The sequence below is a fragment of the Engystomops pustulosus genome, chromosome 8 (assembly GCF_040894005.1).
Source record: "Engystomops pustulosus chromosome 8, aEngPut4.maternal, whole genome shotgun sequence".
NCBI classification, from domain to species: Eukaryota; Metazoa; Chordata; class Amphibia; order Anura; family Leptodactylidae; genus Engystomops; species Engystomops pustulosus.
This window is the reverse complement of record NC_092418.1, coordinates 9,061,427-9,205,605: the sequence shown is the minus strand read 5'-3', so window position 1 is coordinate 9,205,605 and position 144,179 is coordinate 9,061,427. Positions and strand designations below refer to the sequence as shown.

The 144,179-nt window shown below is 44.7% G+C and overlaps 8 protein-coding genes across 12 annotated transcripts in view; 5 read left to right on the top strand and 3 right to left on the bottom strand.

Annotated features, from left to right (window-relative positions):
• The window catches only part of LOC140074595 (E3 ubiquitin/ISG15 ligase TRIM25-like), a 2,823-nt gene extending 188 nt beyond the window's left edge, over positions 1-2,635 (top strand). The window contains exon 1 of the mRNA XM_072119603.1: positions 1-2,635. This exon is cut by the window's left edge and continues 188 nt beyond it. Coding sequence (XP_071975704.1) covers positions 410-2,395 — 1,986 coding nt within the window. The 5' untranslated portion in view covers positions 1-409 and the 3' untranslated portion in view covers positions 2,396-2,635.
• A 1,796-nt stretch (positions 2,636-4,431) lies between these two features.
• LOC140074597 (E3 ubiquitin/ISG15 ligase TRIM25-like) lies at positions 4,432-10,887 on the top strand. Of its 4 annotated transcripts, none has more exons than XM_072119605.1 (3): positions 4,432-4,651; positions 6,963-7,049; positions 8,638-10,887. In XM_072119605.1, the coding sequence occupies exons 2-3, from the start codon at positions 6,991-6,993 to the stop codon at positions 10,622-10,624; spliced, it is 2,046 nt and encodes a 681-aa protein (XP_071975706.1). In that variant the 5' UTR covers positions 4,432-4,651; positions 6,963-6,990; the 3' UTR covers positions 10,625-10,887. The 4 variants fall into 4 exon arrangements, with proteins under 4 accessions (XP_071975706.1, XP_071975710.1, XP_071975708.1 ...); XM_072119609.1 differs by having other exon boundaries at positions 4,433-4,651; positions 6,963-7,086; XM_072119607.1 differs by having other exon boundaries at positions 4,433-4,651; positions 6,963-7,104.
• A 3,458-nt stretch (positions 10,888-14,345) lies between these two features.
• LOC140075994 (E3 ubiquitin/ISG15 ligase TRIM25-like) lies at positions 14,346-16,402 on the top strand. The gene has a single exon (XM_072122488.1). The coding sequence runs from the start codon at positions 14,461-14,463 to the stop codon at positions 16,000-16,002; it is 1,542 nt and encodes a 513-aa protein (XP_071978589.1). The 5' UTR covers positions 14,346-14,460; the 3' UTR covers positions 16,003-16,402.
• An 11,420-nt stretch (positions 16,403-27,822) lies between these two features.
• On the top strand, positions 27,823-29,629 carry LOC140075992 (E3 ubiquitin/ISG15 ligase TRIM25-like). The gene has a single exon (XM_072122486.1). The coding sequence runs from the start codon at positions 27,869-27,871 to the stop codon at positions 29,411-29,413; it is 1,545 nt and encodes a 514-aa protein (XP_071978587.1). The 5' UTR covers positions 27,823-27,868; the 3' UTR covers positions 29,414-29,629.
• A 10,130-nt stretch (positions 29,630-39,759) lies between these two features.
• LOC140074593 (uncharacterized) lies at positions 39,760-98,804 on the top strand. Its single transcript, XM_072119601.1, has 25 exons — positions 39,760-39,912; positions 45,316-45,418; positions 45,500-45,533; positions 46,027-46,079; positions 46,730-46,793; positions 47,342-47,394; positions 48,314-48,352; positions 49,331-49,439; positions 52,567-52,655; positions 52,749-52,796; positions 52,920-52,973; positions 60,699-60,761; positions 60,854-60,907; positions 65,821-65,875; positions 65,954-65,985; positions 66,066-66,134; positions 66,321-66,359; positions 67,314-67,347; positions 67,416-67,447; positions 87,147-87,182; positions 87,275-87,319; positions 87,870-87,900; positions 88,465-88,526; positions 88,703-88,801; positions 98,573-98,804. Exons 2-25 carry the CDS (start codon positions 45,322-45,324, stop codon positions 98,614-98,616), a joined length of 1,335 nt encoding a protein of 444 aa, XP_071975702.1. The 5' UTR covers positions 39,760-39,912; positions 45,316-45,321; the 3' UTR covers positions 98,617-98,804.
• Positions 98,805-98,873: 69 nt separating this feature from the next.
• On the bottom strand, positions 98,874-107,300 carry LOC140074594 (uncharacterized). Its single transcript, XM_072119602.1, has 5 exons — positions 107,159-107,300; positions 105,217-105,552; positions 103,517-103,564; positions 102,608-102,961; positions 98,874-100,316 (listed from the first exon to the last, which is right to left on the bottom strand). The coding sequence occupies exons 1-5, from the start codon at positions 107,244-107,246 to the stop codon at positions 100,141-100,143; spliced, it is 1,002 nt and encodes a 333-aa protein (XP_071975703.1). The 5' UTR covers positions 107,247-107,300; the 3' UTR covers positions 98,874-100,140.
• Positions 107,301-108,189: 889 nt separating this feature from the next.
• On the bottom strand, positions 108,190-110,867 carry LOC140075991 (uncharacterized). 2 transcript variants are annotated; one of them, XM_072122483.1, is made up of 4 exons: positions 110,707-110,865; positions 109,846-110,181; positions 109,301-109,348; positions 108,190-108,711 (listed from the first exon to the last, which is right to left on the bottom strand). In XM_072122483.1, exons 1-4 carry the CDS (start codon positions 110,792-110,794, stop codon positions 108,527-108,529), a joined length of 657 nt encoding a protein of 218 aa, XP_071978584.1. In that variant the 5' UTR covers positions 110,795-110,865; the 3' UTR covers positions 108,190-108,526. The 2 variants fall into 2 exon arrangements, with proteins under 2 accessions (XP_071978584.1, XP_071978585.1); XM_072122484.1 differs by lacking the exon at positions 108,190-108,711 and adding an exon at positions 108,719-109,017 and having other exon boundaries at positions 110,707-110,867.
• Positions 110,868-114,826: 3,959 nt separating this feature from the next.
• On the bottom strand, positions 114,827-120,289 carry LOC140074591 (uncharacterized). The gene is made up of 4 exons (XM_072119599.1): positions 120,203-120,289; positions 116,811-116,994; positions 116,321-116,650; positions 114,827-115,263 (listed from the first exon to the last, which is right to left on the bottom strand). The coding sequence occupies exons 2-4, from the start codon at positions 116,917-116,919 to the stop codon at positions 115,094-115,096; spliced, it is 609 nt and encodes a 202-aa protein (XP_071975700.1). The 5' UTR covers positions 116,920-116,994; positions 120,203-120,289; the 3' UTR covers positions 114,827-115,093.
• Positions 120,290-144,179: the final 23,890 nt, after the last annotated feature.

Here is a 144,179-nt window from a genome sequence, read left to right as displayed (position 1 = left end):
AGAACAAATAAAATGTTGACAAGGCAAAACTGTAAAAGGGATATTACGGACAATTCAAGTCCCAGGTCACAATGAAGTTAGACAGAGATGTAAGTGGGGGGTGGGGAGCCATTGAGTAGCTCGGGGAGGTGGAGAGAGACCTCCTATATCACTCAGAGTTTATCCTGTATATTGTGGTTTTGTGGCCTCTGTATTCATTCCATTCTTCTATTTGCTTGTGGGGAATAATTTGTACTATGAACTGGTGGAGTCACTACATCTTCTTTAGAAGTATCTGCTAATTGCTTCTTCCTCTTCCTGACCCAGCAGTAAACACAATCACTTGAACTGAAGGGGTTAATTCTCCTGCAGGAACTATCCGCCCTTATGTAAAAAATAGTACTTTCGATTCCCGCTTCTTCACACTACAATGGCGTCTGCTGATCTGAGAGAAGAGCTGGACTGCTCCATCTGCCTGAGCCTCTATACAGATCCCGTATCCCTGAGCTGTGGTCACAACTTCTGCCGCTCGTGTATTGTGAGTGTGCTGGATGCACAGGAGGCGGCTGGAGGATATTCCTGTCCTGACTGCAGAGCAGAATATCCCGAGCGGCCGGCCCTGGAGAAGAACCGGAAGCTGGGGAATATAGTGGAGCGTTTCTTATCTACTCAGTCTGATATGGAGGAGACCAAAGTCTTCTGTACTTACTGCACAAAGTCTCAGGTACCGGCTGTGAGGTCCTGTCTGCAGTGTGAGATCTCTCTCTGTGACGACCACCTGACAGCCCACAACAAGAAGGTGGATCATTCATTAACAGAACCCACCGGCTCCTTCAAAAACAAAAAATGTTTAATCCACCAGAAAGTTGTGGAGCTTTACTGCCCCCAGGACGCGGTTTGTCTCTGTGTGTTTTGCTGCCTGGTCGGTGAACATCGTGGACACCAGGTGGAACTTCTAGATGAGGCATCTGAGAAGAAGAAGACAAAATTAAGGGAATATTTGGAGAAACTGAACCCACAAAAGGCAGAAATTCAGAAAAAAGTCCAGAATCTGCTCAACAATAGGGGTAAGATCCAGGAGAAAGCCTCCGATAAGAGGAAGAACGTCAGTAAGATATTTATGGATATTAAGGAACAACTGGAAGTGGCAGAAAAGAAAGTGTTGAGCGAGATCTCCAGGCAGGAGGAGAAGATTGTGTCCCAGATATCTGATCAGATCCAGAAGCTGGAAATACAGGAGGACGAGCTGTGCAGGAAGATGCGTGACATAGAGGAGATGTGTCTTGTCACCGACCCAATAAGACTTCTACAAGAAAGTGACATTACGGGATGTGGTGATGGAGATAAAGAGGACACAGAAGAAGTTAATCGGAAGTTCAGCTCTGATGATGGGGAGAATGCTGCACATGCCTCGGGACAAGCTGATGTATCTCCCGCCAACCTAAAGGATGTTGGGACTGACTCTAAAAATGTCAGACCGAATTATCCATTCAGTTACCTTCTTGAGATAGATGATGATGTGGATGATCCAGATGATGACCTGTACTACCCAGATGATTCAGGTGATGAAGAGCCGCATGATGACCTGGAGGAGTTTGGTGACGATTCAGATGAGTCTGGTAATCATCAGGATGAGTTGGATGATGAACCAGATGATTCCGTTATTGATCAGGATAGTGATGATGTGGAGGAGTTGGACGAGTCTGGTAATGATGGGGAAGGCTATGATACAGAAGAGTCAGATGATGATCCGGATCAATCAGACGATGACCTGGAGGAGTTGGATGATGATCTGTGTGTGATTGCTAGTGATTTGGATGACATTCTGATCTCACTGACTTTATACCAATCAGTAAGGGATATTGTCACCAACGTGACCTCAGAGCTTGGGTTCGGTGTCCCAGACATATTGCTGGATGAGCGCACTGCTCATAGATATGTGGAAGTATCAGAAGATCTAAAAATAGCGACCGATTCAGACGAAAGCAATAGACCAGAATCTGCGGGACTGTTTCAGACTTATCGGCAGGTGTTAAGCAGATGTGACCTCTCCTCCGGAAGACATTACTGGGAGGTAGAGTGGGATGAGATGGGAGATTGTGATATTGGAGTTTCCTATTCCAGTATAAAGAGAGATGGAGATGAGTCTGGTTCAGGAGATAATGAGAAATCTTGGTGTCTGAACCTGGACCATGTAGAATACACCGTGCTACATAACTCTGCCAAAACAAATCTCCCTTTAAAGCCAAAGTGTCCAGCATTGGGAGTCTTCTTAGACTATGAGGCCGGACTTCTGTCCTTCTATGAGCTGTGTGACCCCATCAGGCACTTGTACACCTTCACCGCCTCCTTCACTGAACCCCTACATGCCATCTTCTATGTTTATGATGGAGCCTCAGTCACTATAACTAGCTGAGGACGTTGGGGTCCAGGTACCATTCTAATTACATTGACCATCTTCTTCCCTCAAAATGTGAATACATAGAGATTTATGTATCTTATGATAACACAACTTACAACACTTTTCATTGGTGAATTCATGGTGATTTATACTCTGGGTTTATACTCTGCTTATGTAAAATGTTGATGTGTTATAAGTACTCTTGGCTTCGTCACACATGTATTCTTTAAAATCTTTATTAAAAAAATAGTAATTTCTGGTCAAATGTCAAAAAAGTGTTTTTTTGTCTGTTTTAAATGAAAAACTTTTATAGACACAAGGACTCAATATTGCACCTGGGTTTATGACCCATTACATGGACAACTTCAAACCCTAAAAGAGACTGACTCCAGACCCCTGCCATCCTAGGCCATTCCACCAAACTCCAGTATTATTGCCACAGCCTTTATGAACCTCTTGGCACTCTGCATCCAATCTTAAAATACGGGGTGTCAGCTATCACTAACAGCTGACAACCCAGTGTAAAACCCGTGCTCGGAATGAGATCCGATCGCAGGTGTTTAATCCGTTTAAACTGCCTGTTGGGGGTTTCTCCCCCCACAATCGGACGCCCTGCGCCGTCTACGGAGGTCGCTGATCACAGTAATGGTAGCCCTGAAGTCCGATCAGGACCACAGGGCTGTCGACAGGCAGTGCCTGTAAGAACTTGTCTGTGACGGGATCTTTAAGGCACAGTGTTAGCCTATGCCGGTGCATAGGCTGTTACAGCTAATACCCCGCAATACATCAGTATGGTGGAAGTAGGTTGCTAAGTAGGAAGCTGCGCATGCGGAGCCGGATGGCATAGGGAAAGGAGGGGAGAGCAAGCCGCCATGGACTATGCCCACTTCGACTCGCAAGATTCTCTGCCTGGATACCAAGCAGAGAATCAACGTTCATTTTATCTGAGCAGAAATTTTTTTAGGTGAAGAAAGGGTGCCTTTATGTTATAAGGGCTCTATGGGAACCTGCCCACGACTTAATTTTTGCAAACAGCAGTGACAGGTTCCCTTTATATCCAGTAAATCTACAATCACAATCCTGCAGTTTGGGGATGTATAGTGCGCGTAGTCAGGGAACACTAGACATCTTCCAGACAGAGCCACATTACACAGTGAAGCACATTTACTTACCCGGTCCAGTCGCGATCCAGCAGCGCTGATTTGGGTCTGTGTGTATTCACTAAGGTCCGTGCGCCCAATATCCAGCAGGTGTCGCTGCGGCGCCGAGGTCCGCCACAGTTTACCATCTTCGTCCCGGTGTATGTGAGCGCTGTTCTTGCGACACAAATTCTTTTTTAAATTCTGCGGTTTTCCCGAATCCGTCAGGTTGTCCGACGGCCACGCCCCCTGATTACTGTCGAGTGAAAGCCGATGCGCCACAATCCGATCTTGTGTGCGAAAATCCTGGGGCAATTCGGAAATCGTCGGGAAGCATTTTGGACCTTTAGTAAATGAGCCCCAGATGGCCAGCATGTGAAGGTAGCACCATCAATGGTGGATTTACAACAAATACAATCACGTAAATGAACAGTATTCACACGGCTGCATACTACTAGATACGTTTTTTGATCACCCCCAATATTTTTGTGACCCCCCCCCCCCCCCCAATTACTAAATGGTGAAATGACATTACACAGTAGTAGATTATAAATTGCTTTGAACATTGGGGCTTCTGTTGATGAGCTAAAGGCAGGTGGAACCCAGCTGTCAGTCATATACAAGCCACCATTAGGCAGCAGCAGTGACACCCTGGAGTAACTCTCATCCTCCATGACCACATTTGTGTGGGGATTTTTGGCAGACAAGCAGAAGCATACATGACACTACTCCATACATTAGTTCCACACTGTGTGGTACACATTATAGTGTCTTACAATGTCTCCTACCAGATATAGACGAGCCGTGTCCTACAATGTCAGCTGCAGGTTACACAAGTCTCACATCACCTCACAGAAGATGATTTACCTCACGGATCGTCTTCCCGCCACAGCAGGAGCCGCTGAGGTGGAGAGGGGGCGGAGCCAGTCGCGGCCATTTCATAGAGAGACGCCGCGGGGCTTCTGTTCTGGCGTCTCTAAATGCCGGCTTCTGATTTGCTGCATGAACTGTCCATCAAGCCTGTGACCCGCCCACTAGCTTCATCCGTGAGGTGACAGAAATGTTCTGGAGAGGAGACGGCTGTTCTTCCCACGCTGTGCGCATCACGTGACCAGAAGCCTCTTATACTGAGGTAAAGATAATCTGAAACGCTCCTCTTTAACTAAATGTCCACCCCAGATGCTCCCTTTAACTAAATGTCCACCCCAGATGCCCCCTTTAACTAAATGTCCACCCCAGATGCCCCCTTTTAACCCCTTAAGGACGGAGGGTTTTTCGGCTAATTTCTCGCTCTCCAACTTCAAAAATCCATAACTTTTTCATTTTTACGTGTACAGACCTGTGTGAGGGCTTATTTTGTGCGTAACAAATTTTACTTTCCCGTAATGTTATTTATTTTAACATGCCGTGAACTGCGAAGCTGAAAAAAAAATTCCAAATGTGGAAAAATTGAAAAAAAACCGTTCTTGTGGGCTCAGTTTTTACGACTTTCACTCTTCGCTCCAAATAACACGCCTACTTTATTCTTTGGTTCGGTGCGATCGCGGTGATACCAAATTTATATAGGTTTTATTGTGTTTTAATACATTTTCAAAAATTAAACGAATGTGTACAAAAAAGAAAAAAAATGTTTTGCCATCTTCTGACGCTAATAACTTTTTCATACTTTGGCGCACGGAAATGTGTGAGGGGTCATTTTTTGCGAAATGAGGCAACGTTTTCATTGCTATCATTTTGAGGTCTGTGCGACATTTTGATCATTTTTTATTTCATTTTTTATGTTATGTAAAAAGGTGTAAAAGTCGCATTTCGGACATTTGGGCGCCATTTCCCGCCTCGGAGGTCACCGCTGGCCGTAACCGTTTTTATATTTTGATAGATCGGGCATTTTGGGACACGGCGATACCTAATATGTCTGTGATTTTTACTGTTTGTTATGTTTTATATCCGTTCTAGGGAAAGGGGGGTGATTTGAACTTTTAATATTTTATTAATTTTTTTTATTTTTTAAACTTTTTTTTTTCTTTTTTTTTTCACTATTTTTTAGACCATCTAGGGTACATTAACCCTAGATGGTCAGATCGCTCCTACCATATACTGCAATACTACAGTATTGCAATATATGGCATTTTTGCAGGTCATACATTACAATGAGCCACTGGCTCATTGTAACGAACCTGCATAAACCATGTAGCCTCGTGTCAAAAGAAGACCCTAGGCTACCATGGTAACCGATCGCCGCCCCCCGATGACGTTCGGGGGCGTGGCGATCGAAAAAAAGATGGCGGCGCCCGCGCGCCGCCGTCTTTTAAACGCCGCCCGCGACTTTGCGGGCGGCGTTTAGAGGGTTAATAGCCGCGATCGGTGCAAGCACCGACCGCGGTTATTAGCGGTGGGGGTTTTGTGCAAAATGCAAAAACCCCCACCTCTGTATGAAGAGGACTCAGCCCGTGAGCCCCCTTCATACATCCCTTATACCTCTGCGCCGTAGAGCTACGGCGCAGAGCGTTAAGGGGTTAAAGAAATATCCATCCCAGATTCCCACTTTTAAAGTATTGTCCACAGCAGGGCCCTCGTGAAAGAAAAAAAAAATTGTACTCACCTTCCGGCTTCTCCTTCCCCACCCATGGCCCCCGTCTTCTTCTTCTGACCCAGGCAATATGGTGGCCGCGTGACTTCACAGCGTAAGGGCCTGCCCGACGCATAAACTATGATGTCACGTGGCCGCAACATCGCGCATCAAAGTGATGCACCCGGGCCGGAAGAGCAGAAGACGGAGCCGCGCGTGCCGGGGAGAAGAAGACGGAAGGTGAGTATAGTTTTTTTTTTTTTTTATAAAACTGTTAGGAGGTCTTCATATAGGTCCCTGGTATGGGTGGGCGTGGGGTCCTTGCAAGCCAAAGGCCCTGGGCGCCCACCCATACGACTATATGAAGATCAGCCATTGATTACACCCAGGCATATTTATTAAGTTGCAGATTGCTTGTATGCTTAAGGCCGGTTTTAGACAAAGTGGGGTCCTGGGCAAAAATAAAATTGGGACCCCAAAATAAAACTATTTTAACAGTCACATTCAGTAAGAGGCTTCTTTATCCCTGCACAATAATAACACTTTGTAGTTACACACAGTAGTAGGTAAGTATCTGTAATATGGGACTGTAGGAGAATCTTACAGGAGAGAGACAGATGATAGGGAGATGGATGATAGAAGGTAAGTATGAAAGATGAAATAGATTTATAGATACGGAACTATATTTATTATATATAGTTAGATATGGGAGTTTAACAGGTGAAATACATATACTATGTTTCAAATTGTATATTTAATATGTTTCATATGAAAAATAAAAATTTTCACCAAAACCATAAGTAATGTGACAGAAAGTCTCCATGATCTGTGATACGGTGACCGCGCCGTCTGATGGATTTATCTTTTATGGAAGAAATCCAGAGCCAAGAGCTGAGGTCCAGATGATCCCTGAGCTTGTGGATAAAGACTACATTTCCCATGATTCCTCAGGCTGCGTCAGGTGATTACAATTCAGTGTTCAGGACATCATTAGACTGGTGAGAAAATAACTGCAGGTAAGCACTAAACTGTGTAACCCCCAGCAGTTAATAATATCATACAGTCTGCTGAGCTGTGTATCTAATCCTATTCTGTGTGATACTGTCTGCTGAGCTGTGTATCTAATCCTGTCCTGTGTGATGCTGTCTGCTGAGCTGTGTATCTAATCCCATCCTGTGTGATACTGTCTGCTGGGCTGTGTATCTAATCCTATTCTGTGTGATACTGTCTGCTGAGCTGTGTATCTAATCCTATCCTGTGTGATACTGGCTGCTGAGCTGTGTATCTAATCCTTTCCTGTGTGATACTGTCTGCTGAGCTGTGTATCTAATCCTGTCCTGTGTGATACAGTCTGCTGAGCTGTGTATCTAATCCCATCCTGTGTGATACTGTCTGCTGAGCTGTGTATCTAATCCTATCCTGTGTGATACTGTGTGCTGAGCTGTGTATCTAATCCCATCCTGTGTGATACTCACTACTGAGCTGTGTATCTAATCCTGTCCTGTGTGATACTGTCGGCTGAGCTGTGTATCTAATCCTGTCCTGTGTGATACTGTCTGCTGAGCTGTGTATCTAATCCTGTCCTGTGTGATACTGTCTGCTGAGCTGTGTATCTAATCCTGTCCTGTGTGATACTGTCTGCTGAGCTGTGTATCTAATCCTGTCCTGTGTGATACTGTCTGCTGAGCTGTGTATCTAATCCTATCCTGTGTGATACTGTCTGCTGAGCTGTGTATCTAATCCTGTCCTGTGTGATACTGTCTTCTGAGCTGTGTATCTAATCCTGTCCTGTGTGATACTGTCTGCTGAGCTGTGTATCTAATCCTATCATGTGTGATACTGCCTGCTGAGCTGTGTATCTAATCCTATCCTGTGTGATACTGACTGCTGAGTATTGTAACTAATCCCATCCTGTGTGATACTGTCTGCTGAGCTATGTATCTAGTTCTATCCTGTGTGATACTGCCTGCTGAGCTGTGTATCTAATCCTATCCTGTGTGATACTGTCTGCTGAGCTGTGTATCTAATCCTATCCTGTGTGATACTGTCTGCTGAGCCGTGTATCTTATCCCATCCTGTGTGATACTGTCTGCTGAGCTGTGTATCTAATCCTCTCCTGTGGCTGTGTGATACTGCCTGCAGAACTGTGTATCTAGGGTCCGCACTAGGACCCACACCTGGGAAGCTGTGAGCACTTTACCCTATAGATACCCATGTCTATACATGTATCAGAGGTCTTATAATCCAGTTCCACCATTTATCCCACCAGTAAATGTTCCGCTAGGAAGTACAATTTGTTACACAGAGAAATAACAGTTGGAAAGTAGAATGAATAGTTAGTCCCCGGGCTCTGGTCTCTTTTCCTCTCCATCACCATAGCCGTGGTCTCGCCTGCCTCTATAGGTGTCCTCTGTGTGGTACTGCTGCTCTGATCCTCAACCGGACATGTTCAATTTACGGAGAATCCATGAATATTTATCCAACCAAAGCAAATGATATGCTGTTATGTACTTTGTAGTTACCGTAGTCCTTCTTCTCTCCTTCTCCAGAATGGAAAATGATGACCTCGTGGAGAAGATGGACGGCTCCATCTGCCTAAGCCTCTATACTGATCCCGTATCCCTGAGATGTGGTCACAACTTCTGCCGCTCGTGTATTGTGAATGCGCTGGATGCACAGGAGGCGGTTGGAGGATATTCCTGTCCTGACTGCAGAGCAGAATATCCCCAGCGGCCGGCCCTGGAGAAGAACAGGAAGCTGGGGAATATAGTGGAGCGTTTCTTGTCTACTCAGCCTGATATGGAGGAGACCAGAGTCTTCTGTACTTACTGCACCAAGTCTCAGGTACCGGCTGTGAGGTCCTGTCTGCAGTGTGAGAACTCTCTCTGTGACGACCACCTGACAGCCCACAACAAGACCATGGATCATATGTTAACAGAACCTGTTGGCTCTTTTTGCAACAACAAATGTCCCCTCCACAAGAAGGTTCTGGAATATTACTGTCCTCGGGACGCATCTTGTCTCTGTGTGTCCTGCTGTCTGGTGGGTGAACATTGGGGACACAAGGTAGAACTTCTAGATGAGGCGTCTGAGAAGAAGAAGAAGAAACTGAGGAAATATCTGGAGAAACTGAACCCACAAAAAGAAGAAATTCCGACAAGAGTCCAGAATCTTCTTGACCATAAGGCTAAGATCCAGGAGAAAGCCTCCGATAAGAGGAAGAACGTCAGTAAGATATTTATGGACATGAAGGAACAACTGGAAATAGCAGAAAGGAAAACGCTGAATGAGATCTCCAGGCAGGAGGAAGAGATTGTGTCCCAGATATCTGATCAGATCAAGAAGCTGGAAACACAGGAGGACGAGCTGTGCAGGAAGATGCGTGACATAGAGGAGATGTGTCGCATCACCGACCCAATAAGACTCCTACAAGAAAGTGACATTACGGGATGTGGTGATGACGATGAAGAGGACATAGGGGAAGCTTTCGGAAGGATCAGCTCCGATGATGGGGAGAATGCTGCACCTGCCTCAGAACAAGCTCATGTGTCTCCCGCCAACCTGCAGGATATCGGGACTGACTCTAAAAATGTCAGACCGAATTATCCATTCAGTTACCTTCTTGAGATAGATGATGATGTGGATGATCCAGACGATGACCTGTACTACCCAGATTATTCAGGTGATGAAGAGCCGCATGATGACCTGGAGGAGTTGGGTGACGATCCAGATGAGTCTGGTAATCATCAGGATGAGTTGGATGATGAACCAGATGATCCGGTTAATGATCAGGATGGTGATGATGTGGAGGAGTTGGACGAGTTGGGTAATGATGGGGAAGGTTATGATACAGAAGAGTCAGATGATGATCCGGATCAATCAGACGATGACCTGGAGGAGTTGGATGATGATCTGTGTGTGATTGCTAGTGATTTGGATGACATTCTGATCTCACTGACTTTATACCAATCAGTAAGGGATATTGTCACCAATGTGACCTCAGAGCTTGAGTTCAGTGTCCCAGACATATTGCTGGATGAGCGCACTGCTCATAGATATGTGGAAGTATCAGAAGATCTAAAAATAGCGACCGATTCAGGAGAACGCAATAGACCAGAATCTGCGGGACTGTTTCAGACTTATCGGCAGGTGTTAAGCAGATGTGACCTCTCCTCCGGAAGACATTACTGGGAGGTAGAGTGGGATGAGATGGGAGATTGTGATATTGGAGTTTCCTATTCCAGTATAAAGAGAGATGGAGATGAGTCTGGTTCAGGAGATAATGAGAAATCTTGGTGTCTGAACCTGGACCATGTAGAATACACCGTGCTACATAACTCTGCCAAAACAAATCTCCCTTTAAAGCCAAAGTGTCCAGCATTGGGAGTCTTCTTAGACTATGAGGCCGGACTTCTGTCCTTCTATGAGCTGTGTGACCCCATCAGGCACTTGTACACCTTCACCGCCTCCTTCACTGAACCCCTACATGCCATCTTCTATGTTTATGATGGAGCCTCTGTGGCTATAACTAGCTGAGGACGTTGGGGTCCAGGTACCATTCTAATTACATGGACCCTCTTCTTCCCTCAAAATGTGAATACATAGAGATTTATGTATCTTATGATAACACAACTTACAACACTTTTCATTGGTGAATTCATGGTGATTTATACTCTGGGTTTATACTCTGCTTATGTAAAATGTTGATGTGTTCTAGGTATTCTTGGCTTAGTCACACCTGTATTCTTTACAATCTTTATTAAAAAAAATAGTAATGACTGGTCAAATGTTACAGAAAATGTTTAAAGTGTTTTTTTTGTCTCTTTTAAATTAACAATTTTTACAGACACAAGGACTCGATATTCCACCTGGGTTTATGACCCATTACATGGACACACTTCAAACCCCAAAAGAAACCAACTCCAGACCCCTGCCATCCTAGGACATTTTACTAAACTCCAGTTTAGGCCTATATGAACCTCTTGGCACTCCACGTCCAATCTTAAAACACGGGGTGTCAGCTATGACTAACAGCTGACACCCCAATGTAAAAACCGTGGTCGGAATGAGATCCGATCGCAGGTGTTTAACGCGTTTAAACTGCCTGCTGGGAGTTTCTCCCCCACAATTGCCTCCCTGCGTCATCTTCGGGGGCGCTGATCTCTGTAATGGAGGCCCTGGGGTCCGATCAGGACCCCAGGTCTCTCCGCAGGCAGTACCTGTAAGATCCTGTCTGTGACGGGATCTTCAAGGCACGGTGTTAGCTTATGCCTGCAATACATCAGTATGGTGGAAGTAGGTTGCTAAGTAGGAAGCCGCGCAGTGAGCAGGCCGGCAGAGTACACGACCGCTCTGATGCTCACTGCGCATGGCAGCCGGATGACATAGGGAAAGGAGGGAAGAGCAAGCCGCCATGGACTATGCCCACTTTGACTCACTAGATTCTCTGCCTGGATAAAAATTTAAAGATACAGAACTATATTTATTATACATAGTTAGATATGAGAGAAAATTGATTGATAGACTGATTAGATAGAGATATAGATAGAATATAGACAAATTAAGTAGATGGATAATAAGCATCTTCACCTGGACATTCACCAAGCTGTAGAAAGGGAGCAATACAGCCTCTGCCCACCAAAGTCCACATGCAGGGGGCCCCTTTAGGACAGGGGTCCTTGGCAAGTGCCCAGTTTGCCACCCCCGAACGCCGGCCTTGCAAATGCGCTTAACAGAGGTTCCCCTCTCCATTGGAAATGCACATAGAGACATCACAGTCTATACCTCAGAGAAAGCGACTGCATAAGGGAAGGAGGGACCGCAGGACTTGGACATGTGTTTTATCTGCCCTCATGACTCGTCTTTTTTTTGTAAGGAGCCAAACATTATTTTATACTCAATTGAAATGAAGTTTGTTTTTTTTTTTCGTGAAAAGCAAGCTTGCTTTGTGCAGTCTAACGCTATCAAATGTAAAAAGAAATAAAACAATTATGAGCGAAAGATAATTTCTTGTATTAAAAAGTGGAAAACTACAGGTAATATTGCAAAAAAATCCCCCATGAAGCTGCGTAAACAAAATTTGGAATTTTAGGAAATTATTTGAATTCCCAAAAACAAAGCTGCTGCGTTCACTTTCCTGCAGTGGTGGATGAAATCTGCAGGGGACACGATGGTTTCTGAAGACCTGAGACCTTGGCAGATACATGAAGGACCTGGCATGGGGCGAGCGAGGGCCCTGCTGCTGCTGCTCCACCTCTGTCACACATGTGAGTGTTATTCTCTCTAAATACTGTGTATACCGTCTCTAACACTCTGCCGGCCGCCGCCCTATTGTCTATATTATTACCCCAATACAGATCAGAACCTAATGTATGTGTACAGATGTAGAAGAACGGGCACAACTCACTGGATCTTCTAGTTGTACAACCTAACTGGACAATAGGTGAGCTATAGGGGGCACTTATTTCCAACACTTTGCTACATCAGTAGTCATATATATGTGACAATAAGATTGCTAGCGGAAACCTTTGATTACTGCTATACTGACCATTGAAGCCTGTAGCTAAAGTTGATTACATTACAAGCATCCAGAGAGCATCACCAGCATTGGTCACAATGGACAGAGAGATCCATTTGTACCTAGGGGTCATGTGTATGTCAGGTGTCCTAATGTTGGGGACTGGCTGTATAGGGTATTATTTCCATATGTCTGATAACCCATATTATATGTAAATAAGCACATAATGGGGGTCATTTACAACGGGCCGATTCGCGTTTTCCCGACGTGTTACCCGAATATTTCCGATTTGCGCCGATTTTCACTGAATTGCCCCGGGGGACGTGGGGGAGCGAAAACCCGATGGATTCGGAAAAACCGCCACATTTAAAAAAAAAATGTGTCGTGGGGCTCGCGCTTACCTTCACTAGGAATAGGATGGTGAACTTCAGTGCATTCCAGGGAACTTCAGCACAGCAGCGCCACCTGGTGGACGTCGGAGGAACTACCTTAGTGAATCACCGGAAGACCCGAACCCTCCGCAGAGAACGCGCCGATGGATCGCGAATGGACCGGGTAAGTAAATCTACCCCAATGTATGGTATAGAATTCCCTCTTTTAAATGGAATCTCACTCATTTACCTATAAAAAGAAATCACCTCCAAAGTCATGTGACAGTGAGGTTGACTAGAGATGAGTCAAGCTGCGAGGCCCATATATTGGGCTTTAAAGTATTTAGGACCTTGGTTCTGGTGTGAAAGAAGAGAATCTCATCTTTCACATAGAATTGGGCTTGGTGGTGCTACAGAACAGGCAGAAAAAAATGGCAGGAACTGGGTCTTTATCTGCAGCTCAGATTCCTAACTATTCCTGTCCATTTCTCCATTTTTGTAGATCACAGAACCTTTATTCTATATTAGAAACCTAGATACAGGCGTCTAAAGTGATGTTTGCCCTCTAGGCTCTGAGTCTGACTCATCTCTGGTGAGATGTCTGTTTTCTGCTCATCTGTCACATGACTTTGGAGGAGTTTTTTATTATTTTTATTATATAAAAAAAGGTTGAGATTTCACAAGAATGGGGCAGATTTATCTACAAGTCAGAATATTCTTAGTTGCCCATGACAACCAATTACAGCTCAGCTTTCATTTTACCAGTGCTCATGAATATTTTAAAGGGGAGCTGTGATTGGTTGCCACGGGCAACTAGGAATATTCTGACTTTTGGACCGCTTGATAAATCTGCCCCATATCACTCCCCACCTGAGGGGGCTGCTTGTTTAGTGGGGGTAAAAGTAGGTGACAGGTAACTTTTTAAAAAATTGTTTCATAAGTTACATTCACAGAGGATTTAGCTGGTTCTGTGATTTGCATCCACAGTAATTTGAATGGTTCAGCAATTGATACTTTAGATAGTAAATACTTATCTAGTAAAAAGTGACTCCGGACTGTCTTCATTTCCTGTATTACCTCTATTGACTGAAGTAATACCGCGTACGTCCATGTGGGGCGCTGTCTGTAAAACTACAAGGAAAGCAAATTGCTCTTACAGTGTGAAGTGCTCCTCCTAGTGGTAGAAAAGTTCATATAGTTATACTTTATGCTGAGCGGACAACTATAGTTTAAGGAGACGGCAAAAGACGGTTCTGGATCCATAGCCAAAGGATCTGGTTCTCTTATTAGGATTGAGGTTAACACAGTCATGTGACAAGAGTAGAATATAAAGCCCCCCTGAGCGCTGACCATCCTGCCAAATCATTCATCAGGCATGTTGGCAGATGGGAGTACAGAAGTTTCTGTGCTGACTAATACATCCGGTGTCCCAGCCCATCGCACACTCCCTCTTCCCTCTGTATTATTCCTTCATATTTTCCGGAATGGCGTCTGCCAGCCTGAGACAAGAGCTGAACTGCTCCATCTGCCTGGAGGTCTACACGGATCCGGTGATGCTGACCTGCGGCCACAACTACTGCCGTCTCTGTATTGATCACGTGCTGGACAGTCAGGAAACTTCTGGAGTTTATTCCTGTCCGGAATGTAGGACTGAATTTAGGAGACGGCCCCCCCTACAAAGAAATGCCAAGCTGAGCAACATCGTAGAGTGCTTCCTATCTGTAAGGCGGGCGCCGGATGTGACCAATGTCTCCTGCACCTACTGTATTGACTCTTCTGCGCCTGCAGTGAAAACCTGTTTGCAGTGTGAGACCTCACTATGTGAAGGACATCTGACCGCTCACAACAGGTCAGTGGATCACGTCTTAATCGAGCTGGTCACTAGTCAGAAGTGTCCCCTGCACTCTGAGAACTTCAAGTATTACTGCCCGGTGGAGTGTGTCTGCATCTGTGTATCCTGTTATGATTCTGGGGCTCACAGAGGACATCAAGTGGAGCTCCTGACCAAAGCCTATGAGAAGAAGCATCAGCATTTAAGAAATGATCTTCAGAAACTCATGTCTGTGAGAGAGGAGGAAGCGAGACAAGTCCAAAGTCTTCAGGATCACTGGTTAAAAGTCAATAGCAGAGCTGCCATGGTCTCGGAGAAAGTGGTGTCCTTGTTTGTAGATCTCCGGGTGAAGTTAGGGATCCTTGAGAGAGAGCTTCTCAATGAGATCACCAGGCAAGAAGAGCAGGTGTCACTACAAGTCTCCAGTCTGATCCAGCAATTAGAAGGCCAGAAGGAGATGTTGTCTAGGCAGATGAGGCGTCTTGAAGAGCTGTGTAGTATCACCGAGCCGATTACTGTCTTACAAGAAAGTGGAGGGGACATTTCCGATTTGATCAATGTCGATAGAAGCCTTAAGGGTCTCCATGATCTGGATGAAGGTCTGATCTCAGTGACTCTACATAAGGGGTTAACTGATATAATATGTGGTGTGAAGCGAGAGTTCTACGTACAAGAGGCCACCGATATATTTCTGGACACGAACACTGCGGCCGACTTTGTGTTTGTATCCGGAGACCTAAAAACTTCCACGTGGTCACAAGCGAAGCAGAAACGGCAAGATTTACCACAGAGATTCAAAACCTTCTGCCAAGTCCTTAGCACCAGGAGTTTCTCCTCCGGACATCATTACTGGGAAGTAGAGATGAGCCGCTCTGAGATGTGTGATGTGGGGATGACCTATCCCAGTATAGAACGAGAAGGGGAACACTCCGGGATTGGAGATAATGAGAAGTCCTGGAGTCTACGACTGTATGAAGGCAAATTCTCTGCTCTACACAATATGGAGGAGAAGTCCATACTCCCAGAATCCTCCTGTCAAAGAGTAGGGGTCTTCCTGGACTACGAGGCCGGGCGTCTGTCCTTCTATGAGCTGTGTGACCCGGTTAGACACTTACACACCTTCACCGCCTCCTTCACTGAGCCCCTACATGTCGCCTTCTTTCTATATGAAGCCTGGGCAAAAGTTAGGAGCTAGAACAATGGTCCTCAGTGAAGACTCCTGTCAGTCTTTATTGTCAAGCTCTTATATACTTTGCTTTTCCATTCCTCAACATGTCTGCTTGCTGTTGGTGAATGGAAACTTTCCAAAATTCTAGTCCTGCCTACAGTTGCTGGATTGTGGCAATGTCCAGGTCAGTGGAGAAATTTTACCTCTGTCCTGCCTGATACACAGAGGACACCACATATAATTCATGTGAAAGAGGACAGGCAGAGCGATAGATAAGTGTTTCCATTCACTGACAACAACAATTGTATGGAAATGGAACACAGTAGATGCTGCTGCATTTTGGAGATGTTTCTGTGGCACTTCAATAATTATTATTAATCACTCATGTACCCTAAAATATTAGTCAGATTATAAACGTGACATACGACTGATAGCACAAAATAATAGCTTATAAAGTCTAATAAATCATCAAATATGTTAAAAAAATAAGTTTGATTTATTTGTAAACTAACAAACAACATTATTTATCCTGTATTATACTCCAGAGCTGCACTCACTATCTGCTGCTGGTGCAGTCACTGTGTACATACATGACATTACTTATCCTGTACTGATCCTGAGTTACATCCTGTATTATACCCCAGAGCTGCACTCACTATTCTGCTGCTGGTGCAGTCACTGTGTACATACATGACATTACTTATCCTGTACTGATCCTGAGTTACATCCTGTATTATATCCCAGAGCTGCACTCACTATTCTGCTGCTGGTGCAGTCACTGTGTACATACATGACATTACTTATCCTGTACTGATCCTGAGTTACATCCTGTATTATACCCCAGAGCTGCACTCAATATTCTGCTGCAGGTGCAGTCACTGTGTACATACATGACATTACTTATCCTGTACTGATCCTGAGTTACATCCTGTATTATACTCCAGAGCTGCACTCACTATTCTGCTGCTGGTGCAGTCACTGTGTACATACATGACATTACTTATCCTGTACTGATCCTGAGTTACATCCAGTATTATACTCCAGAGCTGCACTCACTATTCTGCTGCTGGTGCAGTCACTGTGTACATACATGACATTACTTATCCTGTACTGATCCTGAGTTACATCCAGTATTATACCCCAGAGCTGCACTCACTATTCTGCTGCTGGTGCAGTCACTGTGTACATACATGACATTACTTATCCTGTACTGACCCTGAGTTACAGCCTGTATTATACCCCAGAGCTGCACTCACTATTCTGCTGCTGGTGCAATCACTGTGTACATACATGCCATTACTTATCCTGTACTGATCCTGAGTTACATCCTGTATTATACTCCAGAGCTGCACTCACTATTCTGCTGCTGGTGCAGTCACTGTACATACATGCCATTACTTATCCTGTACTGATCCTGAGTTACATCCTGTATTATACCCCAGAGCTGCACTCACTATTCTGCTGCTGGTGCAGTCACTGTGTACATACATGCCATTACTTATCCTGTACTGATCCTGAGTTACATCCTGTATTATACTCCAGAGCTGCACTCACTATTCTGCTGCTAGTGCAGTTACTGTACATACATGACATTACTTATCCTGTACTGACCCTGAGTTACATCCTGTATTATACACCAGAGCTGCACTCACTATTCTGCTGCTGGTGCAGTCACTGTGTACATACATGACATTACTTATCCTGTATTGATCCTGAGTTACAGCCTGTATTATACCCCAGAGCTGCACTCACTATCTGCTGCTGGTGCAGTCACTGTGTACATACATGACATTACTTATCCTGTACTGATCCTGAGTTACATCCTGTATTATACTCCAGAGCTGCACTCACTATGCTGCTGCTGGTGCAGTCACTGTGTACATACATGACATTACTTATCCTGTACTGATCCTGAGTTACATCCTGTATTATACCCCAGAGCTGCACTCACTATTCTGCTGCTGGTGCAGTCACTGTGTACATACATGACATTACTTATCCTGTACTGATCCTGAGTTACATCCTGTATTATACCCCAGAGCTGCACTCACTATTCTGCTGCAGGTGCAGTCACTGTGTACATACATGACATTACTTATCCTGTACTGATCCTGAGTTACATCCTGTATTATACTCCAGAGCTGCACTCACTATTCTGCTGCTGGTGCAGTCACTGTGTACATACATGCCATTACTTATCCTGTACTGATCCTGAGTTACATCCTGTATTATACTCCAGAGCTGCACTCACTATTCTGCTGCTGGTGCAGTCACTGTACATACATGCCATTACTTATCCTGTACTGATCCTGAGTTACATCCTGTATTATACACCAGAGCTGCACTCACTATTCTGCTGCTGGTGCAGTCACTGTGTACATACATGACATTACTTATCCTGTATTGATCCTGAGTTACAGCCTGTATTATACCCCAGAGCTGCACTCACTATTCTGCTGCTGGTGCAGTCACTGTGTACATACATGCCATTACTTATCCTGTACTGATCCTGAGTTACATCCTGTATTATACTCCAGAGCTGCACTCACTATTCTGCTGCTGGTGCAGTCACTGTACATACATGCCATTACTTATCCTGTACTGATCCTGAGTTACATCCTGTATTATACACCAGAGCTGCACTCACTATTCTGCTGCTGGTGCAGTCACTGTGTACATACATGACATTACTTATCCTGTATTGATCCTGAGTTACAGCCTGTATTATACCCCAGAGCTGCACTCACTATTCTGCTGCTGGTGCAGTCACTGTGTACATACATGCCATTACTTATCCTGTACTGATCCTGAGTTACATCCTGTAAATCTTTTATTTTATATGGAAGTGAAAAACATAACAATAATAAACATAAATAAAGCCATAACTTCTGGCAAAAAAATTTTACAAAAGAACAAATATAAACCAAAATAAACTTACAAAACCTCCTGGCCCAGCCACACACACCACACACTCAGCATAAGAACAAACAAAACCATCACCCAGTCCCACCACCTAATTTTTTTTTTTTTTTTGAAATACACAGCAAAATACACATAAACGAACAAGAAATAAACACAGAAATAACAATGAATATAACAGAAATAACATTAAATAACATTAAATATAACTAACTAAATCCCACGCCCATCACCCTCCCCCCCAGACACTGGTCTAACGTCCAAAGTTCAAGTCCAGACCAGTGCCCAGGATCGTACAGTCCAAGTCCCGTCCACCCCCCTCCCAACCTAACACCCTAACACCAACACCCCAAAACCAACCAACCTATATGCACACACAAGAACTATAACTACATAAATACACAATGTACACAAAATACAAACACATTAAACAAATCAACGTAACAAATTCAAACCACATAAAGCCCAGGTTCGGCGCCTGCAAGCCCAACATCACTATAACCTCAGGACACAAAACAAAAATCTACTGTGCAGCATCAGCCCAACACCAGGAGAGGAGATGACAGACTAAGGGACACTAAAGGAGAACCCCCTCCAAAGGAGAGAGGCCCTCCCCGTGCCCAGCCTCTCATACTCCAGAGAGCGCACCTTCACCAGGTCACCCAGAATGTTCCTAACCACCTCATCCACTGGGAGGATTTTACGCTGCGTCGACACTAAACACCGTGAGTTCCACGTGTGGTACCTGACCACTAGACTAACTAGGAATAACGTGCAGCGGTCCCGGCCACCCAGGCCTCTGAATGCTCCATAGGCCCACTCCGCATAGGAGAGACCGGCCAACCCGGGCCAATGGATGGAAGCGCCCACCCGGTTGTACACCTCTGTGTTAAAGGGGCACTGAAGCAGGAAGTGGTCCATGCTCTCCAGCAGGCCACCACACTCCTCCCGGGGACAACCCCTTTCCTCAGAGCTCCTACACTTCAGATTGTCCCTCACACACAGCTTTCCATGGAAGCAGCGCCAAGCCAAGTCCCAAAACTTCAAGGGGATCCTGATGGAATTCAAAAGACCTAAACCCACCCCCAGATCCCGACTTGGGCAATCCCTGAGGGCCAGAGGCTTCTGGAAACGGGCAAACAGAACCCTCTTGTCAAGGAGTTTCCTCGACATGGTCCTGATCTCCCACATTCCCAGACCCCACCGGCGAATCACCTTCAGAACCGGGGTAGCATAAGCCGGAAGATGCCCATGCGGTGTACGAAGATCCTTCACTCGCCCTCCTGTCTCCCATTCCTGGAAGAAAGGCCGAAACCATCCCCTGCAGGAGTATACCCACGGAGGAGCCCTCTCTTTCCAGAGGTTTGCAACATTGATCTTAAGAAAGGTATTCACTAGGAATACCACAGGGTTGACCATACACAACCCTCCTTGTCTCCTCGTGCAGTAAGTAACCTCCCTCTTGATAAGGTTCAGCCTATTCCCCCATAACAGCTGGAAGAACAGACTGTAGACCCGAGTCCAGAGGGGTTCTGGCAACATGCACACACTGCCCAGATATATCAGCAATGGGAGCAGGTAAGTTTTAATCAAGTTCACCCTTTCCCTGAGGGTCAAAGACCAACCCTTCCACTAGTCCACCCTCTGAGCGGCGATCTTAAGCCTACCGTCCCAGTTTTGCATGGGGTAATCCCCCTGGCCAAATTCGATGCCGAGAACTTTGGCAGAGTCTTGGGGCCCTGGAAGAGTGTCCGGGAGATCAAAGCCTGGATCCCCCTCTCCCAGCCAGAGACTCTCACACTTATCCCGGTTGATCTTGGACCCAGAAGCCTCTGAGTAGCGGTCAACCTCTGACATCACCCACTGCGCCTCCCCTCTCGAGGACACAAAAACAGTGACATCATCGGCATACGCTATCCCCCTTGGAGTGGCTTCCGGTGCCGCCTGGTCCATCCCGACTCCCACCAACGGCCCACGATCAACCCTCCTAAGGAATGGGTCAATCGCAAACACGTATAAAAGTGGGCTCAGAGGACAACCCTGGCGAACACCAGACCCGACCTCAAAAGAGCGGCCAATCCAACCGTTCATAAGCGGGAAACTCTCTGCCCCTGCATACAAAACCTTTAGCCAATTGACAAACTCCCCCGGCAGGCCATACCTCAGAAGGACAGACCAGAGGTACTCGTGGTTAACCCGATCAAACGCTTTTGCCTGATCCAAGGACAGCAAGTACCCCTTCCAGTTACCAGCCCTGCCCTGCTCCACTGCCTCCCGGACACAAAGCACAGCACTAAATGTACTGCGGCCTGGAACAGAGCAGTGCTGGGTCCCCGAAAGGAGCCGGGGTGCAAACTGCACCAGCCGATTAAACAGCACCTTTGCCAAAACCTTTCTGTCCGTATTGAGAAGCGCTATGGGACGCCAGTTCTCAATACGAGATAGGTCCTTACCCTTTGACAGGATGATCAGGGCAGACCTCCTCATTGACTTCGGCAGAGCGCCCGAGGAAAGACACTCATTGAATACCTCAGTCAAGAGGGGAACCAAGGCGTCCTTAAAGGTCTTATAAAACTCAGATGTTAAGCCATCCGGACCTGGCGATTTCTTGAGGGCGAGCCCTTCAATCGCCAGGCTGACTTCCTCTTCACTGATCATCTCTGTCAAAACATCAAGAGAGGGGTCTACTCCTGGCTCAGGGACAGTTTCAGCCAGGAAAGCCGACATCACATCCCGATCTAGATCCTTCCTGCCCAAGAGGTGTGAGTAGAAAGATCTGACGACCTCCAGAATCCCTGATCTGGACCTTTTCAGGGATCCCGTACTGTCAACCAGTCCCGTGACAACTTTACCATTCACTGACATCTTGCAGTTTCTGTAAGGGTCGGGCGAGCGGTATTTCCCGTAATCCCTCTCAAAAACCAAAGATGCGTGTCTATCGTACTGACACCTCTTCAGCAAGGATTTCACTCTGGAGATGTCCTCACGACTACCTCCAGTCGAGACGAGATGCTCGAGTTTCCTCCTCAGGCCCTGATACAGGCGGTACCTGTCCAGGCTCCTGAGGCTCGAGAGCTGGCGGAAGAATCTCGCCACCCTTTTCTTGAGCATCTCCCACCACTCTGACTTACTGCTACAAAGGCCCAGCAAAGGTACCTGGCTCTGAAGAAAGTCCTCAAAGGATTGTCTGATCTCCGCTTCCTCCAGGAGAGATGAATTGAGCTTCCAGTAGCCTCTTCCCATCCGGGGGGTCTCTGTAACATTCAGAGAAAACAAAATTAAACAGTGGTCGGAGAACTCCACCTCAACAACGGACACTGCTGAAGAAATGGCTTCCTCCTTTAAATAAAACCTGTCTATTCTAGACCTGCAGCTACCCCTATAATAGGTGAACCCCGCGTGGCCTGGAGTGTGCCGGATGTGGACATCCACCAGGCGAGCCTCACTAGCTATGCTATTAAGAGCGACGCTATCATAAGTCAGCTTGTCTCTGGAACCTCCCCTATCCTAGGACCTCGTGACAGCATTGAAGTCCCCTCCAAAGACCACCTGCCGACTTGTAAAAAGGTAGGGCTTGATCCTCATAAAGAGACACTTCCTGTCCCACTTGGACTGGGGACCATAGATGTTAATTAGGCAAAGTTCTTGTCCCTTCATGAGGACATCCAGGATCAGGCACCTCCCCATTTCTAACTCAATAACTCGTCTGCATTCTACCGGTGCGGTAAAATGGACCGCCACTCCGCTATACGGCTCGGCCGCAAGAGACCAATAGGAAGGCCCGTGTCTCCATTCCCTCTTAGCTTTAAACACGGCCGCCAAATCTGGCAGCCTGGTCTCCTGCAAAAATAAAATGTCGGCTTCAACGCGGCCGAGAAAATCAAAGGCCGCAAATCTAGCCGCATCAGACTTAATGCTGGCGACATTAATGGACGCCAGCGTCAACGGAGTGGGTGCCGCCATCATGAGTGATTGAGTTAGACGGCTTTTTTCTTACTATTTCCCTTCCCCCGACTCTCCTCTGAAGATGAACCCTTTTCCCTTCTCCCTTCAGAATTGGGGCAACTTCTTTTTAATGAAATTGAGGTGTCCATGTTATTACTGGCCCCCAAGGACCCACCCGGACAACCCTCTCCGTCGTCCTTGTCTCCTGACTCTGAGTCAGTCTCCCACTCTGAGGACCCAGCATCCCCAGAGGATAGAGACTCGGCGCCCCCTGCAGGCTGCTCCGCCGCCACCTCCAGAACCCCACCCTCAGCCTCTCTTCCCGAAGAGGCGATCTCATCGAGGGTGAAGAACCGGTTGGAAAGCTCAACCAGAGGGGAGGAAGTTTTCCCTTCCTTAGGTACCTTAGATAGGCCGCGTTTTTTCTTTTTCTGCTTGCGCTTATTTTCTAGCCAAATCCTGTTATCCTCATCCATACTCTCATAATGGGAGGACGTGGAGGACATGGCACCTTTCTCGCGCTCCATCCTCCTGACCTCCTCATCCAACTCATCATCCCTCAGGGCCTCAGTAGCATGACCAGCCTCTGAGGAAGGACCAAGGGTCACTCCAGCAACCTGAGGCTTCCCCAGTTCTCTCCCTTTTTGTCTGGCTTCAAGCCGCCTCAACTGAGAAGGTGACTTATTCTTGCTTTTCTTCACAGGCCCCTCAGCTCCTCCACCTCTGCTGGTACCTTCCCCAGCAGAAGCAACCTCATGGCTCTCCTCCACTGGGGTCACAACCGCATTGGCAAAGGAGCGAGGACAACGGCTGAAAGGGTGACCGAGCTCACCACACAGGTTACACCTACTGTCCTTACAGGATGCAGCGAGATGACCTAGCCCACCACACAAAGCGCACTTCTGCACTTGGCAGCTGGCGCTAAAGTGTGTGGGGTCACCGCACCTGTGACAGACCTTCGGCTGCCCCTGGTAGAAAATCAGGATTCTGTCTCGCCCAAGAAAGGCTGAAGAAGGAATGTGGGCGACTGTGCCGCCTGAACACTTCAACTTCATCATGAAGGTCCAGGGCCCAGACCAAATGCCAAATTCATCACGGTTTTTCTGCGGTACCTGTACAACCTCACCATAACGACTGAGCCAAGTCATGATGTCCATGCAAGAAAGCGACTCGTTACGGGTCAAAACGGTCACCTTCTTGACTGTGTTTTGGCGAGACACTGCTTGCACAGCAAAGTCTCGCCAGCCAGGCTTGTTCTTTGCCAGCTCATAATTCGACCAGAAGAGCTCTAAGCCCTCCGGCCGAACAAAGCTGACATCGAACTCCGGAGTACCATAAGGATGTATCAGGGCAAAGATGTCACTAGCCCTGAAGTTCATCTTCAGGAGGAGCTCCACCACCCTTGACCTGGGTGGGCATGCGTCACTGCCCCTCCAGCGAAGACGAACCACATTCCTACGGGCAGCTCCGGGCCCGGTTGTGGGTAAAGACCATACAGTCTCTCCCCCCCTTTTCTCTTGGAAGGCTGCCAGGCCATGCCTGTCTGTTCAGAAGGACAGATCAACATCTCTCCCCTCTACAGTGATTGACTTTTCCCCTCTCCTGAGAGCCTCCAGAAGACGCCTTTGCAAAACGCTATTCCCAGAGCCAGGAGACAAGGAGTTAACCCCACTTGCCCCAGCGGTGACACTCCTTATGGGAGCGGCCACCACTGGGGGTGCAGATGGATCAGCACTTCTACCAGGATCCCCCTCAGCACCATTCACCACCCCCACATTCACCACACTATGTAGAGTACTGCCTTGCTTCCTTGCATCACTCACACCAGCTGGGCCAGGAGGACCTGGGGTTGCCTCGGCGTCACTGGACACTGGGGGTAGAGCCACCTCCATAGCAGATTCAGCCTGAGAAGAGGCAGCTCCAACCCCGATCTTATTTGTGCCCTCTGCCTCATTGGCATTAACCCCTTGTTGTCCAGCAGTTTTTATGATGTTTGAGCATCGCTGCTCGATTGGTGGTAGAGGCCTCTTGTCCTTACAGACTCCAGACAGTTTTTTTGCCCCTTTCATATCTTCAGAGTTTGATGCACCAATACAGAATAACACTTTTCCTGCGCCTTTCTCTGCAGGCTGCACGGGATGTTTGGGAGGCGCCGCACTACAAGCCCCAGCAGCCCCATCACACTGCCGCTGCTCACCGGAGCAAGCAACAGCGCTAGGAGCCACAGGAGCCACCGCCACTGCCCCTGGCACTGGGCCACACCCCCCTCCCACTAGGGGGCAGCGCACAGTACCAGGACCTGCTGGATCGCCCTCACTGTCCGGCCTTTCGGCCGATGCCTTCCCTGCACCATCCTTGCTACTACAAACAAGGTTGGTGCTCTGCGCCATGATGGAACGTGGCTTTGCACTCTCCCCGCACCCTGGCACCGAGTCCACTGCAGGATTCGTGCTGGGCTGGGTAACGGGGCCTACACGACAGGCTGGCACTGCTGCCCGCCCGGAGGAAACAGGGAGGGGACGAAACACCAGATTCACCTCCTGAGACGCCTTGGTCTTCTTGGCTCTCTTCTTTCTCTTTAGGTCGTCATTTGGCATATCATCGCCGAAGGAGAAGTTCTGGAGGTGAACTGGGGACTCGAGCTGTCGTATTTGAGCCATTAGCGCCCCTCCCTGGCCGCTGTCATCACTTTCCTCCTCCAGGTTGGCAGAGCCGCAGCCTGATGGTAATGGCGCTTGCTCCGCAGGCAGCCTGTCGTGCGAGGCCTGCTGGTGTTGGTGCAGGCCACCAGACGGACACGGCAGGTCTTCCTCATCCTCCTCATCATCGCCATCATCCGCCTGGATCTCAAGCCCCTTCAGCTTTCTCAGCTTATCCTGGCGCATATCATCAAATCTGGCGTCGTTTTCTAATTTCTCACGAAACGGACCGCTGTGCTCACGGATTAGATGACGCTTTTCTTCCAGAGCGGTGACCTCGGCTTTTAGTCTGTCTATGGTGGTAAGAAGATCAGACTTTTTCTTTCTCTGCGTAGCCACCCCCGCTAGGGCCAAGGTCTCCCTTATCTCCTCCTGGAGCCTCCTCAGCGCTTTTCCAGCTTCCTCGTACTCACGGAGGTGCTCAGCAATCCGGGAGCCATAGATGGTAGCAGACTCCCGGGCCTTAAGTTCACCCCATGCTTTTTGCACACCTCCGTGAGCACCCAGCTTTCCAGCTGAACCACCCAGCTTTCCCGCACAGTCACTCAGCTTTCCAGAAGGAGCACTCAGGCTGATGTTACTTGCCTTAATATTCTGTGTTCCGGAGACCTTGCGGCTTCCCTGGGTCTTGGGGGTGGCAGCCGAGGTCACATCGCTGCGTCCTTGGCTCCGGGCAGATCTTCTCACGCCATCAGTTTTGGCCGGTAACTGGCTTCTCCTGCCCCCCGCCGGCCTGGTCCGGGAGACAGGAGCCTGGGACTTTCCTGCAGGATTCATCCCACAGAACCCACTCCCTCCCTGGGGAGGAGAAAGCAGGCCTGGGCGGATTGGGTTTGCTCCAGGTGGTGCAGGAGCTCAGCAGCACACAACCACACCCTCCAACAGCTCAGCACACAATGAGATGCACTCACTATTCTGCTGCTGGTGCAGTCACTGTGTACATACATGCCATTACTTATCCTGTACTGATCCTGAGTTACATCCTGTATTATACTCCAGAGCTGCACTCACTATTCTGCTGCTGGTGCAGTCACTGTACATACATGACATTACTTATCCTGTACTGATCCTGAGTTACCTCCTGTATTATACTCCAGAGCTGCACTCACTATTCTGCTGCTGGTGCAGTCACTGTGTACATACATGACATTACTTATCCTGTACTGATCCTGAGTTACATCCTGTATTATACCCCAGAGCTGCACTCACTATCTGCTGCTGGTGCAGTCACTGTGTACATACATGACATTACTTATCCTGTACTGATCCTGAGTTACATCCTGTATTATACCCCAGAGCAGCATTCACTATTCTGCTGCTGGTGCAGTCACTGTGTACATACATGACATTACTTATCCTGTATTGATCCTGAGTTACAGCCTGTATTATACTCCAGAGCTGATGCTCTATGTATTATTTCCTGCAATTTTAGATATTGCCACTAGGTGTTACTGTTTCCTCTCGGGAGTTATAATGTAGAGTTGTGTAATATAGCAGGAAGTATAATTTGTGGCAGGCCAATTGTCAGGAATCAGTATTATCTTGTATTTTACTTCAGCAGTTTAGGGGTGGTTCTCTCATTGGGGTCTGGGTTCTTTTGTGGGCTGCACTTTGCTCTGGGAGAGTTGTCTCTGTGTGATTATATGTATCGGGTCCTGATATAATAACCTATTTAATTCCTTCCCAGGTCCTTTCATGTGTCATAAAAAGTGGATGTTTTATAACTAAAAGCGTTTCCACCTTCTGAACCCTCATGTGTGATACAGTGTAATACCTCTGCTAGCGGGTAATTTTAGCATCACTGTACAGCACATACCCCGCTCTATTTTGGCAGTCACCTTTCACGGGGGCCAGGAATAGAACGTAATCCTATCCAGCTTCTCCCTCGCTCGCTCACAGTCCTCCTCGGCTGCTGAGAATTCCAGCCCTGCACAGCGAGATCCATTACTAAGTGTTTCCCAAAAATAATAAAAAAATATCCTTCTAAACATCAAATTCTGAAAAATTAGCATAAAAACCCATATGGCCGCCACTATAGCTTTCAGCTATCTTTCCCAGGATCCTGCATGGTTATTATGTCTAGTATATCTTTTGCTAAGCTATATTTCCCTTCAGAACTTCTAATGAGCGGCATATTGGTTGTCACTCAGCTTTCCCAGGGCCGGTCGGGGTTCTGTTTACTAAGGATTTGGTTCTGTAACCTTGTACTGTCAGTTTGTTGTGGGGAGAGATCATATTCCCCCTGAAGGCTGAGCGTCATGACCAGGTGGAGCAGCTAAGACCCTGGACCCGCACACTCGGCTCTGCTGTATCCACCCCTTCCAGACGCCATGGCCACTGCAGATCTGAAGGACGAGCTCAACTGCTCCATCTGTCTGAATATCTACACGGAGCCGGTAACGCTGAGATGTGGCCACAGCTTCTGCCAGATGTGTATCCGCTCAGTGATGGACAGGCAAGATGGCGGAGGAGTGTACACTTGCCCCGAATGTCGTGCGGAATATCAAAAACGCCCTGCGCTGCGGAGGAACATGAAGCTCTGCAACATTGTGGAGCATTTCCGATCAACTCAACCTGAAGCAAAGCTAGCCGGGATCTTCTGTACCTACTGTGTCCACTCCTCAGTCCCTGCTGTCAAGACCTGCCTGATGTGTGAAGCGTCTCTGTGTAGCGTCCATCTGAGTGTTCACAGCAAATCCACCGATCACGTCTTGACCGAACCCACCAGCTCCATGGACAACAGAAAATGTGCCAGCCATCGGGAGATGCTGAAGTACTACTGCTGTAAGGACGCCCTCTGCATCTGCGTGTCGTGTTGTGTGTTTGGAGAACATCGGGGACACCAGGTGGAGCTTCTCAAGGAGGCGTCCGAGAAGAAGAAGGAAAAACTAAGGAAAGTTCTGGAGAAAATGAGCTTGAAGCGTGAGGAGACTGAGAAAAGTGTCCAAGGCTTACTAGAACACAGGAGGGGAGTTCAGGAGAAGGCAGCCAGCATGACGACAAGGGTGAGCAGTCTTTTTAAGGACATCCGGGCTCAGCTCCAAGCTCTAGAAGAACGGGTTTTGAGTGACATCTCCAGACAGAGGGATAAGGTGTCACTCTCTGTCACGGATCTGATCCAGCAGCTGGAGTTAAGTAAGGAAGGACTGTCCAGGAAGATGATGCACCTCGAGGAGCTATGTCAGGTGACAGATCCACTCACTGTCCTTCAAGGACGAGACATCACCCGAACCGAGACTGATGAAGGACAAAGTAAGAAGATGCAGGCTGTAGGTGACCTGGATGAAGTCCTCATCTCTTTGAATTTACAGTCGGCTTTATCCAGTATCGTGACTGACGTCAAACAAAGCTTCAGTGTCCAGAATTTACTGCTGGACATCAAGACGGCCGCGGTGGATGTGGCCATCTCTGGAGACCTAAAGAGCGCTACATGGTCAAAGACTCCCATCTGGGCCAAGACTCCACAGAGATTCAAGAACTATTGCCAGGTTCTGAGCTTTCAGAGTTTCAGCTCCGGACAGAACTACTGGGAAGTGGAGACTAGTGAGCTGGGAAACTGGAGGGTGGGGGTGGCGTATCCCAGTATGGAACGGAAGGGGGACCAGTCTGGTATTGGGCAGAACAGCAAATCCTGGTGCTTGCGCTTGTGTCAGAAGGATTACTTAGTCGCTCACGGTGCCAAAGAGACTCCCATCGAGACGGATGCATCACTGCAGAGGCTGGGAGTGTACCTGGACTACGAGGCTGGGCGGCTATCCTACTACCAGCTGTGTGACCCCATTAAACATCTGCACACCTTCACCGCCTCCTTCACCGAGCCCCTACATGCCATGTTCCTGGTGTGGAGGGACGGCTGGGTGAGGATCCGGAGCTAGGAATATATAATTCTATAACTATGAGCCTTCATTTATAGGGACACTCCAAAAAATGGGGGACACTGTTTAGTACCTGTGGGGATGGAGCATGACACAGAAGCTCGGCACAGTCATGCTCCTCCCACAAAGTGTATCAGTGACAATTGGTGTGCTCCTTTAAGCTTATTTCACATGTATTGGATTTGCTGTAGATATGGGGCACATTTACTAAGAGCAGTGCAGTGTGTTCTATGTGCAGTTGTCTGTGTATAGTCCAGGGGGCGCCAGATTCAGGATTTCTGGTGCTCATTCTTCATGAATCCGGCCCCCCTTGCCAAATCCTGGGGAAATGTCCAATTTCTTGTTGGAAGAATCTTTCCTGTGTTTCTCTGGTTTGTGTCGGTTTCACACTTTTGTATAACCCCTGTAGTGGATTATTTTTGTCTTTTCTTTGCTGATTGTTCTCTATGTATATGAATGGAATCTGAATAAAGTTTTCCTCTTGTATGATCCTCCTCCTAAGGATTTAGGATTCCGGACCTGGTTCCCAATAATGAAAGGTGATGGATCATTTTATGGCACATTTCAGTAACACGGGATCACTACACGGTATATGAGCGGCTTCTGCCTACTTCATTACATGTGTTATAGGATGTGTCACCGCTATATGGCAGCAGCTCCGAGCAAAACACACATGGAGCAGCACATCAGGCGGTATTATATCACCAGGTGACTCACATCCTGGGCTCCGGCTCTGCACTCAGCTTCCGCTCACAGAAAACTATCAGCAACAAATTCTCCTGTCACCCCAACTCCTGGGGAGAGGTCGCTGCTATATACAACCTATGTAATACCACCATATAGTACCTAGATAATACTGTCATATACAACCTATGTAATACCACCATATAGTACCTAGATAATACTGTCATATACAGCCTATATAATACCACCGTATAGTACCTAGATAATACTGTCATATACAGCCTATATAATATCACCATATAGTACCTAGATAATACTGTCATATACAGCCTATATAATACCACCATATAGTACCTAGATAATACTGTCATATACAGCCTATATAATACCACCATATAGTACCTAGATAATGCTGTCATATACAACCTATATAATACCACCGTATAGTACCTAGATAATACTGTCATATACAGCCTATATAATACCACCATATAGTACCTAGTTAATGCTGTCATATACAACCTATATAATACCACCATATAGTACCTATATAATGCTGTCATATACAACCTATATAATACCACCGTATAGTACCTAGATAATACTGTCATATACAGCCTATATAATACCACCGTATAGTACCTATATAATGCTGTCATATACAGCCTATATAATACCACCGTATAGTACCTATATAATGCTGTCATATACAGCCTATATAATACCACCGTATAGTACCTATATAATGCTGTCATATACAGCCTATATAATACCACCGTATAGTACCTAGATAATACTGTCATATACAGCCTATATAATACCACCATATAGTACCTAGATAATACTGTCATATACAGCCTATGTAATACAACCATATAGTACCTAGATAATACTGTCATATACAGCCTATATAATACCACCATATAGTACCTAGATAATACTGTCATATACAGCCTATGTAATACAACCATATAGTACCTAGATAATGCTGTCATATACAGCCTATATAATACCACCGTATAGTACCTATATAATGCTATCATATACAGCCTAAATACCGCCACCAAATAGTACCTAGATAATACTGTCATATACAGTCTTAATAATACCCCCATATAGTACCAACATAATACCGCCATACAAAGCCTAAATAAAACCGCCATACAGTACCTAAATAATACTGTCATAAACAGCTTATATAATACCAACATATAGAACCTAGATAATACTGCCATATACAGCTTATATAATATCAGCACATGGTGCCTCCATAATACTGCCATGTAATACACAAATATAACATGACCAAATAATGGCACAATAACATATAGGGGGTCATTTAGTAAGGGCCCGAATCCCTCTTTTTCGTCGGGTTTCCCAAACATTACCGATTTGCGCCGTTTTTCCCTGAATTGCCCTGGGTTTTTGGCGCACGCGATCGGATTGTGGTGCATCGGCGCCGGCATGCATGAAATGGAAATCGGGGGCGTGGCCATCGCAAAACCCGACGAATTTGGAAAAACCGCAATATTTTATTTTTTTTTTTTTTAAATGTGTCGCTTGACACGCGCTTACATGCACCCAGGATAGGTTGGTGAACTCCAGCGGACCTCAGCGCAGCAGCGGCACCTGGTGGACATCGGGCGCACTACCTTAGTGAATCGCCGGAAGACCTGAATCCTCGACGGAGAACGCGCCGCTGGATCGCGACAGGACCGGGTAAGTAAATCTGCCCCATAGGGCACATTCAGGGAAAAACGCCGCAAATCGGTAATATTCGGGAAACCCGACTAAAAAGAGCGATTCGGGCCCTTAGTAAATGACCCCCATAGTGTCCACATCTGGGGGTGTAGCTGTATTTGCCGGTATCTTTTAGTGCACGAAGCTGCATATATACCGTATACTCTATCTGCAGGAATGTGGGTCACATCATGTATCACCACAACCACTTCCTACAGTATCTGAGTGTCAGATGTAGAGGAGCTGAGCGGCGCACACCTACACTGTATAGCGCACTAGCTATAACCCTTTCATTCCTGGAGGGAATACATTGCCGCCATCACAATAACATTCCACTATCAGTAGATGTTTTGAGAAAATAAGGCGTTTATTTTGGTGATTAGGTGTCACTGGTGGACAAGTGGTTAATGGGAACATTCCTTGGAGTCTGTGGAAGTGAAAGGGTTAATGGTCACATGCCTGGGTTCCAGGTGTCTGGTGGTCACCCATCTCCTCGTCAGGCTCCGGCGCTGTCTGGGGTCTGAGGAGTCCTGTAGTTCATGTAGTTTGCAGCAGGGATTGTGATACTGAACTTCTCCAGATCTTTCAGGTTTTGGAGCTGTCACGGCAGAACATTGAATTTTAGCTCCTCTGGAGATTTTGGATTATGTGAAGATCTGGAGATTTTCGAGGCCACTCGAGAACCATGAAATTATTCTTCTAGAGCCGGTCCTTAATTGTCCTGGCGGTGTGTTTCTGTCATGTCATGCTAGAAAACACAGCCCTTCCCACTCTATCATGTATATGCCCATGGGTCGGATCGGTCAGCTCTTCCCCTGCTCGGAAGAGCCGGTTGTTCAAATATTGGCTCGCCAAGATGGGGAGAAGCAGGGAGCTGAAAACTCCTGTGCACTTCTGCTTTGCAGGCCTTGTAGATGTTGGCAGATGTTTCCTGCTCCACAGTTCTGGCATCAAATTGAAGAAGGTGGCAAAAGAAAACGGCACATGGAGGAAAAAATTCCTCTGTGGGGCTATTGGTCACTGTGGGGCAGGAACTATTGGTCACTGTGGGGCAGACACTTTTAGCCATTGCGGGGCAGGGGCTATTGGACACTGTTGGACGAGGGCTATTGACTACTGTGGGCAGGGGCTATTGGCTACTGTGGGCCTGAACATGGCGGCCAGATAGATAATAAGTTCAGGTATTACCCAAGAGCCCACAATTCTACAGCATTTCCCCTGGATTGTGACATGGCGGTAGATAGCTATACATGGGGATACAGGAGAAGCTCACATATACATGTATATTGAGTTCCACGGAATCTTGTGGAATTCCACTACAAAAAGTCTCTTGGTTGCCCACAAATAATTGTATACTAGGTGTTACCACTCTCCCTGCCCCCAGCAATGATTGGGCACAGCCCTGTAACAGGTGACAGTGTGACTGGGTTTTGGTTCTGCATTTACTTTATGAACTGCGCCTGTGAGAAGGTATTCATTTTTTTCTAGGGGTTGTGCTACAAGATGGACTTCTTGTTCCCAAAAATTTGAATCGCACCCCTTTATGTGTCTGTCTCATATCTATCTATCTTCATCATCATCTATCTATCCATCCATCTATCTATCTATCTATCTATCTAACTGAAGGAAATAGGCAGCACTCCAAGGTAAGTAGAAAAGGGTAGATCTTTATTCCAAGTGCGACGTTTCGGCGTATAAACACGCCTTTTTCAAGCATAAGGTGCTAAGTGCATGTCCAAGTATTTAAGGACCAAGCAAGTCAATGATTGGTCAAGATACAAAGTGACCGTGAATGAATTACAAAATGTGAAACATTACCTATACATAGTGCTATATTCAAAATTGTAAGGTACATAAGTTAAAAGGACAATCATGTCATTATTTGTGCCGACAACAATATAAACATACATAGTAGATGGAACGTGAAATAAACTCCTCCCACCAGTATCGCGGCCACGCCCACGTCTCCTCGTATTCATTCATGAAAATTCAGTAGCTCATCTCCATCCACCTGTGATTAGGCGCCGTTTCAGTCGCAACCCGGAAGTGACATGCACGACCTCAGGCGCAGACCGGAAGTGACGTCACCATGGGAGCGCGCATGCGCTCTGACAATGGAAGATGACGGCGGCCATTTTTGGTCAGGGCAGACCTATTCCAAGAGGTATCGGGATGTGGAAAAAATGTGAAAATGTGCATATAGCCTAATAAACATTGTAGGAACGGTAGCGGTACCTGTGGTGAGTACTTATAGTGATCTCACTCTATGGTCTACCACCCGTCCGGGGCGGAGCTGATCAGAATGACCAGCCCGTTCCCTTTAGGGATTACGGTAGTGGTACCCAAGTCCAGAAGAGTAAAAGGATAACGATCCCACCTCGGTTCAAATGCAAGTAATAGTGGTGAATGGAGAGAGTGAAGTAAAACATTTTTGGTGGAGACGTGGAGGGACGGTCGTCACTCGGATGGGGGTGGTGATATACGATAATATCTAATATAAAAGAAAAAGAAAAGCATATTAGAGAGGACATAAGGGTATCTCCCGGGGGTTATTTACATTTTTGAATATCGAAAAATAAGACATGCAGTATACAATTCAAATGAGACCATATATGAACTGCTAATAACTCAGATGATACTTGTAAGGTTGTATTCTATGTTCAGACCATGAGGTTGTAAGGTATTAAGTCGATGGATCCACATAAGTTCACGTTTTCGCAATAACAAACTTCTGTCACCGCCTCTTCTCAGAGGGGGGACATGGTCAATGAGGGTGAAGCGTAATTGAGAGTCAAGATGTCCAGCCTCACAGAAGTGTCGGCTGACAGGTAAATCACGTTTGCCTTTTCTGATGGTGTATTTGTGATGTGTGATTCTCACCTTGAATTCATTGGTAGTTTCCCCAATGTATTTCAGGCTACATGGGCAACTGAGCAAGTATATTACAAATTCGCTATTACATGTCAGGTAATGACGTATTTTATAGGTGCGTCCAGAGTGAGAAAAAGTTTCTCCTTTTATCATTAAAGAGCAATTTATGCAAGATCTACAAGGGAAGCTACCTGTACGGACGTTACCTAGTAGCCCCCCCATCTACTATGTATGTTTATATTGTTGTCGGCACAAATAATGACATGATTGTCCTTTTAACTTATGTACCTTACAATTTTGAATATAGCACTATGTATAGGTAATGTTTCACATTTTGTAATTCATTCACGGTCACTTTGTATCTTGACCAATCATTGACTTGCTTGGTCCTTAAATACTTGGACATGCACTTAGCACCTTATGCTTGAAAAAGGCGTGTTTATACGCCGAAACGTCGCACTTGGAATAAAGATCTACCCTTTTCTACTTACCTTGGAGTGCTGCCTATTTCCTTCAGTTACCAAGACGGACCCCAGCCCAGGGACCTACGGCTGCTGCACCCTGATTGTTCTGTGCTGCTTTCAGACTTTCCGTTTTCTACATTTGTGGCACTGAAGCTTTGCACGGAATTTTTCCTCACTTTTCATCTTTCCACATGGATTCCACACCGGGTGATCGTTTCCAAACCTTTGTTTACACTGATGATGAGAGAGAGCGGATATTGCAGGATATACAAGGAGATACGACCTTTCTGAACACTCCATCTACTGATGAATTGAAACGTAAATACGAGTTTATCTCCAAACGGATCATATCACTTCAGTTACATATGGTAACGTTAGGGGAATATCTCAAACACAAGAGAATTCCCAGAGGGATGAGATCCAACATTCGGCCCAATCTCTTTTCACAGGACCCATTTTTTTGCAGTAAATTCATGCATATTTCCAATAAATACTCGATGGACTTAATACTCCTAAACATCGAATTTTTACAGCAAGAAATTAAAAAACTCGAGAGTAACATTACAACCATGGAGGCTTCGCTATCTACAACATTAAATTCTACCCAATTGAAGAATTTTCTTGATATCAACACCGACAGGATGACAAAACTTAAGCTGGAGCAAGAACAGACAAAGAGGTCAAAGTGGGCACGGGACGAGGAAGATTACAAAACTGGGAAAATATACAGCTGGCAATCACATACAGGAACACCCCCTAAGAAGGAATCTGTCAAAAATAGAAGACATAATTCTACTAGAAACATTGCATCAACCAACATGGATTCCATCAATACAACCTCCACTGGGTCTTTTTTAGACCGAGATCCCGGCAACGAAAGAGAACCCGGAGGGGGGGACAGCACTGGCACCGGCGCAGAAAAACCGAAGGGAATGAAGAGCCGAACTCTCCCACCAAGGACTGTATCCAAAACCCCGAGACCACAGTGGTAAATATCTCTTCTCGCATCATTAATGAATGTGAACTATCTGTTTTACAAAAAGGCTTATCTTTTTCCCCATGTGCAGATACAGACTGGTTCCAGGTTGATGTCGATTTATGTAGATTCTTTCGCAACATTAAGCTAAAGTATTGGTTTCATAATAATCCTTTATGTGTTAGACCAGAATATCATGCTTTGGATCCCAAACAATTTGGACTTTCTAACAAAAGCAACTTTTCTCCCCAACTTGATGTACCTGCTCTCAATACTTTTTTTCAGGCTGTTCAAAATGATATTCAGGCTCTCAGAGAGAATAGACCCCTGAGACACGCGAATATGACCACGGCGGAGATCTCCGCCTTGGAGGGGTTGGTCCATGATGGCGACATTACCATCAAGCCAGCCGATAAGGGCGGGGCTGTCGTCATCATGGACACCTCAACCTACCTGGCGGAGATCCGCCGCCAAATTGATGATGTTAATGTCTATAAACGGATTTCTGGTGACCCAAAATTTGAAATTGCACGTAAGATTAAACTCTGTCTCGATACAGCATTGACGGATGGTATCATTACTGAGAATATGCGCAAATACTTGACGGTATCACACCCCATCACTCCAGTCATATACGTACTTCCCAAGATACACAAATCACTTTCCAATCCCCCCGGACGACCGATTGTATCCGGTAGCGATTCGATTTTCTCACATATTGCCATTTTTCTGGATGAGATACTGAGGGGTTTTGTGACACACAGCAAATCATATATACGTGATACCGCTGACTTTTTACACAAACTACAAACAGTGGATATTTCAGGTCATGACAGTCTGTTATTAGCCTCTTTTGATGTAGTTTCCCTCTACGCATCTATTGATCACACCAGAGGACTGCGGGCAGTTGAGAGGTGTCTTTCTAAAACTACCCATTCACCCAAGACCATTTCACTTATACTAGAATTACTCCATCTTATCTTACACCATAATTATTTCCTTTTTGGTAATGAGTTTTATACTCAACTACGAGGTGTAGCGATGGGTGCGAACATGGCCCCATCATATGCAAATATTATGATGATGTCGTTGGAGGAGGACTTCGTCTATGTGTCCCACCACTTCCAGCGTGTTCTGAGGTGGTGGAGATACATAGACGATGTCTTCCTCCTATGGACAGGTACGCTAGAAGACCTCTCTGCCTTTCATTTGTTTTTAAACTCCATTGACGAAGATATAAAATTTACCGTTGTACATTCCGATACAAATATCCAATTTCTAGATGTCTCGGTTACACGTGAAGGCCACACACTATCCACTGACCTCTATACAAAACCTACGGACAGAAACACCTTACTCCGTTATGACAGCGCACATCCACGTCCGATGCTGAATTCCCTGCCTCTGAGTCAATTCCTCAGAGTCAAGAGGATTTCCAGCACGGGTGAAAAATACATTAACAATGCCAAAAAAATGACTAAAAAATTCATACAGAGGGGTTACCCTAAAAAGATCCTTTACAAAAACATGAGTTTAGCTGACAGTCGGGACAGGGATGATCTTCTATCTCCTAAAAATAAGACGCAGGGCCCAACCAGAATCCCATTCATCACAACGTTTTCAGATAAAAGTAACCAGGTTGCATCAATTGTAAAAAAACATTGGGGCATTCTGTCCAGAGAACCATCCGGCGTCCCTGAGTACAGAAATCCCCCATTACTGTCCTATCGCCGTGCCAGAAACATTGGTGACCGCATTGTCAAGTCTGACGTTGGACCATTGAGAACCTCAGTCCAAAGGGGGCTACTAGGTAACGTCCGTACAGGTAGCTTCCCTTGTAGATCTTGCATAAATTGCTCTTTAATGATAAAAGGAGAAACTTTTTCTCACTCTGGACGCACCTATAAAATACGTCATTACCTGACATGTAATAGCGAATTTGTAATATACTTGCTCAGTTGCCCATGTGGCCTGAAATACATTGGGGAAACTACCAATGAATTCAAGGTGAGAATCACACATCACAAATACACCATCAGAAAAGGCAAACGTGATTTACCTGTCAGCCGACACTTCTGTGAGGCTGGACATCTTGACTCTCAATTACGCTTCACCCTCATTGACCATGTCCCCCCTCTGAGAAGAGGCGGTGACAGAAGTTTGTTATTGCGAAAACGTGAACTTATGTGGATCCATCGACTTAATACCTTACAACCTCATGGTCTGAACATAGAATACAACCTTACAAGTATCATCTGAGTTATTAGCAGTTCATATATGGTCTCATTTGAATTGTATACTGCATGTCTTATTTTTCGATATTCAAAAATGTAAATAACCCCCGGGAGATACCCTTATGTCCTCTCTAATATGCTTTTCTTTTTCTTTTATATTAGATATTATCGTATATCACCACCCCCATCCGAGTGACGACCGTCCCTCCACGTCTCCACCAAAAATTTTTTACTTCACTCTCTCCATTCACCACTATTACTTGCATTTGAACCGAGGTGGGATCGTTATCCTTTTACTCTTCTGGACTTGGGTACCACTACCGTAATCCCTAAAGGGAACGGGCTGGTCATTCTGATCAGCTCCGCCCCGGACGGGTGGTAGACCATAGAGTGAGATCACTATAAGTACTCACCACAGGTACCGCTACCGTTCCTACAATGTTTATTAGGCTATATGCACATTTTCACATTTTTTCCACATCCCGATACCTCTTGGAATAGGTCTGCCCTGACCAAAAATGGCCGCCGTCATCTTCCATTGTCAGAGCGCATGCGTGCTCCCATGGTGACGTCACTTCCGGTCTGCGCCTGAGGTCGTGCATGTCACTTCCGGGTTGCGACTGAAACGGCGCCTAATCACAGGTGGATGGAGATGAGCTACTGAATTTTCATGAATGAATACGAGGAGACGTGGGCGTGGCCGCGATACTGGTGGGAGGAGTTTATTTCACGTTCCATCTACTATGTATGTTTATATTGTTGTCGGCACAAATAATGACATGATTGTCCTTTTAACTTATGTACCTTACAATTTTGAATATAGCACTATGTATAGGTAATGTTTCACATTTTGTAATTCATTCACGGTCACTTTGTATCTTGACCAATCATTGACTTGCTTGGTCCTTAAATACTTGGACATGCACTTAGCACCTTATGCTTGAAAAAGGCGTGTTTATACGCCGAAACGTCGCACTTGGAATAAAGATCTACCCTTTTCTACTTACCTTGGAGTGCTGCCTATTTCCTTCAGTTACCAAGACGGACCCCAGCCCAGGGACCTACGGCTGCTGCACCCTGATTGTTCTGTGCTGCTTTCAGACTTTCCGTTTTCTATCTATCTATCTATCTATCTATCTATCTATCTATCTTCAGCATCATCTATCACCCATCTTTCATATATTTTTTTAGGAATGTCTTTATTCCCATGAAGAAGTCGTCACATTTGCAGGTAACGGAGTTTCCAGTGTTTGCAGATCCACTTTCTTTCTGCAGGGCTGTACATGTTGTAGGGTGCAGGTGCCGGATTGTGGGTGATATGTGGGGCTGATAAAGAGCAGAGACTTCCGGGAATACTGCTACATAGTCACACACAACCCAGTGCCACGCAGTCTGCATATATCCAGGTGTACACCAGAACAAGCGGAGCTCCCACCTCAAATACTCGCTGAGAAGTTCTCCGACCAGACATTGCCCCATCGCAGGTCAACAAGGTCCAGTTACAAACCAACAATCATCCTGTGACCCAAGGTAAGTATAATAATGTACCTTCTAGTCAGGGCCGAGTACCCAATCCTAAACACAACCGAAGACTTGGGTCATGACACCCGGCTCCGGGCCTCTAAACAATTTATATTTATATTTAGGGGTTTACGGAGACTCCCTAGGGCCCAAATTCAACAACGTATGATGGTTTAAACCATACGTGGTCAGTGTGAGGGTCCGTGGTCATCCGGGATATCTACAGAATAGGAGCCTTGTTCAGTTGTTTCCCTTAAGTTGTCGAAAAGGATTGGTGTAAACGGTTTTCACCCCACTATAGGCTGAATAGTGGGGCTGGTAACAGTGACTGGCACTGTAAGAGGACAAAATTACTGCCATACCCGTCTACGAGTGGCTTCTCCAATTATCTCCGGATAAGTGACCTATTAGGTGACGGGAGTATGTAAGTGGATATTTCTGCCTCCCTGTATCCTTCTCTGGATGACTCTAGTTATCTCCCGATTAGTGACTGACCCTATAGTGATGGAGGCCACCCATGTCTCAGATGTGGGAGTTGCTGATATTTCTGATGGCGATGTTTCTTCCTCCCTGTACCCTTTTTCGAATGCCCTATTGTCTCCCGATAAGTGACCGATCCTATAGTGGTGGAGGCCACCCATGTCTTGGATGGGTAAGTGGATCATATTTGAGAGGACAATGTTTTTGCCACGCTGTCCCCATCTACAAGACTCCTCTACTTATCTCCCGATTAGTGACTGACCCTATAGTGATGGAGACTCCCTAGGGCCCAAAGTGGATATTTCTGCCTCCCTGTATCCTTCTCTGGATGACTCCTCTACTTATCTCCCGATTAGTGACTGACCCTATAGTGATGGAGGCCACCCATGTCTCAGATGTGGGAGTTGCTGATATTTCTGATGGCGATGTTTCTTCCTCCCTGTACCCTTTTTCGAATGCCCTATTGTCTCCCGATATGTGACCGATCCTATAGTGGTGGAGGCCACCCATGTCTTGGATGGGTAAGTGGATCATATTTGAGAGGACAATGTTTTTGCCACGCTGTCCCCATCTACAAGTGGCTACCCAATTTACAATTTACTTTAAGTGACTGGTGATAGTGTCGAAGGCCACCCATGTCTCTGTGTGAGTGGATGGTATTTTTGAGGGTGACGTATCTTCCACCCTTTACACCTTTAAATTATCCCTCTTATTTGTCTCCCGATAAGTGATTGACCCTATAGTAATGGAGACTAGTGATGACTGGCGTTTGTACCCTTCTCTGGATGAATCCTGTTTATCTCCCGATTATTGACTGACCCTATATTGATGAAGGCCACCCATGTCTCCGATGTGTATATGGATGATATTTCTGTGAGAGATGTTTCTGCCTCACTGTCCCTGTCTCTTGATGGCTCCACCGTTTACCTCCCGAATGAAGACTTACCTTCTTTAAGGGCGACCTTCTTGGAGTATAACCCCTCTTTACTGCCTGACTAGAGACTGATCCTATAGTGGCGAGGGCCATTACTCAGGTGTATAAGTGGGCGATATCTGTAAGGATGATGTTTCTGAATTGCTAAACCTGTCTGTAAGTATCTCCCCCATTTGCCTCCCTATTAGTGACTGTCCCTACAGTGGTGGAGGCCACCCATTACTCGGTTGTGTAAGTGGATGTTTCTGCCTGGACTATTTTCTGGCTGACTCCGCTATTGATCTGCGATAAATACCGAGGGGCATTTGGACCAATTTTTTATTTTCTTTTATACTTGATGAAAATAACGATTTCTTATTTCACTTCTGATTTATGTGTAGAACGTTACAGAATTATATTTTGATCGATGGTGAAGGTTACAATTTACCAAGAAGAATATATATACACTGGGAATGTATGTACGTTACCCCATGGGGGGTAAATATAATGGGGCAGATTTACTTACCCGGCCCATTCGCGATCCAGCGGCGTGTTCTCTGCGCTGGATTCGGGTCCGGCTGGGATTTATGATGGTAGTTCCTCCACTGCTGTGTTGAAGTCCGCTGGAATGCCTCGAAATACACCGGCCTATCCTGGATGAAGGTGAGTGAAATTTTCGCGACACAATTTTTTAAAAAAATGCTGCAGTTTTTCCGAATCCGTCGGGTTTCCGTTCGGCCACGCCCCCCAATTTCCATCGCGTGCATGCCGGCGCCGATGCGGCAAAATCCGATCGCGTGCGCCAAAACCCCGGGGCAATTCAGGGAAAATCAGTGCAAATCGGAAATATTCGGGTGACACGTCGGGAAAACGCGAATCGGGCCCTTAGTAAATGACCCCCAATATCCTTTATTGTTCTGTCTCCAATGGCTTACAAATTAGTGCAAATATCTGACTAGACTTTTGGGGAGGGGGTGTCCTATTATCAGAAATGTATCAGCAAAAAGTATTCCCACAAAACATATTCTGGTATTTTAGATGTGGTTTGTAAATGCTCCTCTTGAGCCTCATATACTACAGGGCGGCGTGAAGGACTCTTCTCTACCAGAACATGGCGTAAGGATCATGATGGAGCTTCACCTCGAGATGTGAGAGGCGTTAGGTGTTCCTGACCTAAAGTTTAGGGGTGAGGTTTGGGGTCCCTGGCCGTAGTTCGGTTATTATGGTTTGCCCCAAAGGTTTACATGATATGTCTAGATGGACCATTTCTAATGAGGTCAATGTTAGGAACATGGGTTTGGTGTCCCAACAGGCAGGGTTTCTTCTTCACTTTTTCCTTGACCTTCTTCATTTCATATGTGAAATCCTTCTGCACTTACAAGTTTTCTTTTGTGTTACCAAACATGCCCTGTGCTAACTGAGGGCTCCACCCAAGATGCGGGACTCCCCTGGAGATTCACAGGTTCACGTTGGTGGCCACCCTAAAGTGAACCCTAACCTTGGGGTCAGCAGAGGGGTCTCTCTCACCAATACTGTGGAAGGGTAGGAATCTGCATCACTGTAGGCTAAACTACATGGATATGTGTCATGTCCAAGGGCAACCAGAATTCTGGTACCTCCATGTTGTACCTTTGGGGCAATCTGATGTCTCACTCCTGTAGCCCCATAGTGTGACATAATATTGCCACGCACGGAGGCAGTGACTGTGCTGGTGACATCTGGCGCTCTGCATGGAGATGACATGTCTTCCTTTTCCTGTTCCTTCTGAGCTGAGATATCTGATAATCTCCTGAGAAGGAAGTGAAGGTGAGGCTGGTGCTTCATATCATAACTCATGCTCTACGATGGACGTTATAACACACCCGCCAACAAAAAGACCACAAAGCATTTACATATATTATGTCGTGCTCATAACCTGCCCCAACAGGAATCCCAACACATCGTAATACCCACTTAGTGACCCCCACATGTTGCAATGCCCCCTTCTGGCTCCCACTTGGTACAATGTCCTCTTGTAGCCCTTACACTGTAGTGTAGTGCTCCCCTTCGGACCCCCACATTGTGAAATACCTCCTTGTAGTGCCAGTACCGTAGTATAATACCCTTACAATTTAATAGAAGAATCGGACTGAAAACATGTAACTTTTTGCCCTGGTGTTTGGGATAGTGCTGGGATTTCCTCCTGGGATAGAGGGGAGAAATCTGTAACACAATGTTACCCGTGTCATGTATAGCGCTGGCACCTCCTTTGCCCCAGTTTATAATGTCACACCAGATAGAGGGTGACAACATGCACAGCATCAACTCAGCCTAAACCACAAGGTCTCAATTCACTTGCAAACCCAAGACGTCTTCCTTTCACATACTCAGAACAGTCACCCAAGAGGCGCAGAGATCTACGACCAAAACCTGAGAAATATTCTGGTATGTAATGGGGTAGTAGTAGTTATGTTCTTGTTGTACTTAGGATGTTCATATAGGATGGTATAATCCATGTTGTTTACCTCTGACTTTTCTGATAAATTGCCCCCTATCTCTGTATCCCTATCCATCTTACCTCACACATAAGCGTCTCATTCATTGCCTATAGTAACCAATCACAGCTCAGAGCTCATATTAACGACCCGTGACAGAACAGCAACCAATCATGGATCAGCTTCCAACTGCCACACCAGCCACAAGAGCAGACAATGGCTCCTGTATATGGTGGGTAATAAGTGGATTTTGGAAAGCGTAGGGTGAAAATTTTGGCTCCATACTGAGTCTATGAGGTTCCCTGAGTCACAGAGAGCGGATTCCTTTAGCAGACACATACACATACATACATATACACACACACATACATACATATACACACACATACACATACATACATATACACACATACATAAATACACACACACATACATATACACACATATACACATACACACACACATACACATATACATACACACACATACATATACACACACATACACACATACATATACACACACATACATACATATACACACACATACATACATATACACACACATACATACATACATACACATACATACATATACACATACATATACACACACACACATACATACATACATATACACACACATACATACACACACATACATACATATACACACACATACATACATATACACACACATACATACATACACACACATACATACATACATATACACACACATACATACATACATATACACATACATACATACATATACACATACATACACACACATACATACATATACACACATACATACACACACATACATACATACATATACACACATACATACATATACACACACATACATACATATACACACACATACATACACACATACATACACATACATACACACATACATACACATACATACATACATACATACATACATACACACAAACATGCATACACACAACTTTATATATTAGATTATATGTTTGTGGAGTCAGTCGGTCCATTTTATCACGACTCCGGCTCTGTAGCCCTGGTTTATGAGCCCTTACTGCCTTTGTTAGTACGGAGAAGTGATGACTGGGAAGGTGCGGCGTAACGTAGGTGGCTGATCTTTATATATACGTAAAGACATAAAAACACTTGCACAGCAGATTTTTCTGATTCGGCTCTGAATAATTCTGCAGCCAGATCTCAGCTCAGTGCAGAAGGAAATGATGGGGGTTATAGTGAAAGTACTGTCTTACTGAAACTGAAGTAACAGCAGCTTGTGCTGAATCATAACCGGACCTGACGGGTTACATGATAACCAGGGGGTGCACAAGCTCAGGGTGCCAGCAGTCAGGTAACAAGGTGTGTGAGAGCAGGGGCAGCACCTTCACCACACCTTCATGACACTTATATTGTAGAGAAAAGTGAATACTCTATGGTCTGCCTGTTATTTGTGGATATACAACACAGCGCTCCATGTGGTAGGCGAAGGTATTACAAGTAAATTCCCAGTATTTATATCTTTCTCTGATTACAGGCCGGTATGATGGACACATTTAGTGTAATATACTCTGTCGCTGTGGTTCTCCCCATCATTCTCATCACCGGCCTGTGTATCGGCTGCCGTAAGAAGATACCAGGTAAGTGACGTCCTCCTGGGGGTAACGGATGTCACTGTTTCAAAATTCATCCTAAAACCCTTTCTGTTCTTTCTCTCCCAGTCCATATAACAGAAACTGGATATTACAAAGACAAGTAAGTTATTCCGGTCATGTAGATCTGTATAGACAGCGCCACCTACAGGAAAAAAGATGTGACCTCCATATAATGGAGTATAGAGACAGCGCCACCTACAGGACACAGAGATGTGACCTCCATATAATGGAGTATAGATACAGCGCCACCTACAGAACACAAAGATGTAAAGTTTCATAATGGAGTATAGATACAGCGCCACCTACAGGACACAGATATCGGAACATTATAGTCGGCATCAGAAAACATGAAAAAGTCACCACCTGCAGGACATGTAATCAGGACGTATTGGAAGCCTCTGGTGTTCAAAAACCCTCAAGTTCTTCTGTCCCCAAATTCCGCTCTGTTATATCCTATGTATGGTTGCACATTTTTGGCAGGAGCTGATGTCTCTTAGTACATTACCCAGCAGCACACAATGGGGGGCACTTTTTGGGAGTCTGATGAGTCTGGACCCCGATTGCTCATTGATATTCTTTCTCTTGTCTTCCAGGCAGCCGTACACTCATCCTCCATCAAGTTTTATGATCTTGACTCGACCACAACGTAAGGCCTGGCCTGTGTTATTATTGGGGTACAATATCTCCTACAAACCACATGACTTTCTGGTGGAGTGACCACCATGGAGATACATATATAGCAGTGGTGGCGAAACTATGACACGGGTGCCAGAGGAGGCACTCGGAGCTCTATTTTTGGGCACCCAAGCCATCAACATAGCACTCGACATAGAACTGAAAGAATCATCCTGCAGTCCCAAGCAACTCAAAAATTGCTACTCTCAGTGCTATTTTAAAGCCACACTTTCTTGATTTCTTGGGACTACAGGAAGATGTAGAACATGTGGAAAGGGGAGGATTATCTTTAAAGCTCCTCTAGGCCCCACATTTGTTCCTGTACAGGGGACCATGGTGACATGCTACAACATTAGTCCAAATTTGCCCTTCTTCTTTCAACTGTTTTATTGTCCTCAAGAGGCCGAAATAATTGTGGTAGAACAGGTAGCAATAAAGTACTACCTAAAGAGCTGTGCTGGCACTTTGCAATAAATAAGTGTATTTTGGTTGTAGTTTGGGCACCCGGCCTCTAAAAGGTTCGCCATCACTGATATAGAGAATAGGGACCCAAACCTTCTGTAGACGTGTTTATAGAGTCCCACATATAATCGTAATCTTCATGGATCTGTGTCTCCACAGCTCTCCCTCGGTCGGTCTCCTCTCAGGGGACCATGTGCCACCAGGACCTCCTGCTCACCCTCCCGTAAGTATTTCTCTTCTCTACACCCCTAACGTCTCGTCACAATTATCTTCTCTTGGTATCACAGTGTTAGTGTTTCTTTAGATTGTGAGCTCTGCTGGTTCTCAGACTAGTGTAAGGAGTGACACATTGTGGAGGTCACCTCGTTGACATGATACGGTCTCGGAGTCTTCTGAGGCTTTTATAAGTGATTCTGAGGTCGAGATCTCTTTCGTTTCCTCATATTAGACCGGACCACAGATTTATAGCTTCTTGTGGGTTCATAGAAAACAGGAAGTGGTGCTATGGGCTACGGATGATGAAGCTCCTGAGCTGGTGAGGTGCTGCCTCCAGATATGAATCACTCAAAGGGTCACTCAACTTATTCCGGCTCAGTTGGAATTTTTTGCCTAGTCATTCCCATTCCTGATCACTCAATAGGTTCTTTACGGACAGATTTGTGGTCTTTGTCTATTCGTTTTAGCCCTGGACCACCTGGACAGTTAAGAGAGTGCTGTGGGTGGTGCCGAAATGATGGAGGCTAGAGTATCTAAAGTCTTCTGTGTCTACAGGAAGTCCCCATGCTCCGAGAGCCGGAGAAGTTCGGTGGGAAGAGAAATCAAAGGTGGGTACTAGAGCTCAACTCAGAAGATCTTAGCTCTGCCCACCTAAGCTAGGTCCTCTTCTCTAGGATCATCTAGTTGGCAGGACATAGCATGAATGTCCAGACCACCCAGGCTGAGTTTAGGACCTTTACCAGTAGCAGGACACATTTACATTGGGTCTGGAATCAGATATTACTATTATTATTAGTGGTTTTCACCCCCCCCCCCCCCCCTTCCTGAACAATAAAGGCCCACTTGTATGTTATTGCCTAAAATTATGTCCAGACACCATAAATTTATTGAAAGGTCCTTTACCATCCTTAATCTAATTCTTCTGGTGGTGATCATCTTTAAAGGACATCTACCACCAGGATGAAGGATTGTGAACCAAGCACTGACATACTGGTGTGTACCCTCTATGGCAGAATTTGCTCTTCTTTAGGTTTATTATGCCCTTGTTTTTAAGGAAAAAAGGCTTTAAAAATTATGGAAATGAGCCAGAGGGGCTGTAGGCTCCATAAACACCTTTGGTTCATTTGCATATTTTGAGAGCCTTTTTTGGAAAAACCAGGACATAAAAAGCTAAAAGAAGAGCGGATCCTGCCAGAGAGGGCGCACACCAGTATGTCAGCTCTTGGTTTGCAATCCTTCATCCTGGTGGTAGATGTCCTTTCAATCTGCTTGTGGTCACTCATAGGTCCTGTATGCTCATCCTTCACCATACATCTAATGATTTACCAGTTGCATAAGGTTAGTTATGTCCAGACACATTTCAGATCCAGATTAGAAATATCTGGGTTTGTGGAGACCTTTAGAGACTTCCAATGAGGCCAGTTCCCGGCTTGCCCCCACATCTACACCACGATTTTTGTTCATCTAAGTCCTCAGGTCATTCTGAGAATTCCCACCATGGTTGTCTCCCTTTTGTTCTGGTTTCAGGTTTTCCTGATACTTGTGACTCCATAAAACCTTCAGCAAGTAAGTGACATCAGTATTATACCTACCCAGAGTCCATCCATCACCCACCAAAATATAGCAAGGGGCATAAGGTTTGTTCTTGCTCAAACAGGCTTGATCTGTGAGTAGAACCTATGGGTTGTTCTCCATACTTGGTTCTTCTGTTTTTCATGCAGGAGAATGACTTGGATGTAAGTAAAGCACATATTGGGGGTCATTTACTAAGGGCCCGATTCGCGTTTTCCCGGCGTGTTACCCGAATATTTCCGATTTGCCCCGATTTCCCCTGAATTGCCCCGGGATTTTGGCGCACGCAATCGGATTGTGGCGCATCGGCGCTGCCATGCACGCGACGGAAATCTGGGGGTGTGGCCGAACGAAAACCTGACGAATTCGGTGTTGCGAAACTTGCACTTACCTTCAATAGGAATAGGCCGGTGAACTTGAGTGCATTTCGTCAGACTTCAGCGCAGCAGCGCCACCTGGTGGACGTCGGAGGAACTACCTTAGTGAATCCCGGCCGGACCCAAATCCACCGCAGAGAACGCACCGCTGGATCGTGAATGGACCGGGTAAGTAAATCTGCCCCATTGGGACAGATTTACTTACCTGGTCCTGTCGCCATCCCACGGTGCGTTGTGCAATGAGGATTCGGGTCTGCCTCCATTCACTAAGCTTGTGCGCCCGTGTTCCTGCATCCGTCGCCCCATTGTTTTGACCCCATAATAGAAACTAAAAAAAGCAACAATTTCCAATGTTCAACACAAAATCATGAGAAGATGGGGTTGGAGCTGCTGTACCATCTGTCTGACAGTAGGTGGGGCTGTCAGTTTTTGAAAGTTTTAAATGCAGCACAAACATTTTGCGCAAACACAAAATATTTAAAAAATGGGGTAAAAACTAAGAAAGTAAATTGATTGGAAAAATCATTTAATTTGTTTAATGCAGAGTATTCGTCTACAGTCAGTGACCCCCGTGTCCCATCTTTCCCGCCTTTAGGCGCCCCCCTCCTAATTAGTAAGAGTGCTGGAAATGATGATGATGATGAAGATTATGATGATGGAGGAAACCAGAACTACATCAATGACAACCCCTGCTGCGGATACATGTATGTATATATACAATGCATCAAATATACTGTCATTCATATACACAATGGGGGTCATTTACTAAGGGCCCGATTCGCGGTTTCCCGACGTGTTACCCGAATATTTCCGATTTGCGCCGATTGTGGCGCATTGGCGCCGGCATGCGCGCGATGGAAATCGGGGGGCGTGGCCGAACGAAAACCCGACGGATTCGCAAAACCCGCCGCATTTAAAAACCGAAAATGTGTCGCTTGGGGAGCGCTTACCTTCACCTGGTCCAGCTCGGTGTATTCCGGTGCGTTCCGATGCTTTTCAGCGCAGCAGCGCCACCTGGTGGACGGCGGAGGAACTACCTTCATAAATCCCGGCCGGACCCGAATCCTGTGCAGAGAACGTGCCGCTGGATCGCGAATGGGCCGGGTAAGTAAATCTGCCCCAATGCATCAGATATACTGTCATGCATATACACAATAGGGGTCATTTACTAAGGGCCCGATTCGCGGTTTCCCGACGTGTTACCCGAATATTTCCGATTTGCGCCGCTCTTCCCGGTATTGCCCCGGGATTTTGGCGCACGCGATCGGATTGTGGCGCATCGGCGCCGGCATGCGCGCGACGGAAATCGACGGGGGCGTGGCCGAACGAAAACCTGACGTATTCAGAAAAAACGCCGCATTTAAAAAGGAAAAATGTGTCGCGCAGCTTGCACTTACCTTCACTCAGCCGGGCTCGGTGTATTCCAGTGCGTTCCGATGGTCTTCAGCGCAGCAGCAACATCTAGTGGACGTCGGAGGAACTGCCTTAGTGAATCCCGGCCGGACCCGAATCCACCGCAGAGAAGGTGCCGCTGGAGTAAATCTAGTAAAACTTACCCGGTCCGTTTGCGATCCAGCGGCGCATTCTCTGCGGTGGATTTGGGTCCGGCCGGGATTCACTAAGGTAGTTCCTCCGACGTCCACCAGGTGGCGCTGCTGCGCTGAAGTTCCCCGGAGGCGTGCTGGAATGCCCTGAAATTCACCGGCCAATACCTAGTGAAGGTAAGTGTAATTTTCGCAACACATTTTTTGTTTTAAATGCAGCGGTTTTTCCGAATCCGTCGGATTTTCGTTCGGCCACGCCACCCGATTTCCGTCGCGTGCATGCCGGCGCCGATGCGCCAAAATCCGATCGCTTGCGCCAAAATCCCGGGGCAATTCAGGGAAAATCGGCGCAAGTCGGAAATATTCGGGAAACACGTCGGGAAAACGCGATATACACAGTGCATCAGATATACTGTCATACATATACACACTGCATCAGATATACTGTCATTCATATACACAGTGTATCAGATATACTGTCATACATATACACAATACATCAGATATACTGTCATACATATACACAATGCATCAGATACAGTATACTGTCATACATATACAAACTGCATCAGATATACTGTCATTCATATACACAGTGCATCAGATATACTGTCATACATATACACAATACATCAAATATACTGTCATACATATACACAATGCATCAGATACAGTATACTGTCATACATATACACAATGCATCGGATATACTGTCACACATATACACAATGCATCGGATATACTGTCATACATATACACGATGCATCAGATATACTGTCATACATATACACAATGCATCAGATACAGTATACTGTCATACATATACACAATGCATCGGATATACTGTCACACATATAAACAATGCATCAGATATACTGTCATACATATACACAATACATCAGATATACTGTCATTCATATACACAATGCATCAGATACAGTATACTGTCATACACATACACAATGCATCGGATATACTGTCACACATATACACAATACATCAGATATACTGTCATTCATATACACAATGCATCAGATACAGTATACTGTCATACATATACACAATGCATCGGATATACTGTCACACAAATAAACAATGCATCACATATACTGTCATACATATACACAATGCATCGGATATACTGTCATACATATACACAATACATCAGATATACTGTCATACATATACACAATGCATCAGATACAGTATACTGTCATACATATACACAATGCATCGGATATACTGTCACACATATAAACAATGCATCAGATATACTGTCATACATATACACAATGCATCAGATATACTGTCACACATATACACAATGCATCAGATATACTGTCACACATATACACAATGCATCAGATATACTGTCATACATATACACAATACATCAGATATACTGTCATACATATACACAATGCATCAGATATACTGTCACACATATACACAATGCATCAGATATACTGTCACACATATACACAATGCATCAGATATACTGTCATACATATACACAATACATCAGATATACTGTCATACATATACACAATGCATCAGATACAGTATACTGTCATACATATACACAATGCATCGGATATACTGTCACACATATACAAAATGCATCAGATATACTGTCACACATATACACAATGCATCAGATAAACTGTCACACATATACACAATGCATCAGATATACTGTCATACATATACACAATAAATCAGATACAGTATACTGTCATACATATACACAATGCATCAGATATACTGTCACACATATACACAATGCATCAGATATACTGTCATACATATACACAATGCATCAGATATACTGTCATACATATAAACAATACATCAGATATACTGTCATACATATACACAATGCATCAGATATACTGTCATACATATAAACAATACATCAGATATACTGTCATACATATACAAAATGCATCATAGATACCGTCACACATATACACACTGCATCAGATATACCCTAATACATATACACAATGCATCAGATATACTGTCATACATATACACAATGCATCAGATACAGTATACTGTCATACATATACACAATGCATCAGATATACTGTCATACATATACACAATGCATCAGATATACTGTCATACATATACACACTGCATCAGATATACTTTAAATATATATACACAATACATCAGATACAGTATACTGTCATACATATACACAATACATCAGATATACTAACACACAATGCAGGATAGCACTTTGTACACATTGTACTAATGACCCTTTACATCCATGCAGTGAAGTACTACCAGACGATGGAGCCACTAAGCTTGGGCCAGTCCTAGTAGTTACATGTGATGTGGACAACAGAGCGAGCCTTTCCTCTGGTAAGGAGATGTTCTCTCATCTATAGGTCAACAACGATTGGTCAAACCATTAGAGGCCTTCAGGGCCTAAACCAATATCTTTCTGTCTTTCAGTTGGCACTGATGAAAATTATGTAAATGTGGCTGATTCTGATGAAAAGGGTAAGGAAAATATTAATTTTAAGTATTCCTAGCAAGTGGGAGTCAATGGTCCACGAGTCCACCATGAGGGATCTTCTGCTGTTCATGTGGACTTGTCTGGTAATAATCCTCTTCTCATTTCAGCATCTTCAGCCGATGGCAATTACGTTAATGTTGGAGACACCAGCGATATAAAAGGTACTTCTACTATAAAATTATAGTGATGAGAGAAACTGCGGAAGAGACTGTGAAAGTGCTGGAGAATCAAGTGTGTAGAAGATATCAGCTGGATTATAGCAGTATCTCAGTTTCATCTATGGAAGAGGTTTGCTAGACAGGTTATAGACACAGTATAGGAAGTAGAGGAATTACTTTCAGGAGGTCAGGTATGGAGGAAGTCAGAGAGACCATTCATGGATCAGGTATGGAGGAAGTCAGAGAGACCATTCATGGATCATGTATGGAGGAGGTCATACAGACCATTCATGGATCATGTATGGAGGAGGTTAGACAGACCATTCATGGATCAGGTATGGAGGAGGTCAGACAGATCATTCATGGATCATGTATGGAGGAGGTCAGACAGATCATTCATGGATCATGTATGGAGGAGGTCAGACAGACCATTCATGGATCATGTATGGAGGAGGTCAGACAGACCATTCATGGATCAGGTAAGGAGGAGGTCAGACAGATCATTCATGGATAATGTATGGAGGAGGTCAGACAGACCATTCATGGATCATGTATGGAGAAGGTCAGACAGACCATTCATGGATCATGTATGGAGGAGGTCATACAGACCATTAATGGATCATGTATGGAGGAGGTCAGACAGACCATTCATGGATCATGTATGGAGGAGGTCAGACAGATCATTCATGGATCAGGTATGGAGGAGGTCAGACAGATCATTCATGGATCATGTATGGAGGAAGTCAGACAGATCATTCATGGATCATGTATGGAGGAGGTCATACAGACCATTCATGGATCATGTATGGAGGAGGTCAGACAGACCATTCATGGATCATGTATGGAGGAGGTCAGACAGATCATTCATGGATCATGTATGGAGGAAGTCAGACAGATCATTCATGGATCATGTATGGAGGAGGTCAGACAGATCATTCATGGATCATGTATGGTGGAGGTCAGACAGATCATTCATGGATCATGTATGGAGGAGGTCAGACAGACCATTCATGGATCATGTATGGAGGAGGTCAGACAGATCATTCATGGATCATGTATGGAGGAGGTCAGACAGACCATTCATGGATCATGTATGGAGGAGGTCAGACAGACCCTTCATGGATCATGTATGGAGGAGGTCAGACAGATCATTCATGGATCATGTATGGAGGAGGTTAGACAGACCATTCATGGGTCATGTATGGAGGAGGTCAGACAGATCATTCATGGATCATGTATGGAGGAGGTCAGACAGATCATTCATGGATCAGGTATGGAGGAGGTTAGACAGACCATTCATGGATCATGTATGGAGGAGGTCAGACAGATCATTCATGGATCATGTATGGAGGAGGTCAGACAGACCATTCATGGATCAGGTATGGAGGAGGTCAGACAGATCATTCATGGATCATGTATGGAGGAGGTCAGACAGATCATTCATGGATCATGTATGGAGGAGGTCAGACAGACCATTCATGGATCAGGTATGGAGGAGGTCAGACAGATCATTCATGGATCATGTATGGAGGAGGTCAGACAGATCATTCATGGATCATGTATGGAGGAGGTCAGACAGACCATTCATGGATCAGGTATGGAGGAGGTCAGACAGATCATTCATGGATCATGTATGGAGGAGGTCAGACAGACCATTCATGGATCATGTATGGAGGAGGTCAGACAGACCATTCATGGATCATGTATGGAGGAGGTCAGACAGACCATTCATGGATCATGTATGGAGGAGGTCAGACAGATCATTCATGGATCATGTATGGAGGAGGTCAGACAGACCATTCATGGATCATGTATGGAGGAGGTCAGACAGATCATTCATGGATCATGTATGGAGGAGGTCAGACAGACCATTCATGGATCATGTATGGAGGAGGTCAGACAGATCATTCATGGATCATGTATGGAGGAGGTCAGACAGACCATTCATGGATCATGTATGGAGGAGGTTAGACAGACCATTCATGGATCATGTATGGAGGAGGTCAGACAGATCATTCATGGATCAGGTATGGAGAAGGTTAGACAGACCATTCATGGATCATGTATGGAGGAGGTCAGACAGATCATTCATGGATCATGTATGGAGGAGGTCAGACAGATCATTCATGGATCATGTATGGAGGAGGTTAGACAGACCATTCATGGATCATGTATGGAGGAGGTCAAACAGATCATTCATGGATCATCTATGGAGGAGGTCAGACAGACCATTCATGGATCATGTATGGAGGAGGTCAGACAGATCATTCATGGATCATCTATGGAGGAGGTCAGACAGACCATTCATGGATCATGTATGGAGGAGGTCAGACAGACCATTCATGGATCAGGTATGGAGGAGGTCAGACAGATCATTCATGGATCATGTATGGAGGAGGTCAGACAGACCATTCATGGATCAGGTATGGAGGAGGTTAGACATACCATTCATGGATCATGTATGGAGGAAGTCAGACAGACCATTCATGGATCAGGTATGGAGGAGGTCAGACAGACCATTCATGGATCATGTATGGAGGAGGTCAGACAGATCATTCATGGATCATGTATGGAGGAGGTCAGACAGACCATTCATGGATCAGGTATGGAGGAGGTTAGACATACCATTCATGGATCATGTATGGAGGAAGTCAGACAGACCATTCATGGATCAGGTATGGAGGAGGTCAGACAGATCATTCATGGATCATGTATGGATGAGGTCAGACAGATCATTCATGGATCATGTATGGAGGAGGTCAGACAGACCATTCATGGATCATGTATGGAGGAGGTCAGACAGACCATTCATGGATCATGTATGGAGGAGGTCGGACAGATTATTCATGGATCATGTATGGAGGAGGTCAGACAGATCATTCATGGATCATGTATGGAGGAGGTCAGACAGATCATTCATGGATCATGTATGGAGGAGGTCAGACAGACCATTCATGGATCATGTATGGAGGAGGTCAGACAGACCATTCATGGATCATGTATGGAGGAGGTCATACAGACCATTCATGGATCATGTACGGAGGAGGTCAGACAGACCATTCATGGATCATGTATGGAGGAGGTCAGACAGATCATTCATGGATCATGTATGGAGGAGGTCAGACAGACCATTCATGGATCATGTATGGAGGAGGTCAGACAGATCATTCATGGATCATGTATGGAGGAGGTCAGACAGACCATTCATGGATCATGTATGGAGGAGGTTAGACAGACCATTCATGGATCATGTATGGAGGAGGTCAGACAGATCATTCATGGATCAGGTATGGAGAAGGTTAGACAGACCATTCATGGATCATGTATGGAGGAGGTCAGACAGATCATTCATGGATCATGTATGGAGGAGGTCAGACAGATCATTCATGGATCATGTATGGAGGAGGTTAGACAGACCATTCATGGATCATGTATGGAGGAGGTCAGACAGATCATTCATGGATCATCTATGGAGGAGGTCAGACAGACCATTCATGGATCATGTATGGAGGAGGTCAGACAGATCATTCATGGATCATCTATGGAGGAGGTCAGACAGACCATTCATGGATCATGTATGGAGGAGGTCAGACAGACCATTCATGGATCAGGTATGCAGGAGGTCAGACAGATCATTCATGGATCATGTATGGAGGAGGTCAGACAGACCATTCATGGATCAGGTATGGAGGAGGTTAGACATACCATTCATGGATCAGGTATGGAGGAGGTTAGACAGATCATTCATGGATCATGTATGGAGGAGGTTAGACAGATCATTCATGGATCATGTATGGAGGAGGTCAGACAGATCATTCATGGATCATGTATGGAGGAAGTCAGACAGACCATTCATGGATCAGGTATGGAGGAGGTCAGACAGATCATTCATGGATCATGTATGGATGAGGTCAGACAGATCATTCATGGATCATGTATGGAGGAGGTCAGACAGACCATTCATGGATCATGTATGGAGGAGGTCAGACAGACCATTCATGGATCATGTATGGAGGAGGTCGGACAGATCATTCATGGATCATGTATGGAGGAGGTCAGACAGATCATTCATGGATCATGTATGGAGGAGGTCAGACAGATCATTCATGGATCATGTATGGAGGAGGTCAGACAGACCATTCATGGATCATGTATGGAGGAGGTCGGACAGATCATTCATGGATCATGTATGGAGGAGGTCAGACAGATCATTCATGGATCATGTATGGAGGAGGTCAGACAGATCATTCATGGATCATGTATGGAGGAGGTCAGACAGACCATTCATGGATCATGTATGGAGGAGGTCAGACAGACCATTCATGGATCATGTATAGAGGAGGTCAGACAGATCATTCATGGATCATGTATGGAGGAGGTCAGACAGACCCTTCATGGATCATGTATGGAGGAGGTCAGACAGACCATTCATGGATCATGTATGGAGGAGGTCAGACAGACCATTCATGGATCATGTATGGAGGAGGTTAGACAGATCATTCATGGATCATGTATGGAGGAGGTCAGACAGACCATTCATGGATCAGGTATGGAGGAGGTCAGACAGACCATTCATGGATCAGGTATGGAGGAGGTCAGACAGATCATTCATGGATCATGTATGGAGGAGGTCAGACAGATCATTCATGGATCATCTATGGAGGAGGTCAGAGAGACCATTCATGGATCATGTATGGAGGAGGTCAGACAGACCATTCATGGATCATGTATGGAGGAGGTCAGACAGACCATTCATGGATCATGTATGGAGGAGGTCAGACAGACCATTCATGGATCATGTATGGAGGAGGTCAGACAGACCATTCATGGATCATGTATGGAGGAGGTCAGACAGACCATTCATGGATCAGGTATGGAGGAGGTCAGACAGACCATTCATGGATCATGTATGGAGGAGGTCAGACAGATCATTCATGGATCAGGTATGGAGGAGGTCAGACAGACCATTCATGGATCAGGTATGGAGGAGGTCAGACAGGCCATTCATGGATCAGGTATGGAGGAGGTCAGACAGGCCATTCATGGATCATGTATGGAGGAGGTCAGACAGACCATTCATGGATCATGTATGGAGGAGGTCAGACAGACCATTCATGGATCATGTATGGAGGAGGTCAGACAGATCATTCATGGATCATGTATGGAGGAGGTGAGACAGACCCTTCATGGATCATGTATGGAGGAGGTCAGACAGACCCTTCATGGATCAGGTATGGAGGAGGTCAGACAGACCATTCATGGATCATGTATGGAGGAGGTCAGACAGGCCATTCATGGATCATGTATGGAGGAGGTCAGACAGATCATTCATGGATCATGTATGGAGGAGGTCAGACAGATCATTCATGGATCATGTATGGAGGAGGTCAGACAGACCATTCATGGATCATGTATGGAGGAAGTCAGACAGACCCTTCATGGATCATGTATGGAGGAGGTGAGACAGACCATTCATGGATCATGTATGGAGGAGGTCAGACAGATCATTCATGGATCATGTATGGAGGAGGTCAGACAGACCCTTCATGGATCATGTATGGAGGAGGTCAGACAGACCATTCATGGATCATGTATGGAGGAGGTCAGACAGACCATTCATGGATCATGTATGGAGAAGGTCAGACAGATCATTCATGGATCATGTATGGAGGAGGTCAGACAGACCCTTCATGGATCATGTATGGAGAAGGTTAGACAGATCATTCATGGATCATGTATGGAGGAGTTCAGACATACCATTCATGGATCATGTATGTAGGAGGTCAGACAGACCCTTCATGGATCAGGTATGGAGGAGGTCAGACAGACCATTCATGGATCATGTATGGAGGAGGTCAGACAGGCCATTCATGGATCATGTATGGAGGAGGTCAGACAGATCATTCATGGATCATGTATGGAGGAGGTCAGACAGATCATTCATGGATCATGTATGGAGGAGGTCAGACAGATCATTCATGGATCATGTATGGAGGAAGTCAGACAGACCCTTCATGGATCATGTATGGAGGAGGTGAGACAGACCATTCATGGATCATGTATGGAGGAGGTCAGACAGATCATTCATGGATCATGTATGGAGGAGGTCAGACAGACTATTCATGGATCATGTATGGAGGAGGTCAGACAGACCCTTCATGGATCATGTATGGAGGAGGTCAGACAGATCATTCATGGATCAGGTATGGAGGAGGTCAGACAGACCATTCATGGATCATGTATGGAGGAGGTCAGACAGACCATTCATGGATCATGTATGGAGAAGGTCAGACAGACCCTTCATGGATCATGTATGGAGAAGGTCAGACAGACCCTTCATGGATCATGTATGGAGGAGGTCAGACAGACCCTTCATGGATCATGTATGGAGGAGGTCAGACAGATCATTCATGGATCATGTATGGAGGAGGTCAGACAGACCCTTCATGGATCATGTATGGAGAAGGTTAGACAGACCATTCATGGATCATGTATGGAGGAGGTCAGACAGACCATTCATGGATCATGTATGGAGGAGGTCAGACAGACCATTCATGGATCATGCATGTAGAAGGTTAGACAGACCATTCATGGATCATGTATGGAGAAGGTTAGACAGACCATTTATGGATCATGTATGGAGGAGGTCAGACAGACCATTCATGGATCATGTATGGAGGAGGTTAGACAGACCATTCATGGATCATGTATGGAGGAGGTCAGACAGATCATTCATGGATCATGTATGGAGGAGGTCAGACAGACCATTCATGGATCATGTATGGAGAAGGTTAGACAGACCATTCATGGATCATGTATGGAGAAGGTTAGACAGACCATTCATGGATCATGTATGGAGGAGGTCAGACAGACCATTCATGGATCATGTATGGAGAAGGTTAGACAGACCATTCATGGATCATGTATGGAGAAGGTTAGACAGACCATTCATGGATCATGTATGGAGGAGGTCAGACAGACCATTCATGGATCATGTATGGAGGAGGTCAGACAGATCATTCATGGATCATGTATGGAGGAGGTCAGACAGACCATTCATGGATCATCTATGGAGGAGGTCAGACAGATCATTCATGGATCATGTATGGAGGAGGTCAGACAGACCATTCATGGATCATGTATGGAGGAGGTCAGACAGATCATTCATGGATCATGTATGGAGGAGGTCAGACAGATCATTCATGGATCATGTATGGAGGAGGTCAGACAGACCATTCATGGATCATGTATGGAGGAGGTCAGACAGATCATTCATGGATCATGTATGGAGGAGGTCAGACAGACCATTCATGGATCATGTATGGAGGAAGTCGGGGGAACCTCAGCGCAGCAGCGACATCTGGCGGACGGCGGAGGAACTGCCTCAGACCCGGCGGGCTGAGCTGAAGTTCCCCGAGGCCCGCCGAAATGCACTCAAGTTCACCGGCCTATTCCTAGTGAAGGTAAGTGCAAGTTTCGCAACACTTTTTTTTTTTTTTTTGTAATTGCGGCGGTTTTTCCGAATCCGTCGGGCTTTCATTCGGCCACGCCCCCCGATTTCCGTTGCGTGCATGCCGGCGCCGATGCGCCACAATCCGATCGCGTGCGCCAAAATACTGGGGCAATACAGGGAAATCGGCGTAAATCGGAAATATTCGGGTAACACATCGGGAAAACGCGAATCGGGCCCTTAGTAAATGACTCCCATTTTTCTCTCCCTCCTCCAAGGTGGAAGTCTGGAGTATGTGAATGTTGAAGAAGCTGAAACAAACCCCATCTCCATTAACCCGGGTAGGTTTCTAAATATTTGCAGGCGTCAGTGTCACCCGTGAAATTTTATCTCAACAAAACAATAACAAACCATCTTGTATTACGTCTTTCAGAGAGCGAAGATGATGATGTGCCGGAATATGAAAACATTGAAAAAGGACATAAAGGTACAGACCTTCTACAGACCCCACACTGGGGGACAATAGTCTTCTTCTTGTTCTGGTCCCACCAGTCTCTAAGGAGCTGAACAAAGAATTGGATAATGTAAATGTTTTACCCTTTGTGTATTGCAGGCTAGGACACCAACTGATGGAGTTCCCAATATTTCCAAAAAGATTACTTTTTGATGGACTATTAGGGTTTAATTGATCTTTCTGGCATTTTTCCTGGATCTTCTCATTCAGTAGACCACACTGAGAAGTTGGATGTTGCATGGGTTCCGATCATATTTTTAAACCAAGAACTTGGGTTTTAGTTAAGTTGGTGAGAGAGAGATTTTGGAGATGACCAACTTCCAACTTCTGTCACTCACCTAGTTAGCATCATCTCTCCTTGGAACTTGAGGTCAATTTCAACCCTTGTTTCATCCTTGAAGACCAGAAAACAGAGATGCTGGTTGCCTTGTTCAAGGTGAAAATTGACTATTCCATGTCGGATCTTCTCAATTTGGAAATTTGGAAACTATTTCACAAAACCACATTTGACATTGTTGTTTTCTTCATCTGTCCATGATGGAATCATAAGTGATGAGTTTATTGAGTCATCATTAGCTCAAACATAGGTCCTAAAAACCATGCAACTTGGTGGTCTCCAACCTGTAGCTCTCCAGCTGTAGCTAAACCATGACCCCCAGCAATCCTGGAGAGCAGCACACTGTTAGGACATTTCGGGTGTGCAAGCTATCAATCCTGAGAAATATGTGTAGAGGGGTTTGTTTTTTGTTATTTATACTTTGTAAATACTTTTATGTTTTTCTTTCTAATCCTGAGATAATCTTCTATGATCATGGACCTGTTTCTCCACCTTGATGACTGGGGCCATTGTTGGTGCTTACAGAATCTTCATAACTGACAGCCTATCACGTCATGCTCTGATATTGGGTCACCTGACCTGCAACTTTTGTCATTATTATAATAAGGAAGTTTAAGTCCCTCCCCTGGAGTTCCTATGGACTCGGCCTTGACTTCCCCATTTCACTCTTTATTTTTGGAAGTCTTCAGTTTCCGGATATTTTGGGGGTATTTAAGTGATATCATATTTTAGTATGATGTCATAGTATGATCTTCTACAAACTCCGCCTGCCTCTACATAAACCCCACCCTAATGTTAGAGATCTAAAGGACGTGATGTATTTTATGTTGATGCTTATTTATTTCTCATAGTTTTGTTCTCCTTTTGTTCATCTAAATATCTGTTATTAAAGGTTTTGTGTTCAATCCACGGGTGCAGTGATCTCCCACGGGCGTCAAAGGAACCTCAAACCTTCAGTCCCGTTACTTGGTTTATGAAATAGGAAGAGATTTCGGTCGGCTATTCCTCATAGCTCCACCACATACCCATGTATTTGCAGTATGGTGGCCTCTAGTCACACCTGAGAACAAAGGGGTCGTCGTGTTAAGTCTTACTTTATGATTCTTCTCTCTTCTGATGACTTTTATTGGGGAAGAGGCCACCATACTCCTACTATAGATGGTGAGCTTCACATAAATATGAAAGTGGAATCAAGGTGTTGGATGCCCAACCATACCCAACCATGACAAGTAAGAGCTGTCTGGTGCCCACCTAAACCACTGTCTTCTCTCATAGGGTCAGTGGTCAGGAGAAGAAGTTGATGGCTACACTAGCGTGTACAGAACTTAGTTTAGTACAGGCTTAGTTTGAAGACAGCTTTGGCATTGGATACAGAGCAATACATAATACATTTTTAGTGTTCTAGACTGAAAACTTGGGGTTACAATGTGGAACACATCCTAGATTATGTTCTATCAACAACAAGAAAACACCAGCCAAGAACTAGACAACTAAAATGGAGCTTATAAATGTTCTCATCGTGCCTGTGGAAGAGGTCTACAAATCTCCGGTGACAATAATACCGCTGACATTCGGAGACCCATAAATGTACAAGAAGTCGGTATACGGCGAACATCCTGTCCTGTGTGGCTTTGGTGGTTTTCATACAGCCTGGTTCTTTGCTACTTGTGACTCATATCAGAGGGTGTACACTGACTGTAAAGATCTTTCATATTGCTCTAGTGGGTCACACCACCTACTGATCACGATAGGAAAAGGTAGAGAGTAGAGACAAAGCTGACGAAGCTGCTGGCCTTGAAGGTGAGTAGTGGCGCAAGGAGAGAAGAAGTAGCCACTGAGAAGAAAGGCCACGCGGAGAAGGCTTAGGATGACCAAGGGCATCAGGACATAAGTCGGAAAGATGTGGCTGGACAGAGGAAACCAAATGCCCCCCATGGCATCGGAAGACTGGGTGATGGCTCAATTTGGAATAGTGGTGATCATTGCTATAATTGGCTGCACAAGCTACTGGAAGCGCAAAAGCTGCTGGAAGTGTAAGTGCTCCTCACCCCTCTGGTGTCCAGTTCTCCTCAGTCTTCAGGCTTTCCAACATTAGAGATGGCTGTAGGAGGCTGGGAGTTGGGATTGGTTGTAGAACTTCAGTTGGGTTTTGGTGCTGAATTCAGGGCTTGAGTTTTAGGTTTAGGTCATGTTTTTGTTCAGGACACTTGGGTGTAAGTCTAGAGCTAGGTCTTGTGTTAGGTTTGGGATCGGGATGTGTTAGGGTATGGCTATGAATAGCTCCTAGAGTTGGGTTCAAGTTTAGGGCTTGTGTTTAGGTTCAGGGCTTGTGTTTAGGGTCAGGGCTTGTGTTTAGGTTCAGGGCTTGTGTTTAGGTTCTGCCCTTGTGTTTAGGTTCAGGGCTTGTGATTAGGTTCAGGGCTTGTATTTAGGTTCAGGGCTTGTGTTTCGGTTCAGGGCTTGTGTTTAGGTTCAGGGCTCATATTTAGGTTCAGGGCTTGTATTTAGGTTAAGGGCTTGTGTTTTGGTTCACGGCTCATATTTAGGTTCAGGGCTTGTATTTAGGTTCAGGGCTTATATTTAGGTTCAGGGCTTGTATTTAGGTTCAGGGCTTGTATTTAGGTTCAGGGCTTGTATTTAGGTTAAGGGCTTATATTTAGGTTCAGGGCTTGTATTTAGGTTCAGGGGTTGTATTTAGGTTCAGGGCTTGTATTTAGGTTCAGGGCTTGTGTTTAGGTTCAGGGCTTGTATTTAGGTTCAGGGCTTGTGTTTAGGTTCAGGGCTTGTATTTAGGTTCAGGACTTGTGTTTAGGTTCAGGGCTTGTATTTAGGTTCAGGACTTGTGTTTAGGTTAAGGGCTTATATTTAGGTTCAGGACTTGTGTTTAGGTTCAGGGCTTATATTTAGGTTCAGGGCTTGTGTTTAGGTTCAGGGCTTATATTTAGGTTCAGGGCTTGTATTAAGGTTCAGGGCTTGTGTTTAGGTTCAGGGCTTGTATTTAGGTTCAGGGCTTGTATTTAAGTTTAGGGCTTGTGTTTAGGTTCAGGGCTTGTATTTAGGTTCAGGGCTTGTGTTTAGGTTCAGGGCTTGTATTTAGGTTCAGGGCTTGTGTTTAGGTTCAGGGCTTGTATTTAGGTTCAGGGCTTGTGTTTAGGTTCAGGGCTTGTATTTAGGTTCAGGACTTGTGTTTAGGTTCAGGGCTTGTATTTAGGTTCAGGGCTTGTGTTTAGGTTCAGGGCTTATATTTAGGTTCAGGGCTTGTGTTTAGGTTCAGGACTTGTATTTAGGTTCAGGGCTTGTATTTAGGTTCAGGGCTTGTATTTAGGTTCAGGGCTTGTGTTTAGGTTCAGGGCTTATATTTAGGTTCAGGGCTTGTGTTTCGGTTCAGGGCTTGTATTTAGGTTCAGGGCTTGTATTTAGGTTCGGGGCTTGTATTTAGGTTCAGGGCTTGTATTTAGGTTCAGGGCTTGTATTTAGGTTCGGGGCTTGTATTTAGGTTCAGGGCTTGTATTTAGGTTCGGGGCTTGTATTTAGGTTCAGGGCTTGTATTTAGGTTTCAGGGCTTGTATTTAGGTTCAGGGCTTGTATTTAGGTTCAGGGCTTGTGTTTAGGTTCAGGGCTTGTATTTAGGTTCGGGGCTTGTATTTAGGTTCGGGGCTTGTATTTAGGTTAAGGGCTTGTGTTTCGGTTCAGGGCTTGTATTTAGGTTCAGGGCTTGTATTTAGGTTCGGGGCTTGTATTTAGGTTCAGGGCTTGTATTTAGTTTCGGGGCTTGTATTTAGGTTCGGGGCTTGTATTTAGGTTTCAGGGCTTGTATTTAGGTTCAGGGCTTGTATTTAGGTTCAGGGCTTGTGTTTAGGTTCAGGGCTTATATTTAGGTTCAGGGCTTGTATTTAGGTTCAGGGCTTGTGTTTAGGTTAAGGGCTTATATTTAGGTTCAGGGCTTGTGTTTAGGTTCAGGGCTTGTATTTAGGTTCAGGGCTTGGATTTAGGTTCAGGGCTTGTATTTAGGTTCAGGGCTTGGATTTAGGTTCAGGGCTTGTATTTAGGTTCGGGGCTTGTATTTAGGTTCAGGGCTTGTATTTAGGTTTCAGGGCTTGTATTTAGGTTCAGGGCTTGTATTTAGGTTCAGGGCTTGTGTTTAGGTTCAGGGCTTGTATTTAGGTTCAGGGCTTGTGTTTAGGTTCAGGGCTTGTATTTAGGTTCGGGGCTTGTATTTAGGTTCGGGGCTTGTGTTTAGGTTAAGGGCTTGTGTTTCGGTTCAGGGCTTGTATTTAGGTTCAGGGCTTGTATTTAGGTTTGGGGCTTGTATTTAGGTTCAGGGCTTGTGTTAAGGTTTTTTTTAGGGTTTTTGAAATATATTTGAGTTCAGTCCTGGTCCTTGGGTTTGTTGGGGATTTTTATTTAGTCTGTGATGGGTTCTGACCTTTCATAAGGGTTTGGTTTAGGACTTTTATGGGGACAGGTTTTAGGTCATATTTTGAGGTTGGTTCCCACAACCTAATATCTCTCCTAATATCTCATTTTTCTAATCTTTTTTTCCGTTTAGTTTTCCAGGATAAACCCCCCGAACCGGCCGCCCGCCCCGAGCCTCCGCCTCCTCCGTAAGAACCAATTCATTATAACTGTGATAGACGTCAATTGTTGTCCTGCACTTCTCCCTATTGTCATCTCTTTGGCAGGACCCCAGGACCGGCGTTTCGTTATGAAAGAGGTGGGCTCTAATCTACACTGAATAGATTCTCACTTCTCAAGATTAATTCCAATTTTTGACATTGTTTAACTGATTTACAGATCTGTACCCCCCAAATCAACCTCCGGGTGCTGAGGCCCCGCCTTCTGCTACCCAGGAACCAACTACCGGTAACTCAACGTCTGTCACTCCGTCTCAAACCAGGGTATAGTCCGGGGTCTGGGAAAGAAGAGGTGGAGCTAACAGAGGGGGCGGTGTCAGAATTGTGGGAGTGGTCATAAAAATTTAAAGGCATAATCATGGTTGGCATAATCCATTAAATTTACCAAAGAATTGCCTTTTTCTCATCTTTACAGCAGAACATGATGCAGATTATGAAGAGGATTTTGAGGAAAGTAGGTTCTGGGGATGTAGAGGGGTGACTTATTATCAGACCTGCGGGCCCCATAGCAGCTGCTACCCCTGTAGTTGCACCTCTGATCTCCCACATTTGCCTATGACAAATCACCCCCCAAAGGCATGTGAAAATGAGCAGAAAAATGTATGGGTTTCTAAATTTAAAAAACTATATCATGGATTCTATAGCAGCTCAAACTGTGGTTCTGGTATCAGATTAAAGAAGAGAATTGTATCTTTTAGACTGCATCAGACTTGTGGTTCTGTGATCTACAGAAATGGAGATAGATAGTTAGGAATATGAGCTGCAGATAAAAATCTCTCTGGCTCTGTAGCTCCCAGATGAAGGACCTGATGTGATTGAAACTTAAACTTCGCTCTTTAAAATGATACCAGAATTAAAGGTAGGACTCAGAAGTGACGCTCCCTCCTCCAGCCTCTCAGCCTGACCCGTCTCAGGTAAACATGACTTTTCTCTGCTCTTGTAATATAACTTTGGAGGATAATTTTTAAAAGAGGGAATTCTAGAAAGGACTTTTAATCCCCCACCTGATTTTGGATTTGAGGTCTTCGGTATTTTCAACACCTCTGCTTGCTGGTTTACCTAGAAGCCTAGTAACTAATACACTGCTATGAACCCTTCAGCTGTACATGCTGGACATGATAAGGATTGGTTTTATATGAAGATTTCTGTTCACTGAAATCAAGCAGAGATCTTATAACATGTGAACTGAAAAACAGGGTATGAGAGTTTGATGAACTTATTCATAATAACATGCAACAGTGAGAATCAGGAAAGTAGGGTTTTATAGCTTGTGGCTGGTCTTGTTCACTGACAGCAAGCAGAAAGTGTGTCAGTTCTAGCATTCAGGTTATAATGGCGTGTGGGGCAAGGAGTCACCTGTAATATGTTATATTCACATTCACCTGTATTTCCAATCTCTTCTCTGTAGTTCAGGACCTGCACAGGGCACAGCGATCAGATGTGTGAGTTATTTTTATATAGTCGCCATAATTCAGATTCTTCCCAATAATTTCCAATTTCTCTATTTTAGGAAAGGGCATAACTCCGCACAATCCACTACACGTAAGTACTGTATTCTTAGTATTGGAATATGTCTGTATGGTGCATGTGAGCAGCTCCCCCTAGTGGTGGTGTATAATGTGTATGTAGTGATCTCCTCCTAGTGGTGGTGTATAATGTGTATGTAGTGATCTCCTCCTAGTGGTGATGTATAATCTGTATGTAGTGATCTCCCCCTAGTGGTGGTGTATAATCTGTATGTAGTGATCTCCTCCTAGTGGTGGTGTATAATGTGTATGTAGTGATCTCCTCCTAGTGGTGGTGTATAATGTGTATGTAGTGATCTCCTCCTAGTGGTGATGTATAATCTGTATGTAGTGATCTCCCCCTAGTGGTGGTGTATAATCTGTATGTAGTGATCTCCTCCTAGTGGTGGTGTATAATCTGTATGTAGTGATCTCCCCCTAGTGGTGGTGTATAATCTGTATGTAGTGATCTCCCCCTAGTGGTGGTGTATAATCTGTATGTAGTGATCTCCTCCTAGTGGTGGTGTATAATGTGTATGTAGTGATCTCCCCCTAGTGGTGGTGTAAAATCTGTATGTAGTGATCTCCCCCTAGTGGTGGTGTATAATCTGTATGTAGTGATCTCCTCCTAGTGGTGGTGTATAATCTGTATGTAGTGATCTCCCCCTAGTGGTGGTGTATAATGTGTATGTAGTGATCTCCCCCTAGTGGTGGTGTATAATGTGTATGTAGTGATCTCCCCCTAGTGGTGGTGTATATTGTGTATGTAGTGATCTCCCCCTAGTGGTGGTGTATAATGTGTATGTAGTGATCTCCCCCTAGTGGTGGTGTATAATCTGTATGTAGTGATCTCCCCCTAGTGGTGGTGTATAATCTGTATGTAGTGATCTCCCCCTAGTGGTGGTGTATAATGTGTATGTAGTGATCTCCCCCTAGTGGTGGTGTATAATCTGTATGTAGTGATCTCCCCCTAGTGGTGGTGTATAATCTGTATGTAGTGATCTCCCCCTAGTGGTGGTGTATAATGTGTATGTAGTGAGCTCCCCCTAGTGGGGATGTATAATCTGTATGTAGTGATCTCCCCCTAGTGGTGGTGTATAATGTGTATGTAGTGATCTCCCCCTAGTGGTGGTGTATAATGTGTATGTAGTGATCTCCCCCTAGTGGTGGTGTATAATCTGTTTGTAGTGAGCTCCCTCTTATGGTGGTGTATAATCTGTATGTAGTGATGTCCTCCTAGTGGTGGTGTATAATGTGTATGTAGTGATCTCCCCCTAGTAGTGGTGTATGATCTGTATGTAGTGATCTCCCCCTAGTGGTGGTGTATAATCTGTATGTAGTGATCTCCCCCTAGTGGTGGTGTATAATGTGTATGTAGTGATCTCCCCCTAGTGGTGGTGTATAATCTGTATGTAGTGATCTCCCCCTAGTGGTGGTGTATAATGTGTATGTAGTGATCTCCCCCTAGTGGTGGTGTATGATCTGTATGTAGTGATCTCCCCCTAGTGGTGGTGTATAATGTGTATGTAGTGATCTCCTCCTAGTGGTGGTGTATAATGTGTATGTAGTGATCTCCCCCTAGTGGTGGTGTATAATGTGTATGTAGTGATCTCCCCCTAGTGGTGGTGTATAATGTGTATGTAGTGATCTCCCCCTAGTGGTGGTGTATAATGTGTATGTAGTGATCTCCCCCTAGTGGTGGTGTATAATGTGTATGTAGTGATCTCCCCCTAGTGGTGGTGTATAATCTGTATGTAGTGACCTCCCCCTAGTGGTGGTGTATAATCTGTTTGTAGTGAGCTCCCTCTTATGGTGGTGTATAATCTGTATGTAGTGATCTCCTCCTAGTGGTGGTGTATAATGTGTATGTAGTGATCTCCCCCTAGTAGTGGTGTATGATCTGTATGTAGTGATCTCCCCCTAGTGGTGGTGTATAATGTGTACATAGTGATCTCCTCCTAGTGGTGTTGTATAATCTGTATGTAGTGATCTCCGCCTAGTGGTGGTGTATAATCTGAATGTAGTGATCTCCTCCTAGTGGTGGCTGTATAATGTGTATGTAGTGATCTCCCCCTAGTGGTGGTGTATAATCTGTATGTATTGATCTCCCTCTAGTGGTGGTGTATAATCTGTATGTAGTGATCTCCCCCTAGTGGTGGTGTATAATCTGTATGTAGTGATCTCCCCCTAGTGGTGGTGTATAATCTGTATGTAGTGATCTCCCCCTAGTGGTGGTGTATAATCTGTATGTAGTGATCTCCTCCTAGTGGTGGTGTATAATGTGTATGTAGTGATCTCCTCCTAGTGGTGATGTATAATATGTATGTAGAGAGCTCCCCCTAGTGGTGGTGTATAATGTGTATGTAGTGATCTCCCCCTAGTGGTGGTGTATAATGTGTATGTAGTGATCTCCCCCTAGTGGTGGTGTATAATGTGTATGTAGTGAGCTCCCCCTAGTGGTGGTGTATAATGTGTATGTAGTGATCTCCTCCTAGTGGTGGTGTATAATCTGTATGTAGTGATCTCCTCCTAGTGGTGGTGTATAATGTGTATGTAGTGATCTCCTCCTAGTGGTGGTGTATAATGTGTATGTAGTGATCTCCCCCTAGTGGTGGTGTATAATCTGTATGTAGTGATCTCCTCCTAGTTGTGGTGTATAATGTGTATGTAGTGATCTCCCCCTAGTGGTGGTGTATAATGTGTATGTAGTGATCTCCTCCTAGTGGTGGTGTATAATGTGTATGTAGTGATCTCCCCCTAGTGGTGATGCATAATCTGTATGTAGTGATCTCCTCCTAGTGGTGGTGTATAATGTGTATGTAGTGATCTCCCCCTAGTGGTGATGCATAATCTGTATGTAGTGATCTCCCCCTGGTGGTGGTGTATAATCTGTTTGTAGTGAGCTCCCTCTTATGGTGGTGTATAATCTGTATATAGTGATCTCCTCCTAGTGGTGGTGTATAATCTGTATGTAGTGATCTCCCCCTAGTGGTGGTGTATAATCTGTATGTAGTGATCTCCTCCTAGTGGTGGTGTATAATCTGTATGTAGTGATCTCCTCCTAGTGGTGGTGTATAATCTGTATGTGGTGATCTCCCCCTAGTGATGGTGTATAATGTGTATGTAGTGATCTCCCCCTAGTGGTGGTGTATAATCTGTATGTAGTGATCTCCCCCTAGTGGTGGTGTATAATCTGTATGTAGTGATCTCCTCCTAGTGGTGGTGTATAATCTGTATGTAGTGATCTCCCCCTAGTGGTGGTGTATAATGTGTATGTAGTGAGCTCCTTCTAGTGGTGGTGTATAATCTGTATGTAGTGATCTCCTCCTAGTGGTGGTGTATAATGTGTATGCAGTGATCTCCTCCTAGTGGTGGTGTATAATGTGTATGTAGTGATCTCCTCCTAGTGGTGGTGTATAATGTGTATGTAGTGATCTCCTCCTAGTGGTGGTGTATAATCTGTATGTAGTGATCTCCTCCTAGTGGTGGTGTATAATCTGTATGTAGTGATCTCCTCCTAGTGGTGGTGTATAATCTGTATGTAGTGATCTCTTCCTAGTGGTGGTGTATAATCTGTATGTAGTGATCTCCCCCTAGTGGTGGTGTATAATCTGTATGTAGTGATCTCCCCCTAGTGGTGGTGTATAATCTGTATGTAGTGATCTCCTCCTAGTGGTGGTGTATAATCTGTATGTAGTGATCTCCTCCTAGTGGTGGTGTATAATCTGTATGTAGTGATCTCCTCCTAGTGGTGGTGTATAATCTGTATGTAGTGATCTCCTCCTAGTGGTGGTGTATAATGTGTATGTAGTGATCTCCTCCTAGTGGTGGTGTATAATCTGTATGTAGTGATCTCCCCCTAGTGGTGGTGTATACTCTGTATGTAGTGATCTCCTCCTAGTGGTGGTGTATAATCTGTATGTAATGATCTCCCCCTAGTGGTGGTGTATAATCTGTATGTAGTGATCTCCTCCTAGTGGTGGTGTATAATCTGTATGTAGTGATCTCCTCCTAGTGGTGGTGTATAATCTGTATGTAGTGATCTCTCCTAGTGGTGGTGTATAATCTGTATGTAGTGATCTCCTCCTAGTGGTGGTGTATAATCTGTATGTAGTGATCTCTCCTAGTGGTGGTGTATAATGTGTATGTAGTGATCTCCTCCTAGTGGTGGTGTATAATGTGTATGTAGTGAGCTCCCCCTAGTGGTGGTGTATAATGTGTATGTAGTGATCTCCCCCTAGTGGAGGTGTATAATGTGTATGTAGTGAGCTCCCCCTAGTGGTGATGTATAATCTGTATGTAGTGAGCTCCCCCTAGTGGTAGTGTATAATCTGTATGTAGTGATCTCCTCCTAGTGGTGGTGTATAATCTGTATGTAGTGATCTCCTCCTAGTGGTGGTGTATAATCTGTATGTAGTGATCTCCTCCTAGTGGTGGTGTATAATGTGTATGTAGTGATCTCCTCCTAGTGGTGGTGTATAATGTGTATGTAGTGATCTCCCCCTAGTGGTGGTGTATAATCTGTATGTAGTGATCTCCCCCTAGTGGTGGTGTATAATCTGTATGTAATGATCTCCCCCTAGTGGTGGTGTATAATCTGTATGTAATGATCTCCCCCTAGTGGTGGTGTATAATCTGTATGTAGTGATCTCCTCCTAGTGGTGATGTATAATCTGTATGTAGTGATCTCCTCCTAGTGGTGGTGTATAATCTGTATGTAGTGATCTCTCCTAGTGGTGGTGTATAATGTGTATGTAGTGATCTCCTCCTAGTGGTGGTGTATAATGTGTATGTAGTGAGCTCCCCCTAGTGGTGGTGTATAATGTGTATGTAGTGATCTCCCCCTAGTGGTGGTGTATAATGTGTATGTAGTGAGCTCCCCCTAGTGGTGATGTATAATCTGTATGTAGTGAGCTCCCCCTAGTGGTAGTGTATAATCTGTATGTAGTGATCTCCTCCTAGTGGTGGTGTATAATCTGTATGTAGTGATCTCCTCCTAGTGGTGATGTATAATCTGTATGTAGTGATCTCCCCCTAGTGGTGGTGTATAATCTGTATGTAGTGATCTCCCCCTAGTGGTGGTGTATAATCTGTATGTAGTGATCTCCCCCTAGTGGTGGTGTATAATCTGTATGTAGTGATTTCCCCCTAGTGGTGGTGTATAATGTGTATGTAGTGATCTCCCCCTAGTGGTGGTGTATAATCTGTATGTAGTAATCTCCCCCTAGTGGTGGTGTATAATCTGTATGTAGTGATCTCCTCCTAGTGGTGGTGTATAATCTGTATGTAGTGAGCTCCCCCTAGTGGTGGTGTATAATGTGTATGTAGTGATCTCCCCCTAGTGGTGGTGTATAATCTGTATGTAGTTATCTCCTCCTAGTGGTGTTGTATAATCTGTATGTAGTGATCTCCCCCTAGTGGTGGTGTATAATCTGTATGTAGTGATCTCCCCCGAGTGGTGGTGTATAATCTGTATGTAGTGATCTCCCCCTAGTGGTGGTGTTTAATGTGTATGTAGTGATCTCCCCCTAGTGGTGGTGTATAATCTGTATGTAGTGATCTCCTCCTAGTGGTGGTGTATAATCTGTATGTAGTGATCTCCTCCTAGTGGTGGTGTATAATCTGTATGTAGTGAGCTCCCCCTAGTGGTGGTGTATAATATGTATGTAGTGATCTCCTCCTAGTGGTGGTGTATAATGTGTATGTAGTGATCTCCCCCTAGTGGTGGTGTATAATCTGTATGTAGCTATCTCCTCCTAGTGGTGGTGTATAATCTGTATATAGTGATCTCCCCCTAGTGGTGGTGTATAATGTGTATGTAGTGATCTCCTCCTAGTGGTGGTGTATAATCTGTATGTAGTGATCTCCCCCTAGTGGTGGTGTATAATCTGTATGTAGTGATCTCCCCCTAGTGGTGGTGTATAATCTGTATGTAGTGATCTCCTCCTAGTGGTGGTGTATAATGTGTATGTAGTGATCTCCCCCTAGTGGTGGTGTATAATGTGTATGTAGTGATCTCCTCCTAGTGGTGGTGTATAATGTGTATGTAGTGATCTCCCCCTAGTGGTGATGCATAATCTGTATGTAGTGATCTCCTCCTAGTGGTGGTGTATAATGTGTATGTAGTGATCTCCCCCTAGTGGTGATGCATAATCTGTATGTAGTGATCTCCCCCTAACGGTGATGCATAATCTGTTTGTAGTGAGCTCCCTCTTATGGTGGTGTATAATCTGTATATAGTGATCTCCTCCTAGTGGTGGTGTATAATCTGTATGTAGTGATCTCCCCCTAGTGGTGGTGTATAATCTATATGTAGTGATCTCCTCCTAGTGGTGGTGTATAATCTATATGTAGTGATCTCCTCCAAGTGGTGGTGTATAATCTGTATGTGGTGATCTCCCCCTAGTGATGGTGTATAATGTGTATGTAGTGATCTCCCCCTAGTGGTGGTGTATAATCTGTATGTAGTGATCTCCCCCTAGTGGTGGTGTATAATCTGTATGTAGTGATCTCCTCCTAGTGGTGGTGTATAATCTGTATGTAGTGATCTCCCCCTAGTGGTGGTGTATAATGTGTATGTAGTGAGCTCCTTCTAGTGGTGGTGTATAATCTGTATGTAGTGATCTCCTCCTAGTGGTGGTGTATAATGTGTATGTAGTGATCTCCTCCTAGTGGTGGTGTATAATGTGTATGTAGTGATCTCCTCCTAGTGGTGGTGTATAATGTGTATGTAGTGATCTCCCCCTAGTGGTGGTGTATAATCTGTATGTAGTGATCTCCTCCTAGTGGTGGTGTATAATCTGTATGTAGTGATCTCCTCCTAGTGGTGGTGTATAATCTGTATGTAGTGATCTCTTCCTAGTGGTGGTGTATAATCTGTATGTAGTGATCTCCCCCTAGTGGTGGTGTATAATCTGTATGTAGTGATCTCCTCCTAGTGGTGGTGTATAATCTGTATGTAGTGATCTCCTCCTAGTGGTGGTGTATAATCTGTATGTAGTGATCTCCTCCTAGTGGTGGTGTATAATGTGTATGTAGTGATCTCCTCCTAGTGGTGGTGTATAATGTGTATGTAGTGATCTCCCCCTAGTGGTGGTGTATAATCTGTATGTAGTGATCTCCTCCTAGTGGTGGTGTATAATGTGTATGTAGTGATCTCCTCCTAGTGGTGGTGTATAATCTGTATGAAGTGATCTCCCCCTAGTGGTGGTGTATAATCTGTATGTAGTGATCTCCTCCTAGTGGTGGTGTATAATCTGTATGTAATGACCTCCCCCTAGTGGTGGTGTATAATCTGTATGTAGTGATCTCCTCCTAGTGGTGATGTATAATCTGTATGTAGTGATCTCCTCCTAGTGGTGGTGTATAATCTGTATGTAGTGATCTCCCCTAGTGGTGGTGTATAATGTGTATGTAGTGATCTCCTCCTAGTGGTGGTGTATAATGTGTATGTAGTGAGCTCCCCCTAGTGGTGGTGTATAATGTGTATGTAGTGATCTCCCCCTAGTGGTGGTGTATAATGTGTATGTAGTGAGCTCCCCCTAGTGGTGATGTATAATCTGTATGTAGTGAGCTCCCCCTAGTGGTAGTGTATAATCTGTATGTAGTGATCTCCTCCTAGTGGTGGTGTATAATCTGTATGTAGTGATCTCCTCCTAGTGGTGGTGTATAATCTGTATGTAGTGATCTCCTCCTAGTGGTGGTGTATAATGTGTATGTAGTGATCTCCTCCTAGTGGTGGTGTATAATCTGTATGTAGTGATCTCCCCCTAGTGGTGGTGTATAATCTGTATGTAGTGATCTCCTCCTAGTGGTGGTGTATAATGTGTATGTAGTGATCTCCTCCTAGTGGTGGTGTATAATCTGTATGTAGTGATCTCCCCCTAGTGGTGGTGTATAATCTGTATGTAGTGATCTCCTCCTAGTGGTGGTATATAATCTGTATGTAGTGATCTCCCCCTAGTGGTGGTGTATAATCTGTATATAGTGATCTCCTCCTAGTGGGGATGTATAATCTGTATGTAGTGATCTCCTCCTAGTGGTGATGTATAATCTGTATGTAGTGATCTCCTCCTAGTGGTGGTGTATAATCTGTATGTAGTGATCTCTCCTAGTGGTGGTGTATAATGCGTATGTAGTGATCTCCTCCTAGTGGTGGTGTATAATGTGTATGTAGTGATCTCCCCCTAGTGGTGGTGTATAATGTGTATGTAGTGATCTCCCCCTAGTGGTGGTGTATAATGTGTATGTAGTGAGCTCCCCCTAGTGGTGATGTATAATCTGTATGTAGTGAGCTCCCCCTAGTGGTGATATATAATCTGTATGTAGTGATCTCCCCCTAGTGGTGGTGTATAATGTGTATGTAGTGAGCTCCCCCTAGTGGTGATGTATTATCTGTATGTAGTGATCTCCCCCTAGTGGTGATATATAATCTGTATGTAGTGAGCTCCTCCTAGTGGTGGTGTATAATGTGTATGTAGTGATCTCCCCCTAGTGGTGGTGTATAATGTGTATGTAGTGATCTCCCCCTAGTGGTGGTGTATAATCTGTATGTAGTGATCTCCTCCTAGTGGTGGTGTATAATATGTATGTAGTGATCTCCTCCTAGTGGTGATGTATAATCTGTATGTAGTGATCTCCCCCTAGTGGTGGTGTATAATCTGTATGTAGTGATCTCCCCCTAGTGGTGGTGTATAATCTGTATGTAGTGATCTCCCCCTAGTGGTGGTGTATAATCTGTATGTAGTGATTTCCCCCTAGTGGTGGTGTATAATGTGTATGTAGTGATCTCCCTTTAGTGGTGGTGTATAATCTGTATGTAGTAATCTCCCCCTAGTGGTGGTGTATAATCTGTATGTAGTGATCTCCTCCTAGTGGTGGTGTATAATCTGTATGTAGTGATCTCCTCCTAGTGGTGGTGTATAATCTGTATGTAGTGATCTCTTCCTAGTGGTGGTGTATAATCTGTATGTAGTGATCTCCCCCTAGTGGTGGTGTATAATCTGTATGTAGTGATCTCCTCCTAGTGGTGGTGTATAATCTGTATGTAGTGATCTCCTCCTAGTGGTGGTGTATAATCTGTATGTAGTGATCTCCTCCTAGTGGTGGTGTATAATGTGTATGTAGTGATCTCCTCCTAGTGGTGGTGTATAATCTGTATGTAGTGATCTCCCCCTAGTGGTGGTGTATAATCTGTATGTAGTGATCTCCTCCTAGTGGTGGTGTATAATGTGTATGTAGTGATCTCCTCCTAGTGGTGGTGTATAATCTGTATGAAGTGATCTCCCCCTAGTGGTGGTGTATAATCTGTATGTAGTGATCTCCTCCTAGTGGTGGTGTATAATCTGTATGTAATGACCTCCCCCTAGTGGTGGTGTATAATCTGTATGTAGTGATCTCCTCCTAGTGGTGATGTATAATCTGTATGTAGTGATCTCCTCCTAGTGGTGGTGTATAATCTGTATGTAGTGATCTCCCCTAGTGGTGGTGTATAATGTGTATGTAGTGATCTCCTCCTAGTGGTGGTGTATAATGTGTATGTAGTGAGCTCCCCCTAGTGGTGGTGTATAATGTGTATGTAGTGATCTCCCCCTAGTGGTGGTGTATAATGTGTATGTAGTGAGCTCCCCCTAGTGGTGATGTATAATCTGTATGTAGTGAGCTCCCCCTAGTGGTAGTGTATAATCTGTATGTAGTGATCTCCTCCTAGTGGTGGTGTATAATCTGTATGTAGTGATCTCCTCCTAGTGGTGGTGTATAATCTGTATGTAGTGATCTCCTCCTAGTGGTGGTGTATAATGTGTATGTAGTGATCTCCTCCTAGTGGTGGTGTATAATCTGTATGTAGTGATCTCCCCCTAGTGGTGGTGTATAATCTGTATGTAGTGATCTCCTCCTAGTGGTGGTGTATAATGTGTATGTAGTGATCTCCTCCTAGTGGTGGTGTATAATCTGTATGTAGTGATCTCCCCCTAGTGGTGGTGTATAATCTGTATGTAGTGATCTCCTCCTAGTGGTGGTATATAATCTGTATGTAGTGATCTCCCCCTAGTGGTGGTGTATAATCTGTATATAGTGATCTCCTCCTAGTGGGGATGTATAATCTGTATGTAGTGATCTCCTCCTAGTGGTGATGTATAATCTGTATGTAGTGATCTCCTCCTAGTGGTGGTGTATAATCTGTATGTAGTGATCTCTCCTAGTGGTGGTGTATAATGCGTATGTAGTGATCTCCTCCTAGTGGTGGTGTATAATGTGTATGTAGTGATCTCCCCCTAGTGGTGGTGTATAATGTGTATGTAGTGATCTCCCCCTAGTGGTGGTGTATAATGTGTATGTAGTGAGCTCCCCCTAGTGGTGATGTATAATCTGTATGTAGTGAGCTCCCCCTAGTGGTGATATATAATCTGTATGTAGTGATCTCCCCCTAGTGGTGGTGTATAATGTGTATGTAGTGAGCTCCCCCTAGTGGTGATGTATTATCTGTATGTAGTGATCTCCCCCTAGTGGTGATATATAATCTGTATGTAGTGAGCTCCTCCTAGTGGTGGTGTATAATGTGTATGTAGTGATCTCCCCCTAGTGGTGGTGTATAATGTGTATGTAGTGATCTCCCCCTAGTGGTGGTGTATAATCTGTATGTAGTGATCTCCTCCTAGTGGTGGTGTATAATATGTATGTAGTGATCTCCTCCTAGTGGTGATGTATAATCTGTATGTAGTGATCTCCCCCTAGTGGTGGTGTATAATCTGTATGTAGTGATCTCCCCCTAGTGGTGGTGTATAATCTGTATGTAGTGATCTCCCCCTAGTGGTGGTGTATAATCTGTATGTAGTGATTTCCCCCTAGTGGTGGTGTATAATGTGTATGTAGTGATCTCCCTTTAGTGGTGGTGTATAATCTGTATGTAGTAATCTCCCCCTAGTGGTGGTGTATAATCTGTATGTAGTGATCTCCTCCTAGTGGTGGTGTATAATCTGTATGTAGTGATCTCCTCCTAGTGGTGGTGTATAATCTGTATGTAGTGATCTCTTCCTAGTGGTGGTGTATAATCTGTATGTAGTGATCTCCCCCTAGTGGTGGTGTATAATCTGTATGTAGTGATCTCCTCCTAGTGGTGGTGTATAATCTGTATGTAGTGATCTCCTCCTAGTGGTGGTGTATAATCTGTATGTAGTGATCTCCTCCTAGTGGTGGTGTATAATGTGTATGTAGTGATCTCCTCCTAGTGGTGGTGTATAATCTGTATGTAGTGATCTCCCCCTAGTGGTGGTGTATAATCTGTATGTAGTGATCTCCTCCTAGTGGTGGTGTATAATGTGTATGTAGTGATCTCCTCCTAGTGGTGGTGTATAATCTGTATGAAGTGATCTCCCCCTAGTGGTGGTGTATAATCTGTATGTAGTGATCTCCTCCTAGTGGTGGTGTATAATCTGTATGTAATGACCTCCCCCTAGTGGTGGTGTATAATCTGTATGTAGTGATCTCCTCCTAGTGGTGATGTATAATCTGTATGTAGTGATCTCCTCCTAGTGGTGGTGTATAATCTGTATGTAGTGATCTCCCCTAGTGGTGGTGTATAATGTGTATGTAGTGATCTCCTCCTAGTGGTGGTGTATAATGTGTATGTAGTGAGCTCCCCCTAGTGGTGGTGTATAATGTGTATGTAGTGATCTCCCCCTAGTGGTGGTGTATAATGTGTATGTAGTGAGCTCCCCCTAGTGGTGATGTATAATCTGTATGTAGTGAGCTCCCCCTAGTGGTAGTGTATAATCTGTATGTAGTGATCTCCTCCTAGTGGTGGTGTATAATCTGTATGTAGTGATCTCCTCCTAGTGGTGGTGTATAATCTGTATGTAGTGATCTCCTCCTAGTGGTGGTGTATAATGTGTATGTAGTGATCTCCTCCTAGTGGTGGTGTATAATCTGTATGTAGTGATCTCCCCCTAGTGGTGGTGTATAATCTGTATGTAGTGATCTCCTCCTAGTGGTGGTGTATAATGTGTATGTAGTGATCTCCTCCTAGTGGTGGTGTATAATCTGTATGTAGTGATCTCCCCCTAGTGGTGGTGTATAATCTGTATGTAGTGATCTCCTCCTAGTGGTGGTATATAATCTGTATGTAATGATCTCCCCCTAGTGGTGGTGTATAATCTGTATGTAGTGATCTCCTCCTAGTGGTGATGTATAATCTGTATGTAGTGATCTCCTCCTAGTGGTGGTGTATAATCTGTATGTAGTGATCTCTCCTAGTGGTGGTGTATAATGCGTATGTAGTGATCTCCTCCTAGTGGTGGTGTATAATGTGTATGTAGTGATCTCCCCCTAGTGGTGGTGTATAATGTGTATGTAGTGATCTCCCCCTAGTGGTGGTGTATAATGTGTATGTAGTGAGCTCCCCCTAGTGGTGATGTATAATCTGTATGTAGTGAGCTCCCCCTAGTGGTGATATATAATCTGTATGTAGTGATCTCCCCCTAGTGGTGGTGTATAATGTGTATGTATTGAGCTCCCCCTAGTGGTGATGTATTATCTGTATGTAGTGATCTCCCCCTAGTGGTGATATATAATCTGTATGTAGTGAGCTCCTCCTAGTGGTGGTGTATAATGTGTATGTAGTGATCTCCCCCTAGTGGTGGTGTATAATGTGTATGTAGTGATCTCCCCCTAGTGGTGGTGTATAATCTGTATGTAGTGATCTCCTCCTAGTGGTGGTGTATAATATGTATGTAGTGATCTCCTCCTAGTGGTGATGTATAATCTGTATGTAGTGATCTCCCCCTAGTGGTGGTGTATAATCTGTATGTAGTGATCTCCCCCTAGTGGTGGTGTATAATCTGTATGTAGTGATCTCCCCCTAGTGGTGGTGTATAATCTGTATGTAGTGATTTCCCCCTAGTGGTGGTGTATAATGTGTATGTAGTGATCTCCCTTTAGTGGTGGTGTATAATCTGTATGTAGTAATCTCCCCCTAGTGGTGGTGTATAATCTGTATGTAGTGATCTCCTCCTAGTGGTGGTGTATAATGTGTATGTAGTGATCTCCCCCTAGTGGTGGTGTATAATGTGTATGTAGTGATCTCCTCCTAGTGGTGGTGTATAATGTGTATGTAGTGATCTCCCCCTAGTGGTGATGCATAATCTGTATGTAGTGATCTCCTCCTAGTGGTGGTGTATAATGTGTATGTAGTGATCTCCCCCTAGTGGTGATGCATAATCTGTATGTAGTGATCTCCCCCTAACGGTGATGCATAATCTGTTTGTAGTGAGCTCCCTCTTATGGTGGTGTATAATCTGTTTGTAGTGAGCTCCCTCTTATGGTGGTGTATAATCTGTATATAGTGATCTCCTCCTAGTGGTGGTGTATAATCTGTATGTAGTGATCTCCCCCTAGTGGTGGTGTATAATCTGTATGTAGTGATCTCCTCCTAGTGGTGGTGTATAATCTATATGTAGTGATCTCCTCCAAGTGGTGGTGTATAATCTGTATGTGGTGATCTCCCCCTAGTGATGGTGTATAATGTGTATGTAGTGATCTCCCCCTAGTGGTGGTGTATAATCTGTATGTGGTGATCTCCCCCTAGTGATGGTGTATAATGTGTATGTAGTGATCTCCCCCTAGTGGTGGTGTATAATCTGTATGTAGTGATCTCCTAGTGGTGGTGTATAATGTGTATGTAGTGATCTCCCCCTAGTGGTGGTGTATAATGTGTATGTAGTGAGCTCCTTCTAGTGGTGGTGTATAATCTGTATGTAGTGATCTCCTCCTAGTGGTGGTGTATAATGTGTATGTAGTGATCTCCTCCTAGTGGTGGTGTATAATGTGTATGTAGTGATCTCCTCCTAGTGGTGGTGTATAATGTGTATGTAGTGATCTCCCCCTAGTGGTGGTGTATAATCTGTATGTAGTGATCTCCTCCTAGTGGTGGTGTATAATCTGTATGTAGTGATCTCTTCCTAGTGGTGGTGTATAATCTGTATGTAGTGATCTCCCCCTAGTGGTGGTGTATAATCTGTATGTAGTGATCTCCTCCTAGTGGTGGTGTATAATCTGTATGTAGTGATCTCCTCCTAGTGGTGGTGTATAATCTGTATGTAGTGATCTCCTCCTAGTGGTGGTGTATAATGTGTATGTAGTGATCTCCTCCTAGTGGTGGTGTATAATCTGTATGTAGTGATCTCCCCCTAGTGGTGGTGTATAATCTGTATGTAGTGATCTCCTCCTAGTGGTGGTGTATAATGTGTATGTTGTGATCTCCTCCTAGTGTTGGTGTATAATCTGTATGAAGTGATCTCCCCCTAGTGGTGGTGTATAATCTGTATGTAGTGATCTCCTCCTAGTGGTGGTTTATAATCTGTATGTAATGATCTCCCCCTAGTGGTGGTGTATAATCTGTATGTAGTGATCTCCTCCTAGTGGTGATGTATAATCTGTATGTAGTGATCTCCTCCTAGTGGTGGTGTATAATCTGTATGTAGTGATCTCTCCTAGTGGTGGTGTATAATGTGTATGTAGTGATCTCCTCCTAGTGGTGGTGTATAATGTGTATGTAGTGAGCTCCCCCTAGTGGTGGTGTATAATGTGTATGTAGTGATCTCCCCCTAGTGGTGGTGTATAATGTGTATGTAGTGAGCTCCCCCTAGTGGTGATGTATAATCTGTATGTAGTGAGCTCCCACTAGTGGTAGTGTATAATCTGTATGTAGTGATCTCCTCCTAGTGGTGGTGTATAATCTGTATGTAGTGATCTCCTCCTAGTGGTGGTGTATAATCTGTATGTAGTGATCTCCTCCTAGTGGTGGTGTATAATGTGTATGTAGTGATCTCCTCCTAGTGGTGGTGTATAATCTGTATGTAGTGATCTCCCCCTAGTGGTGGTGTATAATCTGTATGTAGTGATCTCCTCCTAGTGGTGGTGTATAATGTGTATGTAGTGATCTCCTCCTAGTGGTGGTGTATAATCTGTATGTAGTGATCTCCCCCTAGTGGTGGTGTATAATCTGTATGTAGTGATCTCCTCCTAGTGGTGGTATATAATCTGTATGTAATGATCTCCCCCTAGTGGTGGTGTATAATCTGTATGTAGTGATCTCCTCCTAGTGGTGATGTATAATCTGTATGTAGTGATCTCCTCCTAGTGGTGGTGTATAATCTGTATGTAGTGATCTCTCCTACTGGTGGTGTATAATGTGTATGTAGTGATCTCCTCCTAGTGGTGGTGTATAATGTGTATGTAGTGAGCTCCCCCTAGTGGTGGTGTATAATGTGTATGTAGTGATCTCCCCCTAGTGGTGGTGTATAATGTGTATGTAGTGAGCTCCCCCTAGTGGTGATGTATAATCTGTATGTAGTGAGCTCCCCCTAGTGGTAGTGTATAATCTGTATGTAGTGATCTCCTCCTAGTGGTGGTGTATAATATGTATGTAGTGATCTCCTCCTAGTGGTGATGTATAATCTGTATGTAGTGATCTCCCCCTAGTGGTGGTGTATAATCTGTATGTAGTGATCTCCCCCTAGTGGTGGTGTATAATCTGTATGTAGTGATCTCCCCCTAGTGGTGGTGTATAATGTGTATGTAGTGATCTCCCCCTAGTGGTGGTGTATAATCTGTATGTAGTAATCTCCCCCTAGTGGTGGTGTACAATCTGTATGTAGTGATCTCCTCCTAGTGGTGGTGTATAATCTGTATGTAGTGAGCTCCCCCTAGTGGTGGTGTATAATGTGTATGTAGTGAGCTCCCCCTAGTGGTGATGTATAATCTGTATGTAGTGATCTCCCCCTAGTGGTGGTGTATAATGTGTATGTAGTGAGCTCCCCCTAGTGGTGATGTATAATCTGTATGTAGTGAGCTCCCACTAGTGGTAGTGTATAATCTGTATGTAGTGATCTCCTCCTAGTGGTGGTGTATAATCTGTATGTAGTGATCTCCTCCTAGTGGTGGTGTATAATCTGTATGTAGTGATCTCCTCCTAGTGGTGGTGTATAATGTGTATGTAGTGATCTCCTCCTAGTGGTGGTGTATAATCTGTATGTAGTGATCTCCCCCTAGTGGTGGTGTATAATCTGTATGTAGTGATCTCCTCCTAGTGGTGGTGTATAATGTGTATGTAGTGATCTCCTCCTAGTGGTGGTGTATAATCTGTATGTAGTGATCTCCCCCTAGTGGTGGTGTATAATCTGTATGTAGTGATCTCCTCCTAGTGGTGGTATATAATCTGTATGTAATGATCTCCCCCTAGTGGTGGTGTATAATCTGTATGTAGTGATCTCCTCCTAGTGGTGATGTATAATCTGTATGTAGTGATCTCCTCCTAGTGGTGGTGTATAATCTGTATGTAGTGATCTCTCCTACTGGTGGTGTATAATGTGTATGTAGTGATCTCCTCCTAGTGGTGGTGTATAATGTGTATGTAGTGAGCTCCCCCTAGTGGTGGTGTATAATGTGTATGTAGTGATCTCCCCCTAGTGGTGGTGTATAATGTGTATGTAGTGAGCTCCCCCTAGTGGTGATGTATAATCTGTATGTAGTGAGCTCCCCCTAGTGGTAGTGTATAATCTGTATGTAGTGATCTCCTCCTAGTGGTGGTGTATAATATGTATGTAGTGATCTCCTCCTAGTGGTGATGTATAATCTGTATGTAGTGATCTCCCCCTAGTGGTGGTGTATAATCTGTATGTAGTGATCTCCCCCTAGTGGTGGTGTATAATCTGTATGTAGTGATCTCCCCCTAGTGGTGGTGTATAATGTGTATGTAGTGATCTCCCCCTAGTGGTGGTGTTTAATGTGTATGTAGTGATCTCCCCCTAGTGGTGGTGTATAATCTGTATGTAGTGATCTCCTCCTAGTGGTGGTGTATAATCTGTATGTAGTGATCTCCTCCTAGTGGTGGTGTATAATCTGTATGTAGTGAGCTCCCCCTAGTGGTGGTGTATAATATGTATGTAGCGATCTCCTCCTAGTGGTGGTGTATAATGTGTATGTAGTGATCTCCTCCTAGTGGTGGTGTATAATGTGTACGTAGTGATCTCCTCCTAGTGGTGGTGTATAATCTGTATGTAGTGATCTCCCCCTAGCGGTGGTGTATAATCTGTATGTAGTGATCTCCCCCTAGTGGTTGTGTATAATCTGTATGTAGTGATCTCCTCCTAGTGGTGGTGTATAATCTGTATGTAGTGATCTCCCCCTAGTGGTGGTGTTTAATCTGTATGTAGTGATCTTCTCCTAGTGGTGGTGTATAATCTGTATGTAGTGATCTCCCCCTAGTGGTGGTGGATAATCTGTATGTAGTGATCTCCCCCCAGTGGTGGTGTATAATCTGTATGTAGTGATCTCCCCCTAGTGGTGGTGTATAATGTGTATGTAGTGATCTCCCCCTAGTGGTGGTGTATAATGTGTATGTAGTGATCTCCTCCTAGTGGTGGTGTATAATGTGTATGTAGTGATCTCTCCCTAGTGGTGGTGTATAATCTGTATGTAGGGATCTCCCCCCTAGTGGTGGTGTATAATGTGTATGTAGTGATCTCCTCCTAGTGGTGGTGTATAATGTGTATGTAGTGATCTCCCCATAGTGGTGGCGTATAATCTGTATGTAGTGATCTCCTCCTAGTGGTGGTGTATAATCTGTGTGTAGTGATCTCCTCCTAGTGGGGGTGTATAATCTGTATGCAGTGATCTCCTCCTAGTGGTGGTGTATAATCTGTATGTAGTGAGCTCCCCCTAGTGGTGGTGTATAATCTGTATGTAGTGATCTCCTCCTAGTGGTGATGTATAATCTGTATGTAGTGAGCTCCCCCTAGTGGTGGTGTATAATGTGTATGTAGTGATCTCCCCCTAGTGGTGGTGTATAATGTGTATGAAGTGATCTCCCCCTAGTGGTGGTGTATAATCTGTTTGTAGTGATCTCCTCCTAGTGGTGGTGTATAATCTGTGTGTAGTGATCTCCTCCTAGTGGTGGCGTATAATCTGTATGTAGTGATCTCCTCCTAGTGGTGGTGTATAATCTGTGTGTAGTGATCTCCTCCTAGTGGTGGTGTATAATCTGTATGCAGTGATCTCCTCCTAGTGGTGGTGTATAATCTGTATGTAGTGAGCTCCCCCTAGTGGTGGTGTATAATCTGTATGTAGTGATCTCCTCCTAGTGGTGATGTATAATCTGTATGTAGTGAGCTCCCCCTAGTGGTGGTGTATAATCTGTATGCAGTGATCTCCTCCTAGTGGTGGTGTATAATCTGTATGTAGTGATCTCCCCCTAGTGGTGATGTATAAACTGTATGTAGTGATCTCCCCCTAGTGGTGGTGTATAATCTGTATGTAGTGATCTCCCCCTAGTGGTGGTGTATAATGTGTATGTAGTGATCTCCCCCTAGTGGTGGTGTATAATGTGTATGAAGTGATCTCCCCCTAGTGGTGGTGTATAATCTGTTTGTAGTGAGCTCCCCCTAGTGGTGGTGTATAATGTGTATGTAGTGAGCTCCCTCTTATGGTGGTGTATAATCTGTATGTAGTGATCTCCTCCTAGTGGTGGTGTATAATGTGTATGTAGTGATCTCCCCCTAGTGGTGGTGTATAATCTGTATGTAGTGATCTCCCCCTAGTGGTGGTGTATAATCTGTATGTAGTGATCTCCCCCTAGTGGTGGTGTATAATCTGTATGTAGTGATCTCCTCCTAGTGGTGGTGTATAATGTGTATGTAGTGATCTCCCCCTAGTGGTGGTGTATAATCTGTATGTAGTGATCTCCTCCTAGTGGTGGTGTATAATGTGTATGTAGTGATCTCCTCCTAGTGGTGGTGTATAATGTGTATGTAGTGATCTCCCCCTAGTGGTGGTGTATAATCTGTATGTATTGATCTCCTCCTAGTGGTGGTGTATAATCTGTATGTAGTGATCTCCCCCTAGTGGTGGTGTATAATGTGTATGTAGTGATCTCCCCCTAGTGGTGGTGTATAATGTGTATGAAGTGATCTCCCCCTAGTGGTGGTGTATAATCTGTTTGTAGTGAGCTCCCCCTAGTGGTGGTGTATAATGTGTATGTAGTGAGCTCCCTCTTATGGTGGTGTATAATCTGTATGTAGTGATCTCCTCCTAGTGGTGGTGTATAATGTGTATGTAGTGATCTCCCCCTAGTGGTGGTGTATAATCTGTATGTAGTGATCTCCCCCTAGTGGTGGTGTATAATCTGTATGTAGTGATCTCCCCCTAGTGGTGGTGTATAATCTGTATGTAGTGATCTCCTCCAAGTGGTGGTGTATAATGTGTATGTAGTGATCTCCCCCTAGTGGTGGTGTATAATCTGTATGTAGTGATCTCCTCCTAGTGGTGGTGTATAATGTGTATGTAGTGATCTCCTCCTAGTGGTGGTGTATAATGTGTATGTAGTGATCTCCCCCTAGTGGTGGTGTATAATCTGTATGTATTGATCTCCTCCTAGTGGGGGTGTATAATCTGTATGTAGTGATCTCCTCCTAGTGGTGGTGTATAATGTGTATGTAGTGATCTCCTCCTAGTGGTGGTGTATAATGTGTATGTAGTGAGCTCCCCCTAGTGCTGGTGTATAATCTGTATGTAGTGATCTCCCCCTAGTGGTGGTGTATAATGTGTATGTAGTGATCTCCCCCTAGTGGTGGTGTATAATCTGTATGTAGTGATCTCCCCCTAGTGGTGGTGTATAATCTGTATGTAGTGACCTCCTCCTAGTGGTGGTGTATAATCTGACCCTCTCTTTATCCTGTCTGTAGGGGGCGCCGCTCAGCAGGGCATGTATGCCAACCTAGGTCAGTGCAGTCGTATTATATGATCCAGATGCTATAGTGTTACTTGTGTTCCTCTGGTGTGTAACGTGTTCTATAACTTGTTACTTTTGCAGATGTTTCTCGTGATTACGTCAATGTTCCAGATGTCGCTGTGGAAGGTGATGGGGGGGGGGGGGGGGCATATTCTGCTTTTTATATCTTTTTTTATATAAATTTGCATATTCCATGATTTTGTTGCATGCACCATGTACCCCGGGAGCCTCGGCCAGTAATATACTGCAGGGCTCATCACTAATATCTTTATGGGGTGACCCCCCCCCCCCCATTAATTAATAACGCAGGGGGGGGGGGGGGCGCACGTCACCTGTAGGATTTCTGTGCATTAGTCCGATCCTCTCGGCTTATGGCGGCTCCGTAAGCTCCGGCCGCATCTTATTACTTATCTATTAGAGGATTTGCTGTAAGTCGTCTTCTCTTATGTAACTCTGCAGCTCCGGGCAGTATGTAAGGTGCAGAGCATGCTGGGAGTTGTAGTCTCTCTGTAGCTGGAGAGTCCTATGAAGGGATCGGGGTTGGGGGGTCGGAGGACTGACATCCTGCATTACTCTCTAGTGTAAGGTGCTGCCCTCTACAGGACATGATGATATTTACCCCGATGATTGACCCGTTTTTAACTTTTTATACATTTATTTTCCTCTTTTTGTGCAGGTTCTAAGATGAAGGAAATCCCCATTTACGTGTAAGAAGCAAAATGTATTTAAAATCCATAATTTGGTGATTTAGAATAATGATAAGTAAATCATGTGGTGTCCCCCAATGTAGACGTGTCCAGACGCTCCTGCGGGGGGCGCTACTGCGCTGGGACTCTCCGTTGCGTCTCCTGATCTTTGATTCTGGTCATTTAAAGGGGGTTTCCAATATTTGTCTGAATATGGCCCCTCCTTGTGCTGCCCCTCTCCATCTCCCATCATATCCCTCCACTACACAGACCACCTGTTCAATGGGCCCCATGTAATGCTCTATCTCTCCTGCGGAGGCGCTGCAGTGACATTAAACCCTTCCCTCTACAATGACCTCTGACCTCTAGGGATAATCGGAATTTACTGATCAGGCAGAGAGACCCTTTAACCCTTTAGTACACGTCTGGAATCTAAGTGATATTTCCTAAGCCCCTCCCACATACACTTCCTAGGACCGCCTCTTATTGCCCAAAATCCTCCTCACTCCTAATACTGTCCTAATTGAATATTCTGATCTTTGATCAATTTTTTATTGATTTTTAATTGATCGTGTTCGTTTACAGGAAGATTATTGACAGTGACCCCGAAACTAATGTGGCGCCTGGTGACGAGGAGACGACGGAGAGTAAGACAAACAATTATATATAGAATCCGATTATTCGTTTTACTTGTAATTCCCCTCTTCACCATAGGGAGCGCTGTTGTATAATGTATCTAGTGTAATATTCCACAGCGCCACCTGGTGGAGGAGATAGAAGTGCAGGGACCCAACTAACTTAGACCCCTCTTCTCCCTGCACAGAGACCCCAAGATCCACCATCAACAGCATCGGCAAGTACTCGTCCCACTCCGACAGCCTGTGCCACTCATACGAGAACGTGGCCATGCAATCCCCGCCTAGTAAGTGTATCTAATCCCATCCTGTGTGATACTGCCTGCTGAGCTGTGTATCTAATCCCATCATGTGTGATACTGTCTGCTGAGCTGTGTATCTAATCCTATCCTGTGTGATACTGTCTGCTGAGTCGTGTATCTAATCCCATCCTGTGTGATACTGTCTGCTGAGCTGTGTATCTAATCCTATCCTGTGTGATACTGTCTGCTGAGCTGTGTATCTAATCCTATCCTGTGTGATACTGTCTGCTGAGCTGTGTATCTAATCCTTTCCTGTGTGATACTGTCTGCTGAGCTGTGTATCTAATCCTATCCTGTGTGATACTGTCTGCTGAGCTGTGTATCTAATCCTATCCTGTGTGATACTGTCTGCTGAGCTGTGTATCTAATCCTATCCTGTGTGATACTGTCTGCTGAGCTGTGTATCTAATCCTATCCTGTGTGATACTGCCTGCTGAGCTGTGTATCTATTCCTCTCCTGTGTGATACTGTCTGCTGAGCTGTGTATCTAATCCCATCCTGTGTGATACTGCCTGCTGAGCTGTGTATCTAATCCTATCCTGTGTGATGCTGTCTGCTGAGCCGTGTATCTAATCCCATCCTGTGTGATACTGTCTGCTGAGCTGTGTATCTAATCCTCTCCTGTGTGATACTGTCTGCTGAGCTGTGTATCTAATCCTATCCTGTGTGATACTGTCTCCTGAGCTGTGTATCTAATCCAATCCTGTGTGATACAGTCTGCTGAGCTGTGTATCTAATCCTATCCTGTGTGATACTGTCTGCTGAGCTGTGTATCTAATCCTATCCTGTGTGATGCTGTCTGCTGAGCCGTGTATCTAATCCCATCCTGTGTGATACTGTCTGCTGAGCTGTGTATCTAATCCCATCCTGTGTGATATTGTCTGCTGAGCTGTGTATCTAATCCTATCCTGTGTGATACTGCCTGCTGAGCTGTGTATCTAATCCTATCCTGTGTGATACTGTCTGCTGAGCTGTGTATCTAATCCAATCCTGTGTGATACAGTCTGCTGAGCTGTGTATCTAATCCTATCCTGTGTGATACTCTCTGCTGAGCTGTGTATCTAATCCCACCATGTGTGATACCGTCTGCTGAGCTGTGTATCTAATCATATCCTGTGTGATACTGTCTGCTGAGCTGTGTATCTAATCCTATCCTGTGTGATACTGCCTGCTGTGTATCTAATCCTATCCTGTGTGATACTGTCTGCTGAGCTGTGTATCTAACCCTATTCTGTGTGATACCGTCTGCTGAGCTGTGTATCTAATCATATCCTGTGTGATACTGTCTGCTGAGCTGTGTATCTAATAATATCCTGTGTGATACTGCCTGCTGTGCCATGTATCTAATCCCATCCTGTGTGATACTGTCTGCTGAGCTGTGTATCTAATCCCATTGTGTGTGATACTGTTTGCTGAGCTGTGTATCTAATCCTATCCTGTGTGATACTGTCTGCTGAGCTGTGTATCTAATAATATCCTGTGTGATACAGTCTGCTGAGCTGTGTATCTAATCCTCTCCTGTGTGATACAGTCTGCTGAGCCGTGTATCTATTCCTGTCCTGTGTGATACTGTCTGCTGAGCTGTGTATCTAATCCCATCCTGTGTGATACTGACTGCTGAGCTGTGTATCTAATCCTATCCTGTGTGATACTGTCTGCTGAGCTGTGTATCTAATCCTATTCTGTGTGATACTGTCTGCTGAACTGTGTATCTAATCCTATCCTGTGTGATACTGTCTGCTGTGCCATGTATCCTATCCTGTGTGATACTCTCTCCTGGTGTATCTAATCCTCTCCTGTGTGATACTGTCTGCTGAGCTGTGTATCTAATCCCATACTGTGTGATACTGTCTGCTGAGCTGTGTATCTAATCCTATCCTGTGTGATACTGCCTGCTGAGCTGTGTATCTAATCTTCTCCTGTGTGATACAGTCTGCTGAGCTGTGTATCTAATCCTATCCTGTGTGATACTGTCTGCTGAGCTGTGTATCTAATCCCATCCTGTGTGATACTGTCTGCTGAGCTGTGTATCTAATCCTATCCTGTGTGATACTGCCTGCTGAGCTGTGTATCTAATCTTCTCCTGTGTGATACAGCCTGCTGAGCTGTGTATTTAATCCTATCCTGTGTGATACTGCCTGCTGAGCTGTGTATCTAATCCAATCCAGTGTGATACTGTCTGCTCTGCTGTGTATCTAATCCTATCCTGTGTGATACAGTCTGCTGAGCTGTGTATCTAATCCTCTCCTGTGTGATACTGTCTGCTGAGCTGTGTATCTAACCCTATCCTGTGTGATACTGTCTGCTGAGCTGTGTATCTAATCCTATCCTGTGTGATACTGCCTGCTGAGCTGTGTATCTAATCCCATCCTGTGTGATACTGTCTGCTGAGCTGTGTATCTAACCCTATTCTGTGTGATACCGTCTGCTGAGCTGTGTATCTAATCATATCCTGTGTGATACTGTCTGCTGAGCTGTGTATCTAATCCCATTCTGTGTGATACTGTTTGCTGAGCTGTGTATCTAATCCTATCCTGTGTGATACTGTCTGCTGAGCTGTGTATCTAATAATATCCTGTGTGATACTGTCTGCTGAGCTGTGTATCTATTCCTGTCCTGTGTGATACTGTCTGCTGAGCTGTGTATCTAATCCCATCCTGTGTGATACTGACTGCTGAGCTGTGTATCTAATCCTATCCTGTGTGATACTGTCTGCTGAGCTGTGTATCTAATCCTATTCTGTGTGATACTGTCTGCTGAACTGTGTATCTAATCCTATCCTGTGTGATACTGTCTGCTGAGCTGTGTATCTAATCCTCTCCTGCGTGATACTGTCTGCTGAACTGTGTATCTAATCCTATCCTGTGTGATACTGTCTGCTGAGCTGTGTATCTAATCCTATCCTGTGTGATACTGAGCTGTGTATCTAATCCTCTCCTGTGTGATACTGTCTGCTGAGCTGTGTATCTAATCCCATCCTGTGTGATACTGTCTGCTGAGCTGTGTATCTAATCCCATCCTGTGTGATACTGTCTGCTGAGCTGTGTATCTAACCCTATTCTGTGTGATACCGTCTGCTGAGCTGTGTATCTAATCATATCCTGTGTGATACTGTCTGCTGAGCTGTGTATCTAATAATATCCTGTGTGATACTGCCTGCTGTGCCATGTATCTAATCATATCCTGTGTGATACTGCCTGCTGAGCTGTGTATCTAATCCTATCCTGTGTGATACTGTCTGCTGAGCTGTGTATCTAATCCAATCCTGTGTGATACAGTCTGCTGAGCTGTGTATCTAATCCTATCCTGTGTGATACTCTCTGCTGAGCTGTGTATCTAATCCCACCATGTGTGATACTGTCTGCTGACCTGTGTATCTAACCCTATCCTGTGTGATACTGTCTGCTGAGCTGTGTATCTAATCATATCCTGTGTGATACTGTCTGCTGAGCTGTGTATCTAATCCTATCCTGTGTGATACTGCCTGCTGTGTATCTAATCCTATCCTGTGTGATACTGTCTGCTGAGCTGTGTATCTAACCCTATTCTGTGTGATACCGTCTGCTGAGCTGTGTATCTAATCATATCCTGTGTGATACTGTCTGCTGAGCTGTGTATCTAATAATATCCTGTGTGATACTGCCTGCTGTGCCATGTATCTAATCCCATCCTGTGTGATACTGTCTGCTGAGCTGTGTATCTAATCCCATTCTGTGTGATACTGTTTGCTGAGCTGTGTATCTAATCCTATCCTGTGTGATACTGTCTGCTGAGCTGTGTATCTAATAATATCCTGTGTGATACTGTCTGCTGAGCCGTGTATCTAATCCTCTCCTGTGTGATACTGTCTGCTGAGCTGTGTGTCTAATCCTATCCTGTGTGATACTGACTGCTGAGCTGTGTATCTATTCCTGTCCTGTGTGATACTGTCTGCTGAGCTGTGTATCTAATCCCATCCTGTGTGATACTGACTGCTGAGCTGTGTATCTAATCCTATCCTGTGTGATACTGTCTGCTGAGCTGTGTATCTAATCCTATTCTGTGTGATACTGTCTGCTGAACTGTGTATCTAATCCTCTCCTGTGTGATACTGTCTGCTGAGCTGTGTATCTAATCCCATCCTGTGTGATACTGTCTGCAGAGCTGTGTATCTAATCCTATCCTGTGTGATACTGTCTGCTGAGCTCTGTATCTAATCCCATCCTGTGTGATACTGTCTGCTGAGCTGTGTATCTAATCCTATCCTGTGTGATACTGCCTGCTGAGCTGTGTATCTAATCTTCTCCTGTGTGATACTGCCTGCTGAGCTGTGTATCTAATCCTATCCTGTGTGATACTGCCTGCTGAGCTGTGTATCTAATCCAATCCTGTGTGATACTGTCTGCTCTGCTGTGTATCTAATCCTATCCTGTGTGATACAGTCTGCTGAGCTGTGTATCTAATCCTCTCCTGTGTGATACTGTCTGCTGAGCTGTGTATCTAACCCTATCCTGTGTGATACTGTCTGCTGAGCTGTATATCTAATCCTATCCTGTGTGATACTGTCTGCTGAGCTGTGTATCTAATCCTATCCTGTGTGATACTGACTGCTGAGCTGTGTATCTAATCCTCTCCTGTGTGATACTGACTGCTGAGCTGTGTATCTAATCCCATCCTGTGTGATACTGCCTGCTGAGCTGTGTATCTAATCCCATCCTGTGTGATACTGTCTGCTGAGCCGTGTATCTAACCCTATTCTGTGTGATACCGTCTGCTGAGCTGTGTATCTAATCATATCCTGTGTGATACTGTCTGCTGAGCTGTGTATCTAATAATATCCTGTGTGATACTGCCTGCTGTGCCATGTATCTAATCATATCCTGTGTGATACAGTCTGCTGAGCTGTGTATCTAATCCCATTCTGTGTGATACTGTTTGCTGAGCTGTGTATCTAATCCAATCCTGTGTGATACTGTCTGCTGAGCTGTGTATCTAATCCCATCCTGTGTGATACTGACTGCTGAGCTGTGTATCTAATCATATCCTGTGTGATACTGTCTGCTGAGCTGTGTATCTAATCCTTTCCTGTGTGATACTGTCTGCTGAGCTGTGTATCTAATAATATCCTGTGTGATACTGCCTGCTGTGCCATGTATCTAATCATATCCTGTGTGATACAGTCTGCTGAGCTGTGTATCTAATCCCATTCTGTGTGATACTGTTTGCTGAGCTGTGTATCTAATCCTATTCTGTGTGATACTGTCTGCTGAGCTGTGTATCTAATCCTATCCTGTGTGATACTGTCTGCTGAGCTGTGTATCTAATAATATCCTGTGTGATACTGTCTGCTGAGCTGTGTATCTATTCCTGTCCTGTGTGATACTGTCTGCTGAGCTGTGTATCTAATCCCATCCTGTGTGATACAGTCTGCTGAGCTGTGTATCTAATCCTATCCTGTGTGATACTGTCTGCTGAGCTGTGTATCTAATAATATCCTGTGTGATACTGTCTGCTGAGCTGTGTATCTAATCCTATCCTGTGTGATACTGTCTGCTGAGCTGTGTCTCTAATCCTATCCTGTGATACTGTCTGCTGAGCTGTGTATCTAATCCTATCCTGTGTGATACCGTCTGCTGAGCTGTGTATCTAATCATATCCTGTGTGATACTGTCTGCTGAGCTGTGTATCTAATCCTATCCTGTGTGATACTGCCTGCTGAGCTGTGTATCTAATCCTATCATGTGTGATACTGTCTGCTGAGCTGTGTATCTAATCCTATCCTGTGTGATACTGTCTGCTGAGCTGTGTATCTAATCCTATCCTGTGTGATACTGTCTGCTGAGCTGTGTATCTAATCCTATCCTGTGTGATACCGTCTGCTGAGCTGTGTATCTAATCATATCCTGTGTGATACTGTCTGCTGAGCTGTGTATCTAATCCTATCCTGTGTGATACTGCCTGCTGAGCTGTGTATCTAATCCTATCATGTGTGATACTGTCTGCTGAGCTGTGTATCTAATCATATCCTGTGTGATACTGTCTGCTGAGCTGTGTATCTAATCCTATCCTGTGTGATACTGCCTGCTGAGCTGTGTATCTAATCCTATCATGTGTGATACTGTCTGCTGAGCTGTGTATCTAATCCTATCCTGTGTGATACAGTCTGCTGAGCTGTGTATCTAATCCTATCCTGTGTGATACTGTCTCCTGAGCTGTGTATCTAATAATATCCTGTGTGATACTGCCTGCTGTGCCATGTATCTAATCATATCCTGTGTGATACTGCCTGCTGAGCTGTGTATCTAATCCTATCCTGTGTGATACTGTCTGCTGAGCTGTGTATCTAATCCTATCCTGTGTGATACTGCCTGCTGAGCTGTGTATCTAATCTTCTCCTGTGTGATACAGTCTGCTGAGCTGTGTATCTAATCCTATCCTGTGTGATACTGTCTGCTGAGCTGTGTATCTAATCCCATCCTGTGTGATACTGACTGCTGAGCTGTGTATCTAATAATATCCTGTGTGATACTGTCTGCTGAGCTGTGTATCTATTCCTGTCCTGTGTGATACTGTATGCTGAGCTGTGTATCTAATCCCATCCTGTGTGATACTGACTGCTGAGCTGTGTATCTAATCCTCTCCTGTGTGATACTGTCTGCTGAGCTGTGTATCTAATCCCATCCTGTGTGATACTGTCTGCTGAGCTGTGTATCTAATCCCATCCTGTGTGATACTGACTGCTGAGCTGTGTATCTAATCCTCTCCTGTGTGATACTGTCTGCTGAGCTGTGTATCTAATCCTATTCTGTGTGATACTGTCTGCTGAACTGTGTATCTAATCCTATCCTGTGTGATACTGTCTGCTGTGCCATGTATCCTATCCTGTGTGATACTCTCTCCTGGTGTATCTAATCCTCTCCTGTGTGATACTGTCTGCTGAGCTGTGTATCTAATCCCATCCTGTGTGATACTGCCTGCTGAGCTGTGTATCTAATCCTATCCTGTGTGATACTGACTGCTGAGCTGTGTATCTAATCCTATCCTGTGTGATACTGTCTGCTGAGCTGTGTATCTAATCCTATCCTGTGTGATACTGTCTGCTCTGCTGTGTATCTAATCCTCTCCTGTGTGATACTGGCTGCTGAGCTGTGTATCTAATAATATCCTGTGTGATACTGTCTGCTGAGCTGTGTATCTAATCCTATCCTGTGTGATACTGTCTGCTGAGCTGTGTATCTATTCCTGTCCTGTGTGATACTGTATGCTGAGCTGTGTATCTAATCCCATCCTGTGTGATACTGACTGCTGAGCTGTGTATCTAATCCTCTCCTGTGTGATACTGTTTGCTGAGCTGTGTATCTAATCCTATCCTGTGTGATACTGTCTGCTGAGCTGTGTATCTAATCCCATCCTGTGTGATACTGACTGCTGAGCTGTGTATCTAATCCTCTCCTGTGTGATACTGTCTGCTGAGCTGTGTATCTAATCCTATTCTGTGTGATACTGTCTGCTGAACTGTGTATCTAATCCTATCCTGTGTGATACTGTCTGCTGTGCCATGTATCCTATCCTGTGTGATACTCTCTCCTGGTGTATCTAATCCTCTCCTGTGTGATACTGTCTGCTGAGCTGTGTATCTAATCCCATCCTGTGTGATACTGCCTGCTGAGCTGTGTATCTAATCCTATCCTGTGTGATACTGACTGCTGAGCTGTGTATCTAATCCTATCCTGTGTGATACTGTCTGCTGAGCTGTGTATCTAATCCTATCCTGTGTGATACTGTCTGCTCTGCTGTGTATCTAATCCTCTCCTGTGTGATACTGGCTGCTGAGCTGTGTATCTAATAATATCCTGTGTGATACTGTCTGCTGAGCTGTGTATCTAATCCTATCCTGTGTGATACTGTCTGCTGAGCTGTGTATCTATTCCTGTCCTGTGTGATACTGTATGCTGAGCTGTGTATCTAATCCCATCCTGTGTGATACTGACTGCTGAGCTGTGTATCTAATCCTCTCCTGTGTGATACTGTTTGCTGAGCTGTGTATCTACTCCTATCCTGTGTGATACTGTCTGCTGAGCTGTGTATCTAATCCCATCCTGTGTGATACTGACTGCTGAGCTGTGTATCTAATCCTCTCCTGTGTGATACTGTCTGCTGAGCTGTGTATCTAATCCTATTCTGTGTGATACTGTCTGCTGAACTGTGTATCTAATCCTATCCTGTGTGATACTGTCTGCTGTGCCATGTATCCTATCCTGTGTGATACTCTCTCCTGGTGTATCTAATCCTCTCCTGTGTGATACTGTCTGCTGAGCTGTGTATCTAATCCCATCCTGTGTGATACTGTCTGCTGAGCTGTGTATCTAATCCTATCCTGTGTGATACTGCCTGCTGAGCTGTGTATCTAATCTTCTCCTGTGTGATACAGTCTGCTGAGCTGTGTATCTAATCCTATCCTGTGTGATACTGTCTGCTGAGCTGTGTATCTAATCCCATCCTGTGTGATACTGCCTGCTGAGCTGTGTATCTAATCTTCTCCTGTGTGATACAGCCTGCTGAGCTGTGTATCTAATCCTCTCCTGTGTGATACTGCCTGCTGAGCTGTGTATCTAATCCAATCCTGTGTTATACTGTCTGCTCTGCTGTGTATCTAATCCTATCCTGTGTGATACAGTCTGCTGAGCTGTGTATCTAATCCTCTCCTGTGTGATACTGCCTGCTGAGCTGTGTATCTAATCCCATCCTGTGTGATACTGTCTGCTCTGCTGTGTATCTAATCCTATCCTGTGTGATACTGCCTACTGAGCTGTGTATCTAATCCTCTCCTGTGTGATACTGTCTGCTGAGCTGTGTATCTAATCCTATCCTGTGTGATACTGCTGAGCTGTGTATCTAATCCTATCCTGTGTGATACTGCCTGCTGAGCTGTGTATCAAATCCTCTCCTGTGTGATACTGCCTGCTGAGCTGTGTATCTAATCCTATCCTGTGTGATACAGTCTGCTGAGCTGTGTATCTAATCCTATCCTGTGTGATACTGTCTGCTGAGCTGTGTATCTAATCCTATCCTGTGTGATACTGTCTGCTCTGCTGTGTATCTAATCCTATCCTGTGTGATACAGTCTGCTGAGCTGTGTATCTAATCTCATCCTGTGTGATTCTGTCTGCTGAGCTGTGTATCTAATCCCATCATGTGTGATACTGTCTGCTGAGCTGTGTATCTTATCCTCTCCTGTGTGATACTGTCTGCTGAGCTGTGTATCTAATCCCATCCTGTGTGATACTGCCTGCTGAGCTGTGTATCTAATCCTATCCTGTGTGATACATTCTGCTGAGCTGTGTATCTAATCCTATCCTGTGTGATACTGTCTGCTGAGCTGTGTATCTAATCCCATCCTGTGTGATACTGTCTGCTGAGCTGTGTATCTAATCCTATCCTGTGTGATACTGTCTGCTGAGCTGTGTATCTAATCCTATCCTGTGTGATACTGTCTGCTGAGCTGTGTATCTAATCCCATCCTGTGTGATACAGTCTGCTGAGATGTGTATCTAATCCTATCCTGTGTGATACTGTCTGCTGAACTGTGTATCTAATCCCATCCTGTGTGATACTGTCTGCTGAGCTGTGTATCTAATCCTATCCTGTGTGATACTGTCTGCTGAGCTGTGTATCTAATCCTATCCTGTGTGATACATTCTGCTGAGCTGTGTATCTAATCAGAGTTGTGATACTGTAGGATATAAATTAACCCTTTCTTGGTTGTCTGTGTTGCAGATGTGTCGGAGTTAGACCTGGACTATGTGAATATGACTAGATGAGGGGTCAGTGTTGGGTTTGGGGGCCCTGGTCGCATGAATAACACCCTGACCCCTCCATGAGACGTAGGTCATAGATCAGTTCAGAGATTTGTGTTACTGATGTTTCACCTGACACATTGTAACAACCCCTCCCCTGTCACAACAATTACAAGTATAAGAAATGATGTAAAGAAACATCTTATATATTATCCAATGACTGAGCTTTATCTGTGATGGTGACACCGACCAAGAGAAAGCGAATGAAACTCCTTCTAATCTCAGATATATGTCATTTATAGATTATGTAAAATACACACATAAAAAAACAGCAGCAAATACAGCAGTCATGGAATAATCCGGGGGTCATGTAAAAATCCAGAGGTCATGGAATAATCCAGGGGTCATGGAATAATCCGGGGGGGTCATGGAAGAATCTGGGGGCCATGGAATAATCCAGGGGCCATGGAATAATCCAGGGGCCATGGAATAATCCAGGGGTCATGGAATAATCCAGGGGCCATGGAATAATTCAGGGGCCATGGAATAATCCAGGGGTCATGGAATAATCCAGGGGTCATGGAAGAATCTGGGGGCCATGGAATTATCCAGGGGTCATGGAATAATCCAGGGGTCATGGAAGAATCTGGGGGCCATGGAATTATCCAGGGGTCATGGAATAATCCAGGGGTCATGGAAGAATCAGGGGGCCATGGAATTATCCAGGGGTCACGGAATAATCCAGGGGTCATGGAAGAATATAGGGACATGGAAATTTCTGGGGATCATGAATATTCTGGGCCCATTGAAGAATTTAGGGGTCATGAAATAATTTAGGGGTCATGAAATAATTTGGGGGTCATGGAATAATCGGGAGTCATTGAATAATTTGGGGGTCACTGAATAATCTGGGGTTATGGAATAATTTGGGGGTCACTGAATAATCTGGGGTTATGGAATAATTTGGGGGTCACTGAATAATCTGGGGTCATGGAATAATTAGGGGGTCACTGAATAATCTGGGGTCATGGAATAATTTGGGGGTCACTGAATAATCTGGGGTTATGGAATAATTTAGGGGACATGGAATATTCATGGAATTAAAATAATAATGGTGTCATGGAAGATTATAGGAGGCATGAAATAATCCAGGGGTCATGGAAGAATATAGGAGACATGTGATAGTTCAGGGGTCATGGAACGTGCACAACCCAGCAACATGGCCGCTCTCATCTACCACAGTCTGTAGTCTTCTCCTTTCATTCCCCTGCAGGGATTAAGGGGTCCAGGATTAGGACAACATGGCTGCCTCCTTACTGTAACAGCGCCACCACCTTCCACAGGTCACGTCAGGTATGACACCTCAGTCTCATACAATCCAGTGGAACTAGATTGTATTATCGGGTGCTGGACAAGTCAGATATAGATTTTCAAAGACTTCGGCCATGTTTTTGTAGTCCAGTATAAACCCCTTGAAATACGATGTATAATGATGTTGAACGTCTTGAAGACAGAAGCTGCCGGTGACTGAAGATTTCCAACAATATTTCATCCTTGGAAGCAAAAATACAGGAATGCGACCAGGAGTCCACCGAGGACCACCACTCCGGAGACCAGGCCGTACTTCAGGGTCCTGTATTGTATCGCAGGCTCCGGGACCACTGATGCCGCCCTCCTGGGGGTCACTGGGGGCAAAGTCTGGATACCTGGAAGTGGCAGATTATCTGTAGAGAGAGAAAAGAGGAGTGTAACTGTCATGGCCGCCAAGAGCTCTGTGGGAACACGGGTCCCCGAAGGGGCGATGTCTGTACCTTCCATTATTAGATATATAACTCATATTTACATCACTTAATAACCTCATTGGTATCTTGTTACCCCTCCTATACTACCCCTGTGGCACCACATTGGTGACTATTACCCCTCCTATACTGACTCCTGTGGCACCTCATTGGTGACTATTACCCCTCCTATATTGACCCCTGTGGCAGCTCATTGGTGACTATTACCCCTCCTATATTGACCCCTGTGGCACCACATTGGTGACTATTACCCCTCCTATACTGACTCCTGTGGCACCTCATTGGTGACTATTACCCCTCCTATATTGACCCCTGTGGCACCACATTGGTGACTATTACCCCTCCTATACTGACTCCTGTGGCACCTCATTGGTGACTATTACCCCTCCTATACTACCCCTGTGGCAGCTCATTGGTGACTATTACCCCTCCTATATTGACCCCTGTGGCAGCTCATTGATGACTATTACCCCTCCTATACTACCCCTGTGGCAGCTCATTGGTGACCATTACCCCTCCTATATTGACCCCTGTGGCAGCTCATTGATGACTATTACCCCTCCTATATTGACCCCTGTGGCACCTCATTGATGACTATTACCCCTCCTATATTGACCCCTGTGGCACCTCATTGGTGACCATTACCCCTCCTATATTGACCCCTGTGGCACCTCATTGGTGACCATTACCCCTCCTATACTACCCCTGTGGCACCTCATTGGTGACTATTACCCCTCCTATATGGACCCCTGTGGCAGCTCATTGGTGACCATTACCCCTCCTATATTGACCCCTGTGGCACCTCATTGATGACTATTACCCCTCCTATATTGACCCCTGTGGCACCTCATTGGTGACCATTACCCCTCCTATATTGACCCCTGTGGCACCTCATTGGTGACCATTACCCCTCCTATACTACCCCTGTGGCACCTCATTGGTGACTATTACCCCTCCTATATGGACCCCTGTGGCAGCTCATTGGTGACCATTACCCCTCCTATATTGACCCCTGTGGCACCTCATTGGTGACCATTACCCCTCCTATATTGACCCCTGTGGCAGCTCATTGGTGACTATTACCCCTCCTATACTACCCCTGTGGCAGCTCATTGGTGACTATTACCCCTCCTATATTGACCCCTGTGGCAGGTCATTGATGATTATTACCCCTCCTATACTACCCCTGTGGCACCTCATTGGTGACTATTACCCCTCCTATACTGACTCCTGTGGCAGGTCATTGGTGACTATTACCCCTCCTATACTGACTCCTGTGGCACCTCATTGGTGACAATTACCCCTCCTATATTGACCCCTGTGGCAGGTCATTGGTGACTATTACCCCTCCTATATTGACCCCTGTGGCAGCTCATTGATGACTATTACCCCTCCTATATTGACCCCTGTGGCAGCTCATTGATGACAATTACCCCTCCTATATTGACCCCTGTGGCAGCTCATTGATGACTATTACCCCTCCTATACTACCCCTGTGGCACCTCATTGGTGACCATTACCCCTCCTATATTGACCCCTGTGGCACCTCATTGGTGACCATTACCCCTCCTATATTGACCCCTGTGGCAGCTCATTGATGACTATTACCCCTCCTATATTGACCCCTGTGGCAGCTCATTGGTGACAATTACCCCTCCTATATTGACCCCTGTGGCAGCTCATTGATGACTATTACCCCTCCTATACTACCCCTGTGGCAGCTCTTTGGTGACTATTACCCCTCCTATATTGACCCCTGTGGCACCTCATTGGTGACTATTACCCCTCCTATATTGACCCCTGTGGCGCCTCATTGGTGACTATTACCCCTCCTATATTGACCCCTGTGGCACCTCATTGGTGACTACTACCCCTCCCATATTGACCCCTGTGGCACCTCATTGGTGACTATTACCCCTCCTATTATATCCTGTGGCACCCCTTAATAGATCTTGTCCTTAAATACTGACCCCTACGCTACCCCTTGGTAACTGTGACCCCTCAAATTTAGACCCTTTTGGAACCCTTCCCCCAGTAACAATACAAACCACCGCTCCATTCACATCTATGGGAGTAATGGAGGAGGTCAAGTCCAGAATTCTGACCACCCCATAATAATCATGGTACCATAGTCACACAGGCGCACCCCATACAGAGCACATGGGGACCCCTGGTTGGGGGGATAGGTGTAATTAGTAGGATTCCCCTCCCCCTACCTTGGATATGGAAGGTGGTGTTCCAGCTCCAGTGGTTCCCCTTGTAGGATATGGCGCACGTGTAGACCCCCGCATCCTCCTCCTGCACATTCACCAGCTGTAGGGGGGCTTTGCCATTCTGGAGATCTTCTTCTGAAATATCATAACCTGGGACGTCACAACATGTCCTGTTCGAGAAATACTTGGTCACCCCGTCCTTCGACCAATGGACAGCCAGCAATGACAGTTCAATGGCTTCATTCGGGTTGAAGGTGCAGGGGAGAGTGATGTTATCCCCCAGCTCGGCCACAAGGAGCTTATTCCCATCGTCATAGGGGGAAGGTCTTCTTTTTGTTGACCTGACCAAGGTGACACCTAGAGAAGAAGGATATTGTATAGTAGAGTCATACGGGAGTAATGACAAACCCAACTCTGCTACATCCGCCAAGAGTCAGTGACTTACCGTAGAGAAAGACTATCAGTCTGAAAAAGAAAAGAGACCTTGACACGGCCATGACGCCCAACTGATCCTCCACCGAGGCTGAAGAAGTCTATGGGAACCCAGCTCTTATGTGAGGCAAGAACCTGCTTATCTTGGCACTGCAGTCACCAGGGAGGGGGCGCCGAGATGCTAACGCTACGTCACATGTACAGGAGTCTTTTTGGAATTTTTTGGTTTCATGAATAATTTTTTTTTTCACTAGAAACTGTCTAGAAAAGACCAACCTACAGAATAATGTCATCAAATGCTCAGATCAAAAACTTGAAGAAATTCAAGATTTTTTGAATTCAACATGGATCTGGGGCTAAGCGGTTCCCCAGGGAAGGGGGTTGTTGTTAACTTTGGTGGATTCTTCTTTGTAACCTACAAATATCTTCTTCAATATCTACACAGACATAGCCCCTTATCCCCCCCCATCTGTGTCTTACCGGCCTTCTGTGGGAGAGGAGTTATGTTCATGAGTCGGATTCTGCTGCCTGGAAAACATACACCAAGACGAGATCACTGGTCTGAACGGAGACATAAACATTTCACACTCCAGTCTAAAGAGACAACGCTCTTGTCATGGATGGTGGACATCTTCTACTTAGGTAGGGGGATTGTAAAGGAACAATGGTCTAGTCATGGATGGTGGACATCTTCTACTTAGGTAGGGGGATTGTAAAGGAACAATGGTCTAGTCATGGATGGTGGACATCTTCTACTTAGGTAGGGGGATTGTAAAGGAACAATAGTCTAGTCATGGATGGTGGACATCTTCTACTTAGGTATGGGGGATTGTAAAGGAACAATGGTCTAGTCATGGATGGTGGACATCTTCTACTTAGGTAGGGGGATTGTAAAGGAACAATAGTCTAGTCATGGATGGTGGACATCTTCTACTTAGGTATGGGGGATTGTAAAGGAACAATGGTCTAGTCATGGATGGTGGACATCTTCTACTTAGGTAGGGGGATTGTAAAGGAACAATGGTCTTGTCATGGATGGCGGACATCTTCTACTTAGGTATGGGGGATTGTAAAGGAACAATGGTCTTGTCATGGATGGCGGACATCTTCTACTTAGGTAGGGGGATTGTAAAGGAACAATGGTCTAGTCATGGATGGTGGACATCTTCTTCTTAGGTATGGGGGATTGTAAAGTAACAATGGTCTTGTCATGGATGGCGGACATCTTCTACTTAGGTAGGGGGATTGTAAAGGAACAATGGTCTTGTCATGGATGGCGGACATCTTCTTCTTAGGTATGGGGGATTGTAAAGGAACAATGGTCTAGTCATGGATGGTGGACATCTTCTTCTTAGGTATGGGGGATTCTAAAGGAACAATGGTCTAGTCATGGATGGTGGACATCTTCTACTTAGGTAGGGGGATTGTAAAGGAACAATGGTCTAGTCATGGATGGTGGACATCTTCTACTTAGGTAGGGGGCATGTAAAGGAACAATGGTCTAGTCTTGGATGGTGGACATCTTCTACTTGGTTAGGGGGCCTGTAATGGAACAATGGTCTAGTCATGAATGGTGGACATCTTTGTGTCTCCTGTGGAGCTACACATCTTACGTGTTGCTACAATAGGGCCACGTTGCTAGTAGGTAGGGGGTATATGAAGGACCACAAAATTAAAATATGAAGGTTCTCATGGTGGAATGCTGAGACCTAAGTCCCACAAGATGGCAGGTCCAAGCCAAAGAGTCGTCTCAATACCAAGTCAACCAAGTCCCATTCTCAATTAAGAACTACCCACAGGAAGAGATCTCTACATAGTCTCATGTCGAGCTGCACTGCCCAGAGGTCCCGTCTACCTGACTCCTTAGAGATGAAGAGTCCTCAAGGTTATCACATGACAAGCCCCTCTTATATGTCTGTCTTATGGAGAGGACCCCATGCTCTTTATAGGACATCCAGGAGATGCATTTTCACTAGAATTGTGAAGTTATCATGATTAGAGATCTCCAGGAAGACTCTTATGTCACATGACAGGAAGTCCATATAGGCATCGCTATGGCAACCCCAGAGCAATCACAATATTAGCACAAGTTTCTTAGAAACATTTGATACTCGGATATCTAGATGACGACCAACATGGACCTCATTACAGGACAACGCAGATGTGGAGGACGTCCTTACGTTCTATGATCAGGGAATAGATGGCGTTCTGCAGCGCTCCACCATACTGGACCACACACGTGTAATTCCCAGCATCGCTCAGGGTCAGATTCATCAAGACCAGAGAAATGTTTCCCTGCACAATGTTCTCCTGAGACATGAGGGCCCGAGGGTTGTAAGATGTTAGGTTCCCGTCTTTATATTCCACCAGGAGGCGCCCGTTGTGTTCCCAGTGCACTGACAGTAGGTCCGTTCTCACCGGAGGGTTGACCACCAGGATCGAGGTGTTCATGAGGATTTGCTGTGGGAGGCGGGAGACGATCCCAGAGTTATCTCCAGAGGTGGGGAAGGGGAGGACTGGAAAACATATGGAATAATTGGATGTAGGACATGGATACATTTACAGCTAAGACAAAACATGAGAACTTTGATAGTAGTCTTAGTTTAGAATATACTGGGGCAGATTTATCAAGCAGTCTGAAAGTCAGAATATTTCCAATTGCCCATGGCAACCAATCACAGCTCCCCTTTAAAATATTCATGAGCACTGGTGAAATGAAAGCTGAGCTGTGATTGGTTGCCATTGGGCAACTGGAAACATTCTGACTTTCAGACTGCTTGATAAATCTGCCCCATTGTCTACAGCTCCTGTGTATGTGTCTCCATGGTTACAGACTACAAACAAGCTGTTTAGTCAGATTTAACAGTCATGTGACATTCTCTTCCATCTGACCCGCTTCTTGATGACATTTAGAGAGTATCTATTAAATGTATGTGGCTTGGGTGTAAAAATAAAATAGAGAATCCGGGGTCTTATAATAATAATACAAGGACTGTGTTCAGGGCCGGCGCCAGCTCGGGCAAGTGCCGGGGCCCAGAGCTGCTGGGGGGCCTACGAAAAGAATCTATGGTGGTGAGGGGGGCTGTATCTAATTAATTCATGGGGGTCTGTTTGGGATGATAAACTAGGGAATATTGTAGGACAGAAGACAGTTCTAGTTTCTGTATTTTGAATACTGCCACATGAGTTCACTGCAAAGGGGCCCACTGAGGCTTTGTCACCCAGGGGCCTACTGAAACCTGGAGCCGACCCTGGCTGTGTTGACCGGGCATAGCAGATATATTGGTTCTGGGAGTCAATGAGCCATCTGCCCTAGGAAAACGGATCAATGTGGCCTATTATATGTAAGAGCCTGGGGCCCTGGAGGATGCTCCGGTTGTCAGGTGGGCCAGTCCATATCTGTACGGGGTCTGGTGTTGTATTTGAAGTCAGTGGTATAATGAGATCTTTTGTAGACATTGTTATTAATAGAGGGATCTCATGTCTTGGGAGTAGAGATGAGGGGACCTGTAGGTTTTGTCCGGGTTTGGCTGCGCGACCCGGACGTATTGTTAGATAGGTAGCCGTACAGCCGGAGGGCACCCTGTCCAATCACGGCCGTGGGTAGTTGGAAGGGACCATGGGAATGTCTGGGTCGTGCGGCTGAACCCGAACTAAGACTAAGGGTCCGTTAATCTCTACTTGGGAGCCATTCTCTGGGCTCTGATCTTAATACAAGGGTCTGGGGTCTTCTCATGGCTTTGATATGAATATGGCTCCAAGCATCCATGTGTTGGGTCTTGGCACTATCCTGCATCAAGTACTATGCACCACTACACACTACACCTGCTCCCATAGAAACCCATAAAAGACCCCCCCAACACTCCAGGCTGGACCATGTATTGTTTTTAAAGCTCAATGAAGACCCAGAGAGGTGAAAAGGGTGAGCAGGGTCCGTATACACAATGGACGACTCCTTCTCTGGGCCATGAGAGAGCATAAAAATAGGGCGACTCCAGATGAAACCTGCAAGTCTGAATGTGAACATCACATGAGAGACTACGTCCTATATGTATACCACGTGCACACTACATACTATATCCATGTGTGTAACGTGTCGTGTGTGGATGTTCTGTCACTTACCGGCCAATATCAGAAGCACAGGGACCGCGCAGCTCATTGTCCGGGACCACCGGCCTTGTTGTGCCCATTCTGCTCCCGCTCCGTCCATGTAGATGTCCAGGCTGAGAAGAGCCGCATGTTCCCCTGCCTCTTGTCATATATCTCCTCTCACCTTATCTTATGCTGACACCACAAACTTCCACGTTACGACTGCAACTTTCCCCTGACAAATGTAGCAGGGCTGAGATGGTCACGTATTGTTGGCGCGTTGTGATAAGGAGGTATTTCTACAGTCTCATTCACTACATTGACCTCTGGAGGACCTCAGCTTGGCCTCCGGGAAGGGGCCCCAACCATAGGGGGGGGGGGCTTTAGGGGAGAATTTTATCCCGTATTTGGGCTACTATCCTTCTCTATTTCATCATACAACATCTCACATAGAGATCAATGATGAGAAGGTGACATAGGACTATACCTGGGAGTCCAGTGATTGGCCCAGGGTGACCCTACATCAAGGAAGTATACCGGCCCGGTTAGAGGCTACTATCATTCTCTATTTCATCATACAACATCTCTTATAGCGATTGTGCAGGCCATCAATGATGAGAAGGTGACATAGGACAATACCTTGGAGTCCAGTGACAGGTCAGAGACCAGCCAACCTGCAACTAGAAGAGCTAGAAGCGCGTCTAGTGTCACAACTAGGTCCAAGGAGCCAACGGATGAAGCTCAGCAAGAGACGACTGTGTATTATAGCTTCTTCTCTGGTTCACAACCACCAAACCCACTGCCTTATGTTTGACTGTAACAACCAAGTCAGGTGCCTCATTGTGCCTCATTGAAGGTCATCTGCCCCAACCCCTTTAACTTGTGTTTCAGTTGGGTGGGAATCCTATATGGAATACATGTTTTGGACTAGTTCAAATTCTCTGGAGATATTTGGATTCATCCTGTGGGGGCAACTCAGAACCTGCCCAGCACCGGTCACATAAATACTGCCACTACCATTTAATACTGTGATCAGACATTGATGTGAGAAGCCTTAAAGGGGTTAGAAGATTTATAAAAACATCAAAAATGCAAACATATTAAAGTATAAAAATATATATATATATATAAAGTGCAAAGCAACAAACACAACTCCACAAGATGGTGGCAACGTCCGATCCTGTCTGCAGTACAAGGTGTTGGATGTGTCAATGTTTTGAGGGGAAAATAAAAGAGTCCACGTTTTTCAGATCCCTTCAACTTCTTCATATTTTGGAGAATGGAGTTGAATGTGGTGGAGAGGGAAGACATCCACCCAGTAGACTGCAGACATCATGGAGGTGACGTGACCACCGAGTGACATTGACCAGGATCATCGCGATGAAATATTCTCACAAGATTTCAAACTTTAAGGCAAAAGAAGAGAAATGTGAAGAGGATCCCACCGAGGACCACCACCCCCAAGACCAGGCTGTGTTTCAGTCTTCTGTGTTGTGGCGCAGACTCCGGGATGATTGAGTCATCGATTCTTGTAATTACTGGAGCCACATGAAGCCTGAGAAGTCGTCTTCCTGGCGTCAAATCATCTATACAAAAACATAAGCATCGATCAGAGGAGGAACCCAGATGTTTCTGACCAACTGGTTTATATAAGTGGTGGGACAGGTGGGCAGAAGATGGAAGGGTTTGAACGTTGATCTCATGTTCTATGAGGTCTCATAAAAAAATCACCAATGACTCCCATGACCTTGTTAGGGGTCCGAGCTGCAGGAGAACATGGGTCCCAGCATAGATTTGGACATGGGCATGGTGCACCGCTCAACCATGAAGGAAAATCATCACATCGAGCTGCCACGTGAGGTAAGAACCTCCTTATCTCAGCACCGCAGTCACTAGGGAGGACACAACACGCGTTGTCACATCATATGAAGACCTTCACCTACTGAATATCAAACTTTTAGAAATTTTGGAATTTTAAGAACTGTATTACAAAATCATATAGATTTTGGTTTTGGAGAAGTGTCAGAACTTGGTCTTGGGGGCAAATCCGTAACTACCAGAGGACCCCCAAGAAGTTTAGAGACCTTTTATATTCAATATTCACTTTACAAGCCCTACACAAAATGATGTTTTTGGAAAAAAAAAAAATCCATAACATCTACATCCAGGTCTTACCCGACGTCTGTGGGGAAAGTGTCAGGTCATAGAGGCGGATCCTTTTGGCTGTAGAAAAAAAACAAAGAGATAAAAATTATTGGTTTGAATTGAAACGTAGACCAACCTAGAACGTATGGATATAACGGCCCAGTGAGGGGGATGGATATCTCCTTCTACATCTCCTGGTACAGTTTCCTCATTATGTTTGAGGACACTATTGTAAAAGAGTATTTTTTTATACTTTTTTTGTGGTGGGGGCTTTTGTATATCTACACCCCCTCCCACCACAATGACCTCTGTGTAGGTCACGGAGCATGACCATAGATAATGACAATAAGTTTTGTATCTCTGGTCCATTTGACTACTGTAAAGCAAATCCATGAATGTTGTGAATTGCAAAACAGGCAAGATGGCCGACCCATGAATGAAGTAGAGATAGTAGTAATGTAACTGACTTCTATGATGTCACGTGACAGGAAGTCCATATTGCCGTCTCTATGGCGACCCGAGAGCAAGCACAATAGTAACTACTACAGAAGAACCTGCCAAAAAAACTTCCTTACGTTCCACCACGACGGAATAGACGGCACTTTGCCCCGCTCCCTCATACTGGACCACGCATTTATATCTTCCGCTGGTATTCAGGGTCAGATTGGTCAAAACCAGAGAGATGTTTCCCTGCTGGAGCTGCTCCACAGACATCATGGCCCCAGGTCTGTGAAAGGTCAGTCTGCCATCTTGATATTCCACCAGGGGGCTCCCATTGTGATCCCAACGCACGGCCAGGTGGTCCATCCTCACCGGAGGGTTGCCCAGCCGTAACGTGGTGTTCAGGAGAATGTACTTGGGGAGGCGCGAGGAGATGACAGAGGCGTCAACACGGCCGGAGAAGGAGAGGGCTGGAAAAGATGAAGAGAATTCAGAATATGTTCACGATGAGGATGTGGACCTCGAGCTGTATCTACCATGAAAAAATTATCAACTTTACATATAATTGTCATAACGTATTGTGCACGCAGCCCTATGTGTATCCATGGTAACAGACAACAGACACACATGGATACATAACAAATTTTCATTGGTTGAGTATTCTCGCCCCCCCCCCTGGGAACACCCACTTTAGGGCGGGGTTTGTGCACCTCAGTAACACACTGAACGTTCTAGAAAAGTTACTGATAATCTGTTGCCAAGGGCGACTGTTCTGCAGGGTCAGATGAGGTGTGATGAAGGACCGGAGCTCCGCAGTGGAGCTGCGTACACAGAACGAGCAGGATGGGATACAATGCTATGTATTCTACATTCCCAGGAACAAAATGATTGTAAAAGTTTACACATCTCTATAAAACCTAAGGGACGAGATGAGGAGGAGCTGATATCTCCGGTCACCGTCTACATATATGTGCACCTCATGTTCTGTCACTTACCGCCACATATCAGAAGTACCGGGACCGCGCAGCTCATGGCCAGTGACCACCGACCGGGTCGTGTCCCCTCTGACCCTGCTCTGTCCATGTCCAAGCGGAGAAGAAGCGAGCGCTCCCCTCCCTCCTGTCATATATCTCCCCGCACCTTATCTAATACTGACACCAGACGTCCACCCCGATATCACAGCACTCACACTCACATGTAGCAGAGCGGAAGCCGTCACAGTCATACACATTTGGCCACATGTATCGCTGTTCTGCGCTCAGGTCTCCTTGCTGCGCCAGAATTATCACAAGTTACATCCATCTGTGATGAGCTCCGGCCTCTTATTAATCACTTTACTTTAGGCGCAATGTTAGATCGGGGCAATTACATGTGATCCTCCTATAAGCTCTTCTCTGCTCCTCTCCCGCACCCCAGCATGAGAATGACCCCCAGGGTATCACCCAGATGTGTGATACCCTGCACCCAGTGATCTCCTCAGCAGTGGCTTCTCCTGGAGGGGATCCTCCGGTCCTGATCTCCTGCTGCACCCCTGTAATTCTGGCCAGTATCCCCCTCAGACACCAGTGTGCTCATCCAGCTATTCTTCTTTCCTGCTACACGGGGACACTTCTCTGTCAGGTCTGCAGCTCCCACTCACTTCTCTTCTATCCTGCTACAGGGGGACACTTCTCTGTCCTGTCTGCAGCTCCCACTCACTTCTCTTCTATCCTGCTACAGGGGGACACTTCTCTGTCCTGTCTGCAGCTCCCACTCATTTCTCTTCTATCCTGCTACACAGGGAACTTCTCTGTACTGCCTGCAGCTCCTACTCACTTCTCTTCTATCCTGCTACAGGGGGACACTTCTCTGTCCTGTCAGCAGCTCCCACTCACTTCTCTTCTATCCTGCTACACGGGACACTTCTCTGTACTGTCTCTCCCTCACTCACTTCTCTTCTATCCTGCTACACTGAGACACTTCTCTGTCCTGTCAGCAGCTCCCACTCACTTCTCTTCTATCCTGCTACACTGGGACACTTCTCTGTCAGGTCTGCAGCTCCCACTCCCTTCTCTTCTATCCTGCTACAGGGGGACACTTCTCTGTCAGGTCTGCAGCTCCCACTCACTTCTCTTCTATCCTGCTACACGGGGAACTTCTCTGTACTGCCTGCAGCTCCTACTCACTTCTCCTCTATCCTGCTACAGGGGGACACTTCTCTGTCCTGTCTGCAGCTCCCACTCACTTCTCTTCTATCCTGCTACAGGGGGACACTTCTCTGTCCTGTCTGCAGCTCCCACTCACTTCTCTTCTATCCTGCTACAAGGGACACTTCTCTGTCCTGTCTGCAACTCCCACACATTTCTCTTCTATCCTGCTACACGGGGACACTTCTCTGTCCTGTCTGCAACTCCCACACATTTCTCTTCTATCCTGCTACACTGGGACACTTCTCTGTCCTGTCTGCAGCTCCCACTCACGTCTTTTCTATCCTGCTACATGGGACACTTCTCTGTCCTGTTTGTAGCTTCCATTCACTTCTCTTCTATCCTGCTACACGGGGACACTTCTTTGTCCTGTCTGCAACTCCCACTCACTTCTCTTTTATCCTGCTACACTGAGACACTTCTCTGTCCTGTCTGCAACTCCCACTCACTTCTCTTCTATACTGCTACACTGGGACACTTCTCTGTCCTGTCTGCAGCTCCCACTCATTTCTCTTCTATCCTGCTAAACGGGGACACTTATTTTTCCTGTCTGCAACTCATACTCACTTCTCTTCTATCCTGCTACATTGGACACTTCTTTGTACTGTCTGCAGCTCCCACTCACTTCTCTTCCATCCTGCTGCACGGGGATACTTCTCTGTCCTGTCTCTCCCCTACTCACTTCTCTTCTATCGTGCTACACCGAGACACTTCTCTGTCCTGTCTGCAGCTCTCACTCACTTCTCTTCTATCCTGCTACATGGGACACTTCTCTGTATTGTCTCTCCCCCACTCACTTCTCTTCTATCGTGCTACACGGGGACACTTCTCTGTCCTGTCTGCAACTCCCACACACTTCTCTTCTATCCTGCTACACGGGGCACTTCCCTGTACTGTCTGCAGCTTCCACTCACTTCTCTTCTATCCTTCTACACGGGACACTTCTCTGTACTGTCTCTCCCTCACTCACTTCTCTTTTATCCTGCTACACTGAGACACTTCTCTGTCCTGTCTGCAGCTCCCACTCACTTCTCTTCTGTCCTGCTACACGGGACACTTCTCTGTACTGTCTCTCCCTCACTCACTTCTCTTCTATCCTGCTATGCTGAGACACTTCTCTGTCCTGTCTGCAGCTTCCACTCACTTCTCTTCTGCTACACGGGACACTTCTCTGTACTGTCTCTCCCCCACTCACTTCTCTTCTATCCTGCTACGCTGAGACACTTCTCTGTCCTGTCTGCAGCTTCCACTCACTTCTCTTCTATCCTGCTACACAGGACACTTCTCTGTACTGTCTCTCCCTCACTCACTTCTCTTCTATCCTGCTACACTGAGACACTTCTCTGTCCTGTCTGCAGCTCCCACTCACTTCTCTTCTATCCTGCTACACGGGACACTTCTCTGTACTGTCTCTCCCTCACTCACTTCTCTTCTATCCTGCTACACTGAGACACTTCTCTGTCCTGTCTGCAGCTCCCACTCACTTCTCTTCTGTCCTGCTACACGGGACACTTCTCTGTACTGTCTCTCCCTCACTCACTTCTCTTCTATCCTGCTATGCTGAGACACTTCTCTGTCCTGTCTGCAGCTTCCACTCACTTCTCTTCTGCTACACGGGACACTTCTCTGTACTGTCTCTCCCCCACTCACTTCTCTTCTATCCTGCTACGCTGAGACACTTCTCTGTCCTGTCTGCAGCTTCCACTCACTTCTCTTCTATCCTGCTACACAGGACACTTCTCTGTACTGTCTCTCCCTCACTCACTTCTCTTCTATCCTGCTACACTGAGACACTTCTCTGTCCTGTCTGCAGCTCCCACTCACTTCTCTTCTATCCTGCTACACGGGACACTTCTCTGTACTGTCTCTCCCCTACTCACTTCTCTTCTATCCTGCTACACAGGGACACTTCTCTATCCTGTCTGCAGCTCCCACTCTGTTTGTAAATAGAAGGTGATGAACTGTAAACAGAGGCTGCAGGCAGTGTCTGTAGTGTCCGCTGAGCTCTGCTGGTGGGGATACACGGGATCTGAGTACAGATCATGTAGTAGATGTGTGCTGCAGTCCTATGTAACAGCACAGATAAGACAGTGATATCTCTGAGTACAGATCATGTAGTAGATGTGTCCTGCAGTCCTATGTAACACCACAGATAACACAGTGATATCTCTGAGTACAGATCATGTAGTAGATGTGTCCTGCAGTCCTATGTAACACCACAGATAACACAATGATATCTCTGCGTACAGATCATGTAGTAGATGTGTCCTGCAGTCCTATGTAACACCACAGATAACAGTGATATCTCTGAGTACAGATCATGTAGTAGATGTGTCCTGCAGTCCTATGTAACACCACAGATAACACAGTGATATCTCTGAGTACAGATCATGTAGTAGATGTGTCCTGCAGTCCTATGTAACACCACAGATAACACAGTGATATCTCTGAGTACAGATCATGTAGTAGATGTGTCCTGCAGTCCTATGTAACACCACAGATAACACAGTGATATCTCTGAGTACAGATCATGTAGTAGATGTGTCCTGCAGTCCTATGTAACACCACAGATAACACAGTGATATCTCTGAGTACAGATCATGTAGTAGATGTCTCCTGCAGTCCTATGTAACACCACAGATAACACAGTGATATCTCTGAGTACAGATCATGTAGTAGATGTGTCCTGCAGTCCTATGTAACACCACAGATATTCCTATTTGTTGGATTTTGTGGTTCCCCCTTATATTTCTGGCAGGTGTGGATTTGCATCTGATCCTCGTGGGCGGATCCACATAACCTGCATATTTTTGGTCCAATCACAACACAGAGACGGTATTTTTATTATTTTTACTTTATTGCATAAGATTATAACCCCCGCAGTAACACCCAGAAAACATCACAGAAACGCCCATTTTGGGGTTCATTTACATAAGCCCCACCCCTTGTGCTAGAACCCCCCCCCCTTATTAGCAAATGAGATCTGATTAAAACCCGATCCATGAAAGCAGTAGCCATGATTAATACAAAGTCGCCCAAAAAAACCAATCACAGAGCAGCTCAATCGCTCAAACTGCTGTGCAAAAATGAAAGCTTCACTCTGATTGGTTACCACGGACGATACAGCTGTTCTCATGTCATCATTGCAGATAAATGAGAAGCGTCAAGCAGAGAAAGCGCTAAGATGGCGGCACGTTCAGTTTGCGCGGGTCTTGTCCTGCTTGGGGGAGCAGTTCTGGGTCACCTCGGCCAACCTGCCCTCCACCTTACTGATCCAGTCCACCACCTTGTCCAACTTCTTGTCCAGGACGGTCTCGCAGGTGCTCAGCGCCACATCACCTTCCTGGGGGTCCGGAGTAACTGCAACTGGAAGGAGAACAAAAAATAATAAGGGGATCTGTAGTTGTACACGGCGTCTGGTCTGGGGTCTGTAGTTGTACACGGTGTCTGGTCTGGGGTCTGTAGCTGTACACGGCGCCCGGTCTGGGGTCTGTAGTTGTACACGGCGCCCGGTCTGGGGTCTGTAGTTGTACACGGCGCCCGGTCTGGGGTCTGTAGTTGTACACGGCGTCTGGTCTGGGGTCTGTAGTTGTACACGGCGTCTGGTCTCGGGTCTGTAGTTGTACACGGCGTCTGGTCTCGGGTCTGTAGTTGTACACGGCGTCTGGTCTGTGGTCTGTAGTTGTACACGGCGTCTGGTCTCGGGTCTGTAGTTGTACATGGCGTCTGGTCTCGGGTCTGTAGTTGTACACGGCGTCTGGTCTGGGGTCTGTAGTTGTAAACGGCGTCTGGTCTGGGGTCTGTAGTTGTACACGGCGTCCGGTCTGGGGTCTGTAGTTGTACACGGCGTCCGGTCTGGGGTCTGTAGTTGTACACGGCGTCCGGTCTGGGGTCTGTAGTTGTACACGGCGTCCGGTCTGGGGTCTGTAGTTGTACACGGCGTCCGGTCTGGGGTCTGTAGTTGTACACGGCGTCCGGTCTGGGGTCTGTAGTTGTACACGGTGTCCGGTCTGGGGTCTGTAGTTGTATGCGGCGTCTGGTCTGGGGTCTGTAGTTGTACACGGCGTCTGGTCTGGGGTCTGTAATTGTACACGGCGTCTGGTCTGGGGTCTGTAATTGTACACGATGTCTGGTCTGGGGTCTGTAGTTGTACACGGCGCCCGGTCTGGGGTCTGTAGTTGTACACGGCGTCCGGTCTGGGGTCTGTAGTTGTACACGGCGTCTGGTCTGGGGTCTGTAATTGTACACGGCGTCTGGTCTGGGGTCTGTAATTGTACACGATGTCTGGTCTGGGGTCTGTAGTTGTACACGGCGTCTGGTCTGGGGTCTGTAATTGTACACGATGTCTGGTCTGGGGTCTGTAGTTGTACACGGTGTCTGGTCTGGGGTCTAGTTGTAGCTTCTTGATATACATACAACTCACCATTGGATGACAGCACTGTCTGCCTCATGGTGTTCTCGGACTTGTAGAAGACGTGGCAGCGGTAGTTCCCAGCATGCTCTGGGCTGAAGGACTGGATGGTCAGCGTGGCGTCGCCTTTCTTCAGCGCCTCCAGGGACATGGACATTCCGGGTTTATCAATCGTGATCGTCTTATCAAACTCAGCGACCTGGATCCCACGTGTGAACCACAGAATCATCAGGTCCTTCAGGTCCAGGGGGTCTTTAACCTCCTGCAGGAGACACTTGAGCTGAACCGTCGCCCCGGGGGCGGCCACAACATTGGGCTCCACATGGACCTTAAGTAAAGCATCTGGAGACAGAAAGAGTACAAGTCCATGGGTGTCGGGTCCGGGTCACCATCACGACCTCTCAGGAGTGTATTTCCCAATATCTATTATAAATACCCAGTGTAAAGTACCCTCACCCCTCCCAGTGTGGGGTGCTCTCAGGTTATTTTGGATGATACTTACGTGAGACCCCCAGGAGCAGGGGCAGGAGGATGAAGACGGTCGGGGACATGTTTGCTCTCGATGTGCGGAGTGTTGTGTTGTCCTCTGCAGTCTGGACTCTTAATATCATCTGAGGACATGTTTGGGGTGTAACATATGAAGCGTCCGAGGATCTTATCACCCCCCACACCGGGCTCCTCACCGTCTGCAACCAGGAGATAGGGGAAGACAACCAGATACAAACATGCAGGGCAAAAACACTCAGGAGACAGGACAGGAACACAATAACACTTGGGGGACAGGGACACGCTGACAGTTGGGGGACAGGGACACGCTGACACTTGGGGGACAGGGACACGCTGACAGTTGGGGGACAGGGACACGCTGACACTTGGGGGACAGAGACACGCTGACACCAGGGGGACAGGACAGGGACACGCTGACACTTGGGGGACAGGGCCTCCAATTCACCATCTTCCCAGGGATCCCTTCACCCTGTGTTACATCGGGAGTTCCCCAGGGGCTCCCTCTCTTCTAGCATCCTCCTCACTTCTCAGCGTGGAAGAGGCCTATTCACCTGGGCTACTCAGGTACCAGAGGATATGGCATATGTTGTTAGTAGCAGCAGGACTGTAAGAGATGGATTTGTATTCCAGGATTGTTGCTTCTCCAAGTGCACTCAAGGCTTGTCCTCACACTGCTTTGCTCTGTGCAATAAACTGCTTTGGGGCCCCTTCCTTTGCGGTGGGTGAGTGCCTGCTTTACTATTCCAGTAGTCATTTAGAGTAGAGGGGAGGGGCCCAACCACCCCGGATTCAGCGGGACAGTCCCCGTTTTTCACCTCTGCCCCGCGGTCACGGTCAGCCAATAGATAGTCCCGGATATTCCCTCCAGGTCCCGCACTGGCTGGGGTTGTCCCGACTTTGTGTCCGCATAGTATATACTTTCAAAGCCTGAACTTGTGTTTCTGAATGGCTTCTACAGACATCGAAAATTGAGAGATGTTTGGGGAGAAGGGATCGGGTCATCAGGGAGAGATCACCATCTGTCCATATATGGTCTCCACATCTCCTAGGGCAGTGATGGCGAACCTATGGCACTGGTGCCAGAGGCGGCACTCGGAGCCCTCTCTGTGGGCACCCAGGCCATCACCCCAGCATGAAGTTCACCAGACAGGACTCAAAGAATCTGCCTACAGAACCTTCCTACAATGATAGGCGAATTTTCCCTCCTCCTTTCAACTGCGTTGGTGTCTTTAGGAGGCTGAAGGATTGAAAGTTGTCAAAGAAAAAGGAGAAATAAATTACTGCTTACCGTATTTTCCGGACTATAAAGCGCACATAAAAGCCTTGGATTTCCTTGGAAATCCAAAGTGCGCCTTATAGTCCGGTGCGCCCTATATGAGGGCAGCGGACCCTACTTACATAGGTCCCCGCTACCGGAGACAGCAGATCTCCAGCGGGAACTGCAGACCACGCGGCACGAACAACTTCTGCCGCGTCGGTCTGCAGTTCCCGCTGGAGATCTGCTGTCTCCGGTAGCGGGGACCTATGTAAGTATGCCATTCTCCACCTCCCCCTCACCTTCCCCGCGTTCCGCGTCTCGGCGTCGCGTCGCGTCTCGTCCCGTCGGGTGTCCCCTCCGCCCCCGAACCTCCGCCACACCCCCGGACCCTGCGCCTTATAGTCCAATGCGCCTTATATATGGAATTATTACATATATAAGGCGCATCGGACTGATGCGCCTTATATTCCGGTGCGCCTAATGGCCCGGAAAATACGGTAAATTGCTGTGCTGGCACTTTGCAATAAATAAGTGGCTTTTGGTTGAAGTTTGGGCACTCAGGCTCTAAAAGGTTTGCCATCACTGTCCTAGGGCTTCCCCAGACACATGGTTCAATTAAATAAATTTTAGCCCAGCCCAGGATTCAAACCCCAGACCCTCTGCAGTTCACTTGCCATACAGTAACAACACAGAGCCTCCATCCACTAAGCTAAGAGCTCAGGGATTATCTATCAGAGGATTTTTGGTAACTAAGAACTGTTACCTGCTACTGTTACACTGTGACACAGACTTAATGCCCTGATATATAGAGAGGGATCTTCTCAGAGATTATTATTGTTATTAATTATGAGACAATTATTATTATTATAAATTTTATTATTTTTATTATTATGGATACAATTGTTAATTATAGTAAAAATAATAATAGTCTCAATAATAATAATAATAAAAATAATAGTAAAAATAATTGTCTCAATAATTACAATAATAACCTCTGAGAAGATCCCTCTCTATATATCAGGGCATTAAGTCTGACACCACCACCACCAGCCTGAGCCGCTGATACAAGGCAGGATGGATCCATGACACCACCACCACCAGCCTGACCCGCTGATACAAGGCAGGATGGATCCATGACACCACCACCACCAGCCTGACCCGCTGATACAAGGCAGGATGGATCCATGCTTTCATGTTGTTGACGCCAAATTCTGACCCTACCATCCGAATGTCGCAGCAGAAATCAAGACTCATCAGACCAGGCAACGTTTTTCCAATCTTCTACTGTCCAATTTCGATGAGCTTGTGCAAATTGTAGCCTCAGTTTCCTGTTCTTAGCTGAAAGGAGTGGCACCCGGTGTGGTCTTCTGCTGCTGTAGCCCATCTGCCTCAAAGTTGGACGTACTTTGCGTTCAGAGATGCTCTTCTGCCTACCTTGGTTGTAACGGGTGGCGATTTGAGTCACTGTTGCCTTTCTATCAGCTCGAACCAGTTTGCCCATTCTCCTCTGACCTCTGGCATCAACAAGGCATTTCCGCCCACAGAACTGCCGCTCACTGGATGTTTTTTCTTTTTCGGACCATTCTCTGTAAACCCTAGAGAAGGTTGTGCGTGAAAATCCCAGTAGATCAGCAGTTTCTGAAATACTCAGACCAGTCCTTCCGACACCAACAACCATGCCACGTTCAGAGGCCACAAATCACCTTTCTTCCCCATACTGATGCTCGGGAGAACTGCAGGAGATTGTCTTGACCATGTCTACATGCCTAAATGCACTGAGTTGCCGCCATGTGATTGGCTGATTAGAAATTAAGTGTTAACGAGCAGTTGGACAGGTGTACACATCTCTCCAGGGACCGACTGCAGTGTTATTCCTCCAATATCTCCTATTACAGTCTGGGATCATTATATTATTGGTCTTTTATTAAACTCCATTTATTGAGTGTCCTGTTAACCCTTCCCCTCCCTGTCCGCGGTTCCTATCACCCTGTGCTACGTTAAATCAGAGATCAGGTCGGATCAAGACCTTAATCCTGGGTTAATCCCGGATCTCTCTTCAATCAATTACTTCTGTCCGGTCAGGGTGTTAGCGGGCGGCAGCCGGGGGAGGGTGGGGGCATTGTATTTACCTCCGCGTCCTGCACCCGTGTTGTGACTGATGAGAAGGCGTCACGTGTCGCCTTTGTAGTGACGCTCACCTGAGTATTGTGCCTCCGACAAAGATTAGCATCTTATTTCACTGACGCCAGGAGTCACAGAGACACACATAGGCCTTCAGCCTCGATTTTTTGTCTCACACCCTGAAAGGAAGAAATCTACAGAATATAGAAGTCCTGGAGTCATCACCCGACACTAAGATCCGAAAGACCGAAATATTTTACCAGACAAAGACAAGATGACTGCGAGACTCATCTCAGGATAATATGCGTCTTATCAATACTGAGCCGCCCGTTATTCCTCTCCTCAATGTAGTGTCCCAGCCAAGTGCAGAACACGAGATAAACCCCGAGAATATCCCGAGTAATGTCACCCGCATCACATGATCACCACAACATGTTTATTATCTACAACCAATAGCCAGTGACAACTACACAATAATAGATGTATTCCTACTATAATACTGCCCCCTATATACAAGGATATAACTACTATAATACTACCCCTATGTACAGGAATATAACTACTATAATACTGCCCCCTATGTACAGGAATATAACTACTATAATACTGCTCCCTATGTACAAGAATATAACTACTATAATACTGCCCCCTATATACAAGGATATAACTACTATAATACTACCCCTATGTACAAGAATATAACTACTATAATACTGCCCCCTATGTACAAGAATATAATTACTATAATACTGCCTCCTATGTACAGGAATATAACTACTGTAATACTGCCCCCAATGTACAAGAATATAACTACTATAATACTGCCCCTCTGTACAGGAATATAACTACTATAATACTGCCCCCTATGTACAGGAATATAACTACTATAATACTGCCCCCTATGTACAGGAATATAACTACTATAATACTGCTCCCTATGTACAAGAATATAACTACTATAATACTGCCCCCTATGTACAGGAATATAACTACTATTATACTGCCCCCTATGTACAAGAATATAACCACTATAATACTGCCCCCTATGTACAGGAATATAACTACTATAATACTGCCCCCTATGTACAGGGATATAACTACTATAATACTGCCCCCTATGTACAAGAATATAACTACTATAATACTGCCCCCTGTGTACAAGAATATAACTACTATATTACTGCCCCCTATGTACAGAAATATAACTAATATAATACTGTCCCTATGTACAGGAATATAACTACTATAATACTGCCCCCTATGTACAAGAATATAACTACTATAATACTGCCCCCTATGTACAAGAATATAACTACTATAATACTGCCCCCTATGTACAGGAATATAACTACTATAATACTGCCCCCTATGTACAAGAATATAACTACTATAATACTGCCCCCTATGTACAAGAATATAACTACTATAATACTGCCCCCTATGTACAGGAATATAACTACTATAATACTGCCCCCTATGTACAGGAATATAACTACTATAATACTGCCCCCTATGTACAAGAATATAACTACTATAATACTGCCCCCTATATACAAGAATATAACTACTATAATACTGCCCCCTATGTACAAGAATATAACTACTATAATACTGCTCCCTATGTACAGGAATATAACTACTATAATACTGCACCCTATGTACAGGAATATAACTACTATAATACTGCCCCCTATGTACAAGAATATAACTACTATAATACTGCCCCCTGTGTACAAGAATATAACTACTATAATACTGCCCCCTATGTACAAGAATATAACTACTATAATACTGCCCCCTGTGTACAAGAATATAACTACTATAATACTGCCCCCTATGTACAGGAATATAACTACTATAATACTGCCCCCTGTGTACAAAAATATAAATACTATAATACTGCTCCTATGTACAAGAATATAACTACTATAATACTGCCTCCTATGTACAAGAATATAACTACTATAATACTGCCCCCTATGTACAGGAATATAACTACTATAATACTGCCCCCTATGTACAAGAATATAACTACTATAATACTGCCCCTATGTACATGAATATAACTACTATAATACTGCCCTCTATGTACAGGAATATAACTACTATAATACTGCCCCCTATGTACAGGAATATAACAACTATAATACTGCCCCCTATGTACAGGAATATAACTACTATAATACTGCCTCCTATGTACAAGAATATAACTACTATAATACTGCCCCCCTATGTACAAGGATATAACTACTATAATACTGCCCCCCTATGTACAAGGATATAACTACTATAATACTGCCCCCTATGTACAGGAATATAACTACTATAATACTGCCCCCTATGTACAGGAATATAACTACTATAATACTGCCCCCTATGTACAAGAATATAACTACTATAATACTGTCCCCTATGTACAGGAATATAACTACTATAATACTGCCCCCTATGTACAAGAATATAACTACTATAATACTGCCCTCTATGTACAAGAATATAACTACTATAATACTGCCCTCTATGTACAAGACTATAACTACTATAATACTGCCCCCTATATACAAGCATATAACTACTATAATACTGCCCCCTATGTACAAGAATATAACTACTATAATACTGCCCTCTATGTACAAGAATATAACTACTATAATACTGCCCCCTATGCACAGGAATATAACTACTATAATACTGCCCCCTATGTACAGGAATATAACTACTATAATACTGCCCCTATGTACAAGAATATAACTACTATAATACTGCCCCTATGTACAAGAATATAACTACTATAATACTGCCCCCTATGTACAAGAATATAACTACTATAATACTGCCCCCTATGTACAGGAATATAACTACTATAATACTGCCCCCTATGTACAGGAATATAACTACTATAATACTGCCCCCTATGTACAAGAGTATAACTACTATAATACTGTCCCTATGTACAGGAATATAACTACTATAATACTGCCCCCTATATACAAGAATATAACTACTACAATACTGCCCCCTATGTACAAGAATATAACTACTACAATACTGCCCCCTATGTACAAGAATATAACTACTATAATACTCCCCCCTATGTACAAAAATATAACTACTATAATACTGCCCCCTATGTACAAGAATATAACTACTATAATACTGCCCATATGTACAAGAATATAACTACTATAATACTGCCCCCTATATACAAGAATATAACTACTATAATACTGCCCCCTATGTACAAGAATATAACTACTATAATACTGCCCCCTATGTACAGGAATATAACTACTATAATACTGCCCCCTATGTACAAGAATATAACTACTATAATACTGCCCCCTATGTACAAGAATATAACTACTATAATACTGCCCCCTATGTACAAGAATATAACTACTATATTACTGCCCCCTATGTACAGAAATATAACTAATATAATACTGTCCCTATGTACAGGAATATAACTACTATAATACTGCCCCCTATGTACAAGAATATAACTACTATAATACTGCCCCCTATGTACAAGAATATAACTACTATAATACTGCCCTCTATGTACAGGAATATAACTACTATAATACTGCCCCCTATGTACAGGAATATAACTACTATAATACTGCCCCCTATGTACAAGAATATAACTACTATAATACTGCCCCCTATATACAAGAATATAACTACTATAATACTGCCCCCTATGTACAAGAATATAACTACTATAATACTGCTCCCTATGTACAGGAATATAACTACTATAATACTGCACCCTATGTACAGGAATATAACTACTATAATACTGCCCCCTATGTACAAGAATATAACTACTATAATACTGCCCCCTGTGTACAAGAATATAACTACTATAATACTGCCCCCTATGTACAAGAATATAACTACTATAATACTGCCCCCTGTGTACAAGAATATAACTACTATAATACTGCCCCCTATGTACAGGAATATAACTACTATAATACTGCCCCCTGTGTACAAAAATATAAATACTATAATACTGCTCCTATGTACAAGAATATAACTACTATAATACTGCCTCCTATGTACAAGAATATAACTACTATAATACTGCCCCCTATGTACAGGAATATAACTACTATAATACTGCCCCCTATGTACAAGAATATAACTACTATAATACTGCCCCCTATGTACAGGAATATAACTACTATAATACTGCCTCCTATGTACAAGAATATAACTACTATAATACTGCCCCCCTATGTACAAGGATATAACTACTATAATACTGCCCCCCTATGTACAAGGATATAACTACTATAATACTGCCCCCTATGTACAGGAATATAACTACTATAATACTGCCCCCTATGTACAGGAATATAACTACTATAATACTGCCCCCTATGTACAAGAATATAACTACTATAATACTGTCCCCTATGTACAGGAATATAACTACTATAATGCTGCCCCCTATGTACAAGAATATAACTACTATAATACTGCCCTCTATGTACAAGAATATAACTACTATAATACTGCCCTCTATGTACAAGACTATAACTACTATAATACTGCCCCCTATATACAAGCATATAACTACTATAATACTGCCCCCTATGTACAAGAATATAACTACTATAATACTGCCCTCTATGTACAAGAATATAACTACTATAATACTGCCCCCTATGCACAGGAATATAACTACTATAATACTGCCCCCTATGTACAGGAATATAACTACTATAATACTGCCCCTATGTACAAGAATATAACTACTATAATACTGCCCCTATGTACAAGAATATAACTACTATAATACTGCCCCCTATGTACAAGAATATAACTACTATAATACTGCCCCCTATGTACAGGAATATAACTACTATAATACTGCCCCCTATGTACAGGAATATAACTACTATAATACTGCCCCCTATGTACAAGAGTATAACTACTATAATACTGTCCCTATGTACAGGAATATAACTACTATAATACTGCCCCCTATATACAAGAATATAACTACTACAATACTGCCCCCTATGTACAAGAATATAACTACTACAATACTGCCCCCTATGTACAAGAATATAACTACTATAATACTCCCCCCTATGTACAAAAATATAACTACTATAATACTGCCCCCTATGTACAAGAATATAACTACTATAATACTGCCCATATGTACAAGAATATAACTACTATAATACTGCCCCCTATATACAAGAATATAACTACTATAATACTGCCCCCTATGTACAAGAATATAACTACTATAATACTGCCCCCTATGTACAGGAATATAACTACTATAATACTGCCCCCTATGTACAAGAATATAACTACTATAATACTGCCCCCTATGTACAAGAATATAACTACTATAATACTGCCCCCTATGTACAAGAATATAACTACTATAATACTGCCCCCTATGTACAAGAATATAACTACTATAATACTGCCCCCTATGTACAGGAATATAACTACTATAATACTGCCCCCTATGTACAAGAATATAACTACTATAATACTGCCCCCTATGTACAGGGATATAACTACTATAATACTGCCCCTATGTATAAGAATATAACTACTATAATACTGCCTCCTATGTACAGGAATATAACTACTATAATACTTCCTCCTATGTACAGGAAAATAAATACTATAATACTGCTCCATATGTACAGGAATATAACTACTATAATACTGCCCCCTATGTACAAGGATATAACTACTATAATACTGCCCCCTATGTACAGGGATATAACTACTATAATACTGCCCCCTATGTACAAGAATATAACTACTATAATACTGCCCCCTATATACAGGAATATAACTACTATAATACTGCCCCCTATGTACAGGAATATAACTACTATAATACTGCCCCCTGTGTACAGGAATACAACTGCTATAATACTGCTCCCTATGTACAGGAATATAACTACTATAATACTGCCCCCTATGTACAGGAATATAACTACTATAATACTGCCCCCTATGTACAGGAATATAACTACTATAATACTGCCTCCTATGTACAAGAATATAACTACTATAATACTGCCCCCTATGTACAGGAATATAACTACTATAATACTGCCCCCTATGTACAAGAATATAACTACTATAATACTTCCCCCTATATACAAGAATATAACTACTATAATACTTCCCCCTATGTACAGGAATATAACTACTATAATACTGCCCCCTATGTACAGGAATATAACTACTATAATACTGCCCCCTATGTACAAGAATATAACTACTATAATACTGCCCCCTATGTACAAGAATATAACTACTATAATACTGCCTCCTATGTACAGGAATATAACTACTATAATCCTGCCTCCTAGAGGTGAGGTTGTGCGTGGTTTGAGCTCCTGAGACCTCTGCATGTCTGGAGATAGCCCAGGGCGGGGCCACCCTGGGCAGGGAAACTCCACAAGCAAGGCCCAGGCTCCAAGGCCTAATCTGGCAAACAACAACCAGCCAGCTCAAGAAAGGGATGTAAATCCAAAAGTCTTTATGGAAGGAAGCAGCAGTGGCAGCAGTGCAAGTTCCAGTAATGGAAGGACAGTCGGTGTGGAAGTAAGAACATGTAAGAACCTGGTGAAGCAACCTGCCAGTATGACTGAAAGTAGAAGTAAGCTGTTGGAAAGTCCAAGAGTAAGAAACATGCAGAGTGTGCAGCAGCCTCCATCCCAGGCCTCAGGTGGACAATCCACCTCCACCCCGGGCAGGCAGAGGAGGACATCACTGGAGAGACAGACAATCCAGGAGAACATGCAGCAGCGAGTTATGTTACCAGCGGAGCGCACCAGGTCTGGGGGCCTGCAAGCTGGAAAGGAGACCAAAGGCGGCCAGGAAGGAACATCTAGAGGTACCACCAATGTTGTGTCTGCAAAACATCCGGGGCTCAATCGCCCAACAGCAGTTTGTGACCCCAGTGCAGTTACAGCGACCGCAAAACACCAGAAGTCCCAGGACTCTGTGCCAAAATCTCAGGGGCCAGGAAAGAGCGGTGGTGGTGTGGCTACAGGATCCAGGCCTGCAAGCAAACAGCACCCTAGCAGCAAACTGCAGGCCCCATCACCGGAGCTCCAGCTGGCCGCTCAGATACCAGCACTGGTGAGGAAGATGGAGACACTCAAAATCCAAAAACTTCACCTGCAGAAACAGATAAACTGCACTTACAAACTGAGGGCAGCAAACCCAGGGAAGCAGGTCCTGCTAGACAAGAAGCTGGACTCCCTGGCCAAACAACTGGCTGACGTTGTGCAGGAGATGGAGGCCACCATTGAGCAGATGGGACCAGTGGGAGAGACATGTAGAAGTGGGTAACATGTAGAAGGCGGGGTAGAGGGAAGAGTTGTAGAGAGTCTAGTCCTGATCTGGTGCACCCCAATAAGTTTGCCAGGCTGGGGGATGAGGGGGATATCAGCTCTGGGGTAGCAATGCTGCAGAAAGACGTGGCCGCTAGCAACCAGGGGACTGTCTGCTCCAGTAAGAAGGGTAATGGGAGCACAGGCAAGGTCAGACAGGTGCTGGTAGTGGGAGATTCCATTATTAGGGGAACACACAGGGCAATCTGTCACAAAGACCGTGCATACCGAACAGTGTGTTGTTTGCCGGGTGCTCGGGTTCAGCATGTTGCGGATCGGGTTGATGGATTACTGGGAGGGGCTGGTGAGAAACCAGCGGTCATGGTCCACATTGGCACTAATGACAAAGTAACAGGTAGGTGGAAGGTCCTTAAAATTATTTCAGAGATTTAGGCCATAAGCTCAGGGCAAGGACCTCAAAGGTAATTTTCTCCGAAATACTGCCTGTACCACGTGCCACACCAGAAAGGCAGCGGGAGGTCAAGGAGGTAAATAAGTGGCTCAAAAGTTGGTGTAGGAAGGAGGGGTTTGGGTTCATGGAGAACTGGGCTGACTTTTCTGTTGGCTACAGGCTCTACAGTAGGGATGGGCTGCACCTCAATGGGGAGGGCCGCTGTTTTAGGGGAAAAAATGGCTAGAAGGTTGGAGGAGTGTTTAAACTAGAGACCTGGGGGGAGGGCAACTACACTTGTGCAGGGCAAATAGACGGTGTACATAGAGAGCTGGGAAGAGCCATAGTCCATGGGGGAGGAAGGGGGGCTGGAATGAGATTGGGAAATAAGGACAAAAGGAATAGGGACAGGGAAAACCATATAAAGTGCATGTACACTAATGCCAGAAGCCTCACTAACAAAATGGAGGAACTGGAACTCTTGATGTTGGAGCGGAAATCTGATATAGTGGGTATCAGCGAGACATGGCTGGACAGTAGCTATGACTGGGCTGTTACTATAGATGGTTATTGTCTATTTAGAAAGGATCGTATAAATAGACAAGGGGGAGGGGTTTGTTTATATGTGAATTCTCGCCTCAAGCCCATCCTGCGAGATGACATCAGTAACGCAAATGTGGAGTCCCTATGGGTGGAGATAAGGGGAGGGAAAAAGAATAATAAAATATTACTAGGGGTTTGTTAGAAGGCTCCAAATATAATGGAGGCAGCAGAGGAAATGCTGATAAGTGAAATGGATGCGGCTTCAAAGCGCAAGGAAGGACTTATCATGGGGGACTTCAATTACCCAGATATTGACTGGGGGGCAGAAACCTGCAGGTCCTTCAAAGGCAGCAAAGGCATTTGACACCGTGCCACATAAAAGGTTGGTACATAAAATGAGACTGCTGGGAATAGGAGAAAATCTGTGTATTTGGGTAAGTAATTGGCTTAGTGATAGAAAACAGAGGGTGGTCATTAATGGCACATTCTCAGATTGGGTTGATGTTACCAGTGGAGTGCCACAGGGGTCAGTATTGGGGCCACTTCTTTTTAATATTTTTATTAATGACCTTGTAGTGGGTTTACACAGTCAAGTTTCAATATTTGCAGATGATACTAAGCTGTGTAAAGTAATAAATACTGAGGTCGATAGTTTAGCATTACAGAGGGATTTGTGGAAGCTTGAGGAGTGGGCAGAGAAATGGTTGATGAGGTTTAATGTAGATAAATGTAAAGTTATGCACTTGGGCCATGGAAACAAAAAGTATAATTATGTTCTAAACGGTCAATTACTTAGTAAAACTGGAGCTGAAAAGGACTTGGGGGTATTGGTGGATGGTAAACTTAATTTTAGTGACCAGAGCCAGGCGGCTGCTGCTAAAGCAAATAAAATAATGGGATGTATCAAGAGAGGAATAGATTCTCATGATAAAGACATAGTTTTGCGCTTATACAAATCCCTGGTCAGACCACACATGGAATATTGTGTACAGTTTTGGGCACCAGTGTATAAAAAGGATATAGGAGAGCTGGAACGGGTGCAGAGGAGAGCAACCAGGATTATTAGGGGAATGGGGGGACTAGAATACAATGACAGATTAAAAAATTTGGGATTATTCAGTTTAGAAAAAAGACGACTGAGGGAAGACCTCATTACAATGTACAAATACCTGAACGGACAGTACAAGGATCTCTCCAAAGATCTTTTTATACCTCGGCCTGTGACCAGGACAAGGGGGCATCCTCTACGCCTAGAGGAGAGGAGGTTCTACCATCACCATAGACAGGGGACATCCTCTACGCCTAGAGGAGAGGAGGCTCTGCCATCACCATAGACAGGGGACATCCTCTACGCCTAGAGGAGAGGAGGCTCTGCCATCACCATAGACAGAGGGCATCCTCTACACCTAGAGGAGAGGAGATTCTACCATCACCATAGACAGGGGGCATCCTCTACGCCTAGAGGAGAGGAGGCTCTACCATCACCATAGACAGAGGGCATCCTCTACACCTAGAGAAGAGGGGGTTCTACCATCACCATAGACAGGGGACATCCTCTACACCTAGAGAAGAGGGGGTTCTACCATCACCATAGACAGGGGACATCCTCTACACCTAAAGGAGAGGAGGTTCTACCATCACCATATACAGGGGACATCCTCTACACCTAGAGGAGAGGAGTTTCTACTATCACCATAGACAGGGGGCATCCTCTACACCTAGAGGAGAGGAGGTTCTACCATCACCATAGACAGGGGGCATCCTCTACACCTAGAGTAGAGGAGGTTCTACCATCACCATAGACAGGGGGCATCCTCTACACCTAGAGGAGAGGGGGTTCTACCATCACCATATACAGGGGCATCCTCTACACCTAGAGGAGAGGAGGTTCTACCATCACCATAGACAGGGGGCATCCTCTACACCTATAGGAGAGGAGGTTCTACTATCACCATAGACAGGGGGCATCCTCTATGCCTAGAGGAGCGGAGGTTCTACCATCACCATAGACAGGGGGCATCCTCTACACCTAGAGGAGCGGAGGTTCTACCATCACCATAGACAGGGGGCATCCTCTACACCTAGAGGAGAGGAGGTTCTACCATCACCATAGACAGGAGGCATCCTCTACACCTAGAGGAGAGGCGATTCTACCATCACCATAGACAGGGGGCATCCTCTACACCTAGAGGAGAGGCGATTTTACCATCACCATAGACAAAGGTTCTTTACTGTAAGAGCAGTGAGACTGTGGAACTCTCTGCCGCAGGAGGTTGTTATGGCGGACTCTATGTACATGTTCAAGAGAGGCCTGGATGACTTTCTGGAGAGAAAAAATATCACGGGTTATGGGGATAAAACATTTATTTAATTCTTAAAGGTTGGACTTGATGGACTTGCGTCTCCTTCCAGCCTTATATACTATGATACTATGATACATACAGGAACCAACAAAGGTTTGAGGGAGACCAGGCCTCATCATCCAGGTGTGAGACCCCACAGCCCCATGTGAGACCCATTCTGCAGCCAGCTACACTGCCTTTTGAGGAGGGAGTCGTGTATAAGAAAAGACAGCAACAGCCAAGTCCTGCAGCAGCTCCCAGTGATACGCCACACGTCCCAGCAACCGCTGGTGAGGCACCACACGTCCCAGCAACCGCTGGTGAGGCACCACACGTCCCAGCAACCTCTGGAGAGGCACCACAAGTCCCAGCAACCGCTGGTGAGGTACCACTAGTCCCAGCAACCACTGGTGAGGTACCAGTAGTCCCAGCAACCACTGGTGAGGTACTGCAAGTTCCAGCTGTCCGTGGACTATTACCTGATAACAGCAGTGAAGTGGAGGAGACACCACAAGTCCCAGGTGGCAGTGCACTTCAGGAGGACTCTGGACTCCCGCCAGAAGGTAACTCTGTAGCACCTCAGGGTGTATCTACACAGAACTGTGTGGTGAGGGGTGTATGTGAGCAGGACATTCAGGACTGTGATCTGCAGGAGCTTAATGCTCTTAATAGTGTTGCTGATATGTCTGAAATTGCTGATATTTCTGTTACTGAAGTGTCTGAAATTGCTAATGTCTCTGTGGATAATGTCCTAGCTGAGCAGTCATCTCAGGTGCAGTCTATGGAAACTGGAGACACAGAGAGCCCTGATGTTGTTGTGGAGGGAGCGGGTCAATCTATGGCTGAGGAGTTCCCCCCCTTAGTTACACCACAGACAGCAGAGCCCCATGGTCCAGGTGGTCAGCAGCCCCCTACTACTGATGGTTCCCGGCCCACACATCCCCCACAGCAGGACAGGGGTCAGACATCAGGGAATGCTTGGAGTCGGGGTTCCCCATTTTTCTCCTCTAATACCAGCTATACCGGCCAGGCCTTCAAGAGGAGGAACGTTGTCAGGTTTAGGCATAAGGGGGCTAAGGAGGATCTGCCTGACAGGAGGCACGTGGTCAGGGACATGTTGTGCACCCAGATGGGTTTCCAGCCAGCCGACATCCTGGCCGTAATAAATCTTCCTGACAGACAGGGGTATGACATTAGCTTCAAGCTGATGTCTAATCTGGACCGGTTCTGGGCTCAACAACCCCGCTACAGGGATACTGAGGGGTGGAACAAGTTTAGTTTCATTCCCATCTCCAAGCCAGATACAGCGATTGTCACCATCATGTTCTGGAACGAGTCTGTCCCCACTCAGGACATCGTTATCTGGCTCAAGAGACATTGCACCCTAATGTCAGACATGACCAAGACCAGGGATGAGGAACGGAATCTGGACCGGGGGGTGGAGGGTCCTGGTCAGATTACATCAGAACCAGAACATCACCCATCACCTCCCCAATTCCTTCTTTATCGGCAGAGAGAAGGGTGTGTGCTTCTATGTCGGTCAGCCCAGGTAATGCTTTAGGTGTGGGAGATCAGGTCACATGGCGAGTAACTGCACCACAGTGAAGTGCACCCTGTGCGGGGACCTCGGCCATGTGAGCGCCAACTGCAAGACCATCAGGTGCAACCTTTGTGGTCAGATTGGTCACCCCCATAGGGACTGCCCTGATGCCTGGCATAATATCTGTAGGGACCTCCCCGATGAAGGCCTGTTGGAAGGGGCAGATGTACCAGATGAGGAGCAGGAGGAGGAGGCCCTATTGTCAGGGTCAGTGTGTACTGTGCCAGAGACCCCAGATATTAGTGGTGCTGCCCCGGACCATCCAGGGACAGGTAACACAGAGGGAGACATGGAGGTAGGGGAGCAGCCTATAGAGCAGCCAGTGCCTGTCCCTTCCCCCGAACTGACACCGACCACTAGGGAAAATAATAGTGTTAAAAAGAGGAAGAAGGATAAGAGCACCAGAAAACCCGAGAGTGCGTGGACCACCGTCCAAAAACCCTCTAAAATGAAAGTGCAGAGTCAGGCTGATGTTACCGTAACCACTAATAGGTACAGTGTACTGTCCGAGTCAGATGGAGAGGAGGAGATAGAGAGAGAACTGAAACGTATGATGGAGGAATATGATGACGACCCAGGGGGGGATCCTCCCACAAAAAGGAGACCCCTTCATGCCAAGTCTCAGTCAGTTTGGGATATGGAAGCTTGTAGTCAGGAAGACAATTCTGACTCTGATCTATGATGATGTGGATTCTCTTTCTATTTCTTCTCATGATGGCAGGCTTCCATCTTTCTGTGATCTCCAGTAATGTGAATAGTATTAGGGCTAGAAGGACCAGACATGTTGTATATGATCATCTAAAGTATCTCAAGGCCGATGTGTTTTTCTTACAGGAGACAAGATTAAACACCTTGGGTCTCATGCGAGAGGCGGAGAGAGATTGGCAGTCTGGTCCTTCCTTTTGGTCGCTGGCTATGGAGCCTTATGCCGGGGTCTCCATCTTGTTTAACACCCATGATGTCACCGTCCACAGACTCACCGAGGTATCGATGGGACGGTGCCTGCTGCTAGAGGTCACCATCAGAGGCAGAAGACTCCGGCTCATTAACATCTATGGCCCACAGACAGTGACCGAAAGGACTCAGCTTTTTAATGACATGAAGCCTTATCTATTCACATCTATTCCTGTCATCATGGCCGGGGACTTTAATGCCACCACTACCACCAGGGACAGGAACAGTAGGCCCCTTACCAGGGACTGTAAGGTCCTAAATAATATAATTCAGCAGGCTGGCCTGTTGGATGTTTTTATACAGGGTGGTAGGAGTCCCAAGTTCACTTACACCTGTGCAGGACGCAGCAGCAGGATAGATCTCGCTCTGGTGAGTCCTACTGAAGCCATAAGGGAAAGAAGGGAAAGAACGGTCCCATACTCCGATCATTTGGCTTTATTTTTTTGTTTGGGTGCCTCTAAGTTTCCTGATGTTGGTAGAGGGCTGTGGAGACTAAATTCTAGTCTGTTAGATGATGATTCTGTCCAGGAATATGTTTCATTTTTTTGCAGCTTCAACTGGACAGAGTAGATTTTTATGAAAACATGGCCGACTGGTGGGAGGACGTCAAGGAGGAGATCCGGTCCCTCTTACAGAGACTGTCAATTAAGAAGGGGATAAGTAAGTACAGCCAGTATCTGAGACTGCGTAAAGAATTGGAGTCACTCTATTCGGCGGGTGGGGATGACCAACAAAGGATTGACCGGCTGAAATCTGAGATAAGACAGTATCAGTACAGTAGGTACACCTCCCTGGTAGTGGAGAGGGACTATGGCACCCGAGGGGCTCCGGATCCATTTGAGAATTGCCGGGAGCGTGTGGAGAAAAAACTGATCGCAGGTCTCACTGACTCCCAGGGTGTTTTACAAGAGTCTCGGGAGGGAATCCTGGGAGTGGTGAGATCGTACTATACTGACTTGTTTCAGAAGAAAGCTTTGGATAAGGAAAAAGTGACCCAATTCTTGGAGGCAACTCCAGGCCCTGATACTAGGGAATTGGACTTTTCTCCTTTGACAGCAGAAATAACGGTAGAGGAGATAAAAGAGGCCATTGATAAGTTAAATCTGAAGAAGGCACCAGGTCCTGATGGTATTACAGCAGAATTTTATAAGAAGTTCAGAGACCTCTTAGCTCCAATCCTCATGGATGTTTACAGAAATTGTCTAGAAAATCACCTGATGCCTCCATCCATGAGGGTCTCATCGCTAATTCTACTGTCCAAAGGGAAAGAGCCTAGTGACATCAAGAACTGGAGGCCGATCGCCCTCTTGAATGTCGACAGGAAGATTTTGGCAAAAATTCTATTCTCTAGATTAGTCTGTTTGTCCCCGGCACTGTTGGCAGGCTCTCAGTACGGCACAGTAAGAGGGCGGAACATCTCTGGAGCAGTCATCTCGATAAGGGAGATGTTTGAGAGATGTAAAGCTCTGAGGTGTGGGAGATATGTTGTAGGTCTGGACCAGGCTAAAGCCTTTGACAGGGTTGATCACGATTATCTATGGGCCACTTTGTCAAAGTACGGTATTCCGGGACAATTTATAGATTGGCTCAGGACTTTGTATAGAGAGGCGAAGAGCTTTCCTCTGATCAATGGTTGGCAGGGGGACACTTTCAGGGTAGAGGCGGGGGTGCGACAAGGTTGTCCCCTGAGTCCGCTGCTGTATGTGTTTGCTATCGACCCGTTCCTGAGATCACTGCAGCGGTGTGAATTTCAGGGGGTGCCGGTCCCCCATTGCTTGCCCCTGGATGTTGTTGCCTACGCGGATGATGTGACTGTGGTGATATTTGAGCCTCATGAGGTGGAGATGTTGTCTGCAGCCATCAGAAGTTACTCAGAGGCCTCCGGGTCTTTGGTCAACCTTGAGAAGAGTCAAGCTTTCTGGACATTGGATACTGCTCCTGGCTTTGATCTGCCACAATTCGCCAAGGCCTCCACCCATATTTAAATCCTTGGGGTGAAATTCGGGAGGGAAGACAATTCCACACTAAATTGGGAGGAGAAGTTGGATACCGGAAATGCAAAGGTTCAGCGATGGAAGAACTGGAGGCTGACCTATAGAGAAAGGGTTACTCTGCTGAAGACTTACCTGGTCCCTGTCTTCCTCTACGTCTCTCTCGTCTTTCCTTTGCCAGAATCTTTCTCCGCTAGGCTCTTTAGCCTGTTCTTCCAGCTTTTATGGGGGAACAGGTTGAACCCAGTAAAAGAGGGATCACCTACCTGCAGAGGAGAGAGGGTGGGCTGGATATGTTAAATCCAAGGGTTTTCTTTGACTCCATGTTTCTGAAAGCTAATTTTGGTAACTTGAACTCAAACCACAGTCCCCTGTGGGTGAATAGTATCAAGGACTGGATATTGCCTCTGCAGAATCCTGGATGCGAGGCGGCAGTCTCAAGAGGGGCCGATGGGCTCCTGGCTTCCTCCCCCAGTATCTGGAGTATGGAGTAAGGTGTCTGGAGAAATGGGGGATAGAGTTTTATTGAGAGTAATACCAGGAAAGATCTGTACTCCAGAGTCTGCAGGACCTTCTATTGTTTACAACTGGCACTTCCAGATTGTCCAACCACCACCCTAAAGGACAGTCTGAGGTTTCTGAATGGTCGGAGGCTTCCCCCCAAGTTCTGGGACATTGCCTGGCTCTCATTACAGGGAAAGCTCTTTGTCAGGGGAAATCTAAAATTCCTAAGTGTGGCAGATCGTATGTGTCCCCTCGGGTGTCAGACAGAGGAGACTATGGTCCATTTTATCTCTCAGTGCTGGGGTGGACGGAATATCTGGCGTGACATATCCACCAAGATAAGAATCCCATCACTGCAGTCCCTCAGGTACCCAGAGATCCTCTATGGTGTGACACCTAATGTACATAACATCAACCAGGAGACCATGTACATAGTGATCCAGGTCATCAAGTACTATCACTGGCACATGAGAACCAGAGTGTCCGTCCATAGCGAGCCATTCCATCATCATAAAGCCATAAGCCTCATCATGTCCGAGCTCAGGTGGATCCAGTCATTAGAGGTCAGGAAAAAGGGGCAGAATATAAGACTCTGGAGAAACATCCATCTAGACTGAAATCTGCAATTGTAATATGTGATTGTATCTGTTATATATATATCTTTTTTTTTTTTTTTTTTTTTTTTAAGCCAAAACGGACTTTTAAGTTACAGTTAATCTAAATTTTATTTTTATGAACATGTATGATTTATACTGATGACCTTGAATGTTGATTTATTTGATGGAAAAGTATTTCTGTATTTATGTTTGTTTTATACTAATAAAAATTGCCCCCTATGTACAAGAATATAACTACTATAATACTGCCTCCTATGTACAGGAATATAACTACTATTATACTGCCCCCTATGTACAGGAATATAACTACTATAATACTGCCTCCTATGTACAGGAATATAACTACTATAATACTGCCCCCTATGTACAGGAATATAACTACTATAATACTGCTCCTATGTACAAGACTATATCTACTATAATACTGCCTCCTATGTACAGGAATATAACTACTATAATACTGCCCCCTATGTACAGGAATATAACTACTATAATACTGCCCCCTATGTACAAGAATATAACTACTATAATACTGCCCCCTATGTACAAGAATATAACTACTATAATACTGCCCCCTATGTACAAGAATATAACTACTATAATACTGCCCCTATGTACAAGGAATATAACTACTATAATACTGCCCCCTATGTACAAGAATATAACTACTATAATACTGCCCCTATGTACAGGAATATAACTACTATAATACTGCCTCCTATGTACAGGAATACAACTACTATAATACTGCCCCCTATGTACAGGAATATAACTACTATAATACTGCCCCCTATGTACAAGAATATATTTACTATAATACTGCCCCCTATGTACAAGAATATAACTACTATAATACTGCCCCCTATGTACAAGAATATAACTACTATAATACTTCCCCCTATGTACAGGAATATAACTACTATAATACTGCCCCCTATGTACAGGAATATAACTACTATAATACTGCCCCCTATGTACAGGGATATAACTACTATAATACTGCCTCCTATGTACAGGAATACAACTACTATAATACTGCCCCCTATGTACAGGAATATAACTACTATAATACTGCCTCCTATGTACAGGAATATAACTACTATAATACTGCCCCCTATGTACAGGGATATAACTACTATAAAACTGCCCCCTATGTACAGGGATATAACTACTATAATACTGCCCCCTATGTACAAGAATATAACTACTATAATACTGCCCCCTATGTACAGGAATATAACTACTATAATACTGCCTCCTATGTACAGGAATACAACTACTATTATACTGCCACCTATGTACACGAATATAACTACTATAATACTGCCTCCTATGTACAGGAATATAACTACTATAATACTGCCCCCTATGTACAGGGATATAACTACTATAATACTGCCTCCTATGTACAGGAATACAACTACTATAATACTGCCCCCTATGTACAGGAATATAACTACTATAATACTGCCTCCTATGTACAAGAATATAACTACTATAATACTGCCCCCTATGTACAGGAATATAACTACTATAATACTGCTCCCTATGTACAGGAATATAACTACTATAATACTGCTCCCTATGTACAGGAATATAACTACTATAATACTGCCCCCTATGTACAGGAATATAACTACTATAATACTGCCCCCTATGTACAGGAATATAACTACTATAATACTGCCCCCTATGTACAGGAATATAACTACTATAATACTGCCCCCTATGTACAGGAATATAACTACTATAATACTGCCCCCTATGTACAAGAATATAACTACTATAATACTGCCCTCTATGTACAAGAATATAACTACTATAATACTGCTCCCTATGTACAGGAATATAACTGCTATAATACTGCCCCCTATGTACAAGAATATAACTACTATAATACTGCCCCCTATGTACAAGAATATAACTACTATAATACTGCCCCCTATGTACAAGAATATAACTACTATAATACTGCCCCCTATGTACAAGAATATAACTACTATAATACTGCCCCCTATGTACAGGAATATAACTACTATTATACTGCCCCCTATGTACAGGAATATAACTACTATAATACTGCCTCCTATGTACAGGAATATAACTACTATAATACTGCCCCCTATGTACAGGAATATAACTACTATAATACTGCTCCTATGTACAAGACTATATCTACTATAATACTGCCTCCTATGTACAGGAATATAACTACTATAATACTGCCCCCTATGTACAGGAATATAACTACTATAATACTGCCCCCTATGTACAAGAATATAACTACTATAATACTGCCCCCTATGTACAAGAATATAACTACTATAATACTGCCCCCTATGTACAAGAATATAACTACTATAATACTGCCCCTATGTACAAGGAATATAACTACTATAATACTGCCCCCTATGTACAAGAATATAACTACTATAATACTGCCCCTATGTACAGGAATATAACTACTATAATACTGCCTCCTATGTACAGGAATACAACTACTATAATACTGCCCCCTATGTACAGGAATATAACTACTATAATACTGCCCCCTATGTACAAGAATATATTTACTATAATACTGCCCCCTATGTACAAGAATATAACTACTATAATACTGCCCCCTATGTACAAGAATATAACTACTATAATACTTCCCCCTATGTACAGGAATATAACTACTATAATACTGCCCCCTATGTACAGGAATATAACTACTATAATACTGCCCCCTATGTACAGGGATATAACTACTATAATACTGCCTCCTATGTACAGGAATACAACTACTATAATACTGCCCCCTATGTACAGGAATATAACTACTATAATACTGCCTCCTATGTACAGGAATATAACTACTATAATACTGCCCCCTATGTACAGGGATATAACTACTATAAAACTGCCCCCTATGTACAGGGATATAACTACTATAATACTGCCCCCTATGTACAAGAATATAACTACTATAATACTGCCCCCTATGTACAGGAATATAACTACTATAATACTGCCTCCTATGTACAGGAATACAACTACTATTATACTGCCACCTATGTACACGAATATAACTACTATAATACTGCCTCCTATGTACAGGAATATAACTACTATAATACTGCCCCCTATGTACAGGGATATAACTACTATAATACTGCCTCCTATGTACAGGAATACAACTACTATAATACTGCCCCCTATGTACAGGAATATAACTACTATAATACTGCCTCCTATGTACAAGAATATAACTACTATAATACTGCCCCCTATGTACAGGAATATAACTACTATAATACTGCTCCCTATGTACAGGAATATAACTACTATAATACTGCTCCCTATGTACAGGAATATAACTACTATAATACTGCCCCCTATGTACAGGAATATAACTACTATAATACTGCCCCCTATGTACAGGAATATAACTACTATAATACTGCCCCCTATGTACAGGAATATAACTACTATAATACTGCCCCCTATGTACAGGAATATAACTACTATAATACTGCCCCCTATGTACAAGAATATAACTACTATAATACTGCCCTCTATGTACAAGAATATAACTACTATAATACTGCTCCCTATGTACAGGAATATAACTGCTATAATACTGCCCCCTATGTACAAGAATATAACTACTATAATACTGCCCCCTATGTACAAGAATATAACTACTATAATACTGCCCCCTATGTACAAGAATATAACTACTATAATACTGCCCCCTATGTACAAGAATATAACTACTATAATACTGCCCCCTATGTACAGGAATATAACTACTATAATACTGCCCCCTATGTACAGGGATATATCTACTATAATACTGCCCCCTATGTACAAGAATATAACTACTATAATACTGTCCCCTATGTACAAAAATATAACTACTATAATACTGCCCCCTATGTACAAGAATATAACTACTATAATACTGCCCCCTATGTACAAGACTATAACTACTATAATACTGTCCCCTATGTACAAGAATATAACTACTATAATACTGTCCCCTATGTACAAGAATATAACTACTATAATACTGCCCCTATGTACAGGAATATAACTACTATAATACTGCCCCCTATGTACAAGAATATAACTACTATAATACTGCCCTCTATGTACAAGAATATAACTACTATAATACTGCTCCCTATGTACAGGAATATAACTGCTATAATACTGCCCCCTATGTACAAGAATATAACTACTATAATACTGCCCCCTATGTACAAGAATATAACTACTATAATACTGCCCCCTATGTACAAGAATATAACTACTATAATACTGCCCCCTATGTACAAGAATATAACTACTATAATACTGCCCCCTATGTACAGGAATATAACTACTATTATACTGCCCCCTATGTACAGGAATATAACTACTATAATACTGCCTCCTATGTACAGGAATATAACTACTATAATACTGCCCCCTATGTACAGGAATATAACTACTATAATACTGCTCCTATGTACAAGACTATATCTACTATAATACTGCCTCCTATGTACAGGAATATAACTACTATAATACTGCCCCCTATGTACAGGAATATAACTACTATAATACTGCCCCCTATGTACAAGAATATAACTACTATAATACTGCCCCCTATGTACAAGAATATAACTACTATAATACTGCCCCCTATGTACAAGAATATAACTACTATAATACTGCCCCTATGTACAAGGAATATAACTACTATAATACTGCCCCCTATGTACAAGAATATAACTACTATAATACTGCCCCTATGTACAGGAATATAACTACTATAATACTGCCTCCTATGTACAGGAATACAACTACTATAATACTGCCCCCTATGTACAGGAATATAACTACTATAATACTGCCCCCTATGTACAAGAATATATTTACTATAATACTGCCCCCTATGTACAAGAATATAACTACTATAATACTGCCCCCTATGTACAAGAATATAACTACTATAATACTTCCCCCTATGTACAGGAATATAACTACTATAATACTGCCCCCTATGTACAGGAATATAACTACTATAATACTGCCCCCTATGTACAGGGATATAACTACTATAATACTGCCTCCTATGTACAGGAATACAACTACTATAATACTGCCCCCTATGTACAGGAATATAACTACTATAATACTGCCTCCTATGTACAGGAATATAACTACTATAATACTGCCCCCTATGTACAGGGATATAACTACTATAAAACTGCCCCCTATGTACAGGGATATAACTACTATAATACTGCCCCCTATGTACAAGAATATAACTACTATAATACTGCCCCCTATGTACAGGAATATAACTACTATAATACTGCCTCCTATGTACAGGAATACAACTACTATTATACTGCCACCTATGTACACGAATATAACTACTATAATACTGCCTCCTATGTACAGGAATATAACTACTATAATACTGCCCCCTATGTACAGGGATATAACTACTATAATACTGCCTCCTATGTACAGGAATACAACTACTATAATACTGCCCCCTATGTACAGGAATATAACTACTATAATACTGCCTCCTATGTACAAGAATATAACTACTATAATACTGCCCCCTATGTACAGGAATATAACTACTATAATACTGCTCCCTATGTACAGGAATATAACTACTATAATACTGCTCCCTATGTACAGGAATATAACTACTATAATACTGCCCCCTATGTACAGGAATATAACTACTATAATACTGCCCCCTATGTACAGGAATATAACTACTATAATACTGCCCCCTATGTACAGGAATATAACTACTATAATACTGCCCCCTATGTACAGGAATATAACTACTATAATACTGCCCCCTATGTACAAGAATATAACTACTATAATACTGCCCTCTATGTACAAGAATATAACTACTATAATACTGCTCCCTATGTACAGGAATATAACTGCTATAATACTGCCCCCTATGTACAAGAATATAACTACTATAATACTGCCCCCTATGTACAAGAATATAACTACTATAATACTGCCCCCTATGTACAAGAATATAACTACTATAATACTGCCCCCTATGTACAAGAATATAACTACTATAATACTGCCCCCTATGTACAGGAATATAACTACTATAATACTGCCCCCTATGTACAGGGATATATCTACTATAATACTGCCCCCTATGTACAAGAATATAACTACTATAATACTGTCCCCTATGTACAAAAATATAACTACTATAATACTGCCCCCTATGTACAAGAATATAACTACTATAATACTGCCCCCTATGTACAAGACTATAACTACTATAATACTGTCCCCTATGTACAAGAATATAACTACTATAATACTGTCCCCTATGTACAAGAATATAACTACTATAATACTGCCCCCTATGTACAGGAATATAACTACTATAATACTGCCCCCCTATGTACAAGAATATAACTACTATAATACTGCCCCCTATGTACAAGAATATAACTACTATAATACTGCCCCCTATGTACAGGAATATAACTAATATAATACTGCCCCCTATGTACAGGGATATATCTACTATAATACTGCCCCCTATGTACAAGAATATAGCTACTATAATACTGCCCCTATGTACAGGAATATAACTACTATAATACTGGCCCCTATGTACAAGAATATAACTACTATAATACTGCCCCCTATGTACAGGAATATAACTACTATAATACTGCCTCCTATGTACAAGAATATAACTACTATAATACCGCCCCCTATGTACAAGAATATAGCTACTATAATACTGCCCCTATGTACAGGAATATAACTACTATAATACTGGCCCCTATGTACAAGAATATAACTACTATAATACTGCCCCCTATGTACAGGAATATAACTACTATAATACTGCCTCCTATGTACAAGAATATAACTACTATAATACCGCCCCCTATGTACAAGAATATAACTACTATAATACCGCCCCCTATGTACAAGAATATAACTACTATAATACCGCCCCCTATGTACAAGAATATAACTACTATAATACTGCCCCTATGTACAGGGATATAACTACTATAACACTGCCCCCTATGTACAAGAATATAACTACTATAATACTGCCCCCTATGTACAAGAATCTAACTACTATAATACTGCCCCCTATGTACAAGAATATAACTACTATAATACCGCCCCCTATGTACAAGAATATAACTACTATAATACTGCCCCCTATGTACAAGCTCTCATGAGCTCTCTCCATACACCCTTTGCTGCACGATGACGATATAGTTCGTCCTCGGTCAGCAAGGTGTTAAATATATAATAGGGAGCCACAGGCCAGTCAATCACCCCACACCACATCACTTTTAACCTGATTGTATTGGGTTAGAGGGGGTGTGGTGAGTTGATTGGAGGCGGGGTTAGGTGAGCCATCATCTCACTGAAGGGAGCCAGCTCCCGTTACTCACAAACAAGAGCTGGCTCGTTCGCGAAGGGCACATAGTGCTAATACCATGGAGACTGCCACCTTGCTGCCCAAGCAGCAGAGCCAATCCGGCTCCACATTCAACATTCACAGTTTGATTGACAGCCATTGTTGTGAGTTATTGTGATCTCTCCACGTGTGATCCCTGACTGCTCCTAACACCACG

What these genes read in the sequence shown, in the direction of transcription:
- LOC140074591 (XM_072119599.1), bottom strand. Translation starts at nt 116,919, where the DNA reads ATGATATTAAGAGTCCAGACTGCAGAGGACAACACAACACTCCGCACA. An exon ending in CCTGCTCCTGGGGGTCTCAC is followed by an intron (nt 116,651 to 116,810) that starts GTAAGTATCATC and finishes TTCTGTCTCCAG; the next exon opens with ATGCTTTACTTAAGGTCCAT. An exon ending in GACAGTGCTGTCATCCAATG is followed by an intron (nt 115,264 to 116,320) that starts GTGAGTTGTATG and finishes TTCTCCTTCCAG; the next exon opens with TTGCAGTTACTCCGGACCCC.
- LOC140074593 (XM_072119601.1), top strand. Translation starts at nt 45,322, where the DNA reads ATGATGGACACATTTAGTGTAATATACTCTGTCGCTGTGGTTCTCCCC. An exon ending in TCCAGATGTCGCTGTGGAAG is followed by an intron (nt 87,320 to 87,869) that starts GTGATGGGGGGG and finishes CTTTTTGTGCAG; the next exon opens with GTTCTAAGATGAAGGAAATC. An exon ending in GGCCATGCAATCCCCGCCTA is followed by an intron (nt 88,802 to 98,572) that starts GTAAGTGTATCT and finishes TCTGTGTTGCAG; the next exon opens with ATGTGTCGGAGTTAGACCTG.
- LOC140074597 (XM_072119605.1), top strand. Translation starts at nt 6,991, where the DNA reads ATGATCCCTGAGCTTGTGGATAAAGACTACATTTCCCATGATTCCTCA. An exon ending in GATTCCTCAGGCTGCGTCAG is followed by an intron (nt 7,050 to 8,637) that starts GTGATTACAATT and finishes CTCCTTCTCCAG; the next exon opens with AATGGAAAATGATGACCTCG.
- LOC140074594 (XM_072119602.1), bottom strand. Translation starts at nt 107,246, where the DNA reads ATGGACGGAGCGGGAGCAGAATGGGCACAACAAGGCCGGTGGTCCCGG. An exon ending in TGTGCTTCTGATATTGGCCG is followed by an intron (nt 105,553 to 107,158) that starts GTAAGTGACAGA and finishes TATGTTTTCCAG; the next exon opens with TCCTCCCCTTCCCCACCTCT. An exon ending in CTATTCCCTGATCATAGAAC is followed by an intron (nt 103,565 to 105,216) that starts GTAAGGACGTCC and finishes TATGTTTTCCAG; the next exon opens with GCAGCAGAATCCGACTCATG.
- LOC140075991 (XM_072122483.1), bottom strand. Translation starts at nt 110,794, where the DNA reads ATGGACAGAGCAGGGTCAGAGGGGACACGACCCGGTCGGTGGTCACTG. An exon ending in CTATTCCGTCGTGGTGGAAC is followed by an intron (nt 109,349 to 109,845) that starts GTAAGGAAGTTT and finishes TTTTTTCTACAG; the next exon opens with CCAAAAGGATCCGCCTCTAT. An exon ending in ACTTTCCCCACAGACGTCGG is followed by an intron (nt 108,712 to 109,300) that starts GTAAGACCTGGA and finishes GTTTTTGTATAG; the next exon opens with ATGATTTGACGCCAGGAAGA.
- LOC140075994 (XM_072122488.1), top strand. Translation starts at nt 14,461, where the DNA reads ATGGCGTCTGCCAGCCTGAGACAAGAGCTGAACTGCTCCATCTGCCTG.
- LOC140075992 (XM_072122486.1), top strand. Translation starts at nt 27,869, where the DNA reads ATGGCCACTGCAGATCTGAAGGACGAGCTCAACTGCTCCATCTGTCTG.